At 36.5% G+C, this 106539-nt stretch overlaps 19 protein-coding genes, 2 non-coding genes and 1 pseudogene across 29 annotated transcripts; 10 read left to right on the top strand and 12 right to left on the bottom strand.

Moving 5' to 3' along the window:
* Positions 1-2469: 2469 nt before the first annotated feature.
* On the bottom strand, positions 2470-6114 carry LOC104718298 (uncharacterized). Its single transcript, XM_087468528.1, has 10 exons — positions 6052-6114; positions 5763-5819; positions 4757-5665; positions 4623-4630; positions 4433-4578; positions 4101-4352; positions 3982-4020; positions 3594-3893; positions 2979-3497; positions 2470-2901 (listed from the first exon to the last, which is right to left on the bottom strand). Exons 2-10 carry the CDS (start codon positions 5792-5794, stop codon positions 2626-2628), a joined length of 2481 nt encoding a protein of 826 aa, XP_087324654.1. The 5' UTR covers positions 5795-5819; positions 6052-6114; the 3' UTR covers positions 2470-2625.
* A 4217-nt stretch (positions 6115-10331) lies between these two features.
* LOC104720226 (vacuolar lysine transporter YPQ1-like) lies at positions 10332-11482 on the bottom strand. Its single transcript, XM_010438169.2, has one exon. The coding sequence runs from the start codon at positions 11308-11310 to the stop codon at positions 10441-10443; it is 870 nt and encodes a 289-aa protein (XP_010436471.1). The 5' UTR covers positions 11311-11482; the 3' UTR covers positions 10332-10440.
* Positions 11483-11711: 229 nt separating this feature from the next.
* On the top strand, positions 11712-15263 carry LOC104718297 (vacuolar-sorting receptor 7). The gene is made up of 11 exons (XM_010436016.3): positions 11712-12338; positions 12681-13373; positions 13458-13546; positions 13635-13704; positions 13788-13948; positions 14108-14189; positions 14274-14356; positions 14446-14509; positions 14592-14720; positions 14807-14910; positions 14999-15263. Exons 1-11 carry the CDS (start codon positions 12029-12031, stop codon positions 15113-15115), a joined length of 1902 nt encoding a protein of 633 aa, XP_010434318.1. The 5' UTR covers positions 11712-12028; the 3' UTR covers positions 15116-15263.
* Positions 15264-15341: 78 nt separating this feature from the next.
* Positions 15342-15415, bottom strand: TRNAT-AGU (transfer RNA threonine (anticodon AGU)). The gene has a single exon. It is a non-coding gene; the product is annotated as a tRNA-Thr (tRNA).
* A 72-nt stretch (positions 15416-15487) lies between these two features.
* LOC104718296 (protein PLASTID TRANSCRIPTIONALLY ACTIVE 14) lies at positions 15488-18388 on the top strand. The gene is made up of 12 exons (XM_010436015.3): positions 15488-15761; positions 15867-16022; positions 16135-16272; positions 16360-16485; positions 16572-16700; positions 16802-16891; positions 16982-17132; positions 17229-17338; positions 17421-17492; positions 17587-17692; positions 17783-17977; positions 18063-18388. Exons 1-12 carry the CDS (start codon positions 15705-15707, stop codon positions 18182-18184), a joined length of 1452 nt encoding a protein of 483 aa, XP_010434317.1. The 5' UTR covers positions 15488-15704; the 3' UTR covers positions 18185-18388.
* TRNAT-AGU (transfer RNA threonine (anticodon AGU)) lies at positions 15511-15584 on the bottom strand. The gene has a single exon. It is a non-coding gene; the product is annotated as a tRNA-Thr (tRNA).
* Positions 18389-23783: 5395 nt separating the features above from the next.
* Positions 23784-28328, top strand: LOC104718295 (LRR receptor-like serine/threonine-protein kinase GSO1). Its single transcript, XM_010436014.3, has 2 exons — positions 23784-27765; positions 27846-28328. Exons 1-2 carry the CDS (start codon positions 24360-24362, stop codon positions 28196-28198), a joined length of 3759 nt encoding a protein of 1252 aa, XP_010434316.1. The 5' UTR covers positions 23784-24359; the 3' UTR covers positions 28199-28328.
* A 95-nt stretch (positions 28329-28423) lies between these two features.
* On the bottom strand, positions 28424-29954 carry LOC109127069 (uncharacterized). Its single transcript, XM_019231372.2, has 3 exons — positions 29556-29954; positions 29279-29416; positions 28424-28692 (listed from the first exon to the last, which is right to left on the bottom strand). The coding sequence occupies exons 1-3, from the start codon at positions 29644-29646 to the stop codon at positions 28676-28678; spliced, it is 246 nt and encodes an 81-aa protein (XP_019086917.1). The 5' UTR covers positions 29647-29954; the 3' UTR covers positions 28424-28675.
* Positions 29955-30667: 713 nt separating this feature from the next.
* Positions 30668-35257, top strand: LOC104718294 (uncharacterized). The gene is made up of 7 exons (XM_010436011.3): positions 30668-32032; positions 32136-32263; positions 32348-34021; positions 34133-34502; positions 34580-34727; positions 34815-34911; positions 35002-35257. Exons 1-7 carry the CDS (start codon positions 31082-31084, stop codon positions 35117-35119), a joined length of 3486 nt encoding a protein of 1161 aa, XP_010434313.1. The 5' UTR covers positions 30668-31081; the 3' UTR covers positions 35120-35257.
* A 2729-nt stretch (positions 35258-37986) lies between these two features.
* LOC104718293 (galactan beta-1,4-galactosyltransferase GALS3) lies at positions 37987-40438 on the top strand. Its single transcript, XM_010436010.3, has 2 exons — positions 37987-39545; positions 39897-40438. The coding sequence occupies exons 1-2, from the start codon at positions 38350-38352 to the stop codon at positions 40240-40242; spliced, it is 1542 nt and encodes a 513-aa protein (XP_010434312.1). The 5' UTR covers positions 37987-38349; the 3' UTR covers positions 40243-40438.
* A 1399-nt stretch (positions 40439-41837) lies between these two features.
* Positions 41838-43293, bottom strand: LOC104718291 (uncharacterized). Its single transcript, XM_010436009.3, has one exon. The coding sequence runs from the start codon at positions 43218-43220 to the stop codon at positions 42024-42026; it is 1197 nt and encodes a 398-aa protein (XP_010434311.1). The 5' UTR covers positions 43221-43293; the 3' UTR covers positions 41838-42023.
* Positions 43294-49827: 6534 nt separating this feature from the next.
* LOC147935938 (putative terpenoid synthase 7 pseudogene) lies at positions 49828-50448 on the bottom strand (annotated as a pseudogene).
* A 1856-nt stretch (positions 50449-52304) lies between these two features.
* LOC104720225 (putative terpenoid synthase 7) lies at positions 52305-53065 on the bottom strand. Its single transcript, XM_087468527.1, has 4 exons — positions 53057-53065; positions 52860-52966; positions 52541-52771; positions 52305-52469 (listed from the first exon to the last, which is right to left on the bottom strand). Exons 1-4 carry the CDS (start codon positions 53063-53065, stop codon positions 52316-52318), a joined length of 501 nt encoding a protein of 166 aa, XP_087324653.1. The 3' UTR covers positions 52305-52315.
* A 47-nt stretch (positions 53066-53112) lies between these two features.
* On the bottom strand, positions 53113-53892 carry LOC147935937 (terpenoid synthase 9-like). Its single transcript, XM_087470342.1, has 2 exons — positions 53580-53892; positions 53113-53506 (listed from the first exon to the last, which is right to left on the bottom strand). The coding sequence occupies exons 1-2, from the start codon at positions 53829-53831 to the stop codon at positions 53186-53188; spliced, it is 573 nt and encodes a 190-aa protein (XP_087326468.1). The 5' UTR covers positions 53832-53892; the 3' UTR covers positions 53113-53185.
* Positions 53893-55734: 1842 nt separating this feature from the next.
* On the bottom strand, positions 55735-58734 carry LOC104718290 (putative terpenoid synthase 7). The gene is made up of 7 exons (XM_010436007.3): positions 58397-58734; positions 57867-58152; positions 57397-57769; positions 57082-57303; positions 56850-56991; positions 56296-56544; positions 55735-56103 (listed from the first exon to the last, which is right to left on the bottom strand). The coding sequence occupies exons 1-7, from the start codon at positions 58625-58627 to the stop codon at positions 55810-55812; spliced, it is 1797 nt and encodes a 598-aa protein (XP_010434309.3). The 5' UTR covers positions 58628-58734; the 3' UTR covers positions 55735-55809.
* A 4089-nt stretch (positions 58735-62823) lies between these two features.
* On the bottom strand, positions 62824-64920 carry LOC104718289 (putative cytochrome P450 71A28). Of its 3 annotated transcripts, none has more exons than XM_087468254.1 (5): positions 64377-64842; positions 64210-64245; positions 63748-64075; positions 63357-63638; positions 62824-63266 (listed from the first exon to the last, which is right to left on the bottom strand). In XM_087468254.1, exons 3-5 carry the CDS (start codon positions 64066-64068, stop codon positions 62922-62924), a joined length of 948 nt encoding a protein of 315 aa, XP_087324380.1. In that variant the 5' UTR covers positions 64069-64075; positions 64210-64245; positions 64377-64842; the 3' UTR covers positions 62824-62921. The 3 variants fall into 3 exon arrangements, with proteins under 3 accessions (XP_087324380.1, XP_087324381.1, XP_019086168.1); XM_087468255.1 differs by having other exon boundaries at positions 64221-64245; positions 64377-64801; XM_019230623.2 differs by having other exon boundaries at positions 63748-64245; positions 64377-64920.
* Positions 64921-72078: 7158 nt separating this feature from the next.
* Positions 72079-73311, bottom strand: LOC147935936 (zinc finger BED domain-containing protein RICESLEEPER 3-like). The gene is made up of 2 exons (XM_087468526.1): positions 72438-73311; positions 72079-72281 (listed from the first exon to the last, which is right to left on the bottom strand). The coding sequence occupies exons 1-2, from the start codon at positions 73309-73311 to the stop codon at positions 72079-72081; spliced, it is 1077 nt and encodes a 358-aa protein (XP_087324652.1).
* Positions 73312-77492: 4181 nt separating this feature from the next.
* Positions 77493-80366, top strand: LOC104718288 (plasma membrane-associated cation-binding protein 1). The gene is made up of 5 exons (XM_010436005.2): positions 77493-77870; positions 78534-78682; positions 79016-79105; positions 79205-79289; positions 79685-80366. Exons 2-5 carry the CDS (start codon positions 78572-78574, stop codon positions 80098-80100), a joined length of 702 nt encoding a protein of 233 aa, XP_010434307.2. The 5' UTR covers positions 77493-77870; positions 78534-78571; the 3' UTR covers positions 80101-80366.
* Positions 80367-87074: 6708 nt separating this feature from the next.
* Positions 87075-90635, top strand: LOC104720224 (leucine-rich repeat receptor-like serine/threonine-protein kinase BAM3). Its single transcript, XM_087469078.1, has 2 exons — positions 87075-90028; positions 90149-90635. The coding sequence occupies exons 1-2, from the start codon at positions 87361-87363 to the stop codon at positions 90475-90477; spliced, it is 2997 nt and encodes a 998-aa protein (XP_087325204.1). The 5' UTR covers positions 87075-87360; the 3' UTR covers positions 90478-90635.
* Positions 90636-91197: 562 nt separating this feature from the next.
* LOC104718287 (transcription initiation factor TFIID subunit 11) lies at positions 91198-92669 on the top strand. 2 transcript variants are annotated; one of them, XM_010436004.3, is made up of 5 exons: positions 91198-91329; positions 91464-91795; positions 91880-91967; positions 92069-92168; positions 92321-92669. In XM_010436004.3, exons 2-5 carry the CDS (start codon positions 91476-91478, stop codon positions 92446-92448), a joined length of 636 nt encoding a protein of 211 aa, XP_010434306.1. In that variant the 5' UTR covers positions 91198-91329; positions 91464-91475; the 3' UTR covers positions 92449-92669. The 2 variants fall into 2 exon arrangements, with proteins under 2 accessions (XP_010434306.1, XP_087325203.1); XM_087469077.1 differs by having other exon boundaries at positions 91216-91366.
* Positions 92670-93055: 386 nt separating this feature from the next.
* Positions 93056-97025, top strand: LOC104718286 (uncharacterized). Of its 4 annotated transcripts, none has more exons than XM_087469074.1 (5): positions 93056-93528; positions 93893-94414; positions 95411-95807; positions 95911-95988; positions 96610-97025. In XM_087469074.1, exons 1-5 carry the CDS (start codon positions 93521-93523, stop codon positions 96664-96666), a joined length of 1062 nt encoding a protein of 353 aa, XP_087325200.1. In that variant the 5' UTR covers positions 93056-93520; the 3' UTR covers positions 96667-97025. The 4 variants fall into 4 exon arrangements, with proteins under 4 accessions (XP_087325200.1, XP_010434304.1, XP_087325201.1 ...); XM_010436002.3 differs by having other exon boundaries at positions 96607-97025; XM_087469075.1 differs by having other exon boundaries at positions 93087-93515; positions 96607-97025.
* Positions 97026-97317: 292 nt separating this feature from the next.
* Positions 97318-99672, top strand: LOC104718285 (membrane-bound transcription factor site-2 protease homolog). Of its 3 annotated transcripts, none has more exons than XM_087469071.1 (7): positions 97318-97673; positions 97760-97851; positions 97989-98136; positions 98220-98300; positions 98387-98818; positions 98895-99194; positions 99284-99672. In XM_087469071.1, the coding sequence occupies exons 1-7, from the start codon at positions 97362-97364 to the stop codon at positions 99458-99460; spliced, it is 1542 nt and encodes a 513-aa protein (XP_087325197.1). In that variant the 5' UTR covers positions 97318-97361; the 3' UTR covers positions 99461-99672. The 3 variants fall into 3 exon arrangements, with proteins under 3 accessions (XP_087325197.1, XP_087325199.1, XP_087325198.1); XM_087469072.1 differs by having other exon boundaries at positions 97628-97673; positions 97967-98136; XM_087469073.1 differs by lacking the exon at positions 99284-99672 and having other exon boundaries at positions 97320-97673; positions 98914-99186.
* Positions 99673-106539: the final 6867 nt, after the last annotated feature.

Raw genomic sequence — 106539 nt, 5'->3', positions numbered from 1 at the left:
TTTGGTTTAAGGAAAACCACAGAACCAGACTATTAAGTGAGAAAACGACCTAGGTCGTGTTTTATTGTTGTCTCGCCGGTGAATCAGAGAGTAAAACAAGAGAAAAGTTTATTCTTGAGTTTTTGTGAGTTTTGGTGAGATTTCAAGGCTTTATGGGTGTGATCTTGCTGTGGGAGTGAGGATTCAAGGCTAGGAATGTGTGGGAAGCTTGCTGGGAGTGTGAGATATATCATTGTTGGTCAGAAACTTCCTGCAAAGAGGTGAGTGCATGACGATGGCTGATCTAAGCCTGTGATTCCTTGTTCTTGCTTGTTTGTTGTTGTGTTTGTGTGTTTTTCTTGCTGGGATTGGTTGCTACAGGATCCTACGGATGTATATGGCTTGGGTTTTGAGTATTGGACGATTTGGTGGAGTTTGGGAGCGAGATTCGACTCTCGGCTTCGTGCAGATCGCGGTTGCAGAGGAAGTGTCGATCGACACCAGTGAAGCGGCATCGATCGACACTATGGGGTAGTTTTGGTCGACACCAAGAGCCAGTTTCGGTCGACACTTGGCTGGTGTCGGTCGACACCTCCCTTCCAGCGAGTTGATGTTTATTTTCCTGGTTTGTATGCTTTGTTTGTTGATATTTTGGAACATTGGAATTACAGTTGCTTGTGTGTCTAGCCTAGTAGATGGGAGGATTGCCTCACTGAGTGTTTATAAAATATTCATGCATCTCAATTTGTATTTGTGGTGCAGGTAAAGGCATAATGTGATCGTGGAATCAAGGCAATGAAGAGGAGGATGTTATAGGGACTCGATTGGTTGTTGTCTGACATTGCTAGGTTGCTAGAGTTGGGTCACTAGAAACATTGCTAGGTTGCTGGTTCTATGTTTCCTGTTGTTTGGTTATTGGATATTGGTTATGTTTTGAATATTGGTTATCTATTATTGGTTATCTATTATTGGTTATTTATTGGATATTGGTATGTGTTATTTCTGTTGTTGGTTGTGATTATGGTTAGGTGGCTAGTGGGTATGAGACCACTAGTTGTAGTTTATTTATTATTATTATTATTTATTATTTTATTATTATTAAAAAACGGGTCGGGTCGTTTCATCTTCACCTTGTTCTTCTACTTCTTCTTCACCTTGTTCTTCATTTTCTTTCATGGATTTAGTTCCGGTACTAGTTATTTCCGGTAATTGGGTAAAGAAACAGAGATATGTATTTAACACCGACGATAGAGGGTGTATAATTGTGCATATAGATGGAGGCACAACACACGACAAGCTTGTGGAGCTTGTTCTTGAAGACTATGGATTGGACGCGTTTAGCCATGAGCTAAACGCATGCTCTCGATGTAAACAAGTTGGACACAATGCGAAAACTTGTCTAATGCAGTATTATTGTAATACATTTGTTTTATTTTGTGCAATAACTCAGGCGTCAAGCATTATAACTCAGCCGTCATATTAATTGATCTTCATATTTGAATTCATCAAGTATTTGTGCATTGGTAAGAACTTTTGATTCAATTTTAATATCTTGTTTCAACCATTGTTCTGTACACATCAAAACTTCAGCCATATAGTGAGTTAGACAACTCCTATATGGGTTTATTATCCTCTCACTAGTGCAAAAGCGCTCTCAGATGCAACATAAGACACTTGCATAGTAAATAAATCTCTAGCCATCTCTGAAAAAATGGGATACTTACAACTGTTTATTTTCCACCAAGAGAGTACATCATACTCCATTCCAATCATCACTTCAGGGTTCTCTACTTTGTCTTTGAGATATGAATCCAACTCATTTTTGTCTCTAACACCAATCTCTTTTAGTAAAGTATTGTACCGATGCTCAATCTTATGCCTACGGTAACCAAGATCATTATCAATGCCATCCATTCTATTTGCTTGGAAATCTTGAGTAGAATGAGATGATTGGACATTTTCCTTTTTACCATATCTTTCACTATACTCTTTGAACATATTCTTTAGAATGGCAAGAATTGACTCATACAACCACTACAACAAATATGCACATTGTTAACCAGAGAAAAACGCTATCATAGGTCTTTGATAGCGTTTTCATGAGCGCTGTTTTAGGGCACTGTTATTATATGTACCCCATATACAATAGCACTTATTACGTATGCTATGTTATAAAAATATAACATAGCTTTAAGAAATTGCTATATTATCAAGATCATAATTTTGAAAAAATTTATACAACATTTGTTTTTTCGTGCTATGTTATAGTTTTATAGCATAGCTCTAATAAACTGCTGTATTATCAAGATTATAATTTTGCAAAAATTTATACAATATTTAATTTTTCGTGCTATGTTATACATATCTAATATAGCTGTTGCGAAATGCTGTTTTATCTTGTTTACTGTGCTATGGTATATTCTTTTATCATAACGTTTACCTGTACTTTTATAGCATTTTCTGATATGTGATTATAGCACACATAACCTGTTTTATAAAATCTCATAAAATCTGATTAATAAACGTCTCAGATCCAAAATACATAACAAAAGTCTCAAGAACATCAGTTTACCATCAAAGTCTCAAGAACATCCAAAATAAACAAGCAATCTCAAGTACTTAACATTACACAATAAAACCATCAGTTTAAGACATAATGACCTTGTTCTCTGGCCAAGCAATGCAGGAGCTAAGTGCATCTTCAATAATCTCTATTTCATCGGATGGCCTCCAAACTTTTACATTTTTCACCTTCACAACATCTATCCACACTTTAACTGCATTAGAACCCAAGCGAGTAAAGTGAACCTTATGTTCTGGATCATTTGTTCCCCATCGTCCTTCAGCCACAACCCTATTCTTTTCAGTTAAATCCATCAACTTGCACTTCTTATTCTCCTTGGAAATAACTTTATTAATGCGCTGCCATGTTTACAATATAAACCATCAGTCATCATATAATTAACAAAAACAACTTCATAACATATGAAAACACTTACTGGAGACTTCCTGAGAGGAGACTGTGATGGTAAAGTATTCTTTATTGGTGATATTGGACCCGTTGCATCATCAACAGGAGACTCAGAACCAGATGCAGACTTAGAAGACATAGATGCAGATTTGGCCTGCGATGCAGCCTTTGAAGCTGTTGCTGAAGTTTTGGACTCTGTAGCAGACTTAGAAGCTGTGGCTGCAGACTTGGCCTTTGATGCAGACAAAGAAGCATGTGATGTAGCATTCTGACCAGTTGGAGTTGAGGGATTTTCAAAATCAACCTTACTCAGGGGCCAAGATACGTAAGCCATCAAACAGTCCTCAAGAAATGACATTTCAGCTGTAGGTCTCCATAGTGATGTATCAGGCTGCTTTACTGAATCCACAAATACTTTAACTGCTTTTGGTCCAAGAGGAATTCCGTTAACCAACGCACTTGGTTCTTGTGTCTCCCAACGCCCCTCAGCAACAATGACGTCACCCTTAGACAAATCCAATAGTTTACATTTGTTTCCTTGTATACCCTGTTAAACACAATCAGTAAACAAATCCAATATAATTAATTAGCATTATAGACAGGGGTAATACATTGCTAACACATTGCTAGAAATTATAAATACCATAGGGGCAATGTCTTCCATTTGGATGTTGTTGTCTACCAGTCTACACTTATCAGTTGGCCATGCGATTATATGTCCAACAGCTTCTTTCATATGAAAGATCTTTTGTGCAGGTCTCCATAGAAATGCATCTGGTTTATATGCAGCTTCAACTAACACTTTGAGATCATAAGGGCCAAGACGACAGTCATTCACTATGTCATCCGGATCAGAAGAAAGAATCCGACCCTCACCAACATTTTCATCAATGTCAGACCAATCAACAAACACACACTTAGGATGTGCTCTTTTGTTTACACTCTGCAACAATTTCATGAGCAACTAAGAATCATAAACGACACTAAGAAGAATCACTTAGCTGATATGAAAAGAAGTAAGAATATGTTACTCTTGCAGCTGAGTTTTCATCCATTTCAGCTTCTGGTCTCTGTAACATAAACAAAAATAACATCAATTTATATTACTCTAACTGGCTGATGAATAGTAGAGAACTCTTAAGTATCTAACCTGATTCTTGATTCTGCCAAGTTCACTTTCCAAGGCATTGACCTGTTTTACTAATTTTACTTGCCGCTCTTCCATTTCAGCCATACACTTGCTCTGCATTTGTAAACAAGCTAATTTGGTCTTACTCATGCCTCTACCCATTGCCCTCAGCCTACCAGAATTGTCAGGTCCTAAAAGCTTGGCGAGGTGATCTTCATCTGGATTTGTTAAAAATGCTGGAGCATCACTTCCACCAATTTCAGCTGCTTTTTGCTGAAAAACATAAAGACAGTTTCAGGTTTTACTAGTCGATAACACACTATTTACTGGTGTACAACTCTATTCAGACTTACAATCAAATCAGCTGCATTCGTATCTACTGGTGTACCATCCTTTTTGGTGCGAGACTTGATCCAAACATCTAGTCTTGTCACGCTGGAAGGATCTTCACTTTCAGCTTTCTGTTCCAGAAAACAAAATTTCAGTAACAGTACAAGCACTATGTATAATAATAAACAACATAGTTGTAGTATATATGCTTGCCATTTCTTCTATTGTAGTTTACCAATAGCACAGGCCAGCTACTATAATTACTATTCTTCATGTTGAATGGATTAAATCCATCTGTGGACAGCCCAAGCCGTATGTTCCTTTCTTCAGCTGCAAATGAAGGATACTTCTCATTCATCTGAGCCCATGTAACAGAATCTACTGGATGTCGAAGTTTTCCATCAGTGCTCTTGTTAGTGTAATGCCACCGTAAGTCCTTAGCCATGTCCTCTGATCTGAACATTCTCTTCAGCCTTGGTATAATTGGAAAATATCTTAATACTTTCTGTGGGACACCTTTCTTTACCTCATTAGTCCGCTTATTAGTCTTCCACCGTGAAGCATTACATTTGGGACATTTATCAAGCTTCTTTAACTTCTTTCTGAAGAGGCAGCAATCATTAACACATGCGTCGATCTTTTCATATCCCATATGAAAGCTCTTTAAAAATTTCTTGACATCATACAATGATGTGTGAAAGACATTACCATCTGGCAACATGCTTGGCAATGTCTGAAGCAGTTCATTGAAGCTCTTATCCGACCAGCCATTATGTGTCTTAATCCTAAACAAAGTCACAATAGCCGATAACTTGCTGTGGTTTGAACAGCTAGGGTATAGTGGGGTTTCAGCATCCCGGATCTTTGCAAGGAACTCATCCTCTTGTTGGTCCTCACCCTCTGCAATCTCACTTAAGTCGCCCACAGGTTGGTCAGCTAAGTCACCTCTAAAAGCCAACTCTTGATCAAAAAATTCAGCAGCTTTATATAACTCAAAAACTTCCTCATTCCACTGAGTTGGTTTACTTTGAAATTCATCTACTGACTTCACATCTCCATGATGATACCAATCACTATGCACCTTGTATGCCTCATCCATCCCTCTTATTACAAGATGCTCAACCACAACACTGTTTAACTGTCGTACTACATTACGACAGTCTTTACAAGGACATATTATCATTTCTATGTCACCTAAAGCCGCAGACACATCCCTTACAAATTTCCAAGCTCCACTTTTATAACCAGGATCAGCTCTTCAATGGATAATTAAAGAAAAAAATCATAACTAAAAGAACATCTTAAAGTATCCAAACCCAAAATAAAACCTAATTATGAAATATAATTCCTTACCTGCATAGATGCACCCATGCCTTGTCCAACATTATATGTTATAATATAAATTTTAACCTTTATAGATAAAATAGAGATACATATTATACAAAGCTCACATTAAGCAACAATTCAGACAATACTGCACTACTTCAGACACATACAGATGCTCTTAAACCAATATCTAACTGTGTAAAATCTCACTAATCTAATCACTATTTATACGAATCAGACTCAAAGGACAAAACATAGCAATCACCAATATTCGTGTGTAATAATAATGTTTAACTATTGGTTGAGTGATACTAACCTGTTGTGTGAGTACAGAGAAATGAGAAGCTTCAGTTCCCCAACATTTCAATCACCAACACTTGGGAAAAAAAAAAAATCGTTCAGTTTATGAAGGCGCAAATACTCAAATCCAAAAGCTATTTTTGAGTCAAATCTGTAAATAATCGAACCCTAACAAAACAGATGGATTCGAAACTCCACATTCTCAAAATCTGTAAATAATCGAACCCTAAAAAACAGATAACGAAATAAATCTAGATAAATCGAACCCTAACAAAACAGATAACTAAATCTGACCCTTATCGAAATCAAAAGCTGTTTGAAATCACAAATAATCGAAACAAATAACGAAATTAGGAGGAAGAAGAAAGACATGCCTCAAAAATGGATTCGAGCTATCAATTGCGATGGATATGGAGATTTAGGGCGAAATTGGGGCTTTTCACAAACGGCGAAATTGGGGCTTTTCACAAACGGCGATAAAACTGAAGAATTGATAAGAAATTTAGAAGAATTTGAGCACACACAGAGAATTTAGAAGAAGAAATCTTCTTAGGTTGAGCTTAGGTTGTAACGAGAGAGAGAGAGAGAGAGTGTGTCGAGTTTTTGGGTTTTTTTTTTATTTGGCGATTAAGTGAATAATTTCACTAAGTATTGGCGGACAAAAGTCACTTTTGTTTCCCGCTACATAATTTTCCTATCATAGCGTTAATAAGATGCTATTAAAAAGTAAGCGAAAAAAAATCTCATCTTTCATAGCAGTGACGGAAAATGAGCTATATCCGTCTGCTATCAATGTACATATTTGTTGTAGTGAACCCCTTAGACTGTGTAGAGTCTTCTCCATACAACTCGTCAAAACACATTTTTTCAAACTGCATCTTCTTTCTTGGATCAAAAACAGTGACTATTACCAACATATTGTTGATGTTCTTCAAGCCATCCCAATACTTATCAAATTTCTTAAACATTTCTTGAGCTTTCACCCTCATATCACTATCAGAGTTGTTACAAAGCAATTGAAGCTCTAATGCTATGTTCATTATCTCACCATAACACTTGTGTGCATTCAGAGTTGTAGAAGCTGAGACTACCAATGTGGAATCGTAAAAAATGTTTAGGAACTTATTTAACCTTTTAAACTGCATGCCAATCAGCCATTGAAGGAGGTCCAATCCGTTTTTTACCACCTATAAACTCCATGAAATGATCATTGTACAGTTTTTCTTCAAGCTCCATCTTATCAAAAGCTTCCTTGTACTTAACTTCCCTTGACAACATCAAATATGTGGAATTCCATCTAGTTGTTACATCTAATGGCAAACAGCCCATTGTCATCCTACTAGATTCTATCTTAAGATCAAATGCATCTTGCCTTCTGCCTCCTGATCTAAAATATAATATAGCACTACGGATTGCAGCCACACTATCATCTATTTTATCCTATTCGTCCCTCACAATCAAATTAATAATATGACCAGCACATCTCATATGTAAAAATCCCCTTTAATCACTAAAGAATCATCGGATATCAAAGAGAAGTTGGATTCAAATGTTGATAATGCATTACTATTAGCTGTTGCATTGTCCATAGTGACACAAAATACCTTCTCTATTCCCCAGTCAGCTAAGCATTCAAGAAGGACTTTAGCAATGGTAATACCTTTATGATCTGTGACATATTTGAACCCTATGATCAGCTTCTTTAACCGCCAGTGAGCATCAATGTAATGTGCTGTTATAACCATATAACTTGAACCTAAAAAGAGAAAGAAAGATTAAGCCAAATAACACAATAAACAAGTCTAAAAAAAAATGAAACAAGCTACTGATTAAAATAAACATTACCAGTGATTTCATACTTCCAAATATCTGTTGTAAGTGAGACTCTTTACTTGTTAGTTAGGAACCATTGTTTCATAGTAGCCTTCCTATCAACATAAATTTGAACAATGTCTCTTGTTGCTGTTCTTCTTGAGTGAGGTTTGTACAAGTTTACCTTGATGATATACATAGAGAAACATACTTCTATAGAGTAAGATACAAAAATAAGTAGATGAAAAAAAAAGAAAAAAAAAATTAATTACCTTGTCACAAAAGTGTTTCCAAGCCATGCTTTCAATGAAAGCCAATGGCAACTCTCCTATCACAAGCATCTCATTTGATGGTTCTCTGAAAATCTTCTCAGACACTTTTCCACTCTGAAAATTCCCTTGCATATTAATAACTTGTTGAGCCTTATCTTCTTTTTCTTGCCATGCCTTGTATGACTTACTGATATGAAGATGATTCCACAGGTTATTAGTCCCTGACTTTGATGGACATGAGTATTCTTTTTTGCAATAGTGGCAAACACACTTGTCACGGTCTTGTTTTCTTGTGAAATGATCCCATACATTTGACCTTGGGGGGATTATCTTCTTTTCTTTAGGTTGTTCAGAAGTAGCTCAATTTTCTTGTGTATGTTTCCTTTTGCCCCTTTGATCCTGAGCTGGAGTCATTTCCTCTTCTTCTTGTACATGTTCTTCATTATCTCTAGCATCTTGGTTCGGAGATGATGATGAATCCATCTAGAAATAAAAAAACATACTAATCAGAATTCTTAAACAAAAGCATAATGTGTATCGAGTTTTAATGATGCTTCTAATTATTATAACTCAGACTAATTAACTGTTTGTTGACTCCACTACTAAAACAAATTCAGAATTGAGGCCAAAAATAAATAAAGTACGAAAGAAACACATACACACTCATACACAAAAGCAATGAAATGTAAGAAACCCACTCCAACACTTTAAATTAATTCTCGTGGAGTTGATGGTGAATCTATCAAGCAAAAAAACATAGACACACACACAAGCATGAATTTAAATATAATTGTTACTAGACTACAACACAACACTCGTAATAAAGAATTCAAATAGCTTAAATTCATATTGTTAGTTTCTATGTTAAGTTATTTGATAAAATCGACGAAGAAGAAGGTGATTTACCTAATTTGCTTTGAGATCTCAAATCGAAGAGAGTTGGGGAACGATGAGAATGATTCTTTTAGGGTTTCCAGTTTGTTAAATTGGGGGATTTTCTGGTTGGTTTGAATATCACAAAAATCGGGATATGGCAAGTCGAGAATCTCGAGAATCATGAGAAACAAGAAATCGGGAATGTTATGATCATATGGATGCTTTTGGGTGTTTAATCGGATGTTCGGGTACCCGTTTTATTAAATATGAACACTCGACCAGATAGTTTGGATGATTTATACCCGATCCGAATTGCTTACTTTGGGTTCGGGTTCGGGTTCGGGTATTGGGTTCGGGTATCGGGTACGGGTATTTTGCCCACCCCTATCAGCCACAAAGCATATAACTCTGCCGTCATATGAATCGACGAGACCTTTCGTTTTCCCGTAAATACTATAACTCAGACGTCAAGTAATATAAACCAAATGTTTGCTTTCAGATTATTTCTTGTGATAACTCAACCACAAAACATTATAACTCAGCTGTCATATGAATCGACGAGACCTTTCGTCTTCCCGTAAATACTATAACTCAGCCGTTAAGTTTTTTTTTTGGGTTGTGACGTGGAAATTCGAAAATGATGTGTATTTTAATTTGCTGATGTGTCTATTTTTTTTAATCAAAATCGAAAAACTAAACCCAAAAGCTAAATTGTAATTACACTCAGGGCAATAAACATTTGAGCATTTTTTAGAAGATTGTTAGATATGAAGCAATTTTTGGATAACATTTGATTAATTCTTTCTTTGTTTAATTAAAAACCTGAGAATGCCATTTTACTTTCAAGTTTGGGTACGGTCCGTACGGAGACAAGACTCTTGTGAAATGTGTATATAAGTTTGTTCGACAAAATATCCGAGCGAGACGACCAAGTCTCTTGCAATTCAATGACTATTAATTATGTAGTCTTGAGAAGTGGAAAATGTCGTTAGAGACATTTTGGTCTATGCTGGATGAGAATGTGATTCCTATTTTGGTCGAGGGATTGATAGGGTAAGCATGTTCACACGTATGGTTTAATTGGCTTCATATTTTATCGTTAAAACATTGTTGGTACATATCTATGGTAAACTTAACTGGGGGAATGTAGCATCTAGAAAGGTCAGTCTCTTGAAAGCCTATGCTTTGAAAATATTAAAAAATCCATTTAGGTTTTGTTATCCGCCACAATGCAATGCATAAAGATAAAAATTTGTTGACAATGGATGAAGATGTTCAGAAACCATAAACATCTTCTATTACTAAAACTCAAAGAGTACTTTCATCAGCCTAAAAACGCAATCCTGTTAAAAGAAGAAAATATAAACTAACTACACTACATTAGATGAATCTTGCTGGTCAGATGAGACAAAACTCATATCTGTGTGAGGCCTTTGTTTGAGCCATTAGACAGATTCTTCCCCTGTCTCATGCCCCTTCTTGTCGGAATCTTTATTGACATTGCCACAACGGAAGTAGAAAATCTGAAGCAAAATAATAAAATCAAGCACAGGACATCCTCCAGCATCAACAAGCCATGGTAGATTCGGTTTGATATTCGACCATTCTACACTTTTCACAAGTATGCTTGCAACATAAGTCACATTACCAAGAAACGCAAAGAAGAACATCAACGGATTCAATCCTCCAGCATGTCCATTCCTCATAGTCATACATATTTGAGGAACCCTTCCACCCAGGTAAATAGCTGCCATCGCCCAACCCAACAACATTCCCATATTGTAGTTTCCTCCTCCCAAGTTACCGCTACTGACCTCCAAAAGCTTTCTTGCTCCTCCAACAACAACAAACACTCTATCTTTCTCTCTCAAATCCATACTTCTTGGACCACTTAACATATTGAAAGATCCAAGAAACAAGAACACAGAGACAACACATAGCATAGATTTGGTAGAAGGACGCGTGGCTTCCGCATGAAGCAAAGGCTCTTCCACATTATCAACCACCTGATGATTCCTTCTGTTTTTCAACCGTGGGTAGATATGGCCGTAATAGATTGACTGAACATAGAGAACAAGTGTAGCCAGTGCATACACCACAGCCGTGTAGAATTGTACCGCAAGACTAGCTGGTTCCAATAAGCAGCCAACAATATTGAAGATATCACCGAGCATCCATGTCGTTAAGAAGGCTATAGAGACACCATCAATGGATTTTTGATTGTAATTACTAATGATCTGCGGTATCTCGGCAACACTCCAACTGATAACACTGATGACACCAAGCGACATTGACAATCCATCTCGGAACAACATCGTTCTTCACGTATCGATACAGCCAAGTAAACCTGTTGATAAACCCTAAAAACAAAAATTACAAGTAGATGAAGATTATGTAAAGCAGTAAAGAATTAGATTGTATTATTTATAAAGGGCTTTTGATTGTTAGAAGATGAATAGGAAAAGGGTTTGAAAACTACATCGACCAAATTCTAAGAGGAATGGGAAAAGGGTCTTCAGATAGGAGAGAACGAGAAATCCCTATTAATGTATTGGTTATAACTGTTTTTTTTTTTTTTTTTTTTCTATCATAATGATAATTAAGTAATTAGCAAGAATTAATCCAAATAATTAGAAAATTAATAACTATAATATATCTTGTCTATTGTCACACTCAATGTTTTAATAATTTTCCAAAGTCGAGACTTTGATCAAGTCTCTTGCTATATCACCAACCAGTATAGAAAAAAAAGCATAAACTAACAAAAGTCTAACATTTTCCAATTTCTAAAAACATATGTTTCCAAGTTTGATTTTTCTTAAATATAATTATCTTTGTTAGTAAGTACTTATATATATAAACTAGTAAGTATGTTATCATCTTCAATCAGAAACTTTCATTTCTCTCTTTTCCTCTGTTTTTGTTTTTTTGTTTTTTTGTTGTTCTCTCTGAATCTCTCCTTTCATTTTACCGGGAAAACAGTACTAGAAAGATCAATCATCGACCAAACCCATCCTGGTGGTGTCTTCAGAGATGGGTTTAGTCAACGGGAGAGTTTCGTTGACCTATCTCCTCGCTGCGTTGACCATCATCATATTCATCGCCATGGTGGTCGTGGACGCGAGGTTTGTGGTGGAGAAAGAAAGCATAAGCGTGCTGAATCCAGAGGAGATGAGGTCGAAGCGTGACGGCTCGATTGCCAACTTCGGGTTACCCGATTACGGCGGGTTTTTAATCGGGGCGGTGGTTTATCCGGATAGTAAAACCGATGGTTGCTCTGCTTTTGGTAAAACCTTCAAGCCCAAGTTTCCTCGTCCCACTATTCTTCTTCTCGATCGTGGAGGTACAAAAGTTTTAAAACCTCTGTTGCTGTTCATTTACTGTTGTTTTGCAAATAGTTGAAACATGTCTTTGTTCTAAGATTTGATTGGTACGAATATCAAATACGGTTTGTTCTGAATTCTAGGTTGTACTGCAAATTTAGGTTTAGACTTCAAAGATTTAAACTTTAGTCACTTGTATCCCTAGCCATCCACCATGTTAACCGTAATAGCCAATATGACTGATGGGTTATGCTGCAAATTTACATTTGAGTTGAAAGATTTAAACTTTAACAATGGATCTGTGTTAATGTTTTGTATCATTAGTTTAAGAGTTACTTTTGCTCCATTACTGGATGTTTCAGGTTGCTACTTTGCCTTGAAAGCGTGGCACGCGCAGCAAGCAGGAGCCGCGGCAGTTCTTGTGGCGGATAATGTAGACGAGCCATTGTTGACAATGGATTCACCAGAGGAGAGCAGAGACGCGGATGGTTTTATAGAGAAGCTAACAATCCCATCGGTTTTGATCGATAAATCGTTCGGAGATAGCTTAAGACAAGGGTTTCAGAAAGGTAAAAACATAGTCTTGAAACTAGATTGGAGAGAATCAGTGCCTCATCCTGATCAGAGAGTAGAATACGAGCTGTGGACTAATAGCAACGACGAGTGTGGTGCACGGTGTGATGAACAGATGGATTTTGTCAAGAACTTTAAAGGTCATGCTCAGATACTCGAGAAAGGCGGTTATGCTGCGTTTACGCCGCATTATATCACTTGGTTTTGCCCTTTTCAGTATATAAACAGTCCACATTGTAAGTCTCAGTGTATAAACCATGGGAGGTATTGTGCTCCTGACCCTGAGAACAATTTCAGAGAAGGGTATGAAGGGAAAGATGTTGTGTTTGAGAATCTGAGACAGCTTTGTGTGCATAGAGTTGCGAATGAGAGTAGCCGGCCTTGGGTTTGGTGGGATTATGTTACTGATTTCCATTCTCGATGTTCGATGAAGGAGAAGAAGTATAGCTTAGAGTGTGCTGAGAGTGTCATCAAATCTCTGAGTAAGAATCCTTTCTTTCTTTTTAGATTATGAAGAAAGAGAGTCTTTGTTTGTTTTGGTTATGAATATTCAAGACTTTTTTCAGAGTTACCCATTGAGAAGATCAACAAATGCATCGGTGATCCTGAGGCTGATATCGAGAACCAAGTTCTAAGAACTGAGCAAGTAGCACAAGTCAGTTTTCACCTTTCTTTATTTATATTTTCAAGAAGCATTTCAGAGAGGTTTGGTTTTTAACTGTTTTGTATGTAATCATATCAAGATTGGCCGAGGAAAGCGGGGAGATGTTACGATATTGCCAACATTAGTAATCAACAACGCTCAATACCGAGGTTTAGATCTTATTATTTTTCAATTTCACCCTCTCTTTCTGAAAATGCTGAAATGTATGTTGTTTCTATTTGTAATTGTGAAGGGAGATTGGAGAGGACCGCTGTTCTTAAGGCGATATGTGCTGGATTCAACGAAACATCAGACCCTCCCATTTGCTTAAACACAGGTCTAGAGACAAATGAGTGCCTTGAAGACAATGGTGGTTGCTGGCAGGACACAAAAGCAAACATAACTGCTTGTAAAGTATGTCATAAAACCGAGCTTATCACATCACATCTCATCACTATATTGAATATCAGTATTGTTTGGAAAATGTTTTGGAACTATAGAAAATGTGGAATCTATAGAGATATTTTTTTTCTTTCTAGTCCTATAATGCATGAATCTGTTTTGTTTGATCAGGACACATTCAGAGGACGACTCTGCGAGTGTCCGGTTGTAAAAGGTGTTCAATATAAAGGCGACGGGTACACTTCATGTACACGTAAGTTCACACTTCACACGACATATCCCTCAAATTTTGAGACCAGTTTCTTGCTTTTCTAATCTGAATATCCGGTCTCTGCAGCTTATGGACCTGCGAGGTGTACTATAAACAATGGAGGTTGCTGGTCTGACACAAGAAATGGCTTAACTTTCTCGGCTTGCTCAGTTTAGTGGTTCTTGTTGTTATAATCCAATCCCTTCCTTTCAAAGTTCCTTGTTTCAGTTCGATCATCTCTTTGTTATTTATCAATTAGGACTCTGTGTCTACTGGCTGCAAATGTCCTCAAGGTTTCCAAGGCGACGGTTTCACGTGTGAAGGTCCTTAACTCTTAACTTGAAAGAAACCACATAATCATTTACCAATTATGTAATTCTGTGTTCTGATATGGCTGTGTTGCAGATATTAACGAATGTAAAGAGCGTTCGGCGTGTCAATGCAGCGGTTGCAGATGCAATAACTCATGGGGTGGATACAAATGCAGTTGTTCTGGTGACCGGCTCTACATAAACGATCAAGATACTTGTATAGGTGAATATTACCAATCAAGATTTATATGAATCAAATATCATAACAATTACACTATTTACATTGATAGTTTCAACCATATTTTACAGAGAGATATGGATCAAAATCAGCATGGTGGCTCACAGTCTTGATACTAGCTATCGTAGCAGTAGCCGGTTTATCTGGTTATCTATTCTACAAATACCGGTTCAGGGTACTACTCTTTCTGATTGTACAAAAGCACTTTTGAACTTCTGTTTTAGGATTTTCATTCTAACATTTCTTGGGTTTTCCTCACACAGTCTTACATGGACTCGGAGATTATGACGATCATGTCACAGTATATGCCGCTTGAGAGCCAAAGAGCTCGTGAAGTTCCATCAGAAATTGAACCTCTCACACACAACTCTACACCCTAATAATAATTATATGACCAAACTCCAAAGTAGCAGAATAATAGTTCCTACACAAAGAAATGTTTGAGATCATGTGATGTACATATGAACTACATTGTAAAAATAAAAGAGTGAAAGATAGAGTTATGTTTATTTTATGGCCAAAAATAAACCTACATTGTATTTGACAAATTTGGGTGTAAAAAAACTCCTAACTCAATGGAGAGGAAAAAAGAAAAAATACTAATAATGCTTTCATTGAGAGTTGAACTCAAGACCTCCCGCTTACTAAACGGGTGCTCTAACCAACTGAGCTATGAAAGCTTGCTTGCTGAGAGGTTTGTGTATCTATCCAAAACCTGAATATGCTTTGCTACACTCCACAAAAGTGAAGAAAAATAAAAAAACTTAAATGAACTTGCTTTCATTGAGAGTTGAACTCAAGACCTCCCGCTTACTAAACGGGTGCTCTAACCAACTGAGCTATGAAAGCTTTCGTGTCATACTTTACCACAAAACTTAATATATAGAGTAATTGCAAGAAAAACTTGAAAACAAAGGATAACGATCTTCGTGTCCCTCTCCTAAACCCCATTTCTTTTTCAGTTGAGGAATGGCTTCTTCAGTCTCTCTTCAGTACCTGACCAACACCTTCATCTCCAAACCTCAGGTTCCTTCCTAATCATGTCTCTCTATATCACCTAATGTTTCTATGTAACTGTTTGCGTCTTTGTCTGAAATTTTCTGACTACTCAAATTTTTCCGGAACACAAAGGGTTTCTACAACGGAACTGTATCAGCACCAAGACCCAGAAGCAATTTCGTAAGAGAGAGACAAAATGGTGTCCGACCCATCAAAGTCACTTCTCTTCAGACACAACCTTTCCCTCTGTTTCAACCTCCTGCTTCCGAAGAATCTTCCTCGTCGGAGGTAAAATTTTGAAATCTTGAGTGTTTTAGGGTTTAAATGAGTTCTAAAGGAAGTAACTTTAGACAATTCTGTGCATTGGCCCCTCATCTGTGAAATTGATTTTTTTCATTAGCTGGAGCCAGCAGATCCGGATTTCTACAAAATCGGATACGTTCGTAGTGTGAGAGCTTATGGGGTTGAGTTTAAAGAAGGTCCGGATGGTTTTGGTATTTATGCCTCTAAGGATATTGAACCTCGCCGTCGAGCTAGAGTCAGTCTTCTTTAGTTTTAAAGTTCACACCTTTTTTTATCTCTTTAAGGCATTCTCGTTTGAACTGTTTTTTTTCTCTCACTGCAGGTGATAATGGAGATTCCTTTAGAACTGATGATAACTATTAGACAGAAGCACCCTTGGATGTTTTTCCCTGATATTGTTCCAATTGGTCATCCCATTTTCGATATCATCAACTCAACTGATCCTGAGGTAAATAACACATTTTGTGCTATTTGATATCATCATCTTTCTCAAAGTCCTTTACATTGTTAAAAAAGTGTGTTTGGTTATTACAGATTGATTGGGATCTCAGATTAGCGTGTCTTCTGTTATTTGCTTTTGATCGGGAAGATCACTTCTGGCGACTCTATGGTGATTTTTTGCCAGCTGCTGATGAGTGCAGCAGCTTGCTTCTAGCTACGGAGGTGCGTTGAGTTGAAACTGATCACATTTACTTCTAGTTGTTACATTATCTATTTAACTGTTCTTTTGATGTTATACTTGATGATATGTGTTGTTGATATAGGAAGACCTTGCGGAGCTTCAAGATCCTGATCTTGTTTCAACTATTAGACAACAACAGAAACGAGTCCTAGAATTTTGGGAAAAGAATTGGGTAACGAGGCATGAAGTGCTTTGCAATAATGTCTTGTGCATTTTGAGTTATGGCTGTTTTTTTTCATTGACAAGTTGTATTCCAACTCAGCATTCAGGTGTTCCTCTGAAAATCAAAAGGCTAGCTGAGGATCCAGAAAGATTCATTTGGGCGGTTAGTATTGCACAGACACGATGCATCAGTATGCAAACTAGAGTTGGTGCTTTGGTTCAGGAATTAAATATGATGATTCCTTACGCTGGTAAGGAAGATTTTGTTGTTTGGTTATTACAATCAATGAATTTGGTGTTGAGGACTCACAGTTGATCATGGAATTATTTCATTATCTTCTCTACAGACATGCTAAACCATTCCTTTGAACCAAACTGTTTCCTACATTGGCGTCCTAAAGATCGCATGCTTGAGGTTATGTCAAATGCTGGTCAAGCAATCAAGAAAGGTGAAGAGGTAAGGGACTCAAATGTTCCAAAAGTGTCAGGTTCATATCAACGCATGATCTAATCTCATTTTCCTATAATGCTTTTGGCAGATGACGATTAACTACATGCCAGGACAGAAGAACAACATGCTTATGGAAAGATATGGCTTCTCAACTCCCGTGGTAATGCTTTTCACAACAACACATTCGTTTTACCCGAAAACTATGGTTACTTTGCTAGTTTGTTTGTTTATGCTATTTGTTGAGTCTGCTGCAGAATCCGTGGGATGCTATAAAGTTCTCTGGAGATGCTCGCATCCATTTAAATTCCTTTTTATCTGTCTTCAATATTTTTGGTCTTCCTGAAGAGTATTACCATGATAGTAAGTTTGTTTTCTTTCGTTTGCTCTCTATTCCTAAACAAAAGAAAGAGTAATGAGCATGAATGTTTACCTAAATCTGTTCTGTGGCAGGCGAGTTATCAGGAGGTGATACTTTTGTTGATGGAGCAGTTATAGCTGCAGCAAGGATATTGCCTACTTGGTCAGATATAGATCTTCCTCCAATTCCAAGTGCGGAGAAAAAAGCAGTTAAAGAGTTGCAAGATGAATGTCGAAAGATGCTTGCGGAGTATCCCACAACAGCAGAGCAAGACCAGAAATTGCTAGGTATTGTATAGCCATTAAAGATATGTATACACTGATTAGTTATTTCGAATACAGATTAACACTTTAGCTGTCGTTTTCGTGACAGGTTCAATGTCAGAAGCAAGGACAACGTTTGTGACAGCGGTTAAGTATAGAATGCACAGGAAGATGTTCATTGGAAAGATCATCAAGGCACTTGACATCTATCAAGAACGGTTATTGTATTGATCCGAGCTGAATTCCGTACTTAGTCCTCACTGCCTTTGAGCTACTTAGAAATTGCACCATGGAATTGAAAGGTTCTGGATTCTTGTTTAGTATAAGCTTATGTATTAGTATGGAACAGTTAGACTAAATTTCTTAGTTTGTTATATCGTAAACCAATGATGAACTTCTTTTTGGCTGTTTTAATGGGTTTGATTAGCCAACCAATGCTTTGGAATCATGTGTTTTCTTTTTTTCTGATCTTGAAATGGTGGTTACAAGTAAAAGCATTTGGTGGGACTAGTTTAAGACTCAAACATTCCCTTAATTATTGAACCCCCTAAGTATGATATGATGAGTCTCATATGTTTTAGGCTAATTTGTCGAACTTCAAATTTTGATGTTGCTTGTTGAACGTTCTCAGCTGTAAAAAAGGCGATGATGATTGATTAGTCTCAATAATTAATTATTACTTATACTAATTTAACCTTGTGGTTACACTAATCAATCAAATCCTATTGCGATTCTTCTACTCTTTGTCAAGCATTACTCTTTTCTCAAAAAAAGTTACGGTCCAAACCAAACAAACCTACTTTGAGTTATACAGAACCATAAGCTACGCAATCCATTTTTTAACCTTTGGCTACTTATTTGATACATTGACTAACTTGATTCACAATAATTCTCTTATCTTATTACTAGACGAGGACCCGTCCGATGTGCGGGTTTAAAGTTTTATAAATGAAATTAAATTTATTAAAATTTGTTGTATGTTATATATAAATTTTATTTTTGTTATAATACACTGATTTATATCCATTTACAAATCTTTATGTATGTTACTATTAAAAATATATTTTTTATACCTAAATATACTCTTGTATGTTACAAAAATATTCTTTATCACCATCTAGAAACTGTTTATATAAACACATTAAGCCAAGTATATTACTTTCACTTCTGTATAGTTTTTCAATTACTAAAATTGTTGGCACAAAAAACATTTTAAATAAAAAATATATTACATAATATACTAATCAATGATGTATCATCACAATAATGTATGACCACCATGGAGAAAACAGCGGCTCCGCCTTCATCCCTTATGGAGAGAACCTTGCGTCCAACCTCCTCCACCATGGAGAACTTTGGCTCTGCCTTTCTCCCTTGAAGAGATAACCTTGCGTCCAATCTCCTCCACCTTCCTCTCTTGCGGAGATAACTTTGTGTCCAACCTTCTTTACCATAGGGAGAACCTCGGCTCTGCCCTCCTCCTATGTGGAGAAATTATGTTCACGTCTTTTTGCTATATCAAAATGGCTTGTTCCGACAACCAATGAAAGTAAAAACAATTTTCTAACTTCACAAAAAAAATCTTTTGATAGTAACTAATGTTAAATTTCCCACTGTATTCGGGATAGTAACTATGCCAAAGTGAAAGTAAAATAGTTGGCTTAATATGTTTATAAATAACATAATATACTAATCAATGATGTATCATCACAATAATGTATGACCGCCATGGAAAAAACCTCGGCTCCGCTCTCATCCCTTATGGAGAGAACCTTGCGTCCAACTTCCTCCATCATAGAGAGAACCTTGGCTTCATCTTCCTCCCTTGGAGAGATAACCTTGCGTCCAACCTCCTCCACCTTCCTCTGTTAGGTAGATAACCTTGTGTCCAACCTTCTCCGCCATAGAGACAACCTCGGCTCTGCCCTCATCCTGTATGGAGAGAAAATGTTCACGTCTTTTTGCTATCTCAAAATAGCTTGCTCCGACGACCAATAGACGTCAAACCCTTTTTCAATCGTCACAAAATCTTTTGATAGTAACTAATGCTAAATTTCTCAATGTATTTGTAGAAGTATCTTTTGACACACCATGATGTAGCCTCGGTCTCTATAACGCTTCAACCGCCACATTGTTTAGTGAGCCTATGTCTACTCTCAGTCCATGGGTCCACCTTCCCAAGTGGATCCTACATCTATTCTCGGCTTGTGGACCAACCCATATTCGTTTGTTACGTCTGGAAGTCTTTAAAAACTTGATTACCGACCTTGCAAATCAACAAATGATATTTTCTTGTGTTTTGTCCTCACTCGCATAATTTTGACAATCACTTCCAGAAAGGTCACCCATCATGAAGTTCTCTCAAAACCCTTGACTGAAAAAATAAGTGCATTTTGGTGACGTATGTGGCTAAATCAATTCTTTTAAACATTTCCGCAAACCAGGGTGTCAGAGTCTTTGAGCTCCTATGGATCTATCAACAACGATTTTTTTTTTCAATCTATCTATCTATGTTTGTTGTACGCTTGTGTTTGATTAGCCTATTTTATCAATTCATTAGGTTGATGAGCTTCTATTCGTTATCTCCCTTTGGGATTGAATGAATAATGGTAACAATTATGTTTGCAAAAAAAAAAATGGGTTTATGACCAACCAATCAAGGTTGAGAAAATTGATAGAAAATTAATTTGGCATAATTAAAGAAACAATAGAAAATTATAAGCATGTTAATATATGAATCCCAAATCATTCAAAGATTAAAATATAAATTAAAACAATCTAAAAATACTACAATAAATTTTAAAATACAGTATTAGAAAAAGAAGACTCATATATTAATCTTTTTTTGGTCAACATATTAATCTTACCTATTCCCAACTGAAAAAGGAGAAAGTAGTAGAAAATTTTAGCTTAAGAAAATAAGAAAAAATTACCTTCCCATTAAAATATATTCCCAGTTAAACAAAGTTGAAAGCAATGTCTTTGAATAAATTATTTAAATATGAGGCGATCTTTTATTATATAGAAGTGAATACAAAATTTTAGAATTAATAATTAAAAGTATATTTTCCTTAATAATTTTTTCTATTTTTTTTAATAAATAATCACTTAAAATTAAAAATAAGTAAATAATATTATAATTTCGAATTTTATGATATATATATATATATATAATCTCCTTATAATTATTTTAAAAAACTTTGTTTTTTTTCAAAATTCTGAAACTTTTTATAATTATACTAGGTTTTGAACCCATGCTACGCGTAGGTTTATTTTATATATTTTAGTGAAAATTATATATAATTGATGAGAGTTATGAAATATTATCTTATAGAAAACTTTAAGTTACTACTAAGGCAAAAAATTTATTTCAGATACACAATTTTTATAAAATATAATATTTAATAATACTTAAATTTTTTATTTTTCTTATAGAGTTTAAATATTATTATATATTTAAAATTAAGATGTAGTTTAAATATTTATAACATTTTAATTTTTTTAGAGTAAAATATTAATGATACTTAAACTTTTGATAGAGTATAAATATATATAATTTATAATATTTTTAAATATTCTATAATGTTTAAATATTTTTCATATTTTTGAACTTTTAAAAGTTTTGTTAATTACAATATTTTAAACTTTTAAAATTTTGAAATTTGGACGCCTGATAAATCAAGCTTTCGGCTCATTCATAGTTGGAATCATATTATACTTATTTATAATGGTTCTAAGTCATTGTCTACAAAATTTCTAGCCGATGCGGGATTTTGTGCATACAATTATTTATAAGAATTTTAATATATAAATTTTACTAATTTCAAAAATGTTAAATATTGAGATGTCTAATTTCGATTGGTCGTTTTAAAAATCTTAATATAGAAAATTCTAGAAATTTACAAAATGTAAATCAGTGACATGTCGAATCTTTGTTGGTTGTTTAAAATCCTAGATGGATGCCTTAAGTAGCTTATAGCTCCTACTTTTATTTAGTATAGATTTTTATTTTATTAATATTTTTTTAAACAAAATATTTTCTTTTTGTTGTAATCAAATTCTTCCTATTAAATATTTACACGTGTCAAAATTTCAGATTGATAACTTAACACATGTCAAAATTTTGTTAACGACTAACTTTCAAAACCCACCTTTATATAAAAGAAGATATCGTTAGTATTTTGAGTTTCTTATTCCTGGAGTAAAACCACTATGTGTTTCACAATTCTTGCCATACAATGAAATTACTCTATATATTACTTTGAATATATGATTAAACTTAAGTATAATCAAGTTAGACATAGAGTGATCTTGATGTATTATAGTATGATACATTTGACTAACTCGATTCATAATAATTCTCTTATGTTATTATATCTTCAATTTATTGAGTTTCTTATTCTTGAATTTAAACCACTATGTGTTTCACAATTCTCGGCTTCTTGCCATGCATATTGAAATTACCCAATATATTACTTTGAATTTATGATTAAAATAAAGTATAATCAACCAAACAATAAACAAAAATAAAATAAAATGAAGCATCTTGACCTTTTTGGTGGATCGAAGATGATTCCTTTGTCTCATTCTTTTGGATTGAGAACCTAGTTCAATAGGATATTAGCATTTTTTAATTATAAGTTATCCCCGTCTAGTTATCGAACAAGTTGTTGTACGTATGCTTCCTTCGATCTACCATTATCACGGTCAACCAAAATTTCTATATAAATAACTATATTAGAAAATGACATAAAGTGATCTTGAGGTATTATTCCATTTCTATTTATAATTAGATAGGAATAATGAAATTCAAGCTAGATTTCAAATTAATGAACAAAAAAAGTTATATGCACACATACAAATAATTAACCCCAATCATTCAAGGGAAACAAAAATAAAACATCAACGCAATGGGATGGGAAAATGTTGAAAACTCGGTCGTACGTTGATCACTTGTCATTTAGTTCGTCAATAAACATTTGATTTGTTAATGTGTCATCGAAACGTCTATTAGTATCGTATTTGCCTATTTGGGTACTACTAATAGAAAAAAAATTGATGATTAAATTTTATTTGACTTGGTAATAATAGTATATAGGGTATCACATGATGACATATTAATGTACGTACGTAAATTTATAAAGATATGGAAACACAACTGCTCTCTTTATCGTGAAAAGGTTGAAGTGATGAGAAGCTAACACACTTGACCAAAGCAAAAAAAAAAAAAGATACAAAATATCATTCAACCAAGTCATTTTCTCAACCACTCTTTTTTGCTGGCCAAGGTCAAAGCCATGCATCACCATTTTTAGAAGAGAAAAATAAACAATTTTGTTTTCATTATTAATACCTTTTAGATAAAATATTAAAGTCTAATACTAAATACTTAAACAACTAATTTTCTTGAAATAAAACAGGAAAAACAAAAAAAACTTTGAACTTCTCACGAAATTGGGTTTTGATATAAATCAAATGATTGCCTCTCAAAGACAGTAAAAAGAAAAAAGAAAAAGAGAAATCGTGTAGAGTCGACACTCTATATTCAAAGTAGTAATCATGTACCGATAGATTAATACATTGAAATGATAAACTTTGTGAAGTGGAATGATCGATATCTTTTTAACCTATCTCCGAGTTTTCATTTTGACGAAGGAACAACATAACTAGAGATGCTATATGATCGGAACTCCTGACAAATTATATAAGCTTGTACTTTGGTCAATAAGCGAAATCGCAACGTACTTTGTTACGATTTCGTTTATATGTTGGCTTTTACTACCTATACGAGTTCAAGGTTATATATAATTTTACAAGTATGATGTGAATGCAGAGTACACTCTTTTATTATTTATATGTTCTGTGGTTTTCTAAAGAAGACCAATAATGTTATGTCAAAGTTTAGGCACAGTTTAAGTGTAACATAATTAACAACATGTTTACACGGACGAATATGTAAACACGAATATCTTATAGTATAAATTGGTGTGACCGTTGACCTTTGCCGCAACTGATAAAAAGCCCTCAACATTCATTTAAGGAGAGCCTGCCTTCTCAATTCCATTTTCCCACATCTCTCCTCTGACCCTTTTGACCTCTCTCTCTCTCTCTCTCGATCTGTCCCCCACATTGCCCCATCTCTCCATCCCTCAATAAAACAGTAAAGGAGCAAAAGAGAGATAGAGAGAGAAACTTAAATTAAATACCAAAGCCTTTGTGTTCCTCTGCATTTACTCTAGAGAGAGTCCCTACCTGTATGTGAGCTATGCACCGTTCTAATGACCAATCAGTTCTCTTCTGCCTCAGTCTCTACAATCGTACAAATGCCATAAAAACTCCATAACCCTTTCTTAAAACCATTGCTTCCTCAGTGAAGAAACAAATAAGAAAAAAAGAAAAAGAAACCATGCAGTCACAAGTTCTGCTCCTCCTCCTGTTCATCCTCTGTTCTTCATTCATGTCCGGTTCATGTCAACCCGGTATCAACAACGATCTTCAAACTCTCCTCGAGGTGAAGAAATCTTTCGTCACGAATCAAGAAGACGACGATCCTCTCCAACAATGGAACTCTGTTAACATCAACTACTGTTCTTGGACCGGAGTCACATGCGACGATATCGGTTTATTCCGCGTAATTGCTCTAAACCTCACCGGTTTAGAATTAACCGGTTCAATTTCACCTTGGTTTGGCCGGTTAGACAACCTAATCCACCTTGATCTATCTTCCAACAATCTAGTTGGTCCCATCCCAACTGCTCTCTCCAACCTTACTTCCTTGGAGTCTCTGTTTCTCTTTTCCAACCAACTCACCGGCGAGATTCCGAGTCAACTCGGCTCCCTCGTCAATCTACGGTCGCTCAGGATCGGAGACAATGAGCTCGTCGGAGCCATACCTGAGACGTTAGGGAACTTGGTTAACCTACAGATGCTTGCACTTGCCTCTTGTAGACTCACCGGTCCTATACCGAGTCAGCTCGGTCGACTCGTTCGGGTTCAGTCGTTGGTACTGCAAGATAACTATCTCGAAGGACCGATTCCGGCGGAGTTAGGGAACTGCTCTGATCTCACTGTGCTCACTGCGGCTGAGAACATGCTCAACGGGACTATACCAGCGGAGCTGGGACGGCTTGAGAACCTCGAGATACTTAACCTGGCGAACAATAGTCTCACCGGAGACATACCGAGCCAACTCGGTGGAATGAGCCAGCTCCAGTACCTTAACTTGATGGCTAACCAGCTTCAAGGTGTTATCCCAAAGAGTTTAGCTGATCTACGGAATCTTCAGACTCTTGATTTATCGGAGAATCATCTCACCGGAAAGATACCTGAAGAGCTCTGGAACATTAGTGGGCTTCTTGATTTGGTTCTAGCAAACAATCATCTCTCGGGTTCTTTACCAAAGAGTATATGTTCGAACAACACAAGCTTGGAGCAACTGGTTCTGTCTGGAACTCAGCTTTCAGGTGAAATCCCTGTGGAGTTAAGCAAATGTCAATCGCTTAAACAGCTCGATTTGTCGAACAATACTCTCGTTGGCACGATCCCTGAAGCATTGTTCCAACTAGTTGAACTCACGGATCTTTACCTCCACAACAATACCTTGGATGGTACGTTATCTCCTTCGGTATCAAACCTCACCAATCTACAGTGGCTTGTGTTGTATCATAATAACTTGGAAGGCAAGTTACCAAAGGAGATCAGCGCGCTGAAGAAATTAGAGGTTCTGTATCTTTACGAGAATCGATTCTCAGGGGAAATCCCAAAAGAGATTGGAAACTGCACAAGCTTGAAGATGATAGATCTGTTCGGGAATCATTTCGAAGGAGAGATTCCTTCTTCAATAGGAAGATTAAAGGAGCTTAACCTACTTCACTTGAGACAAAACGAGTTTGTGGGTGGCCTTCCCGCCAGTTTAGGTAACTGTCATCACCTGAAGATACTAGATTTGGCGGATAATCAGCTCTTGGGATCGATTCCTTCGTCGTTCGGGTTCATAAAGGGATTGGAACAGTTGATGCTTTACAACAATTCTCTCCAGGGGAATCTTCCTGATTCACTTATCAATATGAAGAACCTCACCAGAATCAATCTCTCTCACAACATGCTCAATGGTACCATTCATCCATTGTGTGGTTCAAGCTCGTATCTCTCATTCGATGTCACCAACAATGGTTTTGAAGATGAGATTCCTCTGGAGCTAGGAAACTCTCCAAATCTTGATCGTCTCAGGTTAGGGAAGAATCAATTCACAGGAAGAATCCCTTGGACGTTGGGGAAAATCCGCGAGTTGTCTCTGTTGGATATCTCAAGCAATTCTCTCACGGGAACCATTCCGCTACAGCTCGTCTTGTGCAGGAAACTGACGCACATCGATCTCAATAACAATTTTCTTTCAGGTCCCTTACCTCCATGGCTTGGAAAGCTTTCACAGTTGGGAGAGCTCAAGCTTTCTTCTAATCAGTTTGTTGAGTCTTTACCTACTGAGCTGTTCAACTGTACAAAGCTGCTAGTGTTGTCTCTTGATGGAAACTCCCTTAACGGGTCGATCCCGCAGGCGATTGGTAACTTGGGAGCTCTCAATGTACTTAACCTCGATAAAAACCAGTTTTCAGGCTCACTTCCTCAAGCTATGGGAAAGCTCGGCAAGCTATACGAGCTTCGGTTATCAAGAAACAGCTTAACAGGAGAAATCCCAGTTGAGATTGGACAGCTTCAAGATCTTCAAAGTGCTTTGGACCTCAGTTACAATAACTTTACCGGAGATATACCTTCAACAATTGGGACACTATCAAAGCTGGAAACACTTGATTTGTCTCACAATCAGCTTACTGGGGAAGTTCCTGGCTCGGTAGGGGATATGAAGAGTTTGGGCTATCTCAATCTCTCTTTCAATAACCTTGGAGGCAAACTCAAGAAGCAGTTCTCAAGATGGCCAGCTGATTCCTTCGTAGGCAACACAGGTCTCTGTGGAAGCCCTCTTAGTCGCTGCAACAGAGTTGTAAGTCACAACAAGCAACAGGGTCTTAGTGCCAGATCAGTTGTGATAATATCAGCAATCTCAGCATTGACAGCGATTGGTTTGATGATACTTGTAATCGCTCTTTTCTTCAAACAAAGGCATGATTTCTTCAAGAAAGTCCAGGATGGAAGCACTGTGTACTCATCTTCTAACTCTTCTTCACAAGCTACACACAAGCCTCTCTTTCGAAACGGAGCTTCAAAGTCAGATATCAAGTGGGAAGACATTATGGAAGCCACACATAATCTAAGCGAGGAGTTCATGATTGGATCAGGAGGCTCTGGGAAGGTTTACAAGGCCGAGCTTGAGAATGGTGAGACAGTTGCTGTGAAAAAGATTCTCTGGAAAGATGATCTCATGTCAAACAAGAGCTTCAGCAGAGAAGTTAAGACGCTTGGAACAATCAGACATAGACATCTGGTTAAGCTAATGGGTTACTGCAGCAGCAAGTCAGAAGGATTGAATCTGTTGATATATGAGTACATGAAGAATGGAAGTGTTTGGGATTGGCTTCATGAGGAGAACCCGGTGATCGATAAAAAGAAGAAGCTTTTAGACTGGGAGGCAAGATTGAGAATAGCAGTAGGATTGGCTCAAGGAGTAGAGTACCTTCATCATGACTGTGTTCCTCCAATCGTTCACCGTGATATCAAATCCAGTAATGTGCTCCTGGATTCAAACATGGAAGCACATTTAGGAGACTTTGGTCTTGCCAAGGTCTTAACTGAGAACTATGATACCAACACAGATTCAAATACCTGGTTTGCATGCTCTTATGGCTACATCGCTCCAGGTACTTACTCATCTTCTCATGTTTTAAGCTTTCTGCGTATTCAGTGTTCAAAATCTAAATATTTGATATTGTGTTTCCAGAATATGCTTACTCGTTGAAGGCTACTGAGAAGAGTGATGTTTACAGTATGGGGATAGTGTTGATGGAAATTGTGACTGGGAAAATGCCAACCGACTCAGTGTTTGGTGCAGAGATGGACATGGTTAGATGGGTTGAAACACATCTTGAGATAGCGGGTTCTGCGAGGGGTAAGCTCATTGATCCGAAGCTTAAACCACTTTTGCCATTTGCGGAAGATGCAGCTTATCAAGTGCTTGAGATTGCACTTCAGTGCACAAAAACTTCCCCCCAAGAGAGACCATCTTCTAGACAAGCTTGTGATAGTCTTCTCCATGTCTACAACAACAGAACAGCCGGTTATAAGAAGCTGTAAAAACTGATACCAGCAAATAATGATTTTGGAGACTTAAAAACTGTGAATTTTAATTTTCTTTTTGTTATGAAATTCTGTTTCTGCTTTGTATAGATACATGCTTCAGTACAAAGATTGTTTCAAACTTGAACCATCTGTTACACAAACACATACTGTCATACAACTTGAACAAAATTTTAAACAAAGTGATTCTAAAATTCTGTATTCTCAAAGAAGAAGATAAAATGATTGCAAGGTTTATCATTCACCATTATTAACCAGGTACAAACAGATTCAGTTTGTGAAAACACAAATCTTTAGGTTCATAACCAAAAACGTTGAATGAAAAGCACTCCAGAGCCGAAGCAAAAGAGAACTCAGCTCTAAAGACAAGGAGAAGAAAAGCTTTTACAGGGAAGGTCAAACAAAACAAGCACTTGAGACGACTTCAAAGGAAGATATTTTCTTTTCTGAAGAGTTACAAAGGTCACCCAATAACTAATCCCGATCTTCGTCTGCATTACAAAACACACAGAAACAAGTAAACGGTCAATATCAAATATGCAAACTCATTCAATCCACAAAAACAAGAAATGTAAATACTTCAAACTCTGCCAGATCCTTGCAGATAGGCATTTGCCAGTGGTGATCAACGAATAGAGATTTTAACTTGAAACTAAAGAACAAAGTCCTTCAAGTTAAACACTTGACAAATATCTAATTAAAAGCGTCTGCGAAAGCTTAGCAACTTCCATTGAGCTATACTAAAGCAAGACACATCAACATTTTTAGTTCCTTTCAAAAAAAATCACATCTATTCTCTGTTTATCATATAATGTAATATACTCTTACTTATAGAAGTTACAAACTAACTCACTCTAGAACCAAAGAAACAATCAAAAAGTATCCATCTTTCCATTTTCATTAAGATCTTTGTAACAATTATGTTGTTCAAATTGTCTAACTTTCACAGCAATAGCCTAACAAAATGGATATGCCACGAGCTAGCTAGGCTGCACAAAGATTCAATGTAGCCTAAGTTTCCATTGCCAAAGATTTTCATAAAATCAACACAAAATTAAGCTAGTAGAGCGAATATACCAAAGTAACGGCGCTCATTGGCAGCTCTAGCCTTAGCGAGCATCACATCGAGATCTTCCTTAAGCTTCACATCCCATTTGACGAGCTGGTTCGCGAACACAGCACCAAGTCCCATACCAACCACATGTTCCCACGGATCTAACAACAAATATATTTCAACATCCAATTTCTCAATTAAATCAGAAGAAGCCCAGAACAAATCGGAATCGCATTTTCACAGCAAAATGAGAAAAAAAAAAAAATCGAAATTAGGGTTGTTGTTGTCGTGGAGACTTACGGCGCATGTAAGGGAGTTTACGGAGGGCGTTAGAGTACATCTGGGTACCGAGACCCAGTAAAGCTCCGACCATTGTCGCACTCAGAGGCATCGTTTCTCCTTCTTCTTCGGATCTTCCTGAAATTTGTTGATTTTTTTTTTTGTAAGTGCGACGAGTCTCCGATCACCGTGTTAAGTGTATGTATGTGTGTGTGATTATGTTGTCTACGTGTAAATTTCAAATGGGCTTGGGCTTGTTTCTATCCGTACAGATTAGAGCCCAATGACCTTAATATAAGTTAGTCATATATGTTTAAGAATGGTTTAGCACTAATAAAAAGTTTTAAAACTACCAAGTGCCAATATTTAGGTGAATCATCTTCTGTATTTTTAGGCAACAGATACATATATGTTTTGTGTAGAAATTGGATTAGTAAGTTTATTTTTGATTGTTACTTTTTAAAGTCTTGGGAACTAAATTAGTAAGTCAACAGATACACACAAAGTAATAAATTACACGAGTCAAAATACTATGTATTAATCTTATTATGTAGAGATACTTTTTGATTTATTACTTTGTGTACAATCAAAGGAACTTTAATTTTTAGCATATACAATGGTTAATCTTATCATGTAGATTTCATTCATTTCATAACCAATGGGATAATGACTAGATTTTATTACATTTGTTGGAAAAGAAGATAAATAACTCAAAAAAAAAAAAAATCACTAGATTTTAAAAATAGAATCCAAGAATTGATTTCAAAATTTAATAGACATTTTGAATAACAATGATCATTGAAGTACATTCAGATTCATGTCTAATTAAAGTTAACTGCTCTAATGCATAATTAAAAACACTAGATTCTACCTTACCAAAAAAAAAAAAACACACTAGATTCTAATTAATTTCTTGAATATCCATTGTTGGAGTCAAAGAAATGAAACATGTAAAATAAAAGTGCTTCAAATGTTATCAGTAAAATTGAAAAAAAAACAAAGAGTGATACATGTATCAACAATTAAAACAAGTCAACTCCAATTTAGACGATGCCATAATTATGCTCTCCCTCTTTCTTTGACACTGTCTTCTCCCCTCTATAAACCTGTTTTAAAGTGTTACACGAATCATCGACTCATCTATATTTGGATTATTTCTTTTTCTTTCTCCAAAAGGTAATATTATTTACCTAAATTAATATTGGTGGATGATAATAACATCAAATCTTAATTAAAAAAAAAAAATTGAATAGAGAAAAACAGCAAGACTTTTTTCCCTTATTTTTTTCATTCTACATTGCTCTGTTTCGGGATTTGTCTCTTCGTTTCCCCCCTGTTCTGTCCCTTTGTCTTCCTCTAAATTTCATTTTCTTGTTTCTGTTTGAAAAATATTTGTCATCAAATGGGGTTTAACCTGTTTTGATGCTCTTCTTGCCCAGAAGGGGTAAGAAATAAAAACAAAACAGAGCATCTGTAATACAAATTGTAAAGAAAGATCCGTTTTTATAGGATTTGTGTTTTTTTTTTTTTCGGATTTGGTGGTGTTGATGGAAATGGCGTCCTCTGAGGTAGACTTGTCATCATGCCGAACTTTTAATTGCGTATTGAGTCGTCCTCACGAGAGATGCACCCGAGGAGGAGACAACAACAACAACAATAAGAAGAACAAGAACAACAACAACAACAACATTAACAATGTCAGAAACATACACGTTGCTGCCTACGAGAAGAATCTCAATGTTTTTGTCAGAGATCATCTCGAAAACTGTAGCGTCGTCTCTGGTGATTATGATAACGATGATTCCATCAAATCCTCTGTTTCTTCTGATCATCGGGCCACCAAGACAGAGGAATCTCGTCACGATGTCCCTTCATCCTCTTCTTCGCTAGGATCCGAGTCATTGAATTTAGGTCAACCGGAGAACCCGTCAAGAAAAGAAACCATGGCTGCTTCTTCTCTCGTTCAGATATGGGAAGCGAGGACGACGCAGCAACCACCAAGCTTGAACCAATCCCTAATCGATAGCAGAACGAGTTCTATGGGATCAAACGCTTTAGAGAATTCGGATTCTCTCAACGAGGAATCCGTTAAAGAATCTGATTTATTGATTCAGCCGATCGAAGAAGGTAACAATGAGGAGGAAGAAGAAGAAGAAGTAGAAGAGATTGAATGTGTATCTCAACTTGTCCTTCCACCTCCAGATTCTGGAGAGAAAGATAGAGAAAAGGTCAGAGTTATGGATATCATTCGGAAACTAAGCAATGACTCAGAAACATTGACTAATAACGACAATGGAAGCAGCAGCAACGACAATAGTAAAGAAGTACAGACAACAGAAGCGAGATGTTTTCCTCAGGTTTCTTGTTCTCCAAGAATAAGAGGTCGTCAAGCTTTCGCTGATTTATTGGTGCAGATGATGCGTGATCGAGAAAAGGAGTTGGCTTGTTTACTAGAACGTCATTGTGTTTCGAAGTTTACACATCGCGGACGGATTCAGGTATATATTTGGTTGATCTCTCATCAAGGACTGATGTTAGAAAGTGTAGGGTTTAGTTAGGGCTAATAATTTTATAGCTTTGTGTTTTGTTTGTTTTGTATAGTCGACGCTTAGAATTCGATGTTACGAAAGGTGCAAGGCGATTCAAGATAGACATCGGTGTAAACCATCATCAACAGGATCTGATTTAAACCGGTCGCCTAGAGGTTCTGGTGTGATGCATCTTCTCAGGTAAACCTTTCTTGATATTTCAGGTTTTTCTATATAGTTCTTGTGGAAATAACTGAGTTATGAATCAAGGAAATGAAAATGCAGGGGGAAATATAAGGCAAATTCTGAGAATACCGATACTGCAGCTTCGTCTAGTACTGTGTTTTCTCGTGGTCGGATTCTAGATAAAGATCCTCATAAGGCTACAGAGAAGAAGGTCCTGCAGGAAAAAAATGAGAAGAGTGATATAAAGGAGACTCAAGAAGTGGTTTCTGCGGTTGAGAATGCCAAGAAATCTGTTTTGAGTGAAATTGCAGAGAATAAGAATGGTTTAAAGAAATCTGTAGGAGAAACTATTCAGAAGAAAGCTACAGAAGGGAGAGATGAAAAGCGAGAAACTAAGGAGAAAGCTGTTGCCAAAGAGAGTCTTGAATTAGCAAAGGAAAAAGCTGTTGCTAAGGAAATTGTAGAAGGGAAGGCTTTGGGTAGAATAGCTGAGAAGGTGAATATATGGAACTCTGAGGAGAAAATAAATAGGATAAAAGGGATGGAGAAAGGTAAGTTTGAAGGAAAAGCTAATACTGAGAGAGTTGAGAAAAATGATGTATTGGAAGAAGTTACAAAAAGGATCATTGATGTGGAAAGTGCGGAAAGAGGCATTACTACTATTACAAAGGAAACGTTGATGCGGCGGTGTGAGCTTGCAGAGAAAGTTATAAGAAGAAAGGAAAAGGAAGATTGTGTTTCTATGGAAACTAAGTCCAAAGAACTTGAAGATAGAAACATTAAACCCCAAGAAGTTACTACACAAGAAGATAATTGTTTGTGTAAACCTATTGAGAAGGAAAGTGTAGAAGAAGGAAACACTTTGATGGGGATAGCTGAGAAGGTGAATATGTGGAACTCCAAGGAGAAAAAGCATAGGAGAAGAGTTATGGAGAAAGGTAAAGGTAAAACCGAAGGAAAAGGTAATACAGAGACAAATGAAGTGTTGCAAGAAGCTTCAAGAAGAATCAGTGATATCGAAACTGCGGAGAGAAGCATCGCTACTTCAAGTCAAACGGTGGAGAAAGTTTTTGGTAACAAAGAAGTGATTGCTTCTGTCGAAGCTAAGTCCAAAAAGATTGTTGAAGATAAAAATATGAATCCACAAGCTGTGAGTCATGGCTCTAGAGAGAAGGACAAAGATAAGTACTCTTCACAACATGGTGAAAAAACTCCGATTCTGAGAAACTCAGAAGCTAAGTCTACTAAAGAAATCGAGAGAAACAATTCTCAAGAAGTTACACAAGAAGAAAAATCTGTCAGTCATGGGTCTAGAGAGAGTGATAAAGAGAGAAGTTATTTACAACACGATGAAGCTAAGTCTAGTAAAGAGATTGATGGAAACAATTCTCAAGAAGTTACACAAGAAGAAGGATCTATTAGTAAAGGCTCTAGAGAGAGGGCTAAAGAGAAGAGTTCTTCACAACAGGATGAAAAAGTGGAAAACGGCATTAAAGAATCGGAAGATGAAGAAACCAAGAAGGTAGAACGCAAAGAAAAGGGAGAAAGCGTAAAAGAAGCAACAGTAGAGTTTGTAAATGAGTGGGATGAAAACGAAATGGAAGAAGAAGATGAATATGGAGATTACGATCTTTACATTGGAGAGAATATGGATGATTGGATTCACGATATATCAAGGCCTCGAAGTTACTGGGAAGATCTAAGGAAAGAAAGGTATCTTGAGGTTCTCAACACTGAATCAGAGAAAAAAGATATTTGCAATCTCATTCAAAGGTATATATCTATATGGACATTCATCAAATTCTTAGTAATTCATTAATATTCAACTTGAAACTTGACTTATGATGTTTTGAGACTAACCTTAATTTGCATATTGCTGTGCAGACGAACAGTTTCAGACTTTTTGACGAGTGATTTGCGACAAAAGATTGATAATTTGATGATCACTCGCGTTCAAAGTCACATACGCGTACCAATCAATCAAGTAAAAGAAGAAGACGAAGATGATGAAGAAGAAGAAGAAGTAAAAGAAGAGTGGGTAGATGAGTGTTCAGCAAGGAACCAAGAAGATAATGAAACAGAGGAAGAACCAGAGAAGCCAAATCTTGAAGCTGCAAGCGACGTTTGCAGTCAATCATCAGCAAGGAGTAGTACAATGATGTCTTGGACTTTCAGGGATCAAGACATTTACAAGGATCATGAACCGACCACGACTTTGTCTCTTCCTGAATCTTCAGCCCCCACAACACAATCTGTGAGTTTTTTGGTCTTGTTTTCTCGTCAAGTTAGGTTACGTGTTTGTGAAGTAAACTAAGATCTTTAACTTTACAGACACAGGAAACGCAGACGATAAGTGAACTCAGGAGTCAAATTGAGCAACTTCAACGAGAAATGCTTGAGATACGAAGTTCAGTTAAATCTTGCATCGACATGCAAGTTCATTTTCAGAAATCTGTAACTCAAGATCTGTCTCGTTCTGGTCAGTTTTATCATCATCATAACATTCAAAAACTTTTAAGAATTCATCATTTCCAGAAATTAAAAACTAATGAAAACAATCTTATAGGCTCATCTGTAGAAGAACGAGTAGACTCAAGGAAAGATCCTTTGAAACGCAAGTGTTGCGTTTGCTTTGAGATGCCTGTTGACTCGCTTTTGTATAGGTGCGTCGTGCGTTTGCTGTATCGCGATTTCAGATCGCAAACGCTGATCTTATAACTGGCGGTCTTGGCTTTTTTCTTTTTTTTTTGTAGGTGTGGACATATGTGTACGTGTCTGAAATGTGCTCATGAATTGCAATGGAGCAGTAAGAAATGTCCGATCTGTATGGCTCCAATCGTCGACGTTGTGAGAGCTTTTCTTGATTCTTAGGATTTTCAAGAAACCAAGACAAATATTAGTGTTTCTCTATTAATTTGGAATGTGACATAATAAACCTTTTTTGCCTAGTGTTTGCCATATTGAGATTGTTAAATGTACATCAAACTTACTCAAATAACGGTTTAACAATTATAGCTAGCAATCGAGAATGTTGTGACAGACAACTCAACATACAAAATACGAGAGTAGAGATCTTGTTATTCTTATGGGACATGGCTTGTGCGTATTCAAAAACGTCATCGAGAATACTTTTACACAACTAGAATTAAATATATGTAATTTGTTGTGTTATTTTCTTAGGCCAACAGAAGCAATACACTTCAACTGATCATATTTTGTTATTAAAAATAATTAAGTCCACAACGAGATAGTAAACAAAGCATTATAAAATCGTGCGAACACCGTAGGTTATCCAACCCAATCTATGCCAAATAAAATATGATGATGGATCCTTTAATATTATTCTAAAAGACTAGCAAGGATCAAAGGATCAAAGGCATCTTAAGATGACATGATGCATCACATGTTTTAGAGAGATTTATGTCCAATAAATATGTTGGAATTTTTAGCTATACAAATAAACATATAATTAACATTTTTAAAAAAATTCTAAGATAATAATAAAAATTATTGTTATATATTTTTTTAAAGTTATTTTGTTTAAAATAATATTTATTTTTAATTGTTCTGTAAATCTATTAGTCTTTTTGAATACTTATTATTTTAGAATATTATAATATTTTATTTTTGATGTATATTACAGTTTTATATTGTTTATTCGCATCATTATTTTGTGAAATATGAAGTAGTAATTTTAATATTATAATTGTGAACAAATAAAAGTTATTAATTTATCATCTATATAAATTTAGTTTTAACAACCCGCCAATGTAGAAATTAAAACACACATTTTTTATTGATTGAGTAATATATCTTCATTTTAAAAAATTCAAATCACAACATATGCAGAAAAAATTCTGGATTTTATTAATCATAAGTATTATATGAAAATTCCAAACAATTTGTAAATAAAAGAAAATAAATCATAATTTGAAATCTTAACAAAATCTTTGAAATTTAGTTATTAAAAATAATTTTATTTTGTACTTGGATAGAAAATTTTAGTTTTTGAAATTCTGATTGGTTTATATTTTTTTAAAAAAATAGTTAGTAATTTTCGTCTATAATTTATTAGAGAGAGAAAATATTTTTTTTTGTTTTTCAAGATTTTTTATATTTGATCTGTAACGTTTTTTATTTTTTAATTAATTATCTTTATTTAATTAATTAACTAAGGTTAGTTTGATATTTGTACATCTTAATTAATAATATGGTAAGATTCCCAAAATTTTCAAAATCTAGTGAACTAGACTGACAAGGATAGCCAAAATATGAGATTCGACCGAAAGCTAGAAATTAAACTGCATGCTTTAATTATTTTTAGGGTCATGCAGCCAAAATCAACTATCTTGCAGGTCTAAAATGTTTTCAAAATATGCTAATCGCTCGGTCGGATTATGAAATTCTGAAACATAATTTTATGCGTCAAAAATCTTGAGTCTGGTTGTTTAACTTTCGAAGACGTCTCGGACTCTCGGGACGATCTAATTTCAACGACTCTGGACACGTTGGCTTTATCAATATGAAAACGTTCTGTGATATTAAACCAAAACATATATAATACACTTTTTTAGTCTTTTTTTTCTTTTCTCCGAACCACTAGTCCACTGCGTTGTAGTAAATTTCAATTAGTTGAGCTAAAAAGCAAAGAGTAAATGAAAGAGGATAATAATGAACCTTGGTCCTCTTCGAGATATGGATAGAAAAAAATTGATATTCTTTGGAGGCTATCTAATGTAATAAAATACGTCCATGCTTTTCGACTTTTCTAAGCTTTGGAAAAGTGAAAATTAAAAAACGAAGAAATCGGAGTAAAGGGAATTGAAAGTTTGCAAAACGTTGGAGAGAAGCCAAGCAAAGAGACACGTCGGCGCCATGTGTCTTAACAGATCTTGGAAGCTTAAAAAAGTTCAAACGAAACTACGTAATTGCAAAGTATACAAAAAAAAAACGATTTAGTTATTGACCAAAAAAAAATGGTATACAAAAACAGCCGTCGTAATCAGATTTTTTCAAGCAATTTAACCTGTAAAAAACAAAACAAACCGTTAATTGAAATGAGAAAAAAGCGACACAATCATTAGAGAAACTAGCTGTCTACCATTAGCATTATATTGTGTGTTGCATTCTTATTGGCTTCTAATAAGTAATAACCAACAAAATTTGGTGTTGATAGATACTAGACATGTCGTTTAGCACATGTCCTCCAATTTGTGAAAATATACAATAAAACCATGCTATTTGTTTTTCTTCAGCTTAATTAATAATTTTCAAAATTTTTGATTCCATAATAATTATACAAAACGTGGAATCTATAGTTAGTAATCATTCCCCCCCCCCCCCTTAATATGGTCTCCAATAATAATTTTTATTTTATTTATTTCTCCAATAATAATTTAAAATTGTTCTGTCTCTTTATTATATTTATTTCTGAATAATTTTGAGCTAACCTTCCCTTCACTATACGGTTTCCTCTCTGACGTCTGCAAGTCAAAAATAATACAGAAAATAGCAAAGACAATTATTTTTGAAGTAAGATTATTCCATCCGACCCAAATGAAGAACTCTGATAACTTTACCAAAAATAAAAGCTGTACTATATTAAAAGCCAGTTTTACTCCTTAGTACTTTGTTAGCTAAAAAAAAACAGAAGAAACGAATTAAAACACTTCTAGCTAAATAATCTCATCCTCCATAGGAATGAATGTTTGTAATCTCTAAATTATCGATGGATTGAGTTTTTTTTTTTTTTTTTTTTCCTGGTCACCTTAACCATTTGTGTAACTACTTTACTATAATAAGGTTTAGACTTTACACTTAAGACACACACAAAAAAAATAAAAAAAAATAACATCCCAACAAATTAGGGAAATGTCATTAATATTAAAGCAGCCGCAGGTAACAAGACAAAATAAAAACAGGTGTGTTCACACATTACAGACTATAATAGATAGCCACTCGACTCACCGACTCGTTCCTTTGAGAAAGAGAGAGAGAGAGACACCAACTTCGGAGGAGAGAATCTAATTCATCTTCTTTCTTTCTTTCTTTCTTTCTTTCTTTATACGAGAAGATCCACTGGTGAAGACGGAAGAGGCACCATGGCAATGGTCAAAGAGAAAGAACAAAACCATAACAAAGACAAAAAGCTCCTCGTCGGCGTTATTTGGAACTTCTCCGCCGAGCTCAAGCTCACTTTCATGGCTTTACTCGTTCTCTTCACTTTAGCCACTCTCTTACCTTTCTTACCTTCTTCTTTCTCTCTCTCCACTTCCGATTTCCGCTTCTGCATCTCTCGCTTCTCCTCCGCCCTCCCCCTCAACACCACCACCACAGCCACCGTAGAACAATCCTCCTCCTCCTCTTCCTCCCCGACGACGGAGGTGAAGCTAGATCGAATTTTGGATAACGGAGTTATCAAACGGACGTTTACCGGCTACGGCACAGCAGCTTACAACTTCGTCTCCATGAGCGCTTACAGAGGCGGCGTTAACTCATTCGCCGTTATCGGATTAGCATCGAAACCTTTACACGTGTACGGTCACCCTTCCTACAGATGCGAGTGGGTCTCGTCCGACCCGAATCAAGATCCGATTTCAACAACCGGGTCTAAAATCCTAACCGACTGGGGCTACGGACGGATCTACACAACAGTCGTCGTTAACTGCACATTCTCGTCACTCTCCGCCGTGAATCAACAAAACTCCGGCGGTAATCTCATCCTCCACGCCACCACCGGAGATCCAGAACTCAACCTCACCGATTCAATCCCAGTCCTAACCGAACCCCCAAACTCCGTCGATTTCGATCTCTACAACTCCACCACCGCCGCCGCCACGAAAAAGAAGTACGATTACCTCTACTGCGGTTCGTCCTTATACGGCAACCTGAGCCCGCAGCGAGTCAGGGAATGGATCGCTTACCACGTCAGATTCTTCGGCGAACGTTCGCATTTCGTTTTACACGACGCCGGAGGGATCCACGAGGAAGTGTTCGAGGTTTTAAAGCCGTGGATTGAGCTAGGGAGAGTGACGTTACATGATATCAGAGATCAAGAACGGTTCGATGGGTATTACCATAACCAGTTCATGGTTGTGAATGATTGTTTGCATAGGTATAGGTTCATGGCTAAGTGGATGTTCTTCTTCGATGTTGATGAGTTCGTTTATGTTCCGGCGAAAGAGACGATCTCGTCGGTTATGGAATCTCTGGAAGGATATTCTCAGTTTACTATTGAACAGATGCCTATGAGTAGTCGGATCTGTTACGACGGTGATGGTCCGGCCAGAACTTACAGGTAAACACACATTTTTTTTTTTAATCATTGAGCTTTTCGTAAAACCAAAACCCATGTGCTGCTCTGTTGTGTTGAGTGACTTGGAATATATTTTTGGAGTATATAATTAGTATAGTTATACAATAAGGGATATGATTCTGTCAACACTTGGCCTGCAAAAGTCTTTGTGCATTTCCGTATTAGTCTCCTATGTCGGTCCAGATCTTTGCTTTTATTTCACATCATGTGATTTAAGTTAGAGATGTTTCAATTATTCTATCTTTTTGATTCCTCATACGGTTTTGGTTAAGTTCTAGGACCGATACTACTGATTTGATCTCTAAATGGTATTTATGCTTGTAATGTTTTTAGGAAGTGGGGAATTGAGAAACTGGTGTATAGAGACGTCAAGAAAGTTCCAAGACGGGATAGGAAATACGCGGTCCAGCCTGAGAATGTATTCGCGACAGGAGTCCATATGTCTCAGAATCTGCAAGGGAGAACATACCACAAGGCCGAGAGCAAAATCCGTTACTTCCATTACCATGGTTCGATCTCTCAGCGACGCGAGCCTTGTCGTCAGCTTTTCAACGATTCTAACGTCTTTTTCGAGAACACTCCTTACGTGCTCGATACTACGATCCGTGAAGTTGGCCTCGCCGTGAGGACGTTTGAGTTGAGAACGATCGGTGACCGGCTGCTACGGACACGACAATGAAGAGAAGAGAAGAGAAGAGAAGAGATGATTAAAAAAAAAAAAAAAAAAAAAACTGAATAGTGAATGTAATATTCATCTTTAGAAAAAATTAGAAGTTGTCGAGATTTGGGACATTACGTTATTGTTTTCTTTTGGGGGTATATTCTTTTATTGTATCATAGTTTGGGTAATGGGTTCATTAATACAGCTTTAAAAACTCGGTGGTACATATAAATATGTTCTTCTGTATGGATTAGAAAAGGTCACTTTTGAGTATAGTAATCACCGTCCGCATAATTAGAAGGAATAATCATGTTCTTATTCTTTTGCTTTCTTTTGTGGAGGGTCAGGAACGTGCGTTTAAGCTTTTCTCGACGTTCACCGAATGTGTGGATCGTGTGTAAAGAGGGACATACGGAACCCATGTTTCGTGGTTGTTAAATCTGCCATTAGAAAGGGGTCGTTTGTTGCACTAGATTACAAGTGTAGTGTGTTCCATCATCATTATATTAAAAAAAAAAAACTATTTTATTCGTATTAATTATAATAACATGTGGTGTTAATAAATCATTCGAGCTTTATGTTTGGACCTACACAACACAAATTATTATTTTCCCAACGGTTCGTTTCAGCAATTGATTAAAAACATCTTAATCACCTTCGTTAGATATTTGATCATAACGACGTTGAAAAACATCAAAGTGATTACTACACAAAAGTATCTAAAAACTTTGGTGTTTGGAACCATGGAGACGTTCTGGAGCTACGGATGAAAGAAACTTATATATTAGTGCAAACTGTAGACTGTAGTGTACCACCACCCCATTCACAACATTTTCTTAAAAAAGAAACACACACACACACACACACAAAGATGGCCGTGGTTAAGGCTAGATATTTTAGGGTTAGTGATGTTCACCGACGGTACGGAACCCAAATCGTCATGTAAGATAAATATATCACATTCAATAAAGCCTACCATTTCCCGATTTTCACATCAATTTTTTTTTTAAACCTGTTTTGTTTTTTTCCCCAAAAAAATGAAGTGATGGTAACGGGTTATCAATAAATGTATACGTGTGTATCTATATGTGATTTATCACGTCAAGACACATTGGTCAAATTTAATGTTTTTGATGGTCCCTTTTTTGGTTATAAATTTTAATATATTGACGTTACGGGAGTATTAATAGAAACTGGCCAAGGCTGCATGATCTCTCCAGCTGCAATATTCTCTGAGAATACAGAGTTATCATAAACTAGTTAGTACGTGAATCTAGCACAGCAGTGTTGTTTATTTTTATTTTTTGTTCATATGGTATAATGTTGGGAATGATCTTGGACGGTTGTTAAAGCAATGAGGTCACTGCAAATCAATTGTGGCTGTCTGGTTGATGTAGTCAATACGATGAAAGTGATGCAATCCAAATATTGCAAATGTTTTATTCAAATAAATTAAAATAGATTGCAAATTTTTATTCAGAAAACTTGAAATATGAATTCATAAAAATATTTTTGAATTGATTTACATGTCTGTTTTTTTGGGTAGGTAAATAGTATATTAACACAATATGAAAATGAGTAAACAGTATTGGAAACTATCCATCCCACAGATGTAAATAATAAATTAATTTCACTTAAATTTTCCTCTCGTGTATTCATGTCTTTACAATGGAAAAGTTTTAATTCTCTCGAATGGCAATTGCTACAGGAAAAAATATATCCAGCGAGAGAAAGTTATCTTCATTCGGTTAATCAATTTAAAAAAAAAATGAAAAAAAAGAATAGTTAAAACTCTCCATTCACACAGCTTGAGCTTCCAAGAAACTACTGAAGTCCTCGGTGGCTTGTAGCAACCGTGGCGTGATTGAATGTATGGGAGACGTCGGATAAGAAACAGGAGACGAGGTTGAGAACCGAACGTGACGTGGTGACTCCATTGATCTTCTCGATTTCGAACCAGAAGTCTTCAAAACACCTTTGATCTCTTTCTCCAAATTAGGTTCCTTGTCGAACACGAAAGCCGCGGAAACAGGATCGTCTTGGTCATTCTCTCCCGGCCCACCTTTAATCAATTCCGAAGGCAAGTCGAAGAAATGGCCACCAAGATCTGCATTATCATCGTAAATCATAGCCGAAGAGGTCCATGAACCACACTCGAACCTCTCTAGGGAGGCTCGAGCCGACAGCACCGTTGTGTCTCTGATGGAAGCGGTTCTTGCCATAGATTGAGAGGAAGTCATCGTGGTGGTTCTTGTGAATGATGAATCTCCTTTTCGAGACGATCTCACGGGTTTCCCTTTGCTGAAACCTGGTAAGTAGAGACACAAGGCGCTGCATTTGAATCCGTCTTCGAATGAACTGATGCTTTTCGAATTTGCGGTATTGCTATTGCTTCTGCTGGTTTTGTTGGACTCTGTTTTTGAGAAGAAAGAGTTGTTTCCACTACTCTTGTGAGAGAGACTCTTGGAATTAGAGGAAGAGAAGCCATGTTGATGATGATGCTGATGGTTATTATGGTTATGTTGTCCATATCTTGATTTATGCAATAACATGTCGAAATCGAGCGATGGTGTAAAGGCACGTCCTTCGCCGCAAGATTTGCTTCTCCTAAACGCAGTGGCCGCATCTTGAACCAGCATTAGGTCAAGAACCTGCTCAGTGGTTCTGTCCTTCCAATTATGACTCGAGCTACGTCTAGGTGACGTGGCTGCTGAGTTTGGAAGGCTGCAGCTCACAAACTTCGTCTTCCGTTGGTTATCCAACGGCTGAGAAAGCGCCATGTCATCGATGTCTCGTGGGCGTGAGACTAGCATATCGAAGCTCTCGTTCCTCGACAATAGCGATTGCGGATCAACCGAGATCCGCCTCTCGGATACGGATTGCATACTTGTCTTCTTGAGCAGAATCTTGGGCTCGTCTCCGCGGCCAAGAACCTCAAAATCATGCCAGTCCTCGAGACTACTATCGCCATGGAAGCTGAGAACATCTGTTGCCATTTTTGTCTCTTTGGCCTGAAATTGAATGAGAATAAATTAGAAAATGTAATATTGGCGAAAAGGCCAAAACAGATTGATTGATACTTAAATACGGAGCAGGATGGGTTGCACGTCGGTGACTAATTTAGTCATGACTTGCACGTTTTGGTATGATATAACCCAAAGTGTTGTTGACTTCATCTCCTATAAAATGGAAACTATATCATTTTTAAAAAATTAAATATTCTTATATCGTTGACATAAGACCATGCCCAAGATCAAAAAGATAGATCAGCCTGCACGACCTACCTATGTATAATATTACCAAGGTTCGGGGAGGATAGGTATTTGCATCAGTGAAGGCTATAAGTAGATAGCATAAACTTCTTGTATATCTACGTGTCTTCTTGAAGACTTGAACATCTTTACAGCTGTGTAGCCTGTGTTGACAACTACACGAACTACCTCACTCTTGTTGATCACTTTACACGTAATACTTGGTTATATCCCTTATATTTTTGGTAGGATGGTTATATCCCTTATATATGGTTGGCAAAAACCATTTCAAAACCAAGTGGAACACTATACTCCGCCACTGTGGTGAGTTTGTCGATTTGTCCTCTCTTTTTTTGTTTTTCTAGTAATGTTACCTTTGTTTCTGTTTTGCCTTACAATTGTCTCTTTGAATTTTGTGTGTGTTTTGCTAAAAATATACGAAATTTTTCATTGAAAATTCTCACCTTCAAAATGTACCTAAGTACGTTTTTCATTAATGTCTTTTGGCCTTCAATGGACATGTACCTAGTCCGTCAGTCATTAATGTCTTGCTGCCTCAAATTGGACGGTGAGAAACAATACCAATTTTGATCGCAAGGGATCAACCGGTTATGTTTGAATATCATATTAGGATTTTGAACCTCAAATCAACACTTAGGAAACAATTAAAATATAAATGTAATAGATGACGCATAAATGTTGTGAAATTTCCCATGCAAGAATTGTAGTTTTTTTAAAAATTAATATATATATATATATATTTTTTAATCACCTACAATAGTAACAAGAAAAAGATTACAACCAGCTTACAAGAGTTACTGAAATAGACGGAACCAGATAACTAAGAAAGAGTCTGATGGCGATGCTAAACGCTGAGCTCGTGACAAGGGATCAAGGTGACACCGAATGATACTCTTAACTTCCAGAAGTCGAGTTTGAGCCGTGATAAAAGTGTTGGTATGAATACGATAGTTGCGTTCCTTCCAGATTATGTAGACCGATGCTTGACACGCTAGCCGAAGAATCAAAACAGTGTTTTTGTCTCTGCAAGGATTCTTCAGCCATGTAACTCCATCCTGAAACAGAGGAGGAGGAGAAACATGGGCTCGTGTCGTGAAATACTTCCAAATCTCTGAGGAATAATCACAATCAAAGAAAAGATGCTGTCGTGACTCATCGTTTGTGTTGCAGAGTAAGCAGAGAGGAGGCACCGCTAGTCCCCAACTGCGGAGTCGATCTCTCGTGAGTAGCATGTGTCGAGAGTTGAGCCAAGAGATAAAAGCATGCCTGGGAATCCTACCTTTGAACCAAACCGCCTCATACCAAGAAACTCGAGGTCCTGGAGGGTTCAGATAGAACCAAGTTTTTGAAGTAGAGAAAGTATCCGAGGCCGCAGCATCACCAATCTTCCATAGAAACTGATCGGGCCCTACATCCGGTTGTGAGTTAACTATCGTCGGGAGAGGAAGGCATTGTTTTAAGAGAAGAACAATGGGGTTCCGAGTACGACTGTTAGATATCCACCATTGGCCTTCTCTAACAGCGTCAGCTACCGAAGCATCCTGGCGAAGCCCTGTAACACGAGGACCCATCTCTCCCGTGATATCTAAGAGAGGTCCCAAGGATGTCCAGTTGTCTTTCCAGAAGCTGCAAGTAGATCCCGATATCACCTCACACACGATAAAGGATCTCGCTATAGAGCGGAGCTTACACAAGTTTTTCCAGATCCAACTCCCCGAGATTGGTGCATCTAAATCCCACAAATTCCTGTGGCCTATAAGATGCCTCCGAACCCACGCAACCCAAAGAGAACCACTCATCGCAAAAACCATCCAAATTAACTTGAGAGCCAGAACCTTATTCCAAGCCGTGAGTCTCTTCATCCCTAAACCTCCACATTCCTTGGGTGTACAGACTGAATCCCATGCAACCTTGGCACCTTTAGCTGAATTTGGAGCACCTTTCCATAAGAAAGCGCTACACATGCTTTCAATCTCCTCCAAACAATTATTGGGAAGAATAAAGATCGATGCCCAGAAAGTGATGGTGGAGTAAATCACAGACTGAATCAGCTGAAGAAGTCCAGCAAATGAGAGATGCTTAACAGTCCAAGCTGAAAATCTTTTCTGAATGCGATCAAGTAGAGGGTGGTAGTCCTGTTTCCTCAGTTTTCTGGAGGTGAGTGGCACTCCTAAATATCTGACTGGGAAGGAGCCCTGTTGAAGGCCAGTAGAGTCTGCCAACGACTGATTTGCTTGGGAACTATCTCCATCAAGGAACAGTGTCGTCTTGTCTCTGTTAATACTGAGTCCTGAAGCTTACTTAAACTGATCAAGAATTTCAAGAATTGCCAACAAAGATCTCTCACTTCCATCAAAAAAGATGAGAATATCATCCGCAAAGCTTATATGCGTGATCAATGGATCGACACATATAGGGTGCGGAGCAAAAGAGTTATCAGCCACTCCTTTATCCAGCTTTTTGGCGAGGACGTCCATTGCAAGAACAAACAGGAGTGAGGAGATGGGGTCTCCTTGCCTCAGGCCTTTCTTTCCAGGGAAGCAACCGATCAACTCTCCATTAAAGGCGATGCTAAAAGAGGTAGACGTGTAACATTCTCGCAGCCAGGCAATGAAAACTGGAGGGAGCTCTATTGCTTGGAGGATGTTTGAAAGAAAGTCCCAATTGAGGCTGTCATAGGCTTTCGTTAAATCCACTTGCAAACATCCTCTAGTAGTCGGTCCCGAGGCATGGAAGTTGGACACCAGGTCCGAAGCTAGCAGCACATTCTCGCATAGATGCTGACCTTGAACAAAGCCTAATTGGTTACTCTGAACAGCATCAACAATAAAAGTCTTGAGTTTCTGCTTTAACAATCTCGCAATGATCTTATAAACTGTCGTGCAACAAAAGATTGGTCTGAACTTGGAGAGTTGATCCGTCCCTAGAATCTTGGGGATTAAAGTGATGGCGGTTGCATTAAAACACCTTGGGAGGTGACCTGTGATAAAGAAGTTCTTCACCGCTGCTACCACATCTGGACCAACAACATCCCAAGCCTCCCAGAAAAACTCCACTGTAAACCCATCAGGGCCGGGGGCTTTATTCTTTGGCATAGACACCAGAGCTCTCCTTATTTCAGCATCAGACGGAACCTGAACCAAGCCATCCGCTAACTGAGGCTCACACCTGAAATGAGTTAACTCTTTTATCTCCTCTACTGACATAGGCTGGACTCCAACACTCTCCGAGCCTAACAGATTGTGATAGTAAGCCACTAACATATCTTTAATCTGATCAACATTATGAATTCTCTCGTCATCATCAGCGCATAGGTACTTAATGCAATTACGGCCTTGATTTGCAACCACTGACTTATGAAAATAGGTTGTGTTTGCATCTCCCTCCTTCGTCCATCTGAGACGAGATTTCTGACGATAGAAAGACTCTTGAGCATCCGCAAAAAACCTCCATTTTTGTCTCGCTACATATTCTTCTCTGAAAAGCGTATCCGAGGGATTGGTCAGTAACGAGGCTTGTATCAATTCCAGCGCTTCAAGAGAGTCCTTGGTCCTCTGCTGGATATTACCAAAACCTTCCCTGTTAAGATGCTTGCAAGAAAACTTGACATTTCTCAACTTGTGACCAAGAGAGAACAGCTGAGAGCCAACAAGACCATCTGACCGCCAGGCTTCAGTAATGACAGTCTTGAAACGATGGTGAGTAGATAGAAAGGAGAAGTACTTGAAAGCCTTCTTACTCCTTTCCACTAGGGAGGATAGATACACCAAACTTGGAGAATGGTCAGAGTCTCCGAGGGGGGGGGGTCAAACACAGTGAGGGATTCCGTGAAAGAACTTGACCAATGCTCATTTATCAGCACCCTGTCTAGCTTACGAAGGATCGGATCTTCAGACTGTTGATTTGACCAGGTATAGAAAGCTCCTCTACTCGGCATGTCTAAGAGACCAGTAGCTTCCAAGCAAGTTTGAAACTCCATCATACCTGCAATCGGCAACTGGTGAGGGATAACCGAGTAATGTTCTCCTGCTGAAAGGATTTGGTTGAAATCACCCATGACCATAAGAGGGATATCCTTGGCAGGTGAAGATTGAGTGATCATTAGGAGCTCCTCCTATAACTCTCTCCTTGGAATCTGAGTATTAAACGCATACACAAAAACAACCGAGAAGCTCTCCTGTGTTGCTGGTGTAAAAATGCTACAGAGCATCACTTGAGCCGACTTATAAAGACAAATAACCGAGATAGACGGATCCCATACCACCCAGATCCTACCAAGTTCCGCATACTCATAAGTATAGTCTCCCCTCCAACCCGGGAAGGAGTTATTCAAAATGTGGTTCACATTCTCCTCTAAGACATGCGTCTCCAAAATACTGCCTATTATAGGCTTATTTTTAGCTATCCAATTCCTTAAGAACCGTTGTCTAGCTGAGCTATTTAAGCCCCTAATATTCCAGCAAAAAACCTTCGTCATCAATAACCCAAAAGTGAAGGTAGAGCTATGCTCTTTCTAAAGTTAGTCAGCACTAACCGAGGGAGACCCCCGATCAGTCTGAGAAACTGAGTTCAAAACCGCATCTGCAGAGATATCCTTACCCCGATCCACCTTTTGACCCCTCGGCCGGTAAGACATCTCTTTCCTCTCGATTCCAAATGGTTTTTTTGACTCTATCTTGGCAAGTTTCTTTGAAGCATTCGCTCCAGGGAACCCCGTACCAATATTTATACTTCCTGAGGAGCCTCGAGCTTGCCCATCCACAGAGCTAGCCACCTCTTTGTTCTTTTCCTTAACCTTCTTCTTTGTCTCCACTAGAGTCCAAGGCTGATCCACAACAGGATCTATGATTACAGGGGAAGTATTCCTCCTCTTCTCCTTACTCTCTTGAATCCACTCTCTTACTTTATCTTGAGTAACAAGGGACATCGAAGTATCAGGGCGATGACAGGTAGATCCGGTTCCCGGGGGTAAGCTCCTACTCCGAGCCTTACTTCTCTGTCTAGGACCCAGTCGTCGTCTCACACGCCTCGGAGAAGATGTGGCTAGAGATACCTCATGTGAAGATGGGTTATGTACTGAGGAAGAAGATGGTCCGGAGCGCTCCTTACCAAGGTTGACATCCGTGGTCGTGATCGCTGTGCCGGAAGGAACAAACCCCTGGGCTGAGGATGCATCAAAGCGTTTCTTCTGAAGAGGTTGTGGGCATCGATTGAGAAGATGACCAAACCTGCCACAATTGCAGCATTTCGGGGGCAAACGAGGATACGAGACTTCAACTTTCACTGAATTCTTCAGCTCGTCTCGTACTATGATTGTTGTTGGCGGTGGTTTGTCAAGAGAAATCTCCACCTTGACTTTGGTGTTTCCAAAGTTGTAAGGATCCAACCGTGACTTTTCCGTGTGAAGAGGTTCTCCTATCGCACTAGCAATCACACTAATGCCAGCAAAGGAGTACATCTGAGGGGGCACGTTCTTCAGGATTGCCTAAGTGGGAGCCGTGGAAAGTTCGAACATCTCCAAGGAGGCACCAGCGGACCAAGGATAGACTGAGAAGGCACAGTTACCTGCCTGCCAGTACCCTACCTAAACAACCCAGTCGCGAGTGGAGAGACACGGAATCATAATTAAACAAGAAGTATCTGAGACGATACGAACGGTGATATCTCCAAATTTCCCCCAAACCGGGTTCAGATCTGCAAATATCTTCGAGGCTGGTGGAATGAGTCCATGGAATTGGGCGATTAGATGTCCCTTCCATTGTTCAGAGGCGCTTAACAAGACGGAATCCGGAGCCTGCTCGACGGGAATTCCATCTTCAATGAGTATAGGAGAAGAGACTTTCGTCAGGTTCCGGAGGGATGCCTTAAACCGTTCGACGTATGTAGGCGCTGCGGTACAAGGAACACTGATAGGAACCGAGGAGGAGAGGGCAGTCGAGTGAGTAGTAACAGTAGGAATCGGTGGCAAAGTAGAGAGTAGTTCAGATGAAATGGCGAGATCTGACGGAGACGTAGGGTCAGGCGGAACGGAAAACGCGAGGGGGGCTGGCACAGTCTCCATGGGGAAAGAAAGGAAGAGGAGGGAGAAAGGGGAAATTCTCAGAGAACCGGCGTGAGGCCGATCTCCGGCGGAGATCTACGAAGAAATCGCAAATCGCCTAAAAATTCTCTCTTTTAATTAATATTTTGTGTGTTTCTATTATTCAGTTTCCATCCAAGAATTGTAGTTAATTTCCCATGCTACAGATTTTTTCACATTATGTTGTGAAAAAGCAAAAAGAACAAGGGACACATTTATAAATCAAACACACTAAAACATTTTTATATGTTCTTAAATACGGATTTGATCGACAAACATAGAAATCATATACTCCTTGATTTTTCCTTGGGGATTGGTGAATCCTTCATTTACATTGTAGGCGACGGTCATCATGCGTGCAAGATCAATAGTTGCCTTAATAAGAGAATGTGAAACGCCAGTTGTTGTCAAGAACTCCCTCATTTAGTGTCTTATTGGCATTTGCAACCATTTTATAAAGCTCTCTAAAAGCTTCTTCTTTGGTAACCCCATATTGCTTCATATAACAGTTGACGGCATTGGTGACATACCTTCTACTCATGTCGTCCTAACCAATATATGTGTCAGTTGGTAATATAGATTGAACAAGAAAGTAGACATAACCGATATGTGAAGAAATGATTTATGTAATTGTACCTCATAACCCATTAAATCATTCATAAGACGACCTTTTATAGATAAAGATTGGACGAGTTTTGGTCTGGATTTTAACCACTCAAAAGCTTCCTGCGTAGCCATATTTTCCATAGACATGAAAATACCTGCCAAGGTCGCACCCACTGTGACCTCCACCTCACCAACCTCCATGTACTCTTCAAAGCTAGGCAAGTGAGCAGCTTGTGCCCATTTTTCGAGATCAATGTTGGCTTTCATAGCTGCCTTGAACTGCACATGCTCAAAATTAAATATTCTTTGAGACTACAAAAAAAGTATTCTTCAAAAATATTTTAATTTAAAATAATGAAATACCCACCAAGAACTTTTTTTTGAAAATATTAACCTTACCAGTTAGCCGCTAGAGAGAGAAAGAGAGAGAGAGGAAAGTCGCCGGCTTCGTTCTGCCTCTCTGGTTGCCCTTCCGGCATCGGAGAGGGCTCCACCCTTTAGTTATTTTGTAGTTCTTTTGTTGTCTTCTCCTGCTCCTTGTCTTCCTTTCGCCGGCGGTTGGGTGCCTCTCGATGGTGGTGGTTCCGGAGTTATCTTGCTGAGTGAAGCGAAGATTCCGTGGTGGTGGTTACTGTGGAAGGATCTGGTTCGATGTTGGAGGTCAACGTCGACTCTATGGCTAGATCTGGCGAATCTGGGTTGGCGTCTTCGCTTGCTGGTTCCGGCGGTTTTGTCTCCGGCGGTTTGTTGGCTTCGGTGAGCAATAAGAGATGAAGCTTCTCTTCGACGAGCTTCTGTAGTTGGGTTTGGCTTCTTATTCAGATCCGACCTCGCATTCCAGCCATGGCGGTGTATTGCAGCAAGGGGGGTTTGTTTTAGTTTCAGTCCGGCCAAGGAGTGTGCCTTGTAAAACGATGGAAGTGATGTAGCGCCTCGTTCTTGCACTGTGAGGTGATGATATGCTATTTTGTGTTCTCAATTTTTCATCTTTAGAAGATTAGCATTTTGGTTGTTATTTGGTTAGTTCGGAGAAGCAGCTATTTCGTCGGTTTTGCCTCACGACCCTTGGTCGGGTCAGTCGGATGTATTGTCCGTTTTTAGGTTTAGGACTGGAACAGTGAAAGCCGGAGAGACCAAGCTCTTCTGATGATGCGCCTTTGGGTGTTGAAGTTATTGGGACAAGTTCTACATGTCGATCTAGAGGTTCTCATAGCTGGGATTTGTTCGTTTTCAGTAGTAGTTTTTTGGTTTTCTCTGTGTTAGTATTTGTTTTTGTGTCATTAGGTTAATTTAGGTGGTTTAAGAGATGATTTCACACCGAGTCGTGGTGTGTTATCTATCTCACTGTGGTTAAAAAATGATGCAATGGTTCTCGATCAGGTAGCGTTGGATCCGCCTAGTGTTCCAGGGTTGTACTTGATCAACCATTTGCATTTGTTTTGGTCCAAGTCTTAAGAGGTGAATGTAATGTTTCTTTGATTTGGTTGTAATACTTTGGTTACTGGAAAGTTGAGGTTGAGCCAAAAAAAAAAAAAAAAAAAAAAAAAAAACCTTACCAGTTTAAAAATTTCCAAAGCCATGAGACAATATAACGCCTTGATTAATGTATGTATATTCTCTCAGTTCCAATATACTCCCTCCGTTTCAAAATATATGATGTTTTAACTAAAGCACGCAGATTAAGAAGTCTTTACTTTTAACAAGTTCAACCAATCAAAAACAATACTGCATAATATAAAATACTAAACTAATCTAGAAGTTGCATTGAAATTTGAAAAAAAATATTATGAAACAAAATATTTCTCCAAAACATCTTATATTTTGAAACGAGGGAGTATAAGATTTTCTAGCTAAAAGCACAAGGTGTAAGAAATCAAAAATGTTTGGCTATTTTTTATATAAAATATATATTTAAATATTTATTCAAAAAATTTAACCAATAGAAAAAAATAATACATACTAAATATACATACATAATGTATAGAAATTTGAAAAAAAAATCTTATAAAATAGAACAAAATAAAAAGGCTAAAAAATTTTATAACTTAAAACAGAAGAATATTTCAAAAAGAGTATTTCTAACAAATTCTCTATATATATTTGGCTGACATAATCATACTTACAAAGATGTTTTTTAGTTGGTTACCTCGTCTATTGTGGCATTTACACTGTAAGATCTTCCTTGTGGCCTAAGTTCTCTTTCAAACTCTTTAAAAGTATCCAAAATGAAGTTCAACACAAATCTCAAATAATCAGGTTGTTTATCCATTGCTTCGTCAGGAGCCCACCTGTACATCATGATCATTGTTTATCTAGAGTTCTGATAATAACTTTGTATGTGTGTTAAGTCATATCGTACATACCTTTCCGATCCAAGCTGTTGGCGAGGCTTTCAGCCTCAGGAAGAGACGCATACCTATCAAATGTGTCATCTAGAAGCGCTAAACCAGTGAAGTATTGAATCATCATAGTCCTTGCACGTGAGAGTTGTGGCTCAAAGAACACCGCTTGCACAAGGAAATGATGTTCGACGATTCTGTCTCTAAAGTAAGGGGGCAAGTTAGTTGCAAACTCTAGCTTCTTGTACCATCTTGCATCCAAAGATATAGATATGTAATCAGGATAAAGTTTTTATTAGGATTGTAAGTTAAGCCATAGAAATTGAGGAGCTTACATACTTTGTAAGGATTTTCAGTTCTTGAAGGTATTGGAGTTGTCCTAACTTGAAACTGAGCTTAGCAATCTTGAGTAGAATTTCACATTGAGGACGGCAAAAGATTATATTCTAGACGAAGCATTACAAAGTATGGACAACTCCAATACCTTCAAGAACTGAAACTGAGCCTAACTTGAAACTGAGCTGAGCTCAGCATACCCTTGGCATCTATTAGAGATTCTTTAAAATTTCCATTGCTCCCTTTGAATCTTTGGAATACATCTATTGAGCAAATTTAAATCAAGGTGTTATATATATACATAATAATTAGAGATAACAAACACATGTTCAGACGTCAATGATGATCAAAATCCTAGGTAGAGATCCTTTACCGGAAGATATATGATGACCATATCTCCTTAAAACCCAAAAGATGATGGAAACTGTGTACAAATCATCCTCGTGGTCCATTATCTTATCTATGTTTTCGAAACCCTCTCTTAGAATTTCATAGATCTCGTCCTCAAAGTGATATGCAAGGCCAAGGCTAACCAACAAATATATCACAAGGATTGTCTTTTTTGTTGAGTCAATGCTTTGAGAAGACATGAGTGTGTTCTTGACTTTCGGCTTTAGTTCATCGATCTCTCTCGGGAGGACATCCATTTCCTAATAGTAAAATATGTACACATGTGTTAACCTTCTCTACATCTATAGAAACCAACTATATATATGGACTCACCGAGACATGGACGGGAATCGAGTGGAAATAATGGGTCCATTCAGAAGTTGGCAATTTCTTGAACTTGCGAATACGTTCTTGATCACCACACGTCAGAGTATTAGTGGCCTTCAAACGAATATGCTTTAAAGGCTTACAGGAAAATGACATAATGGGAAAGCCATAGAGTTTGCTTAACGGAAATAAATTTGTCCAAGAACGAAGAGAAAACTGAGACCCAAGTTTTGGCCTAAAAACAGATGTGGTTTCCATGCTCACTACAAAATGATATGGAATCTGTTTCCACCATCAAATTTATAGACCACAATATGACTCTTGTGCTATTTTCTTTTTAACAAAAACATGATTCTTAATATCCATAAATATTTTAAATTTTATAAAATTATCTTATAGTATTTTTTTTAACTTAGCAATATATCAAATATTAAATACTTCAATATAATGCAAGATTTTATTCATAATTTAATAGTCATTATTCCATTAAAATCTTTTTACTCAAAGATACTTTACTGGAAAAAAAATTCCTACATCTTTTAACTTTTTAATTAATATATTATTGGACAAAAATCTTAAAGCTTACCAATTTTGTAAATTTCCACCATCAAATTTATATACCACAATATCAATCATATATGTTTGTTTTTGGTTGAATATATATTTTTTATTTTAACAAACACAAGATTTAAATATGCAAAATCAATTGAATATCATAGAATTCAAAAATAATATACTTTAATTATAGTTTTTTTCCTTAATTAATTATTCTATTCCTTGAAAATATTTTTTCCAAAATTCTTTACTGATTTTTTTTTTTCCAACCAAACATTAATAAGATTAAAAGAGCACTCCAAGATTGGTGGCCTAAACAGTAGGGTAAGAGTTTACAAAAATAGATTCAGAAATTAAAAATCTTGAAGACCGAGCAAGGCGATCTGCCATTGCGATGAAGTCTCGTTGGATCCTGACTAGGGTGAAGGAAGGGTATGAAGTTCTGAGTGAGGAGAAATCCTCCAGCAGATTCAAAAAAGCGGGTCAATCGTCCGGCGTCTGCACCATCGCAACTAACTCTGCACAGTTCGTCTCAAAGGTCTGACAAACAACACCAGTAAATATTCCATAGCCCAGATCAGTGCTTGTAATTCCGCGTGTAAGGGGGTAAGGCCTCTTTTGTGACTCCGTGCTCCCAGAAGAATCGTTGAGTCTTCTCCATCACAACACCACCAACTCATGCCCTGAAAAGGGTCCGTACCTTTCCATGAACCATCCACATGACAACGGGAAAGGAACCCCTTTCCTCCAATATAGGCGGCACCGAAAAATATCTCCCCGAAAAAGACTTGGCCTCCGCCCAATATAGACTTGGCCTTTACTGAAATTTTTTGTCCCTAAATATTCTCAAAATTTTAACTTACATCTTATCAGTCAACTATTTTGAAATTTGAGATGAGAAGAATATTTTTTTAACCTGTTTATAAAATTGAAATCACACATATAGGAGTAGATAATTTTTTTAAAAAGTCATCAATCACAATAAAGCTGGTTTTACCTAACCTTCTCTTTTTTTTTCGAAATAACAAACATAAACGCAAAGTAAATGAACACTATGTAAACAACCACAATCTAAAGTAACCACAACATATTCAGCTATATTCTAGGTAACGTTGCTCCTCTTCAACCCAAAAAAAAAAAAAAAAACATTCCTCCTCCTGCAGCAATAGTTTAATTAGCTAGCCCGATATTGATATTACCGAGTGTAATCTACCAATTTGTATATATCATCTAAAGCATGTTTTCATTTAAGTAGGGTTCCAAGTTCCAACTATTAGTCTTTCACCGATTCTCATTTTGACATGCTTGCCAATTTTTTAGAAGACAATAATGATGCTTGATTCTTACTGTTTTTCTTTTCTCTAGGTTCTAACTTATTTTCTATGCCGACTTAAAGCCCATAGTCAAACTATCTAAAACATAAAACACCACTGGGCTCCTTAAAACTTTTGGTATTTTGCTAAACAACTTTCAAAAGCTTGTTACTAGCTAATCAACTCATATTTTAAATATACGATATTTTCCATGACAAGATCTCTACGTAGCTTCCACGTACAAATTAAACTACAAAGACAAAAAAAAAAATCAAGAGCCAAAGACAAAGATATTACTTCAAAATATCATAACATATGATACCAAACGCCACATGTCATAATCATTACAATGTTATAAAGCAAAATCTTTAAAGACGAATCGGATCAAGATAAAGAGAAATAATATAGTCCTTAATTTTGCCTTCAGGCTCGGTTAATCCTTCACCGTAGCCGTAGGCAACGTTGGTCATGCGTGCACAATTGATGGCTTCCTTGAGAACTCGTCTTGGAACATTTTTTGTCATCAAAAACTCTTCATTCACTATTTTGTCGTTGTCCACACGCATTTTGTGAAGTGCCCTAAAAGCTTCGTTTTTGGTAACTCCATATTGCTTCATATAACAGTTGACCCCAGTAGTTACATATCCTCTACTCATGTCATCCTAATCAAATCACGTAAGTTTGGAATTACATAATAACTTATTTATGAATACTAAAAGGAAACAGAAGGTACTTGGAGCTAGGATAACTATCTGTCTATCTCTATTGAGGAATTCAAAGTGATTGTAGTCTTGTAGATATGAGGGATTAGTTTAGATAATAAACTATATACAGAGAGGATTAATTCTCTGTACCTCAAAACCGGCCATGTCATTCATTAGACGCCCGTTTATAGATAATGATTGGATGAGTTTTGGTCTTGATTTGAGCCACTCATAAGCTTTCTCCGTAGCAATATGTCCCATACCCATCAAAGTGCCAGCCATAGTCGCATACATCGTGATCTCAACCTCACCAACCTCCATGTAATCCTCAAAGCTAGGAACGTTAGCGGCTTGCGCCCATTTGGCAAGGTCAAGGTTGGATTTCACGAGTCTTTTGAACTGCATGCTCAAAAGTATAAATATGACGAATATTTTACTAAAGCAAACAATTCTATTAGGAATCTTCATGCATAGTTTATGAGTTTCAGCTTAAGAGTGAATAGCCTAATGAAACATAATATGTATATTTTTAGGAAGCATATAAGATATATAAAATTGGAGAGAAATGGAAAAATACACAGTAGATAACAATTAACAACTACCCCAACCAAAGATGATTTTTTATACATAAAACAACCACCATTTTCATACCCGTACATGTTATAATTAACATGTCACTAGCTAAAAGAGTTTAGATTGGTTACCTCGTCTAGTGTGCCTTTCACGCTGTAAGATCTTCCTTCAGACCCCACTTCTCTTTCGAAATCTTTGAATACATCCATTATAAACTCAAACACGAATTTCAAATAAGTTGGTTGTCTATCCATATCTTTATCAGGAGCCCACCTTGTACATCATCAATATATCTTTCATGATTATCATAATCACTAATATTAATATTGATATTTTATGGAATTTTAACATGTAGCGTAGTACCTTTCTAGGCTATTTGCGAGGATTTCAGCTTCATGAATGGAGGCATATCTATCGAAGGTGTCGTCGATGATGGTTTCGGCTGTGTAGAACTTAGTCAACATAATCCTCGCACATGAGAACTGTGGCTCAAAGTACATCGATATCACAAAAAAATGTAACTCCACGATTCTGTCTCTGAAGTAAGGCGGCAGATTAGATGCAAACTCCAACTCCTTATACCATCTTGCATCAAAACAAACGGACATATATATATATATATATGTTGGAATGAGTAAATAAAAATCCCTATGTACAAGTATTGAGGAGATTACATACTTTGTAACTATTTTGAGCTCCTTGAGGTATAGAAGTTGTAAAAACTTGAAATTGAGCTTTGAAAACTTGAGTATTATCTCATCATGGTCTTCTACGTGTTCATAGAATGAAATATATTCCATCGCGGCTAGTATTTCCATGTTCCAATGTTGTGATAGACCAAGAGCATTATGTATAAGCCTTGAGAGATGAGGGCTTTCTCGTCCTGCTAACGACTTCAGATGTCTCGTAGTGAAACTCAATGCTTCGTCCATTATACAATCTTTCATCGTCCTCAAATGAGAGGCTTCGTATAAGCTCAACATGCCCTTAGCATCCTTGGTTAATGAGTCCATGAACTTTCCGTCCTCTCCTTTGAATCTCTTGAACACATCTATGTACATCAAAGATTTTAATACCTTTCCATCGAAGAAGAAATAAACAAGGTAACTGATATGTATTTAACTAATGATATGCACACAGTTACTTACCTGACGACATGTTGTGTCCATACGTTCTGAAAACCCAAAATGAGATGGAGATTGTGTAAAGGTCTTGTTCATTCACGACCATATCATACATCTTTTCAAAGGCATGTGACAAGATCTCTTCGATCTCATTCTCAAAGTGATATGCAACACCAAGACTGGTCATCAAATAAATCAAAAGAGTTTGCCTCTTAGCAGAGTCATGGCCTTCGGCTTGGGAATGTGACATGAGAATGTCTTTAACTTTGGGCTTGATTACTTCGAGTTCACTTGCAATGACATCTAATTCCTAGAAGAAGTTATGGAATAGGACATGAGCATGAACATAACTTTTTTTTTCAATAACAAACATCCTACAAGAAGTGAATTCAGGTGGTGACATAACAAAAACATTAAAATATAAACTACCCGCCTACAATCTTAGTTAATTCAATAGATAATTTAATTGTATTTTGTGGCATAATTTTTTTTTGTCTAAGTGTTCTATGCATCATAATATATATAGCGATATATAATATAGAAAATATACTCACCAATTCATCGAACGGAACATAGAGGAAGTGATCAGCCCATTGTGAGGGTTGCAACTTTCTAAATGTGCGATCGCTTTCATGATCCAAAACAGTTTGAGATTTCATGTTCATGAAAGAGGGACAGGGAAAAGTACTGATGGGGAAGAGAGCAAAACAATGTATATTTATAGATAGATTTAGTACAAGCAAACCAAAACCCATATATAAGCTTTTGCAATAAATGGTGCTCATGGAGTCATGGTATTAAAAAAAGGTTACGGAAACTTTTGGAACCTAATTGAATTTAGTAGTTAGCCTCTCATTTCACACGCACAAATAGTGAGGAGTTTTTGAAAGTCTCTTGTTCATAATTTCATAAATCATACTTAATAATTTTTAAAATCATACTTTTTCCACTAATATTAGCCCCCAAGAAAAAACGAAGTAAATAATGGGTACGTAAAGGTGCTTTTGGAGTCATACTTGTACTAAATATTTTATTTTTCCCTAATGTCATTTATAAAGAATGTTAATATAGTCAAATTTTTGTCATTAGATGTCGTTTAAAACTAAACTTTATTTCAAAATATAGAACAAAAATAAAAATAAAAAGAGTAATTAACTAATCAATATAAAATGTTTGATATATAATCTATATAATAAAAAAGCCAATCAAATTAGTTCGAAAATAAAAATTACTAACAAATGATCTACATATATAAACTAAATAATATGTCTAATTAAATAATTAATATGACAAATATAAATATATATCATCTAACTAATATAGTCCTTTTAGTATAGCGGAGTGTACCGCACGGATTCTCTCCATGCACCATCCACTCTGCTAGTTTAGATGTGCAAGCAACACTGGATCATATTTTTAGAGACCATTTTCATTTTTTTTTGTCAAACAGCTTTTAATTCTTATAAACCTATATACATGGCAAACACATGCTAATCTAATCTGGAAGAAAATACGTCACTTTGCAAGGTATGGGCAGTCCGTCGAACAAAAATTATGGTTCTGTGAATCTCTATATATCATATAATTAACATGACTCATATCAATGCTTTCAGTTTGAAGTGGAGTGGATAGAGACTACTGTGTAGAATTTTAATTCTCAAAAAAAACCTTCGACTCCATAGTTCGCCGGTTGATGATGGTCCAAGCCCAAGTATTCATTTCTAAAGGAGTTGGACATATATATTGTTCGACTTCCTACAAAGCCAGACATTGGATGAGCGTTGAGGTGGCACATTTGTTGGTATCGTATATAAGAGAGTAAGACCAACTCCAACGGGTACAACCCTAAAGCGTCTCTTATTGGACTTCTATAAAATTTATTTTCAATTTTTTTTTGTTAAATGAATTATTTGTTAGGTGATATGTGTCCACAATTCTCTTACAGATGTTTCTAAAACTTCCTAATTTAGAGACTGTTTTTTTTCTTTCTCTTCAGTTTTTATTTGTTTAATTAATTTAATCTCCGTATTGGATACATCTAAGATCATTTCCATTGGTTTTCTCTCCATTTTTTTTAATAAAGGTGACTCACCTCTATTATCACCTCTAAAATAGATATTGCTATTTTTTATTTTATATATAGAATAACTCTATGATTTTTCTCTATAAAAAAAGAAATATAATAATTTCTATTTTAGAAGTGAGAATAGAAGAAGGTTAAATATAGTAATTTCTATTTTAGAAGTGAGAATAGAGGATGGTTGGAGTAATACTCACTTCTATTATAGACAAAAAAGAAGGATGGAGTGGAGATGCTCTAAAAGAGAACTTTTTTAAATAATGATATTAAACTATTAATTTTATAGTAGAGTTCAGATGAAAAAGGTATGCCAATTTTTGTTAATATTTTTATTAGATACATTGAATCTAATTTTTTTTTTCACAGAAGTTAAGGTTAGTGTTAGAAATAGTTTATTTTAATATAAAAATCTATATATGCATGTGAAATAATCAGATCAAAGTATCCAGTTTATGAGCTTGTTGATCAAAGTGTTAGTCTGTTAGATACCCGAATATATGTTAGGATTCCCATATATGGCTCTAAGGCACAACTGTTTACACACTAGCACAACCCCTTGCAGTTCCAGAAGTGAAAGAAACTAACTTTAAATCTCCATGCAAAGCCACTTGTACAAGTGGTAGAAGATGATGCTCATAACTTTAATCTCCATGCAAAGCCACTTGTACAAGTGGTAGAAGATGATGCTCATAGCTTTAATCTCCATGCAAAGGCCACAAGTGGTAGACGATGGTGCTCATATACTAGGCATCATCATTTCAGTCGCACCAATTGCGACAACTTTTTAAAAAATTATATACCTGTTCTGATCTTATCTTCGTCGAAATCATGCTCTGTTACTTCATAAAATTCATAATCTTTCATTTTTGACTATTTTTATTTCTTTTACCTATAAAATTTACATATAAAGCTTTTAAAACGTAATTGTGGAGTCGTGATAGAGTGAATTTGTTGTTTTCCTTTGACACAGTCTATAATTCTTGGAATACGTGTTGCTAAGAATAAATTTCTTAATTTTATTAGTTAATTGAAAACATAACTAAGTGTAAAGAGAGATCAAATTAACAAAAAACATTCTCTTCAAAAATGTAAAAGACATGCATCTGTATTCTGTACTTTGAAAAATCATAATATTCACAAAACTGATAAAGTTCATATGAACTGAGTAAGATATGAATATATAATATGTTCGTCGTACGTCCTCTCGTTTTGTCATTTATTTCTTCTATTTTGCGTATTCTCTCGATATGGAAAGAGATTTGCTGCAGGAATTATAACGCATAGATCCCCGTCATATCTCGAAGAAGAGAGAATGAAATTATGACAACAGACCCAATTTGGTGGGGAGTAGTCGTAATCGGGTACCAAAACCCTCCGGTACTGATGAAGTGTACCTAACCCAAAGCTTGGAAAAAATAATAAGAGAGATATTATAAGTTGAAGTCTAGAAACGAGTAGTCAAGATACGTCCATATACATACATGCTTATCATGAGCTAATATATTCTATGGTTATGTTTTAGTTTAAAACTCAGTAACAACTAACACAAATTCTGTATTATTGTGCATTTACATTTATTTATTTTTCAGTTGGAAAATAAAATAAACTATATGCATTAGAATAATCAACTTAGTGTAGAAAGCAATCTTGCTTGACCACTCTTTTATAATGTTTAATAAATTAAGCCACTAAATCTTAAAAGATAAAAAGTATAGAAATAAGATCTTAGTTTTGTTTATATCAACAGGGTACAATTCCATGTGCTTTTACAGGTCATGTACCACGGTTCCTGCTTAAGTATCAATATAAATACAGATATGCTTTCTCGGCCTATAAATCAGATATAATTTTGTCGATAGATTAATTCATTAATCTATTTTTTCCTGCATCATCGTATATAGTGGCTACTCATGTAACATGTGGTGTCAATTAAAATAAGGAAATCCAATCAAAGTTGATTATTGTTGAAGGTGATGATCGTACGATATAACAAAAATATATGATTTTAGGGGGGCGGGGGGGGGGGGGGGGGGGGCAAAGATTATTTCATAGAACTCACCAAAAGTTGGTAATTGACAGAATAGTCTGAAATTTGCCGAGGTAAGAGATACAAATAATGAAACGAAATTGAACTAATCAAAGTGCCGACCTTAGGTTTAGAGATAGAATTGAGAAATCATGACTCCTCCTAGGTGTCTGATGAATTAGTGACACTTGATCTCACATATATGCGACATATGGAAAAAAAACTTAAATAACCCTATTGGCAAAAAATACACAACTAGCCTAAGATATCACCTAGCCTAAGTTGGTTTGTGAATTAAATGAGGAAATATATGGTGCCTGAAGGAAACTTGTAGCTGCAAAAATATAATTCTTTTGAATTTCTCCCTAGCTAGTGACCAATCCTTTTTTGCATCTCACCAGATTAAGTCTTCAATATATTTGGCATTGTTTTTTAAGTATATGATGCATATATACTTTGATTAATTTCAAAGTACATTCACATGAAATCTAACTTAATTTTATATATGATGCAGTCTTTTAGTATTAATGCTTTTTATTTGTTTCTTTGCATCCAAATAGTTTTCTCTCTGAGAAATTGTCATCTTGTCATATATCAATCAGCGTGATATTAAGAATATTTCAGTATTATGGAGCAAACAACATATCGCAACATCCTTTTACATATGAACGAAACTACCCTCCTGATTTATTTCCGAGAGAGATCTTAAGATATATCTCTTTCATATGTATAAAAATATTATTTCTCCTTACCACTCATGTTTTTGTTTCAGTTTCTTTGAAATTGATTCAAACTCACAATGTAACTGACCAAAATATGTTATACAATATTGGTTTAATTAGTTTGGCGTTGTTATATCACCTTCCAAGTTCATATCCACATAATAAACATTGTTGAAAAAATAATGGGATGACAAGAACTCAGTTTTTTTATTAACATGAAATTTAGCTGAGACATTGATTGTAGTTGTACCCTAAACTTTCGATAAAGTTGAAGCTGGGAAGGCAATCAAAGGGAACTTGCGGCAAACTTCAATACCGGTTGTTTCAGCTAGATAGTACTCATCATCATCTCCAAGTGGTCTATTCTCGACTCTCCAGTTAAACCGGTACACAAAGTTTGCCAAGGCCACCTCAATTAACGTTGTTGCAAAGTCTATGGCAGGACATAACCTTCTTCCCGATCCGAATGGAATGAAGTTGAAGTCTTGTCCTCGAAAGTCCAGAGGTAGACCCAAATGCCTCTCTGGCTTAAACTCTTCTGCATCTGGTCCCCATTTTGTGGTGTCTCGATGAATGGCCCAAGCGTTGATGAATACCTGCTCAACCAATACCATGCATGCACCATATTTTTCTAGTTTTCTTATCAAATATGATTAATTGTTTGGCTTCCTGGTTTAGTTACTTACCATTGTGCCAGCCGCAATATCATAACCCTTTAGTTTGACATCTTCACTAAGTAGTCTGGGAATTAACAATGGGCCTGGGGGATGTAGTCGAAGGACTTCTTTAATCACAGCTTTTAGGTATTTCATATTCTCAACTTCTTCTTCTGATACATATAACTTATTTCTCGAATACATTCGGATCTCTTCTTGGAGTTTTTTCATAGATTCTGGATGTCTTATGAGAAGTATCATTGCCCAGTCGATGGCCGTGAAAAATGTTGTTGTTCCTCCTAAGAAAATATCCTATAAAACAAGCAAAAATTTCATGTTTAATTAATTTAAAATCAAGTGACTCTCTAGTTTATAGTATTTATTTACTTAGATTTAAGTAAAGGATGTTTTTCTTAAGTACCAAAATGATGAGTCTGATGTCGCTTCTAGCAAGCTCGAATCCATTTGTCTTGTCTCTTTGAATTTCTAACAATATATCAACAAAATCTAATGTCTCTTTCTTCTCAACTTCATCTACATGTTCTTGAACCACTCGTTCGAGAAACTCCACAAACGTTTTGCTTACCTCTTCCATTTTACGATCCAAACCGCGGAGTTTATCTATCCAAGCCAAACCAGGGATGTAATCTCCGACCGGGAAAGCGCCTAGAAGCTCCATGACTTTTCTCAATTGGTATTCAAAATTGCTAGTGTTTTCCTCACGGCTATATTTTCTTCCCATAGCAACTCTGCATATCACATCGTTTGACATATTAAGGAGTAAATTGCTTAGGTTTACCGGCAAAGAAGAAGAGCTTGCTTTCTCAAGCTTCTCCATCACTATATTTATCTCTTCTTCTCTTACTTTCTCGAAGGAACTAACCATTCGCTTACCGAGGAGATGGATAGTACACACACTCTTCATCCAAATAAAAAATAAATAAATAAACCCATCAGCTAATAAACAGATTATCACTGTTCTGAAAGATCATGATAAGATAATAAAATACATAAAAATAATTAAATAACTAATATATCAAAAATTCATACCTTCATCTGTCTCCAATATTCGCCGTAGGAGGAAAAGGCCACATCTCGCCCGCCGTTCATAATTATATCGACAGCTTTGGTTTTAGGACGGTTGGCAAACTTAAGGTCGTGTGTTTTCAAGACGTCATGAGCTACGTCAGCGGATGAGACAACGAGGGTAGGGACACGGCCGAAGTGAAGGAGCATGAGCGGACCATAGCGGAGGCTCAGGGAACGAAAGGAGCGGTGAGGGTGTAGGCTGAGCTGGTGGAGGTTTCCAATCACCGGAAGCCGCCACGGAGAGGGTGGTTGGTTAAGTTTGGTGGTGATGGTTCGTTTGAGGAGTGGGTTTAGGAAGAAGAGAAAAGCTAAGAAAGTTGTAAAGCATAGAGAGATTAATATCATTTCCATATCTGATATCTCTATGACTCTATACTCGTGTCAGTGATGAGAGATTGAGAGGAGTGCATGGTGCGCTTAAATTGATGAGATCAATAATATTACTTTGACTATCTAATTATAGAAAGAAAAGAAAAAAAAAAAAAAAAAAAAACGAAAAAAGTTCAAAAAAAGTCAGATAATATATGAAAAAATAAGAATTGATACATATATTCTAAATAAATTTGATTAAATATTTTCGTATATTTCTAAAAATATTGAATGTGATAAAAAAGGAACTTGTATGTTGGATATGGGCTACGCCCATTATGCCACTCGGCCCAACAAGACTCATTAATTATAATCTCGACCCGACTAGATTGGGAGCAAGTCCACTAATTCCCGTAAAGGGCAATCTCGGGAATTCACGACGAAAACCCTAGACACCCCTAGGTCAACAGTCCCCTATAAAAGGAAAAAACATTTATTGGGATCACCATCCTGACCCGCGGACAATACCTACAGAGCAATACTTTGCATCGAAAACTATTATTGTCTTTCGTATAATTCATTCCTATTTTCAGTTCGTCACTTTAAGCTTGCTAGTTCGCTTGTGAACTAACAAGCTCTATCCCGACTTGTTTTAAGTGACGATCTCACGTTTTCCCCGATTAATAAAAGAACTTACTTGCTATTTCCCACAAAATCTTTATTTGTTTAAGTTGTGCAATCTCCAGTACAAACAATTGGCGCCCACCGTGGGGCAAGAGTAAAACGTTTTTTTTGACGAATCAAGACCGACGATCCTCACTTCTTCGAAGTCTCAAGAGTCATGACGAACCCCAGCGAAAACTTCAACGAAGCAGCGGAGCAGCCAACGGAGCAGCGATGGGGGCGAACGAGAACACGAACTATCCCCCCGCCGAGCTCCCTGCCAAACTCCCTACCAAGCCCAACCGAAGGTTCCTTGCCGAGCCCAATCGAAGGCTCGTTGTCGAGCACAATCCCTCCACCGGCGCCCGACGCACCCTCCGAGCCTCTCGTAGCTGCACACGCCGAAGTCGGACCTGCCGCAGACCAGCTGGTTACCAACGTCGCTGCTCTCCTCACCGCCGCTCTCACCAACGCTACCACTCTCCCCAGTGCCACTCTCCCCTTACCCGTACAAAGAAACAGACTCGACGATATGATGCAGGTCATCCTCGGTCGTCTTGATGGCCAGGAAATACGAACAAACGAACGGCTCGAGGCCATCGCAGCCGCACAAGAGGCCTCGCAGAACCAAATCAGTAAGCTCCAGCGAAGGAGGGGGGAGCGCCGAAACGGCAGCAGCCCTGCCGGCGAGAACGAGAATCTGAGGACCAATACGCCCCGTACAGCAGCCCTGCTAGCGCAGCCATCTGTGGAGGACCGATACGACAGCCACAGACGCCGCCCGTCATCTATTATCGTAGGATCCGTTGATCGACGCAGTAGAGAAGCTCCAAATGAGGAGCTGCAAGACGGCCAAGACCAAAGGAGCGGCAGCCCGCCGACTCCGACATTGCCAATCCGACAGCCCGAGGCCGATCTCAAGGTTGAAACCATACGACGCCTAGAGGCGATGGTCCACGAACTCTCTTCCATAGTCCATCGAGCCACGAGCTCCACTCCCAACCTCGATCGAGTGCTCGAAGAAGTCCAGCGCTCACCGTTTACAGCACGGATCTCCCGCATTCAAGTCCGTTATGTAAACAAGTTCAAGTTCACCCCGTACAACGAATTAGATGATCAGAAACCGTTTTTAACTTCAATGAGTTTTGCAATCAGCCGAGCTCATTTCAGCGACGAAGAGTACGAAGCTGGCTGCTGCCAGCTATTCGTCGAGAATCTAGCCCACGAAGCTCTGGGGTGGTTCTCCCGGCTCCCGCCAAACTCGATAGGGAGCTATCACGAGCTGACCACCGCCTTTCTCTAACATCACTCTACGTTTATGATTCGAGGTGCCTCGAACGCCGATCTCTGGAACATGTTCCAGCGGAACGATGAATCTCTCCGAGACTTCATGGAGAGGTTTAAAAGAACCGTCTCGAAGCTCTCGATTGCTGACGACACAGCAATATCAGCTCTCCGAAATGCTCTCGCATATGGGTCTCGATTTAGGAACAATATTATCATATAGGAGCCTCTGACTCTCAACGACGCACTGCACCATGCTAACAAGTACATCGAGGTAGAAAAAGAGAAAGACGCAAGGTCAAACCATCCATCAAGATAATCGGTCGTGGAACTCAGCCAAATCGAAAAATAACAAGACCCCTTATGCCAAAAAAAAAAAAAAAAAAAAAGAACGCTCGTCATACCGAGCTCTTTCTTCGCAAATTGAACTACGAATGGCTTGATCCCTTTTCACGGGTACGTAGGCAGCCTTTTACAAGACACAGCTATAACAAAACATAAAAATAAAAATTACACTCGCAAGAGTACATTTAATCACAAACAAGCTCTCTCGAACGAGTCCGTCTTAACGAGTGTCCAGCTTCTACATTGTCGCCCTGGCCAGGTGTACGATTTAAAACGCGTTCCACATGGATGCAGCGGTGAAATAATCCGCACAAAGAAAGTCGAGCCCAGTCTCGCATTCAGCTAGCAGGTGGTCAAGTTTGAATAAGCCAAGTTCTTACTTGCACACTCTTGCCGACCTCAGGGCACCCACCAGGTAAGCCGGACACCAGGGTCGCACCTAAAAGGTACGACGAGCACATCTCAACTACCAACCAAAAACTTGGTATTCGAAACACGTAACAGGGTAAGCCGAGAGATGTCTCGCCCCGTAAAATACATCTCGAAACCAAGAAAAAAGCGGAGCAAGTCTCGCACTAGCTTGAGGGCGCCTGAACTAATAAGCCAAGCTCAGGCTTGCAAGTTCTTGCCAATCCCAAACACCGACAGGATAAAACGGACACAAAAGCCGCACCTAATGGTATGGCGAGTCCGTCTCGCCTACCACTTTACTCCGGTAAAGCACAAAGCCTTACTGCATATCAAACATACGCTCACATGCATGTCGCCCTCATGCTCGACGCCCTCACAGTCGACGCTCTCACGCTCGACTCTCTCGCGCTTGTTGCCCTCATGCTCGACGCCCACACAGTCAAACGCTCTCACGCTAACTCTCTCGCGCTTGCCATTCTCATGCTTGCCGCCCTCACAATCAACGCTCTCGCGCTCGACGGTCTCACGCTCGATGTTCTCACGCTCGACGCTCTCACGCTCGACGCTCTAACACTCGAGTCTCTTGGCACCTATCTACAGCTTGGTGCCGACCTCCAGCTTGGCGCCAACCTACAGTTTGGTGCCTACCTCAATCTTGGTGTCGACCTCTAGCTTGACGCATACCTCAAGCTTGATGCCAACCTCTACCTAGGTGCCTACCTCAACTTTGGTGTCGACCTCCAGCTTAGTGCCTACCTCAAGTTTGGTGCCGACCTCTAGCTTTGTGCCTACCTGCAGCTTGGTGCTGACCTCAAAACCTTCTCCCGCACTATCACATGTGTCGACCTCAAATTGACGATCAAAGATCTTCTTGCCGCTCCCATGAGAGTACGTGGAATGCGAGCGCACATCATGAACACCCATCTTAGGAGTTGACATCGGAGCTCGCCCCAATGGTAGGACAAGCGCCGACCTGGAATGAGGATTTGCCGAACTCCGGGGCATCGCACAGCGTCCCGCCGACCTCAATCCGCCGATCTCGCGAGAACCAACCTCAGCACTCATCAATCCTTGTCCGCCGACCTCTCTTCACCTCTCGGCCCCGTTCGACGACGACGATCTCACTCTTGCCGACCTCAGTCTCACTCTCGGTGGCGACCTCAATCTCACTCTCGGTGGCAATCTCAATCTCACTCGCCGATTTCAATTTTGACGACGACGATCTCAACCTCGACCACAATCTCACTCTCGTCGCCGACCTCAATCTCACTCTCGGTGGCGACCTCAATCTCACTCGCCGACTTCAATATCAATCTCGCTGATATTAACTCGCCGACCTCAAATCGCCGACCTCCTCTCTCGCTCATATCGCCGACCACCTCTTTTGCTCATATCGCCAATATCCACTTACCAATCTCCACTTGCCAATCTCCATCTGCCAACCTGACATCACACATGTTGGGTCGATCTCAATTTCTCCTACACGCCAACCTCCAAAATCCACTAAAACGGACTCACGACTAAGGTGGAGCGACCGCGCTGAGCTCAGTCCAGGAGATTGCCGAGCAACCGCGCCGAGCTTATTGCCGTTCAACCCATCTCAAACTCTCTCATGTGATCTGCCGAGCTCATTGCCGCTCAACCCATCTCGACCTCTCTCCCGCGATCCGCCGAGCTCGTAACCATCAACCACTTTACCGCCGAGCTCGCCTCTGATTCCCCTAAAACAATCAACGCCGATCTCGTCCAGATCGATCTCACCAGAACCATCAAATACTGAATTGAAGCAAGGCTCGTAAGTTAACAGTGGAAATGATGTCGACCTCCGCTCAGAAACGGTGTCGACCTCCACCGAGCTCGGGCAAACAGAATTGGCATTCACGTCTCTACTCTCATGCCCGTGAGAACCATCTTGCCGCTCTCCAATACCTCACAACAACCATCTTCGCCGACCCCACCGAGACTGCCGATCTCAGATTTACTGACTGTAACTCTCGGTGCCCCCAACAAGGGTGATTAACCGGCAGATCTTGCCGATCACCGACCATAGGCAATCTCACAATGAGAAGCTTTCTCGGCAGCGGTTGTTAGGGTTTTGGATAGGAGCAACCAAAATCCGCCACCTCGATCTACGACCTACTCATTTCCCATAAATTCATCGAATACTGCACTCAAAGCAAAAGCCGTTGGATATTCATTGTATCTCTCAAGAAGACGAGCCTAGCATTTACAGAAGAATCATTGTAGCAATTTTGTTCCCCAGAAGCGACCCGAGGTAATTTGTGCCGAGCAGACATATTAATAGATAATTCAAGCACGTCCGTTGATCGCAGAAGAACTGTCGCTCTCCGGACTAAGGGGGGACTATTGTTGGATATGGGCTACGCCCAATATGCCACTCGGCCCAACAAGACTCATTAATTACAATCTCGGCCCGACCAGATTGGGAGCAAGTCCACTAATTCCCGCAAAGGGCAATCTCGGGAATTCACGACGAAAACCCTAGACACCCCTAGGTCAACAGTACCCTATAAAAGGAGAAAGCATTTATTGGGATCACCATCCTGACCCGCGGACAATACCTACAGAGCAATACTTTGCATCGAAAACTATTATTGTCTTTCGTATAATTCATTCCTATTTTCAGTTCGTCACTTTAAGCTTGCTAGTTCGCTTGTGAACTAACAAGCTCTATCCCGACTTGTTTTAAGTGACGATCTCACATTTTCCCCGATTAATAAAAAAACTTACTTGCTCTTTCCCACAAAATCTTTATTTGTTTAAGTTGTGCAATCTCCAGTACAAACATTGTAGATTATTCTTAGATTAGAATATTAAATATCAAAATACAATTTAAAAAATTCATTTGCAGTAATAATAAAATTGTCTTCGTTCACCTCTTCAGCCTTCTCGTCTCTCCATGTACTCCAATTTCTCCGTTTTGGTCATCCCTTGCTATCATATCTAAAACCAATAATTTTGTTGTCGATCGTATTGAAGCTATTAATCTTACGGCTTAAAAATGACTTTTAATTTTAACTTGATGATATGCGAATATTTTTTCTATTTTCGTTAAAAAAAATAGAAGAGCCATAGGAGAATCGAGATCATCATAATGTCATAACTAGCTGTGGGCGTTCGGATATCGGAGCGGGTTTCGGGTCGGATGATTCGGGTATCGGGTAAAATGGATGTGGATTCTAATATCCATACGGATTATTAGGCATTGACGTTCGGATGTCGGATCGGATTCGGATCAGACAATTCGGATATCAGGTAAAATGGATATGGATTCTAATATTTATACGGATAATTTATTAAATGTCGGATCGAATTTCGGATTGGATATTCATAAATCGGATACAGGTTTCGGATATTTTATACCCGATTGTTCTTTGGAAATGTGAACAATCCGAGACTAAGAAAATAAACAAGCCAATCACATCCTCAAATGTTTAAAACCATGTCAATAAAACCCAAAAATGTGAAAACCATGCCAATAACATCCAAAAAAGTAAAACCAAGACAAGAACATCCTAAAAACCAAAGTAAATCATCATCCAAAAGAACAAAGATGAGTAAAAAGATAAAAGAGAATTGAAAGTAGTTCAAGTAATGCATTGTCGAGGACTTCAATGATGGGTTTAGCCTACATCAAGTCTTCTAGTTTAAGTCTTGACATTCAAACTCTGAAAAGAAAGAGAAGTAGTAAGTGATAAGTGTTATCCATTAAAACTACTAAGAATAAATAAAGTCGGTTTGGCCATACCTTTTTCAAGTTTATCAAGAAGTTCAATGTCGGCAAGCAATTGTGTATTCGTAACAACTCCTTTCTCACCTAAGTGATTCTCATTCTTCATCCATTGATGTGTGCATATCAAAACTTCCACCATGTAATGAGTTAAACAACTTCTGTGTGGCTCTATGATCCTCCCACTAGTACTAAATGCACTTTCAGATGCAACTGATGACACCTGCATTGCAAGAACATCCCTAGCTATTTCTGACAAAACAGGATACCTACCACTATTGAGCCTCCACCAAGACAGTACACCCCACTCTAATCCAACAATGGTTCTAGGATTTTCAACTTTTTCCTTTAAATATACATCCAACTCATCCCTACCATCATCAACCCCAATCTCATCAACCAACTCCTTATACATGAAGTTCATCCTCTCATACCCCATACTATCACACATTAAATCAGTGGACTCACCTTGGCTAAGAGAAGTCGAAGACTGTGATGATTGACCACTTGGTACTTTTTGGAGCCGATTGCTATACTCTTTAAACAAGGATGTCAAAAAGGTTGTGATTGATTCACTCATCTCCTTAGAATCGGTTGTATTTTTCCCATAAAGATTGTCAAAGCACATCTTAGCAAATTGCATTTTCTTGCGTGGATCAAACACACTTGCAACAATCAGAAAAATATTGATGTTTCTGAATCCATCCCAGTACTTATCAAACTTCAGCAACATAGCATCGGCTTTTGATTTCAAGTCACTATCAATACTATTGCTTAGTGAGATCAAATTCCTCTCTATAGTCACTATCTCTCCATAACACTTATAAGAAGCAACTGAAGTTGAAGCAGACATAACCAAAGTAGAATTGTAGAAAATGATTAGAAATCTAACTAACCTTTCTATGGCATTCCAATCAGCTCTTGTAGGCGGCCCAATCTTTTTTTCCCATTCTCAACCTCATTAAAGTAGTCATTGTACATCTTGTCTTCTGCCTCCATTCTATCAAATGCCACTCTACAATCAATAGCTCTTGACAACATTAAGTATCTAGAATTCCACCTTGTTTTGATGTACAACGGTAAACTCCCTCTAGTCATCTTCCCTGAAACAACTTTTTGTTCAAACGAATCACATCTACTAGTAGAAGACCTCACATACTGAACTGCATTGCGTATGGCTGTCACATTCTCTCTCAATTCATGCAACACGTCCCTAACAGTCAAATTGAGTATATGCGCACATCACCTCATATGCATACACTCTCCATTTAAAACAAATGCTTCACTGTTCCTTAAGCTGAATGCCTCCTGAAATTTTTTCAAAGCAGAAGTATTTGCAGTTGCATTTTCAACTGTCACAGTTAGAATCTTCTTTATGCCCCACTCAGCCAAACAGTCAAGAAGAACTCGTGATATTGTTGTTCCTTTGTGATCTGTAATATACTTGAACCCAATAATTAGCTTCCTCAATCGCCAAGAAACATCAATGAAGTGTGCAGTTATTACCATGTAACTAGCACATTTTGCTTTAGCAACCCATATGTCAGTTGTCAAGGAGACTCTTGGCTTACTAGCAACAATCCAAGTTTTCAGAGATGCTTTCATCTCCACATACATTCTAACAATGTCTTTTGTAGCTGTTCTTCTGGAATGTGGTTTGTAGAGGTTGACTTTGTTGCAGAAATGTTTCCAACCGATGCTTTCAATGAAAGCAAGTGGCAGCTCTGACAGTACAATCATCTCATTCGAAGCCTCCCTGAACACTTCTTCAGTAAATTTTCCACTCTGAAGTTGTCCCTGATTGTTAATCACAGTCTGTGATTGTTTCTGCTTCCATGCTTGAAAATGCTTGCAGCTCTCCATATGAGCCTTCAAGTGAGAAGTCCCTGACTTTGAATCACAACCATAAGACTTGTGGCAGTAATTGCACTTACATCGCTTAACATTGTCATCAAATCTTGTGAAATGTCCCCAAATAGTAGATCTTGTACTCGGCTTTCTCTTTGGTTGGTCCGGTTGTATTGAGCCTTCACCATCTGATGGACCATCTTTCCTTTTGTTTCCACTCTCAGGTATCAAATTTGGGCCATCTTTCTCCTTGTCAATGTTGTCTAGAAATGGTGAGGAACCCATCTAAAAAGACAAAGAATGCAAGTTAATAAACCAACTTATACGAATCATCTGAATTTTGTTTCTAACTAGAGAAGAGAACAATAATACTCACTACTAAGAATCGAGATTGAGTAGAAGACTTATACGGATCATACTTATCATTCACACTACTCAAAATTTTGTTTCTATCTAAACTTGAAAACCAACTTATACGAAGCATATGATCTTTGTTTCTAACTGGAGAAGATAACAATAATACTCACTACTAAGAATCGGGACTGAGTAGAAGACTTATAGGGATCATAGTTATCATTCATACTACTCAAAATTTTGTTTCTATCTAAACTTGAAAAACAAACTTATACGGATCATAACTTTGTTTCTAAATGGAGAAGAGAACTATAATACTCACTTCTAACAAGAGCAAAGAACTATAATACTCAGAATCGGGATCAAGCAAACCATTAACTAATCTAATTTAGGAGTTAAGAATCAAGCAAATTAAACCAAAAAATCAAACAACTAAAATACAGATTTCACTACAACTTGAATTCCTCTCAAGGAAAAAAAGAATAATAGAATAACTAAGAAAGAATATGAATCATAGACTTACCGATATCGATTTCTTGATACCTTCGATGGAGAAGAGTGGGGCGACGAGAATTGTATTAGGGATTCCATGGAAAGGGTTTTGCTTTTATATGTAGAGAATCGCGAGAGATAAGGGAAGAAGATCATGGATACAACCATACCGGTGTATAGATCGCGAGAGATAAGGGAAGTGGAGATCGATGTATCTCGGAGGATCGAGAGAGAAAAGGAAACGGGGATCGGATGAGTTCGGGTGTTCTTCGGATTTCGGTTTTTATCCGATCCTGTCTGATGTCCGATGGATTGATAAATCAATAACCGTTCGGTTATTATCTTTGGTTCGGTGCATATCCGTATCCGAGTTTTTCGGATCGGATACGGTTCGGGTACAGGTAAAACGCCCAGGCCTACTCATAACTATGTTCCTCTCGACACAAACGTTTCCTTCTAAGATATTTCAAAGTGTTCTTTTGCCTTAGATTAAATTTCGGTATCAGATATCTGTTCTCCTATGGGCCTACGGCTCTACTACTATTGTTCTTTTATTTGGTCATGCGACCAATTATTTTGAAAGACTTTTTCACATTTTCTACACGCATTAACTAGTTTTTGTATACGGTATATTATATCACCGAGTACTGTATATTTTATTTTATGTTTTTAAAAAGAAAATTTTTAAACCCGCCCATAGTGTAGGTAGGGATGTCAAAATGAGTAAAATTTCATGGATCAACTCAACTCAATCCAATCCAATCCATGAACTTTAACGAATCAAAAAAATTTTACTCTAATGAATTCATGAATAAAATGGGTTAGTGGATCAAATGATTTAATAGATAAAATGAGTTGAGAGTTATGCTTTACTGGTTGTTTCAAAATGTTCTGTTTCTGTGAGAGTTTTTGCTTTACCCTTTGCTATCAAACATTTTGACTAAGATAGTCTTTGCTGCTTTAGTGTTAACAGTGAGTTGTAACAATCTACTAAGAATTACCTTGTATAAACGGATATCTAATACGTTCACTTAATGGAATAAATTGTCTACTATAGCATAAGGCAGATTATTAAATCCTATTCACTCTTGAATCAAAGAAAAAGCTTATGGATGTTCAGATATATGACAATGATATGAATTTTGGTGGTACATGCCAAAAACTGGTGAACAAGTGCTTGAACACATAATGGCAAAAAGTCATTGAGGAGAGCATGGTTGGAGGACTAAAATACCCCCTTTGAGATTACAAATCAAGAAACTATAGGCCAAGACCTTTGTACCTCAGAATCATATATATGCCAATAATTTGGTGAAAGAACTTGAAACGAATAAAAGAAAATTGCCAAAGCAGAGTATATATTTCATTTGAGAGTTGCCACAATTGTTGTTGATGAAACAGATGATCACTGACTATGATAAGGAAATACGTAGACTATTAATAATTACTTTGAAACATGGGCTTACTATAAGATTCACATGAGAGCGTTTAGCGGTCTAGGCTAAAAAGGGTAGAGACAATGCTATATAGCTCTTCAGCTCTTCTCTTTGGCATCACTCATCTTGGATTAAATGGATTAGAGTGGGTTCCGGTCAAAAGGCCCAATAAACAAATTATCAATAAATAAAAAAAATCTTTTAAAATATCAACGTAACATGTTCTATAAAACCAAGAAATATACACATACATCCAGTTAAGCTTCGTATAATTTTAGTCAAACTGTTATACTCGAGTAAATATGTATATCAACAATTGTAGGTGAACAAAAAAATGAACATATATCTATATATATACCTGTAATGTTCGGGTGTATGCATGTGTATATATATGTAATGTGTATTTATGTATGTGTGTGAATATGTGAAAACTGATGAAATGAATGATATATCATAGGATCTTCATATATAATGGATGGTTGTCCATTGTTTTGTTCATCAAAGACAACAGATAGTAAAGGCAACCCATGTGCATGTATTCTGCCATCTTCACCTAAATGGCCTCCATTATATTGCCAAATTGAAAAACCTTATAACTTGTATTTTTTTTAAACGATAAACAAATATAGCCGTCAAAATACATATAATGAGTTAAAAGAGCACTTACTTACAAAACCTATGCAAAAATGCATTTAAAAATTATTTCCTGATTAAAATACATATTAATTTATTCATTATCTGATGTGTACAGAACTATAAAAATCATTGAAAAAATAATATGATCATCGTGAACCATTGAGGTTCGTTCTCTTATTTTTTTAAAAATTGAAGTGAGCTAGGAGTGTAAACCATGTTTTTGATGGGAGATTTCCTTGTTTGCTATAAAGATATTGAGGGTGGGATGTCTGTCTTGTGCTATAATTAATTATCTATAATCATTTAGTTCATATTATAATTTTTGTTTTTGTTTTCTAGACAGCCTAATTTTTTTTAAAACAGCTAAGCCATGTGAAATACTTTCCTATACTTTTCAGTAATTTTAATTATTTTTGTTCATTCGGTTCCTAACACCAATATATATACTCTTAAAATACCAGAGTACATTTTTCAATATTTTTTAATGAGTATTTCGAGTTAAGAATTAGTTTGGTACTAAATTATTCTTAGTCAAAAATTGGTTTTAACATAAAAGTATCATACTATCATTCATTAGAAGAAGAGTGTATGAACCTTTGAATAATTTTTCTTCTTATTTTCTTATTATGTAGATGAGAACATCAAGTATAAGAAAACAATGTCTGAGTATAATTTTTTAAAAATTTATATCGTAAAAGTTTCGAGTTTTCCACATTTCAGTTTGGAAAATAGACCCGAAACTGGATTGGTTTTAGGAAAAAGGTTTCCTCAAATGGTGATCAAAGAGACTTTAGAAAATAGACCCGAAACCCTTTCAAGCTAAAACAGTTATCAAAGATTATACATAGACATGGTTTTTATTATTCAATCTAATACTTTTCAGTTTAGGAGGAATCTATAATATTGGTCGACGTATGGTTTTACGACGAAATGTAATTCTTAATAATTAAGAACCTGGGTTGTCCAAAAAAATAAAAAAAATAATTAAGAATCTGGATCTTCAAAGACTCTGTGGCTTCTCTCAATAATTTTGAAAGCATAAAAAAGTTAAATTTGAAAGAAAGCAAAACCTAAAATAAATCGAAAATACATTATACAGTAAAGAGTGATTTTGGTTTTTCGTATTGGCATCGCTTTGGCATAATCCTATCTAAGAAAAAAGGACGTATACCACAAGTCTAACAACAGATGAATGAAATAAATACACATGATAGATTACATAAATTGTTTGTGTTAAACTATAAACAGAATAATCAATGTACATATTATATAATATGAATAATACAGTAGTAGTATGAGATAAGTAAGAGGCGTATTTGTTACACCTACACAGATCACCATCCTGAATTAACAATCCTATTGGTGCTGGGCCCTAATTCCATATTTTGCCAACTGTGATTGATGTGACTGCCAGCTGGCATTATTTTCCTACGTTTTTACCCCTTCTTCTTCTGCTTTTACCGATTCCCCAATTTTTACTATTTGTTACCGCTGTCTTTGATCCTTTTTCCTATAAATCGACGAGAACCGGAATCCAAAATCAACATCATACCAAAACCGGAGGTATTAAAACCACACCTCTTTATTTGCCGGTTTTATGTTCTACACTCAAACCAAACCATGAATTGAAGATGTATGTTAAAAGTAATTCCGGTTTAATTTAGTTCAATGAACTGAGATTGTGTTAACCGGAAACAGAAACGGTTTTGACGCCAACGAGGCAAGAAGGGTAAAACGAGAAAGAAGGGATGGCAGAAACCGTAATTAAGGAGAAACACGAGGGGTTATTTCAAAAGAAACCTGTCTATATGACGCGAAAAGGGTTTCTTAAATTCAGAGTGACAAATTAATCAGTTTCGTGTGTTCAGAGAAGAAGAAGAAGAAGAACAGATCAATACGAGGAGAGAGATCTCCCAACAGTTTCAAGTAAGCCTCTTTATCAAACTCATATTATATGTTTCTATACTCATATATACGTCGTTTCGATCATAGATACGATTTTAAAAATTCTTCTTATAATGAACTCTGTTTTATTATTACTAGTCTAGGGTTGTTGTTCGGTATTATCTTCCATATATAGAGAAACAAAGTTCGTGATGATACAGAATATGTAGTAGTTATAAACATAGATCACGTTCTGTACTCAATCGTGATCTACGTTGAAATATTTATATACGAGAAGTTCATCTTTCATAGTGAAACTTTAGGTTTCGATTCAGAAGATAACGATTAAGAGATAACTAACACTAAATTAAAAAAGCTTGGCATGTCAATTCTAGTCTCCAGGCAATATAGTTTTGGTGTGGATAAAATTACTATTACCAATATAAACAATATCTTTTAGGAGTGAGTAGTTAAGATATTGATTGAAGGAATACTATTACAATAAGCATAAATATTTTTTTTTGCTGTTCTTGGCTTTTGTCGTTTTTAGAACATTAAATATGTACTTTTGTTTTTTTCACCAGTAGATATGTACTATGCACACATAAGTAACATGGGTGTTAATATATAGATAGAGAGGTTTGATTTTTTTCATATATATGAATATAACTCTTTTGTGTAACATTCATTATTTTTCTTTGACAGGTAATTAAACAGAAGGTTAAACTTAACTAAATTAGAAAATGGGATACTGGAATTCTAAGGTTGTTCCAAAATTCAAGAAGTTATTCGAGAAGAATAGCGCTAAGAAGGCTGCTGCTGCTGAAGCTTGCAAGACCTTTGATGACTCTAAGGTATTCCTACAATAATTTTTAATATTCTGTTAATTATTTAGCTAGAGGTCCCATGAGACACAATTATTTGATCCCTAAATTATTAAATATCATCTATATGCGTAGGTGTTTATTTGCTGTAATAATATTTTTTAAAAATTATTTTTGTTTGATTCCTAAAAAAGAGAAGACAAATATAACAATAACCACTTATCAATTGGAATTTAGCACTTGAGTACAATAATTATCCACTCAATCCATATTATTAGTATTATTTATTTTGAAAGTTTGGGTTTTATGTGTGTTTGCTAATTTGGGCACGTATGATGAATAATCAAATGATACGTATAATAGGAAACAATCAACAAGGAAATTGAGGAGAAAAAGACAGAACTCCAACCAAAGGTCGTGGAAACCTATGAGGCCACGTCTGCCGAAGTCAAGGTCCCTATCTTCATTTTTATTTAATTTGATGCTCTAATTTTAAAATTACCATCCAAAATCATACTAACTGTAACTAAAAAAAAAAATTAAAACGGGCAGGCTTTGGTGAGAGACCCTAAGGAGGCTGGTTTGAAGAAAAACTCAGCGGCTGTGGTGAAGTATCTCGAGGAGCTTGTCAAAATTGGTACGCTTTTATCACGTCTCTGTTTTAACATATCCCGACAACAATACAAATGCTTAAGCTTGTCTTATATAATTATCGTTTTTTGTCTTATATATCAAATATCTGCTGGCAAAAACTTTGGATTCTTATCATGTCTTATATTTCTCTCCTACGCATGTATATCTCGAGGTTAAATCATATACTATTTCTTTCATATAGTAGAGTCAAAGTTATATATATATATATATATATAGTCGTAAGGATTGTGACATATATGGATGGTGATGCCCGATCCTGGCGAGAGTTGCTTACAGTATGTGGTCTTGAATTTATCTATGCATATACTAAATTGGCTAATTCGTAAACTTTAAATTATTATATTTGTGTTTGATTTATGACGTGACATGTAATTTCAGAATTCCCCGGATCAACGGCTGTGAAAGACGCTTCGTCTACCTATGGAGCTAACTATGTCGCAGGACCGGTCACGTTCTTATTCGAGAAGGTATGTGTGTTCCTCCCCGAGGAGGTGAAGACACGAGAAGTTGTGGTCGAGGAACCGGCCAAAACCGAAGAGCCAGCCAAAACTGAAGAACCGGTCAAAACCGAAGAAACAAGTGGTGAGAAAGAGAAGGATATTGTTGAAGAGATTAAGAAAGACGAGACCGCTACAACCGCGGTCGTGGAAGAGAAGAAACCGGAGGTAGAGGAGACGAAGCCTGTTGAAGAAGTGAAAAAGGAAGAAGCTACTCCAGCTCCGGCGGTGGTTGAAACTCCGGTTAAGGAACCGGAAACGACGACGGCGCCAGTGGCTGAACCACCAAAGCCTTGATGTGTGTTTCAAGATGGTATCATTACTTCTCTTGTATGAAAACATCTTTGTACGTAACAAAAAAAGGAAAAAAAAAAACTTATTTTTCATTCTTTTTTTTTTTTTTAATTTGGTTTGTCTTCGTGTGGATAAATCTTCTCTGTTTATTTTTATTTTTGGGAAAGTCTTTAATGTGTTTATTTTATTTTTCTCCATGTGAATGTAAACAAACAAAAATATGTGTGGATGATTTTTCTATAGATTTATTCGTCTGTTTCAACTTTCAACCAAGCTTATCTGATTCAAATTAAACTACTTTTTTGAATGAGTCTCTTTCAATCTTGTTTCGTCATATGTAATTCTACAGTAACATCGAAATAACGTAGTTTCGTTTGTTTTCTCTGTAATTCTACATAACATCTTCCTTGATAGTCTTTTGATTTTCGGAAGAAAGATCACGTTGCTTAGGCTATGAATGGCAACAGGTTTTTAATTGGATTTTAGTTTTTAGATTTTAGTTTTTGGATTTTGGTTTTTGCAGTATATTTTAAAATTAATAAACCAAAAAAAATCAAAATTAAAACATTACGTGGAATATAAAAGTTTTCCATAAAAACCTAAAAGTTATGGTTTTTAGTTTCTCTTTGAAAATTGGAAAAACTATTCAAAAACTGGTTTTCTTAGGAAATCCAATTTTTAAAAATATTGAATGGTTAAAAAATAGATTTTCAAACAATCAAAAACCAAAATTCACCTAAATATTAGTAACCATTCAAGTCCTAAATATACTATTAAATAATTTTTTAGATTTAATATTCTTAGATGCGGGGTTTCTAAACTAGTCGTGAATATTTCAATTAGGATTTTTGTCAAGTACTTTTTAAAAAAAATATAAAATAAAATTAAGTAACATGTGAAATACTTTATCGATAAACCAATTGGGATGGTTTTAGGTGCACGTGAAATTTGATTTGTCTTGCAGAAAGAGGAGAAGCATATCAAGATTTGTTTAAGATGGTTGATACGTGCAAGTAATACGGAACCTAAATTGCAGACCAAGAAACATATAATAAATGCAACAAAAAAAAATATGTTCTTAATTCAAATGCAGTGGTAAGCAACTTATATCTATCTTCAATCACTATCTTGTAGCTTCCTCTTACGTAATATTCCACTATTATACTCAAGGTATATATATATATATTCCTTATAAAAACAAAATCAAATCATTTTCAATGTTAGAATTTAAGGATTTTCATGGTTTTGACTTGACTGTTTCAATTTCTTCTCACTTCCTTTTTCCCACAATTCAATCCATCATCTTTAAGCTATTGTTAGTTCAATATAAGTCGAACACATGTTCTCATCGATTTTTTTTTCTTACTCTTTTATAAATATAATCAGATAAGGAACCGATCTTGACCAAAACAACCGGTAACCATAAACCATGTCCACTACATCGCCACATATTGAACTTGGAATCTAATATCCCTCTAGACCATGTGCTTAGTGATCAAAGAGTTTTTGATATTGCAGTCTATGGTATTATTGAACCGAAGACTAATTTTTTTTTTTTGGTCAAACAAGAAACTTTCATTCAAATCAAAACCTCAAAGAAAGGTGAGTTAATACAACATGCAACAATGTAAGCACTAGACATTAGAGATAAAGACTCCATGAGTTCTTCAAAGGGATTTTCAACTTTTGAGGGTCTTACAATGTTTGAAAAATCTGTTGGGGCCAAAGTGGATTCGACCATGAAGACAAGCTTCGCGAAATCCTTGATCACCTGGTGATCATACAAGGCTCTAGCGAATGACGCAGTCGAGCTTTGAAAAGAGTGGTCCACGGAGGTAATACTTACCATACTTCTCACCAATGGAGCGAAGTCCTTCAACCTTTTGAGTGCAGACCTTCTGGCTTTAGAGGAAGCTTTATTCGGGAATCGCAAGAGATGGGTTCCAAACTGTAGTAAAGCGGGTCCTCCCTCACATGAAGCTCATAGCCATGGAGGTTAAGGAATTCCACACAAAGCTTGCAGTCGGTTTGGTCCTGAGCTTTGATATCACAACCGAGCTTAACATCTTTTGACGGTAAGTAACCAAAGGAGGCAAAGGGTTCAAGCTTCATAAAAGACTAAATTAGTCCTCATTTTCCAAATTAAATACTGCTATAAAATTTGATGCCAAAAAGCATTTTCTTCGATTTGATCTAGAAACAAAAACATTCTTTGTGTTACATGTCTTTCTCTTCCAACAGAAATTACAAACGAACAAACAACTTTCAAAATGCTTGTTAATCTTAGTCCATCAATTTTCGCCTTAGAGGCTGATGATTCCTCACCGTCGTATATACTTACATCTTTTTGGTTCTGTATGTAAAGTGAGACTAAGGACGCGTTTAGGTAGTTTAAGTATACTCATTGTGTACTGAAGAAACTTTCTGAAAAATATCAGTGCATTGATCCCAAAACTCTTTGTTATCTAACAACTAATTAACTAATTAAGGGTTGTTTTATTGTCATATAATTCCCTATTAATCAGTACTCTCTATAGCATGCTTAACATTTTCAGTGAAAAGATTTTAGAGGCTGTCATAAGGCAATATGTGTTTTGATATTAGTTAGCATGCAGTACTACCGACTAAACTTAAATCTACATGCCCAGACAACTCCACGGGCATCAAGTTTCATATCAGTATGTTGTAAGAGGAGCAGAGAAAGCAATTTTATGACATTTGCCACTTTTGAAGTTTAACATCAATTCTGAAATTGAGGTGTTGGTAAGATAAGTAGCCTAAAAATACATTAACAGGATTGAACCAACCATTTTTTGTAAAAAGGTTTAAATTTCTACGTTGAAACCTAGACTCATGTTGAGGTCTATAAAAGCATAATTTCTTACAATAGCTAACAAATGAGGGTATGTTTGTGGGATTTGGTCCTTTTCTTAGATTATACTGTACGTAGGTAATTTGTTATTTAATTTGTTCATTCACAAGGATAATTAACAGAAAAAATACAATGCCAACGTAGAAGTAGAATTGTAGATCAAAAAAGAAAAAATCCGATAGATAATTCCGCAAAATCTAACAGTTCTTGAGCAACATCTCATGAAACAACGGACCTTCCATAGTATAGACTTATCATTCGGACCCAAACCACAACAGCATAGCTACACTATTTCAACAGGAAAAACAAAAAAAACCCCATTGACAAGTGAAAGAACAAGAAAAGACTAAGACTATGCACCAAAAAGTTGAGAATTGACAGTACCATCTAAAACTTTGGATAATTTTCAAATAACAACTTCAAACTAAAGTGAGACTGTGACTCGTGAGCCTAATCATGAACCAATCTTTACTTCACCCACACCACAGTAAAAAGTACAAAGTGTGAAATTTTAGGGTTTAGAACAGAGAAACAGAGTTGCTAGCAATAACGAAACATGAGCTCCGAAACGAAACGAGAGATAAGTTTACTCCTCAATTAGAACAATGATCAAGTGTTTTTCTTCTCTCTCTTTCGAATCGATGAAAAGAATCAGGTTGAGTTTGGAACTTTAAATCAAATACCAGATGATCAATATTAATAACCCTAGTTAAACTATAACAAAAAGAGAATATTCTTACGCAATCCCAAATTAAATCGGATTTAGGTATTTAGCCCAATTATTAAAAAACAAACCTTTTTTTTATGCTGAAAAATCGAAGCTACCAGAATGTGTTATTTAAACCAAACAATAGACTTAACCGAGCCTAACAAACTCGAACGGCCCTCTTTAAGCACTTTAACCGGTTTACAAAGTGCTTTAACCTGATTAAGCACTTTAACCGGTTTACTATAGAAGCTAATCTTCATGTTTCTTCTAATTGAAAGTCTCTCTTTGTACTTGGAAACGTTTTCAGACACTTAGCAGTTCTTCAAAATACTTCATGTTTATATTGTTAAAATAAAAAATGATGATTAAAACATCAACATCTTTTGTTTGAATGTAACTAAATATATTATTGCGTATTTGAAATTACATAAATTTTTAATCATGATTTATTGATAACAGAAGTGTTTTACTATATATTTTTAATGTAAAGAAAAATGTTGGTCCATTGTATTTTTTGTTTAAAAAGTGTTTTTTTTTTCTAAGAAAGTGTGAAATGCACGCCAAGTTGTAAATTAAAAGCTCAATACAAAAAGAGACAAAGTAGAACACATATAGCCATTTACTTTCGCAATGAAAAAAAGTAGCCACTCCGATCCATTAAGCCTCTCCATTCAAAACCCATAGCTAGCCATTTAGTGAGAAAGTTTTGATCTAGAAATTAATAAAGTCGAACACATGCATATAGCCATTTACCAAGAAAATGATAAATACTGTAATATAAAGAAGCCCTCCAAGTCTCGTTTCTCTAAATTACATCACAACAAGAAAATGTAGAGACGTAGTTGGAGCTCGAGTCCCTAGTAAAATGAAATCTTTATGAAAACTTTGGTTCCTCCCATGCCAGATTTCACATCCACCTGAGAACATATGAATAGAAAATGACGGATTGGGTTCTTCAAAGGTGGTTGTGGGTACGTTTCCATGAATGAATGTGAAATCTGGCACAGGTAGACTAAATTTTTTTGGATTTAAATCTATATATTTATATAAAATTAAGTGATTCCCATATATACCTAGGTTAGATCAGTCAAATCCGTCAACAAATTTAGAAGTTTCGATATAGTAACCTGCATGGTTAAAGGAGTAAGCCACTAAGCCAGAGCTGGCCTAAGAATTCAACTTAAGATCTCTTTTTACCAAGTCCATATGAAACCAAAATACCAATGTTGGATTAGTCCAGTCGGTGACAACATTTTCTCAAAACAACAAGAAGATAGAAATGATGGTTGTACATATTCAAATTCAAAACCGGAGGAACAATTACTAAAACTATTTATAATTTCATTCTGAAAGTTTACATATATATATATATATATATGCTTAAAGAAAATTAAAAGTAAAAGATTGAGACGTTCATTTTAGAAAAATAAAGTAGCATGCTCCAAATCAACTGTCTTTGGCTTTTCTTTTTCACTTTGGGCAAACAAAGTTGATGGGGGAGGGCCTCCTCTTTGTTCTTCTCATATTTGAGGCATCTCACTAATCTAACACCGAAAAATCAAAAACGAATAAACTAAATTAAAAAGAGCCCATGAAATTACAAAAGATAGATAGATTTGGTTCAGATTTTCTCTACTAAATAAATGAACTAAGGTACTCTTTATCACACTTACCCACGCCAAGTATTTTCGTAGTTCAAACCCTTATTGATGTGTAAATAATTCAGATGGATTATACTAAATTTATGAATATAATGTAGGGAGAAAATTTGAAACTTTATACATTAAAAAAATTCTATTACAACAATACCATAAATAAACTATTAATCTAATTAATTGTTTTATCGATAATACTCGTTCGTGAATATATCTTGAAGATCATGATGAACTATTTGAAATTAAAATTATTAATCCACATATCATATTGAAGAGAGATGTATTCTTGCTAATCAATTTGTTGACAATGGTCAACTACAAGTCTATAATCATTATACAACCCGGAGTTACTTTATACATTTTTAGATGTTTTTCTTACAAAATAATAGTTTCTTTTTAGACCATATACCATATTGATCATCAATTCAGCATTCCTAGTTTGTCTAATAAATCTGATGAGTCGTTTTCAAAGAAGACATATTAAAAAAAAAACAGAAAAGGAGAAAATAATAATCGTAAAGGGAAGTTTACGAAATAATTCGACAATAATTGCAGATTGGTATGTACATATATATACTATAGTAGTATCTTTTTGCAGGTTCATGGTGTGAATATTTCGAGGAGTTTTAAGTGATGAAACAAAAACATTGGGTACAGAAACAGAATCCTTGACAGAGAAGTTATTAATTTCTTCTAAGACAACAAAAAAAAACAAAAGTAGCTGCACAATTACCAAAGATTCTAGTTACTTTGGAGTTTGGTTTGTACTGGTTTAGTGGGTTGGACAAAGACAATGCATGACCTCTTAAATCTCTGATGGATTAGATTTTGGTTTAGTTAATGAAACATATATATAAAACGTTAGAATGACATAAAGGTACGATGTTTAATTTGGGGTAATTAATTATATGATATATAGTTAGTACGTGATTCCACCCGAAACAAAACAAACAAATCAATTCATGCGTTCGACCAAAATGATTAGACAGATGGAATTTAAATTTTAAAAGTAAAGTACTATTTGATATCATTAACATGTGATCTCATGTACGTTTGTTATTTCACTCAGAGATTAAACTGTAATCTAAAATATGTCAAATATTAGGATTTTGCGATGGGTTGTGCGGAGTTAGTCATGTTAGTGCATTACCATGACGAGTGAATGATCTACTTTCTAACTTTTTTAATGAGTTTGGGTTGTCCTCTCTTATCTCTAATTTAAACCCTTGAACATATTTTAATTTATTTTTATAAAAGCAGAATTGCTGATTCTGTGAAATTCTTAATCAGATACTTAGGTTTTAATTTTATTTGGAGTTATCGAAAAGTATAAAACCTAAAAATTCATCCAGTCAAGTTTTTGTTTTCCTTAAAATCTAGTGGACTAATGTTTATATATATGAAACCTAATTCAAGTTATCCCAATAATTGGGAGACACGAAAGAAAACAAGAAAAAAAAATCGATTCAAAAGATAAAGAGAAGGTAAAAAAAGGGCAAGGGGCACTAAACTTTAACACTCATATTTTTCTTATTTTCTCCATTAAAGAAAAAGCGATGATGTGTGTTCTCTCATCTTTTGTGAAAGTATATATATTGCTTTTGCTTTTCTCAAAAGCAAAAGACTAATCCAACAAAAAAAAAAAAAAAAACCTAAAGCTCAATCTAAAAGACGAAGAATGCATTGGATACTACAACTTCTTTTTCACTTTTCTTCAAATTTTTAATTATGATTTTCTTCCAAGGAAAAATAAAATAAAAAAAACGAGGCATGAAATAATCATTATCCTCTTCACTTATTAAGCCACTCACTATAAGCAGCAGCAACTCCAGAACATAGTGAGCCCCCAAAACATTAAAGCATGATGATGTCTAATGATGATGATCTTCTTCCATCCATTTCTCTAAAATTTTGGGATTTCTGCCAAGACTCTTCTTCTTCTCTTTCACTTCTCTGAACTTCAAGATTCGTGTCAGGACAAATTTTGTATTTGTGTATTCTTTTTTTTTTTTTTTTCTGATGTTGCAATGGCAGACAAGATCTTCACTTTCTTCCTAATCTTGTCTTCAATCTCTCTGTTTTTCTCGTCTCTTCTTTGTTCTTCTTCTTCTTCGACTTCACCTCTTAATCTCTCACTAATTAAACAAGCCAAAGTCCTTGTCTCTCTAAAGCAAAGCTTTGATTCCTATGATCCTTCTCTTGACTCTTGGAACATTCCAAATTTCAATTCTCTCTGTTCTTGGACTGGTGTTTCTTGTGACAGCTTGAATCAGTCCATTACTCGTTTAGACATCTCTAATCTCAACATTTCAGGCACTCTCTCACCGGTAATATCCCGTCTTTCGCCGTCTCTCGTTTTCCTCGACGTGTCTTCAAACAGTTTCTCCGGTGAGCTTCCTAAAGAGATCTATGATCTTTCGAGCCTCGAGGTATTAAACATCTCTAGCAATGTTTTTGAAGGAGAGCTTGAGTCACGTGGGTTCAGTCAAATGACTCAGCTTGTGGTTCTTGACACTTACGACAACAGCTTCAACGGATCACTTCCTCTGAGTCTGACCAAACTCACTCGTCTCGAGCACTTAGATCTCGGAGGAAACTACTTCGACGGTGAGATCCCTAGAAGCTACGGAGGTTTCTTGTGTCTCAAGTTTCTTTCTTTATCTGGTAATGATCTCCGTGGGAGGATCCCTAGGGAGCTAGCGAACATCACCACTCTTCAACAGCTTTACTTAGGTTACTACAACGATTACCGCGGCGGGATACCTGCAGATTTCGGGAAGTTGATCAATCTTGTTCATTTGGATTTAGCTAACTGCAGCTTGAAAGGATCAATTCCTGCAGAACTTGGGAATCTAAAGAACTTGGAGGTTCTGTTTCTTCAGACCAATGAGCTTACAGGCTTCCTTCCTCGAGAGCTAGGGAACATGACAAGCCTCAAGACTCTTGATCTCTCCAACAACTTTCTAGAAGGAGAGATTCCTCTGGAGCTATCTGGTCTTCAAAAGCTTCAGTTGTTTAACCTCTTCTTCAACAGATTACACGGCGAGATCCCTGAGTTCGTATCTCAGCTTCCTGATCTGCAAATCCTCAAGCTTTGGCACAACAACTTCACTGGAAAGATTCCTCCTAAACTCGGATCAAACGGACAGTTGATCGAGATCGACTTGTCTACCAATAAGCTCACAGGTTTGATCCCTGAGTCACTCTGTTTCGGAAGAAGACTAAAGATTCTCATTCTCTTCAACAACTTCTTGTTCGGTCCTCTCCCTGAAGATCTTGGTCAATGTGAGCCGTTATGGAGATTTCGTCTCGGGCAAAACTTTCTCACCAGTAGATTGCCAAAGGGGTTGATTTACTTGCCGAATCTTGAGCTTCTTGAGCTTCAAAACAACTTCTTGACTGGAGAAATCCCTGAAGACGAGGCGGGAAATGAACGGTTTTCGAGCCTCACACAGATCAATCTATCCAATAACCGGTTGTCTGGACCGATTCCTGGTTCGATCAGAAACCTCAGAAGCCTTCAGATTCTTCTTCTCGGCTCTAACCGATTCACAGGACAGATCGCTGGAGAAATAGGAAGTTTGAAGAGTCTTCTCAAGATTGACATGAGCAGAAACAACTTCTCAGGCAAGTTTCCTCATGAGCTTGGTGATTGTATGTCACTCACATACTTGGATTTGAGTCATAACCAGATCTCTGGTCAGATTCCGGTTCAGATTTCTCAGATTCGGATTCTAAACTATCTGAATGTTTCTTGGAACTCCTTAAACCAAAGCCTTCCCGTCGAAATCGGATACATGAAGAGCTTAACGTCAGCAGATTTCTCACACAACAACTTCTCCGGTTCAGTACCAACTTCAGGGCAATTCTCTTACTTCAACAACACGTCATTCCTCGGAAACCCTTTTCTCTGTGGATTCTCTTCAAACCCTTGCAACGGTTCCCAAAATCAATCTCAATCCCAGCTACTTAACCAGAGGAACGCAAGATCCCACGGTGAAATCTCCGCAAAATTCAAGTTGTTTTTCGGGTTAGGCCTACTAGGGTTTTTCTTGGTGTTCGTCGTTTTAGCTGTGGTCAAGAATCGGAGAATGAGACAGAGCAATCCGAATCTATGGAAGCTCATAGGGTTTCAAAAGCTCGGATTCAGAAGCGAACACATTTTAGAATGTGTGAAAGAGAACCATGTGATTGGTAAAGGCGGTGCGGGGATTGTCTACAAAGGCGTAATGCCAAACGGAGAAGAGGTTGCAGTCAAGAAGCTCTTAACCATAACCAAAGGATCATCTCACGACAACGGTTTAGCAGCAGAGATTCAGACATTAGGTAGAATCCGACACAGAAACATAGTGAGATTGCTCGCTTTTTGTTCCAACAAAGACGTGAATCTCCTTGTTTACGAGTATATGCCTAATGGTAGCCTCGGAGAAGTCTTGCACGGGAAAGCTGGAGTGTTTTTGAAATGGGAAACACGGTTACAAATAGCTTTGGAGGCAGCAAAGGGGTTGTGTTATCTTCATCATGATTGCTCGCCGCTTATAATTCACCGTGATGTGAAGTCAAACAACATCTTGTTGGGTCCTGAGTTTGAAGCTCATGTCGCTGATTTTGGGCTCGCTAAGTTTATGAGGCAAGACAATGGAGCTTCAGAGTGTATGTCCTCGATCGCAGGCTCGTACGGCTACATCGCTCCAGGTATATGACTGATTCCTAATACTTCTTTCTTGTAGCACACGTTACACTTAATTAAGGTCAAATTCACTTCTAGCTAAAACTCATGATTGACCTAAACCTATCCGTTTTTGTTGAATGCAGAATATGCATATACACTGAGAATAGACGAGAAGAGTGATGTGTACAGCTTTGGAGTAGTGTTATTGGAGCTGATTACGGGTCGAAAACCAGTAGATAACTTTGGGGAAGAAGGGATAGACATTGTGCAATGGTCAAAGATTCAGACAAACTGTAATAGACAAGGTGTGGTGAAGATCATTGACCAGAGATTGAGCAACGTGCCATTAGGAGAAGCCATGGAACTCTTCTTTGTCGCAATGCTATGTGTTCAAGAACATAGTGTTGAGAGACCGACCATGAGAGAGGTTGTCCAGATGATTTCTCAGGCTAAACAGCCCAATACTTTCTAAATGCAGTGGTGTTATATATATAAAACTAAATATATATATATATTTTTTCTTCTGTTTTATGTGTTTCATAGAGTTTTTTTTTTAGAATTGTAATGAGGGTTTGGTGATATGAGTTTTATATTGAGGTTGAGGAGGCAAAAAAAGGGGTTAGGATTAAATCTTCGTGTCATAACATATCCGGTTAACCAGACGGTCCAGACCTTTAGAGAAGAAGAAAAAATGATAAATGATGTGAAAGATGATAAATAAAATTTTGATTCAATTTTCTATTAAATATCTTTTCAAGACATTAGTAACATACTGTCAGATTTATATTTCCACACACACATGCTTGTTTACTTTTTATAGATATTAGATATCATATACAGTATTTACATTATCTGAACTATGTTGCTTTTAGTATCAAATCCACAGATTCAATGTCACTGATTTTCTTAAAAAAATTATAATCGCTGAAAATGTTATATCGCAAAATTTTATAGTATTTCCAAATCAAATTTGCAATACTTAGATTCGTCGCAAAAACACACACACACCTAATCTTGTTTTCAACAATTAAAATATGTTCAGAACCGAACCAAATAGTTTTGAGCGCATAAATAGTTGGTTCGGTCAAAGCTAAAGAATTTAATTATGCGCTCAAAAGTCAAAACTATTTGGTTCGGTTCATAATATCCGGTTCAATATTTGGTTTGGAATCATCAATTGATTGGATTAAACCGAGACTATAACACACCTGTAGAAACCACACGAAAACTTGAAATTGAAACCGTGGAGAGAGACAGAGAGATAGATTTTGTGCTTCCTAAAGAAACTGGATCTGAGTTTCTTCTCCTAAAAAATTTCTCCAAGGTTCGTCAATCATCTTCGCTATCTATTGCGTTACGCAGTTAGAACTCGTTCCCCTTCACTAAAACCCTAATTGCGAGCTGCTGAATTTGGAGTTTACAGATTCGATTTTTGTGTGTTTTTTTTCCGAATTTTAGGTTTGAGTTAGAATGAAGCACTCGAAGGATCCATTTGAAGCAGCAATTGAGGAGGAGCAAGAGGAATCTCCGCCGGAATCACCCGTTGGCGGCGGCGGAGGAGAAGGAGGAGGCGATGGTAGTGAAGAAGGACGTACTGAAATCGATCAGACACAGGAGGAAGATGAGAGACCAGTAGATGTTCGCCGTCCGGCAAAGAAGTCTAAAACCTCCGTTGCTGTTGCCGAAGCGAGGAACAAAGATGACGATGAAGAAGAAGAGGAAGAGAATATGGAAGTTGAGCTTACTAAATACCCAACTAGTGCTGACCCTGCTAAGATGGCTAAAATGCAGTGAGTCTTCTTTTTTTTATAGATTTTGATTAGTTTCTTGCTTTGATTATTATGAATTGATTTTGTTTGATTTGAATACTTCAGAACCATTTTGTCGCAATTCACTGAGGATCAGATGAGTAGATACGAATCTTTTAGGAGATCTGCACTTCAAAGACCACAGATGAAGAAGGTATTATATAGTATATGATTTGTGGTTATGAACAACGTTTCCTTTAATTTTGTTGTTTCATCCAAATATGAACCATTTTAGCTTTTGTGATGTTGATGCAGTTGTTGATAGGTGTCACTGGGAGTCAGAAGATTGGTATGCCAATGATTATTGTTGTCTGTGGTATAGCGAAGATGTTCGTTGGTGAACTCGTTGAAACAGGTAAGACAGCTCCCAAATTGAATTTGTTTATGTTGCAACGTAGAATCTTTAGGTAAGACAGCTCGCAAATTAAATTTGTTTATGTTGCAATGTAGAAACTGTAGAAGGAAAAAAAAAAACTCACGTGCTTGATCTGATAACGTTTTGTGTAGCACGAGTTGTTATGGCGGAAAGGAAAGAATCAGGACCTATAAGACCTTGTCATATCAGGGAGTCCTATCGTAGACTAAAGCTTGAAGGGAAAGTGCCTAAAAGATCAGTTCCACGGCTCTTCCGCTAGTCAGAACTAGAGACGAATAGACAACTTTTCCTTGGCTACAGACTTGGAAGTTCACATATATTTAGGGAGTTTATTAGCTGGCGAGATCTATCTACGTATCAATCCCATTATGAAAGAACACTGATTTGGCTTCTCTTGTGGATTATAATTGTTCATTGATCTTTTGAATGTTGTGGTAACTTTTTCTTTGGATGAAAGATCAATCTTGGAATACCTAGAAATTGGTATCTTGTTTGGTATAGTAGTACTAGTCTTGGTTATATAAGCTTTTGGCTAGCTAAAAAGTTGGTGTCTGTTTCAGATTTGTTTTGGCATTTAAAGAATTTAGGTTTTGTCAGTTACAACATTTATTCCTAAACCCCTACGTTTCCCCTGACTCGAATAATCAAAATCTCTTCTTCTTACAACAGTTTTATATGTATGTTGTTCAGCGTCACGATCAGAATTGGGTCTATAGTCTCAAAAAATGGTACGGAGACGTTTTAAATCACACATGTTGCGGCGAAAGAGGATCTTAGTAGTAGTGGGCCTTTTTGGATGGGCCGTGTCTCGAAACGAAAGGCATTAGACTATTAGTGTTAAATAACAAAGAAACTAAATAGTAAATAAGGTAGCGTATTAAAAGTCTACAGAAACTTAAAGGACTAGTATTGGAAAAAATAAAAAGAATAAAAGAAGTTTTAGACACAATAACGCACCCACTATCTTTCTCCTTCCCTTCCGCCTTCCTCCTTCTTCTTCTTCTTCTTCCTCACTGTTTAACGCAGAGAGAGCCTCCGTCTCTTCTCTCTTCTTCTTCTCCTCTCTCTCTTTCTCTACAGAATAAGTTTTTTTTTTTTTAATTCATTAATAAAATACCATTTGATTCGCTGTTGGTGATCGGATACGAGAAAGTAGAAGCACGAAGGAGGAGGAAGAAGCTGTTGTTTCGTCATCCTCGAATTGGGTGTGGCGAAGAGATTAAACGAATCCTATATTTCTCTTTAAAAAAAAAAAAATTAAAAAAAAAAACAGATCGGAATCGGAAAACGTACCATTACATAATTCGAATCAGGTTTCTCACTTGGGTATAATGATGAGGTTTCTCTTCTTCTCCGTTCTTCCTTTTTTGACCTCTCCTTGAGTTTTTTTCTTTTTTTTTTTCGTTTTTTTCACTTATTTGTGTTTTGTTTTCTTCTTCTTCTCTGTACTTTTTTTTTTTGTTTTTGGGGATTTTGAATCGGTTTCTATGGATCTGAGTTTTTATTTTCTAAAAAAAAACTTCAAATTGACTCTAATGTCAAAAAACCTTTTTAATCTTTTTTCAAAAAAAATTTGAACACTTCATGTTTTTTTTTTTTTTTTTTTTTTTTTTTTTTTGAGAAGAGAGAAGCATTTTGCAAATTTTCGCAGTTAAAATCTTCAATTTTTGATCTGATTTTTTGTTTTGATATGATTGAATTAGGTATCAAAGAGTAAGCCCAGATTGTCTTCCCCATACAACAAATGGAAGCAAGAAGCCTTACTTAAGACCATCACCTTCAAGATCAACAAACGACGACACAACCACCGTCATTACCACCACAACCTCAATCGCCGCCGGTAGAGGATTCAACGCCGGATCATCATGCACAACAACAACCTCTTCCTTAGACGGAATCCCCAAAGGATTCCGATTCAGATCCACCTCCCAACAACAAGAAGAACATGATCCTAGTCCTAGCCGTCGCGGCGGAGATGTGCTTTTACAGTGGGGACAACGAAAGCGATCGAGAGCTTCCAGAGCCGAGATCCGATCCATCACAGCTGACGACTCTTCATCTTCGTCAGGACAAGGTAAGATTCAATCTAACAAACTCCAGAGACGATCGTTGAATCCTTCTATGCCGCCACCACCGCCAGCTCCTCCGGTTTTCACTAGCCGGAGTACTAACCCTAGAAACGGTTTCGTCGTCGGCAAGGAATCTTTCTTCCCTTCTTCCTCCAGGTTTGTTTTAGCCTCCTCCTCCTCAAAAATCTTTTTTCATTCTTCGTTTTTCATTAAATTTCCATATTTTGATATATTTTATTTACCTTAAATGTAAAAAGATTTTGTCTTTTATTTTATTTTTAACAGAAGTGTTGTTACTTAGAAATGTTTAGATTTTGTTACTCTAAATTAATCGTGACTTCCATTTTAGCTTTCTGTTTTTGTTCATCCTTGTTATGTGATTAAATACTTATTTCCTTTTTTTTTTATAATAGCTATTTTTGATTTTCCGGGTTTGTTTGATTTATCCAATTTAAATTAAATTTATTTGTATTTTTTCTTTCATTTTTTATTTTTTTGAGATCTAAACGTTTGGTTCATCCTTCAGTTATAAAGAGCTGCTTTATCTAAAGTTTGGTGATCCAAAAATTCCTTTTTTGGTAATTACAGTAGTACCCTTGGAAGCACTTAGAAGCAGAGAAGCTGTGTCTTTTTTTTTTGCCTTTTCCCCCAAAGTGCTCTGTTTCTTCTATGTGTTTTTAGCTTTTGGGGTGAAACTAGAAGAGATTTTTGGATCATAAGTCTTGGTTTTTTTTTTTTTGGGTTGGGGTTAAATTTAAAGAAGATCTCGTATTTTTTCTTGCCTTTCTTTTGACCCAATCTTCAAATCTGAGCTACTCGTTTTTGATATCATAATATTAATCTTATTTTTTTGCTTTTGGTCCCTCTCTTTAGTTTTTTTCTTTTCTTGTGTGTGTGTTGTTGTGTGTGTGTTTCTGCGTTTTGATTCTGATTCTTAAATATGTAAATGGGTACAACTAGTTTCCTTTTCTAATTTTCTTCCTTATTTTTTTAACACAAGGGGAAAAAAAAAAAAAACAAATCTTTTTCTTCATGTCGTAATTTTCATTAAACTCTCTCAAAGTTTGAAAGTTTAGCAAAAAAAAGTATCACCTGTGGATTTATTATTATTAAAGCAAGCTGCTGTTCATCATCATCATCAATCATGCCCAGGAATCTAGAAGATCGATCAGTGAACGGATCACCATCAAGGAACAACAACATGAACGGCCGTATGATGTCCAGATCGGGTGGTGGCTCAAAGAGATCTCCACCTTCACCTGACCAAATCGAGAAGAGATCAAGCGTACTTAGAGATCAGAGACAAAACGGGTTTGATCATCAACAGCATCAGAGAGTGGTCAGATCAGAATCAACGGCTCAGGGTCATCATCATCATCCAGAAGTGGAGATGAATGGAGGAGAGAGAGAGAAAGCAACGCAAGAGTGGCCAAGGATCTACATTGCTTTGTCTAGGAAAGAGAAGGAAGAAGATTTCTTGGTTATGAAAGGAACTAAGCTTCCTCATAGACCCAGGAAACGTGCTAAGAACATTGATAAAGCCCTTCAGGTAAACTAACTATAGATTCCTTTCATTGATAAAGAAAGAAAGTTTTCATATTTTTTTTATCTCACTGTTAAATTTTGTGTGATGTGGTTGTGTGTTTGGACAGTTTTGTTTCCCAGGGATGTGGTTATCTGATTTGACCAAGAACCGTTATGAAGTTAGGGAGAAGAAAAATGTGAAGAAGGTAACTAATTTAACTTTACTTTTTAACCCTTTTTTTTTTTTTTTTCTTTGGTTCTTAGTTTTGTGTGATAATGACAAAAGGTATGTTAAATAAGTAGAGATTATATAAAGGAATTGGAGAATGTGTTTATAGATGATGAATCTACTAAACTAATATGGGTCTTCTAGGTGTACCGTGTATATATAATTTTACATAGTAGTATTATTTTTATATGTGGCAGAGAAGGTGGTGAGTTGTAGACAAAATTGGGTGGACCTTATTATTTTTTTATTGATAACAAAAACAAATAATGGGATTCACAAAATGGACAAGACATGGGACCTACTATTCCACCTAATGGAGGAGAATAATTAACTGTTATTATTATAAAAAACTGTTTGCAAAGTAACAACATTTGACATAAAAATAAACACAAGTGGTGTCTCCCTGTTTTTTTTTTTTTTAATTTTTTATTTATTAAAAGTTTGTGAAAACTATTTGAATTTTTTTGGTTTATTAATGTGATTGATTAGTTGAATAATAATAGTAATACACTATTTTAATTTCAGTAAACTGGATTTTTATTACTGGTAATTGGAGATTAAAGATTGTTAATATTGATTTATATCACTGTTGCAGCAGCAACCAAAACGGAGAGGATTGAAAGGCATGGAGAATTTGGACACCGACTCTGAATAAATTAATTTTTTGTTCTTTTTGTTCTTTTTGGTTTAATTGTGGGTTTTTCAATTTCTCTTTTGAGAAAAAAAAAAAAAAAAACAAGACGCACACGTGTGGCTAGCGCGTGCGAAATAGGCTCAGCAACAAGAACCACCAGATCGAGCTTATATATACGATCGAGAGAAGTTACCTTCTTTTTTATTTTACTTTATTGTTTCATCTTATTTTTCCTTCTTTGGTTCTTTTTTGGGGGGTTCCAAAATTCTCTTTCTTTTGTTTCGTGTACAAAAAAAAAAAAAAAAAAAAAAAAAACTGAAGATCCCATTTTCATAAATCATAATTTCCTTATTTAATTAATGAGAAATATATTCTCTAAAGAGTTTCCAAAGAGAAAGAGAGAAATCTTGCTAATTTAAAAAATTTTAATCAAATCCAAAAAACAAATAATCAAAACTTAATTGAATAAAGTCCAAGGTTCGAACTACTTTGAACATTTAGTTCGTTTTTGGTATGTCGTTTTCAAGACATCTCATTATTCGGTTCTTGCTCAAATTTACATGGTTTAATGTTCTAATCGAACCGCCCCCTTGCTTAACGTAGCCGGACCGATCCGGTCTGATCTAAACCGGAGAGGGTTTATTTAAACCTCATCGGGTCTAATTTAAAACCATAATCTTATGAGAAAAGGAATCAGAATCTTTGAATAAACCCCGATGGAGATTTCAGGACGGCGAATGAGAAGATTCAGGATGAGATTCCGAAGAGATCACCTCGCCGGCGGCGAGAACATGGAAAACGAAGCTTCATGTTGTTACTGCGACTTCAAGATCTTTAATTTCAACGAACCCATCTTCCGTATCGGACGGCGATTCTCCGGCGTGATGAAATTCTGGTTCTCAATCGGACTCGGATTCGGCGTCGCTTCTCTTCTCCTAGTCACCATGTTCCTTCTTCTTCAGTTTCACCCTAACCCTTTGATCTCCAATCGTCTAACTTCCGCCGTATTCGGATTCTCTCCTTCCACGGTCAGCTCTCACTTTAAACAAAAAAAAATCTCATCTTGGAAACATTCGAAAGCTAATTACTTTGAATTTGTGTTTGGTTTTGGCAGCTTGTATCATTATCCGGCATTGCCTATGTATTCGTTTCCACTGTTATTACTGTTTCAGTTCATGAACTTGGCCATGCTCTTGCTGCTGCTAGGTTAGTTCCTTCAAAAGCTATCACCTTTTTTTATAGAGAGAAGGGGAATGTAATTTTGTAGATTAGAATTGGGTTTGCTTTTGGGAGCTTTATTCTTAGATTATCCAATTCTTAGGCTTCTTCTGATTGAGCGGCAGTGAAGGAATACAAATGGAGTACATTGCCGTTTTCATTGCAGCTATATTTCCGGGTGGTCTTGTAGCTTTCGATCACGATGTCTTGCAATCACTTCCAAGCTTTAACGCTCTTCGTATTTACTGTGCTGGTATTTGGCATAATGCAGTGGTTGGTGTTTGGTTTTTTCTTCTCTCGACTGATTTGTTCTTTGGATAAAGAGAGTTTCTTGATTTGTATTTCTTTATGTGCAGTTCTGTGCACTATGTGTGTTCGCTTTGTTTCTCTTGCCTCTGATGTTGTCTCCGTTTTACAAACACGGTGAAAGCCTCACGGTATGTTTCTTGTGTCTGTTGAGGTTTTTTTTAACCTTAATGATGAATGCTCTGTAAGAACTCTAATTCTTTAGCTTCTTGTGTAGGTTGTGGATGTGCCGTCTATGTCGCCATTGTTTGGTTACTTGTCTCCTGGAGATGTTATTGTCTCGTTGGATGGCATACAAGTCCATAAACCTAGTGAATGGCTTGAACTGGCTGCGATTTTGGATAAGCAAAACAGTGAAACATCTAATGCTTCTTTGTATCTTGGTGGGTCGAGGAGATTTCATCACGGGAAGGGTTACTGTGTCCCTATCTCTTTGATTGAACAAGGGTTCAAAGGGAAAATGGTGGAGAACCAATTTGTTTGTCCCGGTGATCTCACTGCATTCTTACCAATGCCATGCTCAGATGCAGCACTCACAGAGGGTTCTGTTTGTTTGGATGCAAAGGATATTGTCAAGCTTAACAAATGCGGTGATGGATGGGTGACAACATCAGACACTGATATTAAAAGTGACTGCGTGTGTTCACAGGTGAATATTGCTCATGGACTGAAAACATTGATTACATTATTGCGTTTTCTTAATTTCGATACTTTTGATGTTTCAGGGCGAATCGTGTTTACAAGCAATGCAATCACCAGGCGTGTCATGGACAGAGATCACTTTTAGAAAAACCTCATCACAGGATTGTTCTACGCTTGGTCGGGATTTCAATACGTCATCTTGTCTTGGCACGTTTGTTTTTGTCGGTGATCTGATTCCCATGTCACGATCAGTTCATTTAACTGCATATCAATCTCGTTGGCGATTTAACATCTTTGGCAAATCCTTCCCGGATATCCTAGAAAAGAGCTTGACCTGCACATTCCATGTCTCCCTTGCACTAGTTCTTCTGAACAGCTTACCTGTAAGTTCTACATTCAACTCGACACCAAACCTTATGTAAATTAAGATCTTGATTGCTTGATCTTAATATCACTTTTTTTTTCTTGCTAGGTGTATTACCTTGATGGTGAATCCATTTTAGAATCAAGTCTCCAGTCTTTCACTTGGTTAAGTCCAAGAAAGAAGAAGACAACTCTTCGAGTATGCCTTGTGGGAGGGAGTCTCCTCTCTCTCTTCGCCGTATTCAAAATCTTCCTTATCGGTTTACCTCAGAGTCGCCATTGGTAGATGCCTGCGATCTTGATTCTCGAATCTTTACACGATGATTGTTATACAATTGCACTCAGCGGGGTACAGAAACCAAACAGGAATCATGAAACTTCGGATCATGTATGTTTGATCTCACTGTAGATATATAGTTGTATAGTATCTAAATCAGTTCCACACTTTGGATCCTCACCTCTTTATTTGATTGATTTGATGGTTCACAATTTTTATCATGAATCTCACTTTTATCTTTCTACATACATACATATGTTTACAATTTATACATTTGTCAAAATAATTGAACCTTAAGTTTACAAAAAAAGTTTGGCTATGGACCGATCAGTTGGACGAAAATTGTGAATCTATTAGGCCCCCCTTCTTCTCAAGTTCACTTGATGTGTTGAATTTATCAAAGTGAAGATCTAAAGATCTAATATAGGCCCAAACATAATCGAACACTCACAATATATAGTACTATTTTCTTCATAGTAATCAAGCATGGATTTAATGTATGAATATAATATTTGGATGCAATTTCCTAGTAATATATGGACGCAATATTGTAATCGAGTGTTACCCTACTTTTATTTGATTTCGATATCATTAGATCATATTCTTTAAGCAGATTCTAGATTTGATATGTTAAAAGATCATTTTAATGATGGTAAACAACCCACGGGTGATGAATGATATTTTAATATCTTTTTTTTTTTCTCGATTGTACTTTTAGTATTCAACAAAGTTTTGGTAAAACAATGACTATGATTACTGATTAGAATAGTCCGAATTATGAAAACACCAACAGCAACCTTAAAGGTGGACCAAAGGGGCTCTAAAGAGCGCAATAGATAAGATTCTCAATCCCACGGTCCATTATTTTCTACGATTTTTCTTCTTTTCTTAAGTCACTCCCTATAACATTTCTTATTTTTTTCTCCTTCGTAGGAAAACCACTAATCTTGTTATCTATTACAGATGTCAAAAACGAAATTGTTACAATGACCCCAAAAGAATGATGATGTATTGAAAACAAACTAGTGTTACGTTTGGTACACTATTTTATTCAACGTCTCACGCGGTATGAATCCAACATGGGCAACATATACCATCATCATCAACGGTTCAGCTTTTCTGTTTATAATGTTTTTAAAAAAATATTTGTAAATATTATGTATGAAGTTCAAGTAGTACATGATTTTATAACAAATAAAAAAAGAATATAGAATATATATGATTATATAATGATATAATACTATGGAAATTCTTTTTTATTATTTAATATGTTGAGTATTAAATATTTTGACAGTAGATAGACCAAATAAATTGACAAGTAAAAATAGTAAACAAAACACACAAAAAGATGAAAACGTGTGCATGTGGACCAACGATGAAACAAAAGGTCGGCTATATAAACTACGTTGGGCTTGCTTCTTAGCCCAAGTCTTGTGGTATCCAAAAACGCACCGTGTCATTCATCAATTTGCCTTTCCCTAATTGTTTTTTTTCTTCTATTGAGATTAAATCTCCTCGCACGTTATTAGCAAGAAAAAAACTTATGAAAAATGAAAACAACGTCACGCTGCTGAAAATGAAATCTTTGTTACTGTGTTCGAAATTATAAAGCACACGTACGCAATGTTAATAAAGTAAACTTAAGAGTTAAGAGAAGACGACATGTGGGGATCGGATATGGATATGGTTCGGTCGTTTGGTTGCTTCTTCACCGAGCCATGATTCGACTCGTGAATGTGATCAAGACTTTTATTACGCCCCCCTTTTAAAGGTTTTTCTCTTCTTTCTTCTTTCACATTTAATTAGGTTTCAGGTCTTTCTAGTTTATACTACTTTATATAGAACCTTAAAATTACAAATTTATATTGTGTATTTCGTCAGGATATACAAGTGAAAGTATGAATTGTAAGTTTGAAACTTGGACAGAACAAAAAAAAATATTTGGATTAGTTAATTATAATAATATTCATATTCTTTCACTAAGAGTGTCATTTTGACATATTTCATATAAATTAAGAAAAACTTGAATAATACTACATTTTTACTTCTATTTAATAAGTGGTTAATGATTTAAATGTAATGAAATGAGCTTTGGGTTTAGGGATAAATTAAAAAACTTAACATAAAAAAAATACATTAAAAATGTAGAATGACACATTTTAATTTTATAAAAAAAAAAATTCTCTAAAATAACATTCTTTATAAAACAGATGAAGTATGTATCAGTAATTAAGGTCATATATAACTATTTCTTTTTAACTACGATAAATATTATATCTTCTGTTTATATATATGTAAAAGATAATGTATGGGGGGAGTCAATTCTCTTTGGTTTTACCATGCATGGTTTCAATTTGAAATATGTTAATTTAATTTAGTAAAAGAATATGAAAGATTTTGCAAAAAAAAAGTATATATTCAAAACACACGAAGCCTCGTAACATACGTCAGAAGATTTACAACCGTGTCGGTGTAATTGGCTTAAAGCTAAGCGACAAGGAGCCAATAGATTCGGGAACATTAGTCATTTCGATTCTTGACAATTACACTGAGAAGACTCTCTGTGACATGAAAGTTAAATAATAGAAAAGCTTTACTTTTACTTTATCATTATTGTTTTTTTTTTTTTTTCATTTTTAGCCTAAAGTCCGGTATCTTTTTGAAACAAATCTCTTTTTTGGATAATCAAAATTACTGTTTCTCAACTACCATCCATTTTTCTACCACAGAAACGTATACAATATGCTTATTTTGATTCGTAAAATTTTGACCATCTAAAATATTATTAATTACTTAAAACGATTTTTAAAAAAATATAATAATATGTATGTCAAATGGAAGTTATGTAACAAGTCTGATCTTGCTCAGACAAATTAAAGATCAATGCTGAAGAAAGAAAAAAAAAACTTTTGTCAAAGAGTAGTAACTTTCGAATAACATTGTTTTGGATCAACAATGACATGTGAAAGATAATGTATTAAGAAAAATACGAACAATAATATGCTGAAGGATTCTCAACTAGTGTGTTAATATTTATAATAAAGATTTCAGATGATCTTCAAAAAATAAACGTCGACGTCTTTATTTTTAATTCTAAAAGAACATCTGCCGATTTTGACATAGATTTTTCTAGTGATCAAGTCTTTTCACTAGCAAATTCTTTTACTTTATATTGCTCAGATATTTGACAATATCCACTACTGACTGTTATGAGTATTTCATATTTATTAATTTTCTCAAAGTGTGCTATTCAAAAGATATTTTTTGTTCGATTACATATTGTCTAAAACAATAGTAACAATTTACTTTTGCTCCAAAGTCCAAATACTGTAATAATAGATGGTAGAAAATATATACAAAGGTATATATATATATATATATGATGCTAACATTTCGATAAAATATTTAAGATTTATATTCATATTTTCACAAACTGTACTATGTAAATCACTAAAATAGTACAAATCAATTTTTTTTGTCGACAATACAAATAAAATTATTATTGAACAGCTATTTGTTTTGTACCAGCAGGTCTAATCAATACTCCATATTTTAACCTAACGATATGTCTTCCTCCTTAATTCTCTAAATTCCTTTTTACCGCAGTCCGCATAACTAACTTTTATCATCATTAACCAAAAAAAAACATTTTTGTCATCAGTTTGGACCAAATATGAATCCAAATATAACTGCCGGAAAACCTAAATTTTAACATACGCAGCAGGCTAGCAGCTTGTCATTATAACTTTTAAAGATCGACCAATGCAATGGGGGGGGGGGGGGGGGGGGACAACTACACTAGACTATACTATCAAACATATTTTTTCCCACGATCGAGGGTGACAAACTGATCATGTGTGCAGTGAATGGCAATATTGTTGGATGGTAAACAGTTTGTATAATAAAAAAAATTAATGTAAATTCACAAACATCTATATTTACCGAACCGTTAATATGTAACGAATTGTTCAACTCTGCGATTCAAAGATCTCTATATTATTGCTAACCAAACATGCATTGACAGTGGAAACATGTGTCTCGTACTTACGTGTAAAACATGAGTCACGTATAGTAATCGAGTATGAGGAGAGAATAGAGATAATGTCTCGAAGAGTGAGAGGAGGATGTGCATATTGTGCATGTGAGCGTCAAGAAAGAAGAGAGAGAGAGAAAGAAAGAATAAGATAGGAGAGAGAGAGCACATGCAAAAAGGTATCCCAACTGCCATTACCTAACATTTTCACGTATCAAGATTGGTGAATGGTCTCTCTATTTTTAATCACCCATGTGACCTTTTCTCATTTATATATCTTTTTTTTAATAGTAACTTTTTTTTTGTCTATATAGTATCATAGTAGAAAGTTCAAACCTCCTTTTTTCTTAACTAGGATTAATCTACTAATTAACCACGGAGAAGGGGTTGATATAAAATCGAAACCCACAATTTAAGGGACCATAATTAACAAACATCTCAACATGTAAAAGTTTCCTAAAATGGGGTACTGATGATAACCTACAAGAAAATAGATATTCTGGAAACTGAATACCTAAAGTATTAGTAAAAGACACTAATTCTTACTCAGCCAGTAGACTGATAACGTTTTAATTACAGCCAACTGCGGATCCTTTTGCCAATCTAATCTATGTGTGTGCTTTTTTGACAACATCTTCATGTGTGTTCTTTTGCAACTTTTCAGCAGCTATCACATAGTCATAAATCAATTGCAATGGTTTGATGTGGCCTCTATGATGGATTAACCAATAATTTAAATAATTTTGCTAAAATTTGCCAAAAATCTTACTGCTTTTTTTTGGTTAACTTTTGTCAGACAATGTCAGAAAAATATATTTCCCGTGACTATTGGAGAGAGAGTTAAAAAAGGTAAGAGGTCCAACAAACAAAAGTGTATTGAAATAAGCGAACACATGTGATCTGCCATTTTGCCATTGACCTTCTTCCCCTAGACATGTGATTGTATACAACTTATTTAGTTTATTTCTGATTTTTTTTTTTACTATGGCAGTAAACCCCTATATTATTTGAAAGAGGAACTACCTATCATCTTCAAAACAATATATACAAGACTTCTGTATTCTCCATTTGTAGTCCTTGCGAAGAAATACGATGGTCTTCGGATCTTATCTAATAGTCACTCTTATGTGAATGAGTTCTAATCCTTTTATAATGCATGGAAAATATTACCCAAAAAGAATCATCATTTATGTTTTATACAGTTTAAACTAGCATTAGTGTATTAATGATGGGAACTAACTATGTTTTTTTTTTCTGTATTGACGTATGGCCAACGGTTTTTTATAGTGCATTTGATTTTTTTCAATGTATTCCTCGAAACCTCAGTAGTTCTACTAAGAAAATAACTTATTTATCATCTATTGCTTATCTTTCAACCCACAAACATGTAAATTAACCCTTGTACTACTCTTTCGCTCGGTTCAAGACAAGTATTTTCTTCCCTATCGTTTTGATTCTTCAACCAGTTCTTTCATTATTTCTTACTTGAGCATCAATTTTTTTTTTTTTTTTTTGAAACAACAACAACAACAACAACTACGTATCGTTTTAATTTGTGATGGATACATTTTTTCCCTAAGAGGCATACGTCAAGTTACCCCTTTACCGTAAAACCCTCAACCCAACAAAATCTGATATTTCCTTAAACTAACAACCTGGTTTTGTACTCAACCATTTATCATAATCGAATTTTGCTTCCGAGCAAATAAATATCTGGTGTATCATCGAAACATTCGCAAAGGAATAATCTAGGTTGTACGTACGTTGGATATAGAGAAACAACATGACTAATTAATCTGACGTGGGCCATAAAATAAAACAATTTGTATGCATTTTGTTGTTCTTGTTTTAAATGTCATTATAGAGAGAAGAGTATACTCATTTGTGTACTACTATTCCACTTTCTTTCCTCGGAATGATATTTGTTTGAGTTGCTAAACTTGATACTAAAAATATCCGAATCATAAAAGTTGAGAGAAACAGGTTTACAATTAGTTAATTACACGTGTTTATAGTTAGTTAGTCACAACATTTATGTAGCTCTCAAGCCCCATGTGCAACGAGTCATATAACACTATATACACATTTTCAATTTCAGGTGATATATATATATATATGGTTTGATATTTAGATACCAGAGATTATTTTGTCGTTTAATTATTCTACGGTAATAAGAATAAATATATATAACGATGAATTTACATTGAAAACTATTAAATGTATTTTAAAGGTTTGTTAGATTTACCATGGTAGTAAAAGTAAATAACAAAGCTGACAATAAATAAATAGAGAAAGTAGTATAAAATAAAATAAAGAGTGACATATACACACACAAAAAATGGACCGACCGGGCAAAGAAAAGAGAAAGACCATAAAAGGGTGAGAGAGAGAGAAGGAAGGTAAGTTAGTTGGTCGTTGTTGACGTTTCCTATCGAATCGATTCATAACGAAGCTTCCTCTTTCTTAATCTTTGACCCTTATTTTGCTATATACTTTTTTATAAAATTCTTCTTATGTTTTTTTCTTTTTAATTACTATTTCACGTATCTCATTTTTTAATTTATATTTCTTTTTCCTTTTTCTTTTTCTACTACTTTCTTCACTTTCGGTACGTTGCTCTTCAAATTTTCATTATCCAAATTTTGAAAAGGAATACAGAGGGAATTATTCTTTGCTTCTTGTAAGAAAAAGGAGGTTTCCGTGTTCATATTTCTTTTGTTTTATATTTGTTTTTTTCTTGTTTTATATACTATCTTAAGATATGCCGACTGAATTTTTTTTTTGCTTAGTTTTTTTTTGTTTGTTATTAAGAAAACATACATTACTCTTTTGGTAAGCAAATAAAATCTAACGGGTCCTAATATTTTGGAATTTAACTAATGGACTTGTCTGTTGAAGATTCATTTTAAATTTCTTTTTTTTTAAACCTTTTTTTGGTATTACTAATATATATCACAAAAAAAAAAATTACGTTACCTTTAAGGAAAACAAATACTCCCGTGGCCCAATTCTCACCTGAATTATGTTATTACAAATATTGTTGTAACATGAATAA

This window comes from Camelina sativa, chromosome 10, assembly GCF_030686135.1.
Source record: "Camelina sativa cultivar CO46 ecotype springtype chromosome 10, ASM3068613v1".
Lineage (NCBI taxonomy): Eukaryota > Viridiplantae > Streptophyta > Magnoliopsida > Brassicales > Brassicaceae > Camelina > Camelina sativa.
This window is presented reverse-complemented; position numbering and strand designations above follow the sequence as displayed.

Excerpts from the sequence above, each read along its gene's own strand:
- LOC104718298 (XM_087468528.1), bottom strand. The coding sequence starts at position 5,794 with ATGTTGGACAAGGCATGGGTGCATCTATGCAG. Across the intron at positions 4,021-4,100 it reads TTGGCAGAATCAAGAATCAG|AGACCAGAAGCTGAAATGGA; the intron begins GTTAGATACTTA and ends TTTATGTTACAG. Across the intron at positions 2,902-2,978 it reads CTCCTCTCAGGAAGTCTCCA|CGCATTAATAAAGTTATTTC; the intron begins GTAAGTGTTTTC and ends TAAACATGGCAG.
- LOC104720226 (XM_010438169.2), bottom strand. The coding sequence starts at position 11,310 with ATGTTGTTCCGAGATGGATTGTCAATGTCGCTTGGTGTCATCAGTGTT.
- LOC104718297 (XM_010436016.3), top strand. The coding sequence starts at position 12,029 with ATGGGTTTAGTCAACGGGAGAGTTTCGTTGACCTATCTCCTCGCTGCG. Across the intron at positions 12,339-12,680 it reads TCTTCTTCTCGATCGTGGAG|GTTGCTACTTTGCCTTGAAA; the intron begins GTACAAAAGTTT and ends TGGATGTTTCAG. Across the intron at positions 14,721-14,806 it reads CGATCAAGATACTTGTATAG|AGAGATATGGATCAAAATCA; the intron begins GTGAATATTACC and ends CATATTTTACAG.
- LOC104718296 (XM_010436015.3), top strand. The coding sequence starts at position 15,705 with ATGGCTTCTTCAGTCTCTCTTCAGTACCTGACCAACACCTTCATCTCC. Across the intron at positions 16,023-16,134 it reads AAGAATCTTCCTCGTCGGAG|CTGGAGCCAGCAGATCCGGA; the intron begins GTAAAATTTTGA and ends TTTTTTCATTAG. Across the intron at positions 16,273-16,359 it reads AACCTCGCCGTCGAGCTAGA|GTGATAATGGAGATTCCTTT; the intron begins GTCAGTCTTCTT and ends CTCTCACTGCAG.
- LOC104718295 (XM_010436014.3), top strand. The coding sequence starts at position 24,360 with ATGCAGTCACAAGTTCTGCTCCTCCTCCTGTTCATCCTCTGTTCTTCA. Across the intron at positions 27,766-27,845 it reads TTATGGCTACATCGCTCCAG|AATATGCTTACTCGTTGAAG; the intron begins GTACTTACTCAT and ends TTGTGTTTCCAG.
- LOC109127069 (XM_019231372.2), bottom strand. The coding sequence starts at position 29,646 with ATGCCTCTGAGTGCGACAATGGTCGGAGCTTTACTGGGTCTCGGTACC. Across the intron at positions 29,417-29,555 it reads TAAACTCCCTTACATGCGCC|ATCCGTGGGAACATGTGGTT; the intron begins GTAAGTCTCCAC and ends ATTTGTTGTTAG.
- LOC104718294 (XM_010436011.3), top strand. The coding sequence starts at position 31,082 with ATGGAAATGGCGTCCTCTGAGGTAGACTTGTCATCATGCCGAACTTTT. Across the intron at positions 32,264-32,347 it reads GGTGTGATGCATCTTCTCAG|GGGGAAATATAAGGCAAATT; the intron begins GTAAACCTTTCT and ends ATGAAAATGCAG. Across the intron at positions 34,022-34,132 it reads ATTTGCAATCTCATTCAAAG|ACGAACAGTTTCAGACTTTT; the intron begins GTATATATCTAT and ends ATTGCTGTGCAG.
- LOC104718293 (XM_010436010.3), top strand. The coding sequence starts at position 38,350 with ATGGCAATGGTCAAAGAGAAAGAACAAAACCATAACAAAGACAAAAAG. Across the intron at positions 39,546-39,896 it reads GGTCCGGCCAGAACTTACAG|GAAGTGGGGAATTGAGAAAC; the intron begins GTAAACACACAT and ends TAATGTTTTTAG.
- LOC104718291 (XM_010436009.3), bottom strand. The coding sequence starts at position 43,220 with ATGGCAACAGATGTTCTCAGCTTCCATGGCGATAGTAGTCTCGAGGAC.
- LOC104720225 (XM_087468527.1), bottom strand. Across the intron at positions 52,772-52,859 it reads GAACTGAAAATCCTTACAAA|ATGGTACAAGAAGCTAGAGT; the intron begins GTATGTAAGCTC and ends TTTGGATGCAAG. Across the intron at positions 52,470-52,540 it reads AGCTTGGATCGGAAAGGTAT|GTGGGCTCCTGACGAAGCAA; the intron begins GTACGATATGAC and ends CATGATGTACAG.
- LOC147935937 (XM_087470342.1), bottom strand. The coding sequence starts at position 53,831 with ATGGAAACCACATCTGTTTTTAGGCCAAAACTTGGGTCTCAGTTTTCT. Across the intron at positions 53,507-53,579 it reads CGATTCCCGTCCATGTCTCG|GAAATGGATGTCCTCCCGAG; the intron begins GTGAGTCCATAT and ends TTTTACTATTAG.
- LOC104718290 (XM_010436007.3), bottom strand. The coding sequence starts at position 58,627 with ATGAGCACCATTTATTGCAAAAGCTTATATATGGGTTTTGGTTTGCTT. Across the intron at positions 56,545-56,849 it reads TGAAAGGCACACTAGACGAG|TTCAAAAGACTCGTGAAATC; the intron begins GTAACCAATCTA and ends TTGAGCATGCAG. Across the intron at positions 56,104-56,295 it reads ATGACATGGCCGGTTTTGAG|GATGACATGAGTAGAGGATA; the intron begins GTACAGAGAATT and ends TGATTTGATTAG.
- LOC104718289 (XM_019230623.2), bottom strand. The coding sequence starts at position 64,766 with ATGGAAATGATATTAATCTCTCTATGCTTTACAACTTTCTTAGCTTTT. Across the intron at positions 64,246-64,376 it reads AATATTGGAGACAGATGAAG|AGTGTGTGTACTATCCATCT; the intron begins GTATGAATTTTT and ends ATTTGGATGAAG. Across the intron at positions 63,267-63,356 it reads ATATTGCGGCTGGCACAATG|GTATTCATCAACGCTTGGGC; the intron begins GTAAGTAACTAA and ends TTGGTTGAGCAG.
- LOC147935936 (XM_087468526.1), bottom strand. The coding sequence starts at position 73,311 with ATGGGTTCCTCACCATTTCTAGACAACATTGACAAGGAGAAAGATGGC. Across the intron at positions 72,282-72,437 it reads ATTTGTTTTAAATGGAGAGT|GGAAGATGACTAGAGGGAGT; the intron begins GTATGCATATGA and ends AAGTTGTTTCAG.
- LOC104718288 (XM_010436005.2), top strand. The coding sequence starts at position 78,572 with ATGGGATACTGGAATTCTAAGGTTGTTCCAAAATTCAAGAAGTTATTC. Across the intron at positions 79,106-79,204 it reads CCACGTCTGCCGAAGTCAAG|GCTTTGGTGAGAGACCCTAA; the intron begins GTCCCTATCTTC and ends TAAAACGGGCAG. Across the intron at positions 79,290-79,684 it reads CGAGGAGCTTGTCAAAATTG|AATTCCCCGGATCAACGGCT; the intron begins GTACGCTTTTAT and ends ATGTAATTTCAG.
- LOC104720224 (XM_087469078.1), top strand. The coding sequence starts at position 87,361 with ATGGCAGACAAGATCTTCACTTTCTTCCTAATCTTGTCTTCAATCTCT. Across the intron at positions 90,029-90,148 it reads GTACGGCTACATCGCTCCAG|AATATGCATATACACTGAGA; the intron begins GTATATGACTGA and ends TGTTGAATGCAG.
- LOC104718287 (XM_010436004.3), top strand. The coding sequence starts at position 91,476 with ATGAAGCACTCGAAGGATCCATTTGAAGCAGCAATTGAGGAGGAGCAA. Across the intron at positions 91,968-92,068 it reads AAAGACCACAGATGAAGAAG|TTGTTGATAGGTGTCACTGG; the intron begins GTATTATATAGT and ends ATGTTGATGCAG. Across the intron at positions 92,169-92,320 it reads TGGTGAACTCGTTGAAACAG|CACGAGTTGTTATGGCGGAA; the intron begins GTAAGACAGCTC and ends CGTTTTGTGTAG.
- LOC104718286 (XM_010436002.3), top strand. Across the intron at positions 95,808-95,910 it reads ACATTGATAAAGCCCTTCAG|TTTTGTTTCCCAGGGATGTG; the intron begins GTAAACTAACTA and ends GTGTTTGGACAG. Across the intron at positions 95,989-96,606 it reads AGAAGAAAAATGTGAAGAAG|CAGCAACCAAAACGGAGAGG; the intron begins GTAACTAATTTA and ends TCACTGTTGCAG.
- LOC104718285 (XM_087469071.1), top strand. The coding sequence starts at position 97,362 with ATGGAGATTTCAGGACGGCGAATGAGAAGATTCAGGATGAGATTCCGA. Across the intron at positions 97,852-97,988 it reads CATGCTCTTGCTGCTGCTAG|TGAAGGAATACAAATGGAGT; the intron begins GTTAGTTCCTTC and ends ATTGAGCGGCAG. Across the intron at positions 98,819-98,894 it reads GTGACTGCGTGTGTTCACAG|GGCGAATCGTGTTTACAAGC; the intron begins GTGAATATTGCT and ends TTGATGTTTCAG.